The sequence below is a fragment of the Phoenix dactylifera genome, chromosome 11, assembly GCF_009389715.1.
Source record: "Phoenix dactylifera cultivar Barhee BC4 chromosome 11, palm_55x_up_171113_PBpolish2nd_filt_p, whole genome shotgun sequence".
Taxonomy (NCBI): Eukaryota; Viridiplantae; Streptophyta; class Magnoliopsida; order Arecales; family Arecaceae; genus Phoenix; species Phoenix dactylifera.
Window position 1 is genome coordinate 18188603 of NC_052402.1, and position 119264 is coordinate 18307866.

At 39.2% G+C, this 119264-nt stretch overlaps 3 protein-coding genes and 1 long non-coding RNA gene across 8 annotated transcripts; 1 reads left to right on the plus strand and 3 right to left on the minus strand.

Moving 5' to 3' along the window:
• Nucleotides 1–288: 288 nt before the first annotated feature.
• On the plus strand, nucleotides 289–33138 carry LOC103722455. Of its 2 annotated transcripts, XM_008813021.4 has the most exons (16): nucleotides 289–527; nucleotides 6993–7393; nucleotides 7582–7807; nucleotides 7924–8175; nucleotides 8273–8388; nucleotides 8676–8771; nucleotides 8851–8938; nucleotides 9431–9660; nucleotides 11892–12076; nucleotides 12238–12437; nucleotides 16998–17330; nucleotides 17517–17618; nucleotides 26399–26696; nucleotides 30727–30875; nucleotides 30956–31240; nucleotides 32394–33138. In XM_008813021.4, exons 2-16 carry the CDS (start codon nucleotides 7092–7094, stop codon nucleotides 32577–32579), a joined length of 3048 nt encoding a protein of 1015 aa, XP_008811243.1. In that variant the 5' UTR covers nucleotides 289–527; nucleotides 6993–7091; the 3' UTR covers nucleotides 32580–33138. The 2 variants fall into 2 exon arrangements, 1 of the variants encoding a protein (XP_008811243.1); XR_005514048.1 differs by lacking the exons at nucleotides 30956–31240; nucleotides 32394–33138 and adding an exon at nucleotides 28972–29306.
• Nucleotides 33139–35752: 2614 nt separating this feature from the next.
• Nucleotides 35753–41536, minus strand: LOC103695664. Of its 2 annotated transcripts, XR_606469.4 has the most exons (3): nucleotides 40692–41536; nucleotides 37272–37584; nucleotides 35753–36127 (listed from the first exon to the last, which is right to left on the minus strand). It is a non-coding gene; the product is annotated as an uncharacterized LOC103695664 (long non-coding RNA). The 2 variants fall into 2 exon arrangements; XR_001880312.3 differs by lacking the exon at nucleotides 37272–37584.
• A 7817-nt stretch (nucleotides 41537–49353) lies between these two features.
• On the minus strand, nucleotides 49354–92110 carry LOC103722457. 3 transcript variants are annotated; one of them, XR_003388604.2, is made up of 4 exons: nucleotides 73222–73330; nucleotides 68148–68228; nucleotides 49821–50167; nucleotides 49354–49725 (listed from the first exon to the last, which is right to left on the minus strand). XR_003388604.2 is itself a non-coding variant. In XM_039131813.1 (4 exons), the coding sequence occupies exons 1-4, from the start codon at nucleotides 84869–84871 to the stop codon at nucleotides 49742–49744; spliced, it is 591 nt and encodes a 196-aa protein (XP_038987741.1). In that variant the 5' UTR covers nucleotides 84872–92110; the 3' UTR covers nucleotides 49354–49741. The 3 variants fall into 3 exon arrangements, 2 of the variants coding, with proteins under 2 accessions (XP_038987741.1, XP_008811245.1); XM_039131813.1 differs by lacking the exon at nucleotides 73222–73330 and adding an exon at nucleotides 84713–92110 and having other exon boundaries at nucleotides 49354–49745; XM_008813023.3 differs by lacking the exon at nucleotides 73222–73330 and adding an exon at nucleotides 84713–92108.
• A 1857-nt stretch (nucleotides 92111–93967) lies between these two features.
• LOC103722458 (40S ribosomal protein S18) lies at nucleotides 93968–98902 on the minus strand. Its single transcript, XM_008813025.4, has 4 exons — nucleotides 98760–98902; nucleotides 98483–98643; nucleotides 97318–97506; nucleotides 93968–94444 (listed from the first exon to the last, which is right to left on the minus strand). Exons 1-4 carry the CDS (start codon nucleotides 98760–98762, stop codon nucleotides 94339–94341), a joined length of 459 nt encoding a protein of 152 aa, XP_008811247.1. The 5' UTR covers nucleotides 98763–98902; the 3' UTR covers nucleotides 93968–94338.
• Between the last annotated feature and the right edge of the window lie 20362 nt (nucleotides 98903–119264).

Here is a 119264-nt window from a genome sequence, read left to right on the forward strand (position 1 = left end):
CGAACGTGTGTACTACCAAGCAATTCAAATACGAGGAGTTGAACGAATCCAATCCAAACTTTTCCAGTGCTTGCTTCCGGCCAACAATTTAATAGCGGGGACGGCACGTCACTGGTTCTTCACCGCCCAAGCCACGCGTCAATAAGGGGAAACGAGTGTTATCGCTATCAAAACCAAAACAAAAAACGGGAAACGGCTGTGGAAGAAGATAAAAACGGACGGAAACGTGAAACGACATGGGAGCTTTTCCCTCGGTTTTTTATGTTTTCGGCTGGCGGTGCATCAGCCTTTTGGGTGGCCGCGTGGGCGACGCTATTACTTTTCCTCTCGCCCGATCTCCTCACCACCCTACCGTCCTCCACTTCTCCCCCATTGTTTCGACCTTCTCTTCCTCCTCCTTCTCCACCGCCTCCGCCGCCGGAGTTCTCTGCCTCGTCGACGGCCTTGCTGTCGAGGACTTCAACCTCTCCACCGCCGATCTCGACGTGGACCCTGTTCCTCCTCCTTCGCCGGAAATCATCCCCAGAGTCAGTTGTCTTCCCTCCCTCCTCCTTTCTCTCGATTCGATCGGAAATACCAAGTAAAATGTTTAATTTTGGGTTGAATGCGGTAATATTTGTGCTCGAATTTAGCGTAAGAATTAGGTTTTATTCTTTAACGAATTAGGGTTTCTCGGTTGCTTTCCGCTTCTAAAAATTAGGGTTTATGTTTAGTATATTTATTCATTATCGATGCCGTCATCGTTTTCACTTCCGCCATTTCTCATAACATTTTTGTTCGCATGGAATGACAAAAAAAAGAAGCAGCCTTCGTGTTCTCCCTTATTATTATAACCAATTGGTTAAGCTCCCTCCAAACAGCAAGTCGAATAATAGTAGTAAGGGGCAGCCAACCTCCATGGCTTTTGTGTTTATTCTGGTACTTTACTGGGATGGAGCCACTTGGACTAGTAAACTAGCATAAACAGAGCCCCTTAACATCTTAATTCATATTTGAAAGCATTTAGAGTTGGCTTATTCGGGGACCCATGTGTGAAGATATCTACTTCTGTCAGTTTCAATTAGTTTTGTATGTTTCTGTTTCTCTCGCTTTCATAATATGTTAAACAACAAACACGCTATCACAATATAATAAATGTTTATGTTAAGGTGGCGGATTTGTAAACTAAAAACTTCTCTTACCTAACAACGTTCAAGAGTAAAAAACTTTATTATCTACTACTTTGTAACTAATAAATTTATTTAGCACTAGATTGTTGTAGATGTTTAATTGCAAACCTTTCTTTTCATACATATAATAGACCATAATGTTTTACTTACTCAGCAATGATATTTTCATTGTAGCAAATAATAGAGTTGTTCATGTACTGTTCTTTAAATTTTTTATGATTTTATATCAAACATTTATATATAAATGCTCATTAATCTACGACTGACAAAAGAAAAGAATGAACTTTTAAAATATGAAAACTAATTGCGGGTATCATTTTTCGTAGATATAGAATGTTTATATGCTTTTAGACTGTACTTCGGGATGAGTTTATTTCTGCAAATGTTTACAATTCCAATAAATTAGGAGAAATGCTAATCTAATAAGAATCATTTACATTGTTCAGAATTACATTTGAAAAAAAAGAAGCGAGTTGGATAGTAAAGAAAATAAGATTTGATAGAACAACTCAGTCACTAGATTTAGACTAAACATATTTCACTGCATGATGCATAGAAGAAGTTGAATCATTTTTTGGTAAAAAATTCTAGAACAACATGACTTATTAAATCAGTATGGGGTAATGTATCAAATTGAAAAAAAAAAAAACAATATGGGTTGGCTATATGAATCTTTCTTCACTTAATTCCTCTCTTAGGTTCACTTCTCTGAAATGTCAAAAAAAAAAAAGTTCCAGTTACCATGTTGTATTGGGAAGAATGCCAAAAATCCTATTTATTCCCCTTTCTTGTATCTATTCAGCATGCATTTTACAGTTGGCATTCTCTTCTGATGTATGCTGCTATAATGCAGTGGTTTTCATAGCTTACCAAGCTCCCCTGGACATGATCAATTAGAGTAGAAAAATTCTCCATTAATGCATAGAACTTGGATTTGTGTTGCAAATCTCGTAGGAATATTTATTTAAATAGAAAAATAGATGATGCAGGATAGGTATAGGTTTAGCCTTAGCCATAATTCAATAACAAGCTTTTGAGATATGGCCACTCTTGGATAAATTATGATCCACGACCTAATTAAAGTCAACCCAGTGGGGTGTTTACATTTTCCAGCAAACAATTGTTATATGAGATGTCAAGTCATATCATGCTTTCAAATAGATCAACAGACCACAACATCACCTAGTTTCCTTTTTATTCCTAAAAATAATAGGTACCCAGTTAGATAAATCACCCTCTTATGAGATGCTAAGTATGTGCTTGAATAAGCTTCATAGATGATATCCCATTTTTCATACTTAATCTATGAAATAATAATTTATGTCCTACTAGAACGGGATAGTATCCTTGGTACCTTACCATTTCGATAGCTAACTGAGATTGGGGATACTTACTGGACACCAATCCATTAATGGGTTGGGATGTCTCTCCTATGGCAGTCCAAACTACTCGGGACTTGTCAGTTCCAGGGCTTCAATCAGTACCATGTGCAACCCAATTGAGTTGTTTGATTTTGAAATAAAAAAGAGAGAGTAATGAGCGGTCACGTTTTCTTTTTTCTTTTTGGCTTAGTTACGGGTTATTCAAGAACCATTTAAACATGGAAAAAAACAAAAATTATTTACCAAAACTTTATTAAAGATGAAATGCTGAAAAAATGAAAAATGAAAAAAGCAATACAGCATGATACTGGGATGTAGGACCATTTCATGAGGTGGGATAAAACCATCCTAGTATCATACCATTCCAATATTTATGGCTTCATATTGGCATCCTAAGCCTTGCTATGAAATATAAGTACCTCAATCATAGCTAAGAGCAATATTTTTGCGGACTTTATCATATTGTTCATCATACATAATTTATGTAATTCAAACCCCTCCTAACTCCTTGGAGAACACAAAGAGAGCAATAAGGAGAAAGCTCACCAAAAAATGTTGTGTGCATGCCATGCGCTCGCCATCCAAGATGGAGGACAACAATTACTCTATAAACTAGAAGAAAAATCGAAACAATTCAACCGAAACAAGTATCCTTTTCTTAACACAAATTATCACAAACACAACAAGACTGCAATTAAATACAAGAATGCTAATCTAAGAAAATTTAAATCCCATTCCACATCCAAGAAAAGGACTGACCAACTAGAGTAGAATTCAAATAACCTAATTATTCTCTTTTCGTATAAAATCTAGCACTACCATGATAACAATAATAGGCTTCAGTCAGCGAAGAAAGATCCCAAAACCTTATTTTTATCTTAACTCAACCCCAACCTACCAAAACAAAACCCAAATGGCCCAATTGTCCTTTTTCCAACCAAAAATTACAGAACCATGGGTAAAGAATCGCTCACCCATAAACCTTACAAATAAAATGACACCTCCCAAGTAAAGATTAGAAGCCCAAAACTTCATCGCTACAAGACATGCGTGTATAACTCTTATCCCTCCAAAACCATATATTATGAAATTCATAAAACCATGCATAAATGATAGATGGTTTGATCGGAAGGAGAATTACTAATCTTTTTTTTTTCAAGAAAGAGAGAGAAAGAGATAATATACTTGATGGAAGAAGAGTGAGATTATGGGGTTTGGGGGAGGGAAGACAAGAAAGAAGAGGTAAAGAGAGCATGCGGGCTATTCATTTAAGAGTGACAAGGCTGTCTTTTTTCTTACTCTCAGAAGAAATGACTCTAAATCTAAAGAATGTTTACAACGAACCTAAACGACATTAGAATTCCATAGACACCAAACCTGCTATCGAGAAGGCTAACTTCAGCCATCAGAACACTCCAAATACTGGACTGCACAACAAATTATGTGCTGATGTTGCATTGTATAGGGCCCCTTGTCGAGGGTGAGAAAATGAGTATTTTCTTGCTTTGTTTCATCTTATTCGACTTGATTAATTTACCTAGGTTTATATAATTTCACCACTGAATGTTGGTGATTCTCATGCACTGCTCTATGCTAGTCAACTAGGTTGTAATGAGAAAATTAAGGGGTAAAAGTATCACTACTCTTTGGCTCTAGAAAGTGGACATGGTACATAATATAGTCCAGAGGAACATGCAAGGACTAGGAAGTGCGGAAACAGGTATGAGTTATGATACGACATGTTATGAATACACAAAATATGACAAATCTTGAAAAATATTGAAAAAATTGGCGAATCAGACCAAGCACCCACAAATATTCTGATGGTGAGGCATAAACCCTAGCTTTGATTCTAGGGACAAACTCTATATCCATATCTCTGACACCAAATGAGGTGAATTAAACATAAAAATCCATAATATTTGATGGCAAGGCATATGAAAAATCATCGATTAGGGACAAACCCTAGAATGGACTCCGTGGACAAAGTACTCACCTTGGGTGGAAAAAAGCAAGGATAGAAGCACAATGGCAGAGGAGCAAGGGGGAGAACTAGTGAGTACCGTTGTCCATTGAGGCTGATTGTTGCCGGTTTCCATGAGATCCGATTGAAGGGAGGAGCTTGGCGCCAAAGTGATGCAGCCCGAATACAATCAAGATCGTGGACCGAGGTGCCAAATGTTGGAACTTGTCGGAAAGATTGGCATCGAAGGAGATGCAGATGGGGGAGAGAGGGGGCATTGAGGGTTTCAAAGGTCAAGAGAAGTGTGGTAAGCATAATCCTTGAGAGAAAAGGGGAAAGATAAAGTGAGGCCAAAATGGGTGAAGGCCTACTCCCACAGTTAATTCTCACTTCAGTGACTTCGGCTCCCAAGGGATACATGGTCACTTTAGGACCAAAATAGCTTTAAAAGCTAGGAGTGGGAACCGAGGTGAAAGTCACTTTTGAAGTGGACATTTGCTGTCAAATGCTTCAATTGGACTTAGGACCCCATCAGAAAAGTGATTTGGTCACTTTCGCTCACAACCAAACATGCCCTTAGTGGAAGTATCCAATTTGGTCTCGAAGAGACTGATGTTCTCCTTTTGTGTCTCAAGACAAAGCTTTAAATTTCTAATAACATTAAGTTGTGTTCGATACATCTTTGTCATATATGTATTTTAGAAATCAGATGTGCATTTTGAATCATTTCTAAAGCGACTTAAATGTGCAAGCTTAAACCATATAAGGGACTGTTTGTATGGAAATTGACTTAATTATCTTATATGCATTTAGGAAGTGATAGAACTGGCATATCATTGAGACAGAGTACTTGAAAAGCAGGAGAAAGGTATAATAGTTCTCAGATGTAATCATAAAAAAATATTTCTACTGTATACAAGAAATAACTCTTATTTATGAATCCTTAATTTGACCTTATTTGGCATTAATGAGTTTCACATATCTATGCTTTAATTTTTTTCATCTCACTATTATCTTTATAATATCCCAGAACTTTTCCCAATGTATCACCTCACAATTCTTTATGCTTTACAACTGTTGTAACTAAAAGCAGCTTATTGGGTCATGTATTCCTTACAACTAGTATCTCTTTTTTTTTGTAACCCCTCCAGACAATTTTGTACCTTACGATAAAGCTCATGATGATGTATTGCTTAGAATGTTAGGGGAGTAAAGACAACTCGAACAAACAAAATGAATATGGATGCTTGTGATGCATAAGTGTGAAAATGAGCAGAATAGTGTAATATATAGGTGAGATTAGGAGGCATATATGTTTCAGGCTTGCACTAGTTAAAGACATAGTCATGGAAAATTAATTGAGGTTGTATGGGCATGTGCATCAGAATTTTGTAGCCCGATCACTTCCAAAAGTAGGTAGGGATTCTTCATAAAGAGATATGGGGCCATTTAAACCAAACCATTGGTATGAAAATACAAAATCCAATCTCTGACTCCCAGATAAAGAGGAAGGATTCGTATTGAGAAGTTGTTTAGTCGATCGTCCCATTCATTTGATAGGCGGCCATGGGCCGGCATGTGGGATCGAGAAGATAGGGCGTCTGGGTTCGAGATGGGAGATGCAACTGGCGATAGACTTTCTAATCTCAGATGCTTCGGGCAGTTCCTTACTCCCATCTGAGAGAGAGACAAAGGAAGCCTCTTCAATTTCCAAGGAACCTTTACAGGGTCTAGAAAAAGGAGAGGAAGGTGGCATGGATGGGAGTTGTGGGAGGGTTGGAAAAGCTTGCAGTAACACTGGAGATTTCGGTTAAATATTAATGGTTGGAGAATGAAAATTTGCAAATCTCACCTTGAATAACTGGGATAAGATTTAGTTATGATGATAGGTAAAGGAATGCATAGTTTAGAAAGTTTTTACCTTTATGCTTTTTAACCTGAATGTGTTCATAGCAATCATGTGTCCAAATTATTTTTCCTCTCATTTCACAAGTGCACCTAAACAAATATAAGCTCCATAAGGTGGGTACTGGATTTCTGTTTTCATTATCTTGGGCACTTCATTAATATAGTAGGCAATACGTTAAGCTGGTTTCAAGTATCCACATTTGGAGAACCTGCATACAATATTGAATTTAATATGAGGCATTGAGTTTTTAGACGTGGTTGGTCTCCTTGACAATCTGACGTTCACCCGGGTTACCTCACATTTGTTGTTGACATTAGAATATGTATATATAAGAACTTTGCTGCTTTATGGTCATAATGACCTTGAAATCCCTTGTCATTATTTAGTTTAATTCTTCTGTTATTTTCTCTACTTACTATAAGTATCAATCCCTAGGAATTACACTTGTTTTGGAGTTTCCCTTCACTATATTTAAAAAAAAATACTTTTTACTTATTTTATTACTCTTACACAATGTTGCATCAACAAGGTAGCTGAAGTGACAATTTTTCAATGAACTTTCTGGGCAGATCCAAAGCCACAACCTGGATATCTCTGACGGATGTGGTGCTTCTCTTAACAGTTATAGAAAGAGCATAAAGTAACATTTAAATCTAGAAGTTAGTTCAATGAGCACAAACAAGCAGTCTGTCGGTCCTTTCTTTGATACCCTCAAGATGGAGAGAGTTAGAACAATCTTGACTCACACATACCCTTATCCACATGAGCATTCAAGACATGCTATGACTGCTGTAATAGTGGGATGCCTTTTCTTCATCTCATCCGACAACATGCATACTCTTATACAGAAATTGGACAAAAATATCAAATGGTGGTCCATGTATATCTGCTTGATCGGTTTCTTCTATTTCTTCTCTTCTCCATTTATTAGGAAGACTATTAAACCAAGTTATTCAAACTTCAGTCGTTGGTACGTATCATCTTCTCTTTTAGTATTTGAAAATTGCTTGTTTATTTTTTGATTAATGTTTTTGGAGTTATGTATGGATGACATGTTTGCTGGAATATATTCAACACTCTAAGAGAATAAAAAAAAGTAGTTTTTACTATTGGAAAACTGAAAAATCTTATTGGCCTTCTAAGTTGATTATTCTGCAGGTATGTTGCTTGGATTTTTGTAGCAGCTTCATATCATCTTCCAAGTTTTCTGTCAATGGGAGTGGATTTGAGGATGAATCTTTCTCTATTCATTACGATATATATTTCATCTGTCCTTTTTCTTACTGTTTTCCATGTCATATTTCTTGGCCTTTGGTATGTGGGCCTTGTTTCTCGTTTGGCGAAAAAGCGACCCGAAATCCTAACTATTATCCAAAATTGTGCTGTAAGTGCTTTACAAAAATTTTGATATGGCAACTGATTAATCTTCTATCATGATTTTTCTTCCTTTTTCATGCAAGCTTGACTGCTTGATATTGCTCTTTTGTGCTCATAATGCAGGTTATAAGTGTGGCATGCTGTGTATTTTATAGTCACTGTGGTAACCGTGCTATTGTAAGAGAGAAATCCTTTGATCGAAGACACTCAAATTGGTTTTCCTTCTCGTTTTGGAAGAAACAAGACAGAAACACTTGGATATCCAAGTTTCTCCGAATGCATGAATTTAAGGACCAGATCTGTTCATCTTGGTTCGCTCCAGTTGGTTCTGCTAGTGATTATCCCTTTTTTTCTAAATGGGTCATTTATGGAGAGGTATGGTATCAAATTCATGTTCATTTTCATTTTAATTTTCTAAACCTCACTTATTGGAGACCACTTGTTTCAGTGTTCTAACCATTTATTTTTCCAGTTAGCCTGTAGTGGATCATGCGGTGGTCTTTCGGATGAAATATCCCCCATATATTCATTGTGGGCAACTTTTATGGGCCTTTACATTGCAAATTATGTGGTCGAACGTTCAACTGGGTATGCATTAATTTTGAGTTTAAATCCTGGGTTGTGCTGAAGAGAATAATTTTGTTATTTATGCTTGGAAACACCTAAAAGAGTGGGAGCTTGTTGTTTTAGTAGGTAATGTCTAGGATGGTGACAATGTAGAAGGTTACCATCTTTTTCAAGGCGATCTCGTGTAAAGAACGTACAACTAACATTTATGCAACAATCCTTTTCCTTTATGCCAATAATAATTAGTTTCTTAAGATTTATTAGGCAAACTTTTCCTTAGCTATGTTCTCTTTATGTGTATCGTACAGATGGGCTCTTACACACCCTCTGTCAATATCAGAATGTGAGAAGTTAAAGAAACAAATGAAACCTGATTTCTTGGATATGGTTCCATGGTATTCAGGGTAGGTTGTTATCAAATATTTGATTTTTAGAATGAGATCAGGAGATCAAAATGGTGCTAACAGTTTTATGGTTTGACAGGACATCAACTGATTTATTTAAGACGGTGTTTGATCTCATGGTATCTGTCACTTTGTTTGTTGGGCGGTTTGACATGCGTATGATGCAGGTATTCATTTTTTTTTTCGAATGTCAGTGTGGATCTTGTGAGACTAATGCACCCTGTCAGTTCTCACTGGAAATTCTGCTTGTATGATATCTTAATCTATATTATTAATCATGCTGTATTGGGCTGTATTCTTGTAAGGGAACATGTATATCCATTCTGAAATTTATCGTTGATCTTTTTTTCTTCTGTTCGTGCTGGTTGAAATTTGGACTTTGTTTCTGAAGTTGTATTCTACTTCTGAAGTTGTATTCTACTTTTCGATTTGTTTGCACCTTTGTATCCAGAGTTTAGTTGATCAGTATGTGGTAATATTAAATGGAGCCCCCCCCCCCCCCCCCCCCCCCCCCCCCTTCCTTTTCCTTCTTTTCGATATAATTTTTATAGTTTTGTATGCTATGGCAATTTTGTTTTTCAAGTGTGAAGTCATGCTGCCTTGAATTTCTTCTGAATTGACTATTTAGTTAAATTTTCAATTCATTCTTTATTAACCAGGCTGCTATGAACAAGGTTCCAGATGAAGCTAAAAATGCTGATCTTTTCTATGATCATTTTTGCAAAAGAGACGATCTTTGGTTTGATTTCATTGCAGACACTGGTGATGGTGGAAACTCAACCTATGCAGTGGCTCGTCTATTGGCCCAACCTTCACTACAAATTAGATCTAATGGCTCCATGCATACCCTTCCACGTGGAGACCTCCTACTTATTGGAGGAGATCTCGCGTAAGATATCCCTATAATCTTGTGATTTTGTAGAACTTAAATTTGATATGTAGTCTTGGGAATTTATTTCTTTGTTTTCCCAGGTTAAGTTTGTCTTTTCTTAATGCAATCATGCTAATTATTTGTTGATTCATATATTAATAATATCTGAAGCTTTTAATTTTTGTTAATTTCCTTTTCTTGTTTTTTTTCTTCTATAGATTGTTGGTGTGATTGCATGAACACAAGAAGTTGGCCAAGGACAACTCCATTTGTTCTCCCTCTCTCTTTACTGGATTCTAGAAACTGAACTATAGTTGCCAACTAAAACAATCATGATGTATATTGGTAGTTTTGTACTCTATAAAGAGTCAGTGATTCCTGATGCGCCTATGATTGGCTCAAAAATTAGGAAAACAGCTCACCCATTTACAAGTATGCCATCACTTTAGCCACCTTTTATGCTTGATCCAAAAGAAATTTGTTAATGCCATCTATATCCTACCACTTGTTGAATGCAGTAGATGCCACATTTAGTCTATTAGAAAGGATAATAACTTAAGTTTATCTGAACTATTAGTTGGAAATATCTTTTAGTTAGTTCCATATATCCCCTCAGCTGGTCAGATCATCCACTGTTCTGATAGCTGCTCCATGATCGGTTATTATAACTAAATGGTAAAATTTAGTGATGTGCCACAAGTCCATGATAAAGAGAAAATCTTGACCCTCCATTGTGCATTGTCCTAATCGATCTGCCTGCCACTGTCCGATATGTTGGTCTCTGGGAGTCCAACAAGTGAGAGCAGGCTGACGCCGGAGTTTGTAGTCTCATTGAAGGATGGTGATGTGATGGGAAGTCAAAAAAGGGTCAGTGTTCTGTACATTGGTTTACAAGGGTAAAATGGTTGGACTGCTGAGATGGTCATAGATCCTAGGGAATACATGTAAGTTGGACGGGTTTACAGGGCCAGGGAAGTCATGCATGTCCTGATCTGTGCTGGGTCCTCCTGCCTGTGCTTGCTTGTATTTTACCATCAAATATGTTGATTTATGTCAAATAAAGGAAAAGGTACTTTGTTGCACCAGAAGAAATGATAAAAATAGTTTTCTTTCTGAAATAAGAGTTGTTTTTTTTGGAGGAGAATAAACAAAGGCTGCCAGGAAATCATGGCCCCCCGCCTGCCCCGCCGCAGCCAGTTTGTACTTTAAAGTAATGAATGTTTTAAGATGGGTGTAAGAAAAAAATTCTGACTTCTGTGTTCAGATGGCCTTCACCCTTTTCTTGCTGCTATAGGATTTTTTAATATATATTTTTTAAGTGGACTGTTAATGGAGTTAACGGCAAATGATGGACCTCCTTTCATACCTTCTACCATGCGAGACGGGCTTCATCCTTTTTTACATTGCTGATTTTTTTTTTTTTTTTGAATTAATCTTTTATAACTTCTAAAGTCTGTGGATTTAATTAGCTAGTGCTTTCAAATAAATAAGTGCCTTATGTCTCTGTCAAATGGGATGGGCCACATACTAAATCAGGGGTGCTTGACCATGCAAGAATGATTCTATGAACCGTGTAGAACCTAAATAATAGTTTCTTTTTATTATTATGTACATGTATTTTGCTGCAGAGAAGAGTGGATTACTTGAACAATTGTTGGAAACATGATAATGTTGGTTTGTTCGTTGACTCAGGTCGACTGTCTATTCTACAAGCTAAACTATTTTTTTGAGATACATTTTCTGAAATTCTTAATAATTAATAAACTGCAGGGCATGTGCATGACTTCTTAGCAATCAACAAAAGAGGTATTAACTGAGGTGCTGGATTTGGGAATTTTGGAAGGTTCTAGTCATCTTTGACGGTTTCATCAGCATGCATTTCTTAATGTTTGTGCTTAGCTTTGAAATTACATATACTGAATGTTGTGTATGGTATGGGGCTGGGAAGATTCTATGAAAACTTTTTAGATAAGTCCATGCATGTAATTAATTTTTCAAAGGAGTTTCGGACTAACATTTTTCTGGATTCTATTACTACTTGTTCTAACACATTGATTATGGTGCATAATGTATATATATTTTTTCACTTTGATATGGATATTCATTGGTGGTGGAGGTTATACGGATAGATGCCCATCAACATTTAATTATTTAGTACATAGTAGAAGGAGCCAATTCCAGCAAGCCGAATTTCCTTAAAAACATGAAATCACGAGTATATTTCTATGTGACAACTGTTCTTTGCACAGGTACCCTAATCCTTCAGCATTTACATATGAAAGGCGTTTTTTCTGTCCGTTTGAATATGCTCTCCAGCCTCCAACCTGGTACAAAGCTGAACATATAGCAGTGAAAAAACCGGAGCTTCCATATGGTGTGTCGGAACTGGGGCATTATGATGGACCTCAGTGCTTCATCATTCCTGGCAACCATGGTTGGTGGTTACCATACAAAGTTGCTTCAAAGAATTATAGAAATAAATATTACGATACTTATTGACACAGTTATTATTTTTGATATAAGTTGTATTAATACTGGGTATTCGTTTTGTATATTTGAAGGATAAGGATATACCCTAATCTGTATCTTTCACAGACTGGTTCGATGGGCTTAACACATTTATGAGGTACATATGTCATAAGAGCTGGTTGGGTGGGTGGTTTCTGCCTCAAAAGAAGAGTTACTTTGCTTTGCAACTTTCAAAAGGATGGTGGATATTTGGTCTTGATCAGGCTCTCCATGGTGACATTGATGTGTACCAGTTTAAATTTTTTTCAGAACTATGTCAATACAAGGTATATCTTGCTTTTCTTGTCCACTTCATCATGTTTTGCTGAGCTGATTATGCTTTTTTGTTTTGTTGGTACATTCTAACAAGAATTATAACATATAACAAGGTTTGTTATACGGATTCTTACCGCCATGTACGATGCGGTACTGTACCGTACGAGTACTGAACTAAAACTTGGTATGGGGGACATACTTAGTCTGCTAAACCAACCCTCATACCGGGCATATCAATACTTACAAGCATGCTATTGGTATGGGGTCCAATACCAATATGGCGAATTTTGTCATATATAATTTTTGTAGATCATGGCTAGTACACTAACATGGATTTTTCCTAAATATTCCAGAACATAAGAGATTTAGTGGGTGTCTGTTTCCTACTATCTTGAGCAAAAACATAAGTTTGAGTAATACAATCACTTTACAGGCAAAACAATGCCGGGCTTGTCCCATAGAACAGCCTAAACAGGGTGCTGCATTTAGGTCCCTGTTTTGCCTATCTAGGTAGACCATACGGTCCTCAATTTTTTAGCAAGACATTACAGTGTATGTCTCCACTTGAAAACATCAAAGAAAAAAATAGAAGTCCTTCATTAGTTTTTATAGCTCATAATATAGGCTGAAATGAGCTGCACGATTATGGTATCTATTCAAAATTATATATTTGCTGCACCCAAGGTCTGCTGAACCAGCCCGTACTGGCTGGTTCAGCACGTACCGTATCGGTACCAACCTCCATCGGTACGGTACAACCACATAAAATGGTTCAAGGCCGGAACCGCGCGGGGAAGAAGAAAGAAGAGAGAGGAGAAGAGGAAGAAAGAGGAGGAAGAAAGAGGAAGAAAGAAGAGGAAGAGGAGAAAGAAGAAGACGGTTCGACGTACCTCGGATCGACCCCCTCCCGAGCACTCCGACGCGCGCGCGGCTCTCCCAACGGTTCCTTCTTTGCTCGCGGGAGAAGGGGGGAAAGAGAGGAGAAGAGAGGAGGAGAGAGGGGAAGAAAGAAGAGGAGGAGAGGGCTCGGGAAGGAGGAAGAAGAAGGGAAGGAAAAAAAAGAAAAGAAAAAAAAATCTTTTCCTGCGTGCGGGGCAGCGCTCCCGTGCGCCCGCGAGCGGGGAATTGCTCGTCCCACGCGCAGGAAGCTCGATCCCACGCTCGCGTGCGGGGACTTGCGCAAGGCAGCGAGGCCGCGTGGGCCATTTAATGCCATAGAGGGGCATTTAATGCCACTATGTATAAATGCCACTCTATGGCTAAAACGCGTCCGTGCGCGCGTCGCTCTTTTTTTTTTGGTTCTGGTTCGGCACCGGTTCCAATCAGTACCGAACCGATACCGGAGCCCACCGGTACACCAGTTCGGTCGGCTCGGCGGACGCTGGCTGCACCTTAAATTTGATATTTTAGAATAAAAATGTTTTGAGCTGGTGGAAGATAAATATCCAATCTTTGAAAAAAGCCAATGAATTCAATCTTTCAAAAATTACCTGGCAATGAAAACTGAATTTTACACTAGACAAGACTGCATTGAGAGATCATCAAAATGAGGAATAGAACTTGAAAACAAAATATGTCATGTTCATGATAAAGTAACCGGTTAAACATAGCAGTTTAGTGCTTGGTGTTCAACAATATGAATCCCAGTTATTCATTGAAAAAAGGTATGTCATCTTTTAGAGGCCTAAGAGATTTCTTGGTAGTCAAGAACATATCCTCAATAGTAATCTGAATAGGCAAGATGACTACTAAATATAAGCTTGGCTGCTTCAAATGTAACTACAGGGTGATGCGTGGATTGACAAATTTGATGGACAATCAGCAGTTGTCAAATATGTAAGAAATCCATGGGAGAATTGAAGTGTGGCATTGGAGAATAAAAAACTATTATATGGAATAAAAGTCAATTAATTAAAATGTAGCAGTCTTACCTATCAGCATTATTGTTCCCAGGCATATCTAGTTGAAGATAATCAATTCGGAATAAATTGTAGCTTTAATCTTGTGGAAAATTCTGAAAGCTAAGTCCTTTATGTCAAAAGCAAGTGTGAATTGAGAATAAGGGCATGGGAATCCTTGATAACTTGCAGAAGTTGAACTGCTCTTTTATGATAAGAAATCAAATAACTGCTTGTAGTTAATTAGAGTTTAAAATTCGTGTTCGGGAAACTATTAACAAGGCTACAATGAACTTTACTTGTCACTGGCAAAAAAGCAAGAAAAATGCATTTCAGGGATTTATCTTTAGATCAACCACCTCCATTGAACTTATTAAGGGAGCTCAAATCAGAATCTTCTTACAGGACTGTTTGGTTTACAGTTTACTAAAACAAATTAATACAAAACAAGAATGAGTTATGCTGAAACATTTGATTGGTTGCTTTCCACAAAATCTATTTTGTTAAAATTGATTGGTCATAGAACCTGAAAATGAGTTTTATGAGAAAAGGCCTCCCCATGTTTTTAGTAAAACCCGTTTTATGGAGATCATGTTTTATAATCATCTGTTGTAGAAAACACACATGCAACCAAACAGCTCCTAAGATTGTGGTGAACTTTTGCCAAAAATACTGATGCTTAGGTTGCTGAGGTTTTCCTGATCCTTGTTGAGACTATTAGATGTTAACATGGGTGTGAAATGGGACACAGGCTTTAAATACAATCCTGTAGATGAACTATTGAATCTCTGGTGGATGGCATCGATATCGTGTAATACTCAGATGAGGCTTTAGATATGCTACCAAGTTACTCATAAAATAGGAGCTAGGAAAAGCATGAAATGCATCAAGCCTCCAATGTAGGCCTAATAAATGAACTCATATATTGATTATGTGATCTTAGGGGCATGCACGCCACAATACAAGCATAAAAATAATTTGATGTGCACTTGATGTGTAGTAAAACACCATATAAAATAATTTGATGTGCATCTGCTGTGCTCGGAGACCTGTGGACTCTGCAGTTGGCCACCGACTTTAGCATGTTGGAGGAGGCGGGGTGTTTGGTCTATATCCCACATGGGGTTGACTAGAGACTCCTTGCTCGTGAGCCTCATTTATCTCTGCCGAACAGTCTGGGCTCAGTTTGTCTTCTATAGCACTCTTCCTATATTTCTCCTTTTCCTCCCCATGTTACTCTCTTTTTCTTTAGATCTTTTCTTTTCTTCCTTTTCTTTGAGGGCTTCCCCTCTCCTTTTGTTATCATTTCATTATCTCAATGAAATGGTTGTGCAAGTTGTTGCACTGTTTTCTCAAAAAGAAAAAAAGCAACATGCATACACATATATAGTGTGTTATATATACACACAAATACATATAATACTTATTTATAGTACACCATCATTGCTTTTGTTATGCGTTTAGCATTGGCTAGGATGATAGAATAGTTTTCAGAAGCATGCATACTTGGGGGAGCAAGTATTGTCTAACTCATCTAGTTCATGTTCCAATCCTATTGATGAGTTTATTTAAGTGTTGGTTGACATCCTTGGACCAAGGATTAAAATCCCAGTACTGATATTCGGGTTGGTCTGGTACCATGTCAGTATGGTATTAGGATGCATACGGATACCATTAACAATAAGAATGAACAGAAAAAATAAAAGACAATGTCCTGGGATGCCAGACCATCCCAATTGAGAAGGAAAGAGGAGGAAATAGAAGGCCTAATGATAGGAGAAATAATTATATAGAAAAACAAGGCTTTATAGATAAGCAATTCAATTATCAGACAAATACAAAAATACAAAAAGGAATAACCTTATATTTGAATATTCTAAACACCTACGAATCATTTTTAAAAAAAAGGATAAACCAAATATACAGGGAAATCGGTAAAACTCTAATCTATGCCACATCTGAATCCTAATTACATTCATCTAGGACTTGTTTATGCGTGGATAAAGTTTGAATAAGGGATGAAGGCAATATATGACCATCAAACTCAGTGGCAGAAGTACTAAGTAAGATCAATGTTTAAAGTCTCAATATTGGCATCCGTATTGGCACATCACCAATATGGTATAGACTGATGGGGTACTGTACCATTGGTAGGAATCCTTAATACATAATCTTACTCAGAAAAATCTAGAAAAACATTTTATGTATTTTTAACCTTGCTAGGAATGGTGACTCTAAGATGCACATGGGAAAAGTTATTATTATAATGTTTTGGTTGATGACATACCCTTTTTACTACCACTATTATGCAGAATATTGGTTTCTCGAGTCCAGATTATTTTGTAAGTTATGTAGTTTTTTTTATTAATTATGTTGATGTGTAAATGATAGTTATCTGAAAACTTATTGCATGGGATATTTATTTTTTTGTATCTATGATTGAATGCTTTTTTCATCACCATTTCCCCTGTCATAGTTTGGTTTTTATGGTCAACTATTTCAATCTTAAAGATGACACAAATAACTACAGTCAAATCTGTTTATAGGACTGATTTGGTTGCAGTCTATTCTCTCTCTTGTAATATCTATTAAAAGTTTTCTTCTGATATGAGGAATGACATTTCATCAAAAATGATAATTCCAGACCTTACAAATATTGGAAAAACTTTGCAGGTTGGAGATAATGACTCTGTCATTGTCATGACACATGAACCAAATTGGCTTCTTGATTGGTACTGGAATAACAATACTGGGAAGAATGTTTCTCATTTAATACATGATTACCTGAAGGGAAGATGCAAGCTTCGCATGGCTGGGGATTTGCACCATTACATGCGCCATTCTTATGTTCCATCAGATAAACCTGCTTATGTACAACATTTACTTGTGAATGGTTGTGGTGGAGCATTTTTACATCCTACACATGTCTTCAGAAATTTCAATAAATTTTATGGAAATTCATATGAGAGCAAGGCAACTTATCCTTCTTACGATGATTCTAGTAGGGTAAGATGGATTGTTTTCCCATTCTTTTAGGCTTTAGCCTCATAAACACTAAGTAGGCTTGTTGACTGTATCCACGGTCTTTTGCTCATTTCAGCTAATTGATTATTGCTTCTTATAAATTTTGTTATATTTCCTTTTCTTTCTCAATGCTTTATCTCATCAATTTTCTGGAAAACTTTTTTACAGATTGCCTTGGGTAATATTTTGAAGTTCCGAAGGAAGAACTGGCAATTTGATTTTATAGGTGGAATCATATACTTCGTATTGGTGTTTTCTATGTTTCCACAGGTGATTTATATATATAAATATATGTATACATTTTTTAATTATTCTAGTCTTTTTCGCTGTTATGCATGACATTACTAAATTGTTCTTCCCAAAACTTTCACCATATATTCAAATGTCGTATATTAGGTGAACTTGGTTGACTGAATTTAACCTGGCTAAGAGATAATTAAAATGGCTGAAGATATCTGACAATTTTGTCTCATAAGATCACATATCTCACTCATAAGAAGCAAGGTTTTGTGACAATAATTGTTCTGATTGTGATGTGGTTCTATTAGATATCAGAATTGATATAGTTCTTTTTGATGACACATGGATACCATTTATGGCATCAATTTATAATGATTTGGAAGTTGCTTAGTGAAATGCTTCATTCAGGAAGAAGTTGACATAGCCCAAAAGCATGAGTCTGAGTTTTACATTCAGTATGTCCTCTTCTGCCAGGTAAATGGTACTGGTAGCTTCATAAAGCTCAAACATTCTTTATGCATTCAGGGGTAGCACTGTAAACTGATCCAAAGCTCATCTGTATGACTTGTTCATGGGTGTAAGAGGCCAAAAACAGCTTGTGCTGTGCAGGATGAATGGTTGCTGTAGTGGTCAAGCTGAAGGGTCTAACTCATGGGAATGCATAAGGATGCGTAGTTGAATGTACCAGGAAAGATTTGAGGACACAAGATAATAGCATCTTTAGTTATATTAAATGGCATCGTAAGACTAGTGTAATATGGCCGAAATAAATGTAGAGGACTCACAAATTGGGGCTGTAGTTAATCATTATCACTGATCAGGAAATATATTCACTTCCTTTCTTTTGAATGAATTTTTTTTTTTTTTTTAATGATATAGATCCATGTGCAGGTGTGCATATGATGCACCCTAGTTGGAGAATAGTTAAAATATAATTGTGCACAAATTTGATTGATGCATATTAGGAGAAACTAAGAGTTGGAAGTGGAAAAGGGGATATTTTGGAAGATAGATATGGTATTGTTAGAGTAGCGATGATAATATATATTCAATTAATTTGTATTTCCAGACCATGAATGAGAACACTAATAGGATACAACAGGTGCTCTAACCAACCATAGACTTCAATGGAAAGACTATGTGAGGTTTCTGTTTCTTATGTTATATACAAAGATTAATTCCCTCCGGTAACTAGAGGTAGCAATTTATGACCTTCCTATCTCGCAATTGACCCACTTTAAGTGTGTTCAGGTTTGGCATAAATGGGTCCGGGTCATAAACGGGTTGACCTGACCTACGTCGTTTCTTAAATAGGTTGGATTTAAAGTCCTGATAACTCTTTAACCCATTTTGACTTGTTTAATAGTTGGGCCAGGTCATGAACATCCCGTTTAAGACTCATTTAATCTAAGTATGACCTACTTAACCTGCTTAACCTAATTCGACCCATTTATTAAACGGGTTTTGCAGGTTGGGTTGGCTTACCCGTTTAATAAAAAAGTAGATTTGGGTTTCGATTTTTGACCAATTTAATAAATGGATCTAGTTTAGCACAAATATTTGACCCGAACCGCATCCGACCCAACCAATATCCAACCCGAGTTGATTGCCACCCTGCCAATAACCCTTGAATCATAATCTAATGCTTACTTGAACTCTAGTTGACTTTGAAGTGGATATTTTTAGCATTGAAATAAATCCAATGTTGCAGAATTGCTGAAGCCAAAACAAATTCTTAATCTCACATTTGTACCAAACCAATAGTTAGGATTCTCTTAAAGGGGTTGTTATTATATTAAGTTTATATTTTCATTCACATTAAATAGGTTTGATTTGTAGATCTTATAAAAACATGTTTTAGCATTTGGTTATCAAAATTTTCATTTTCTATATTTAGTTGTTTGCCTATAGTCCAAAACAAAGTCCGCCGTACCGGTACCGGTCGGCGCAACGGTGGTGGCCCGGACCGGTCCTGTACCGGTCCGAACCGGGCCTGTACTATTCCGTACCGGTTCCATACCGTTCCGAACCGGGCCCGTACCGTTCCGAACCGGTCGCGTACCGGTTCTCTACCGATTCTCCAACAATAAACTACCGGTACCGAATTCCACGCTGATCCGGTACCAGTCCCAGATTGGACCGGTACGGCAGACCATGGTCCAAAACAATATTAACAAGCCCCGCCCCCCCCCCCCCCCCCCCCCCCCCCCCCCGCCCCGCCGAGAAAAAAAATTCACACCTTTTCCTTTGTGAGAAAAACAATGAGATTGTCATTTGCCATTTCATGGTTTTTTTGTTTGGGGATTATTCATGCCATTTCATGAGTAATGAAGTGACAGATAACCAAGAAAAGGACATCAAAATTTGGAAAAACAAGTATAGGAAATTGACCAAGCAAGCCTAGATCAATAAGTATAGAATAAATAGAACCAAAGCGAAAGGCTTCGAAAATAATAACACACCAACACAGACCCAACAGCCAAAAGGTATGATACAATTAAAACCAAGGTACTTGAACTGATTTGAACCATGGTATCTAGTTGGTTCGGAGTTCGGAGCGGTTCAGGGTGGTTCAAGCCTTGCACCCTTGTTTCATTTCTCTTTTTCCTTCTTTCCTTCCTTCCTTTTTCGTCTCCCTTCCTTGCTTTCTATCATTTTTCTTCTTTCTTCCCTTGCTTCCTTTCTTTATTTTTCTTCTCTTTCTTCCTTTCTTTCTTTCCTTTTTCTTCTACTTCCCTTCCCTTCTTTCACTCATTTTCTTCTTTTTCCCTTCTTTCTTTCTTCCTTTTTTTCCCTTTCTTTCTTTTTTTCCCTTTGCTGCTTCTTCCGGATGGATACTTTATATATGGAATAAATATTATTATATTATTCAAAAGGCTGCATTATCAAACATTAATTATACATGGAATCTCTACATGTTACGCCACGGTTGCCGTGTCGGTACCAAGCACCGTACTAGTTGCTCGGCGGCACGAGTCGGTACGGGCTCACGCCGTGCCGAGCCTGTACCGACGCAGCAGAGATGGCAAGGGAGAGCGAATGGGAGAGAGCGAACGAGAGAGAGAAGGGGGAGAGAGGGAGGAAGAGAGGAGGCTGGCGGAGGCCGATGTCCGGGAAGGAGGCGGAGGCCACAGTCAGGTCCCTGTTTCATTGGAAACAAGGGTCCGATCGCTAAATAATTTTGTGATTTTTAAGTGAAGTCAGCAAATTGTTTGCCGACTTCACTTAAATATTGTGAAATTAAAAAATATATTTAAAAAAATTACGTGAAGTCGACAATGAGTTTGTCGACTTCAACTTAAAATCTGCAGAAATAAAAGAGGCCCTCTCTGGGCCCTTGTTTCGAACGAAACAGGAGACCGGAGGTAGAGCCCCGCCTCCGTGTCTCCCCAACCTCCACCTCCTCCATGTGGAGGCTCGTAGGCCTCCGCAGGCCGGCCTCGAGCTGGCCTCTCTCTCTCCCTCTCCCTCCGTCTTTTCTTCTTTTTTCTTCTCCTTCTCTACCTTCAGTGACGACGTCTCGATTTGGTTGCCGGAACTATCCCGGTCCGCTGTCGGTATAGCTCGGGACGCTCCGAACTGGACGGTTCGGGACGATTCCACCGACCATGCATTACACTCTTTCAAAAGTATTTGCAATAGCTGAAGTCAGAAACAACTTCCGACATGACATCTTCATCTAACTCGTAATTCCAAATTTACAATCTACTATCCTCCATTTACTCTCTTATATCCAACAGTATTTGTCCCTGCATGCCCCTTTCTCAACATCTTAATAACATTTAGATGAAAATGAATATATGTAATTTATTTTCTTGTTTGGAAAAGTATATTATTCATTATGCACCACTTCACTCTTAAGGAAAGAGTCCATTATTGAACAGCCTTGAGAAAAAAAAGGCCACAAATAACTCTTAATAACAATTTTATGTAACTTACGTCACAAAAGCAAGATACAAGATTCAGGTTCAATAAGGAAAAATGACATCGAGGAACCACAAATCCTAGGAAAAATGACCCACCACACACATAGACCTACATCAAATTGCTTCATGATGAAAAGAAAACAAAGAGAAAATCAAAGAGAGTTGTTTAAATATGTTGATGATGGATCTAAGATAGCAGTTTAGTTCTGCCTTATACAGAAACAAAACCTCATGGTCGGACTTCAAATTGCTCATTTGCTTTACCAAAAAAAAAGACAATGAGCAACTATAGGCTTTTCTATGATATGTTTATGCACAGAAATTCAAACCTTCATAATGAAACCAAACTGCATATCTGTGATACCAAATTTGCTTAGCACTTCAAATTATTAAAGATTGCAACTATCAGCGGAATAATTCTTAGAATAACATATATATTTTGAATCACTTAATATGATTATAGGAAAATATCTATGAACAAATTTCCCTAACTATATAAATGTTTGCATAGCGTAGATTGAGCAAAAATTGAACAGTCTTATCATGTAAAAGCACGTTGTACATGCATAAACCTTAATTGGGTACTTTTTGAGTAGTAGCCAAGGCTATTAGTTGGGTACTTAAAAATGTACATTACAGTACTTTTAATCATTCATAAACCTTAAAATAACGATATGCTTCAATACCATACCATACCAGTCAGGTATTGGTACAGTACCCAATACCAAAACTGTGGACCTTGATTAAAACAACCAGAGCTTGTAAGAAAAGAAATTTGAAATGGGGCAAGTAAAAACAGATTGTGCAGAAACTGCATAACATAGGCTTTTTTTTTCTTTTTTCTTTTTTGATACCAGAAATTTAGTTTGATGCTTAAAAACCCGAGCCATCAAAATTCACACTTGTAAGCATCCCTTTCTCTCCAAGAAGAACCTTATGGACATAGTTGGTTTTACAACAAAGCAACAATAAAGGGAAAAACATACCAGTGACTTTTCTTTAAAAAAAATGAAGAGTGATGAAAGAAGCTTCAGAAAATCTCCTTGTCGGAAAAAGATTGAGAAGTTGACACAATTATCCTAATCTAAGACACTTTTGCAGAGAACCAGAAAATTGGACCTCAAGCTCGCTTAAATCAAGAAAAGGGGAAAACTCTCAAAGGAACATCAAAATCTAATACATAAAACCCATCACAACTGCAAGCAACAGCTCCTTGGCCTGAGAAGTAGTAGGGTATCATTCCAAAACCGTAACAATTGTCAAAACATGGGAAGATGTGTAGCTATAGAATTATGCACACAAGGAAGAGGCCTGCATTAACATTCAACAGAGATTCAAATCAGACATTAAATTGATTAGAAGATGAAAAAGGAGAAGGAAGAGGGGTAGAATGAGGATGGGGCAACCCAAATATGGAGGTTCTTGATCTTGGGGCCAAAGTCACTGCATTACCAATATTTGGAGTGCAAAAAGAAGAATGGGTGCATCCAAAATCTGTCGTACCGGTCGGTACTAGTGCATACGACTGTACCATATTGTACCCGTATTGAACCGATATGCGGTATAGGGGGTGTATCTACACTCAATATGCCGAACTAGCCCCTCCGTATCGGGCGTACCAATATTGTAATAGGATGGTACTGGTATAGGGTCCAATTCTAAGATGGTAAACTTTGGGTGCATCCTTTGATGGAAAATGCATGGGGTGTTAAAGGGGGAGGTGAGGGTTTGAGAGGAAAAAAAAGCATGTGAGAACGATGAGAGATTCTTTAAAGAGTTACTGATCTATTAAATCTATTTAGGAAATTATGTTTTCTTAAGAACAATTCTAGATCTTCTATAAGTTGGTCCTGCTGACTGAGATTTTGAGGATTATGACATGTCATGTCAACGAAAAACTTGTCTTTTCTATTTCAACCAAACGACATTCTTTCTTAGACTTGCTTCATAATATGCCTACATATGAGTTTGCAAAAGAGGGTTCATATTTTGACTTTAAACTTGTTTGTCTTGAACCTCTTATGTGTCTGCATGCATGGACTGAATTTTGACCAATGGTCTTGTAGGCTCATACCTAGATCTGTTGTAAATAGGCTGGCAAATTAGAACGGTCTTCATAAAATCCAACTTGGACATTGACCTAGTAAGGTCTGGCTGGTGGATTGGTTTTGGTCCAACCATTGACCAAATTTTGTTCATGGTGAGCTATTGATCATCCATCTTGCAAGCTGAACTTGACCTATGCACCCATAAGGTAGGTTTGCACAAAAGAGAGTATGGAGTTCCTTCAGAAGGAATTATAAGGGCTTAAAAGGGATTTTTTGACACTTTAAAGGAAGAGAAAGAGGGGGGAAGGACAATAGAAGAGGGTTGCTGGGCTGCCTAGAGGAAGAAACCTTTTCTTTTATTCTAAGCTCCAAAACTGCATTACATAGACCTAAGGCCCCTATTTATAGCAATAGAAAAAACCTTAACTATGATTTTTAGGCTTGATAATGTAGGCTCCGTCATTAGGCATTGGCATTTTTTTATGAAATCATGAGAGTGAATAGAATCGTGTAGTCTCCGTCATTAGGCATCGGTACTTTTTTATGAAATCATAGAGTGAATAGTATCGTGAATGATACTACAATATCATACCTTTGCCCTCAAATAACCCTTGCAATCTTTTGATTTCAGCTCTTTATTCAGAAATACCATGCCTTAGCCCTCAAATAACACTTTGGATATAAGAGTAACCAACGACCGTAAACAAGAGCTTTGCCTTCAGGATGTCCAAATAGGCCCTTAAAAATGCATCAAGTAAGCCGCTTCTTCTTCTTTTATAAGTCTTAAAGGACCAAATGATGTAGGATGTTTCCCTTGTAATTCCTTTCTATGTTAAACTAGGACTCTTGTTAAAGTCTTCCATGGACCATTTTAAGATTGTCGAAAAATAAAAAAGGAAAAAATTATCAGTTAGAAAAACAAAAGCCACTGTCAAGGAGATTAAGGACTTGTTAGGTTTGCGGGAAAAATTTTTCCTCAGTGGAATATTTTTCTGGAAAGTTGATGCTTGGGAAAGTGGTTTTTGTATGTTTGGTTGACCATGAAAAAGTGGCACATTCTAGAATGGCTTATGCTTGGTTGAGCATCTACTTTTCTTGAAAAGTTACGTAAAATACATGTTATGCCTTTAATAAAGGGAAAGGCCTTACCCCATTCTATCTAGACGCTTAAGGGCACATTTGGAAAAAAAATTATCCCAATTTTCAGCTGGTGGGAATTGGACTTTCTCATGTCCTACATGGGTTTTTCTTCCCTATGAACTATAGGAATTTTATTCCTATGGAAAAACTATTTTTCCATCTCTTTCCTTTAAAAACTCCAACGGAACATGAGGCATTTCTCCATTTTTCCGTTGACGCCCCCCCCCCCCCCCCCCTCCTTCCTTATCATAAACCAAATGAGTCCTAAGAAAAAGAAGACTGTATTATGTAGGGATAGGAAAATTCACCCAAGAAAGGACAATGCAAATAGAAATTAAACTAAAATAATTAGCTGAATAATAGGAAAGAGAAAGAGGTAATGCTTACTTGAGTTCCTTTTGGTACCAAAAGGAAGAAATGGATGTTGACTACACTTGAAAGGAGGCTGTTAGTATACTGTTCTGTCCTAGGATTCGTTGAGGGAGGGTGCCATTATAAAGGTTGTAGATTGGCGGTGGCTGAGGGGAGGAGAATATGAAAAGTTTTTGAGGTTGGGAAGGGAATGTTTTAGTGCTGGTGAAGTGGATGAAATTGTTGGGATGAAGGGAATCTAGAGGGTGGCAGGATATGGAGGGTGGCACTTGCAATGCTGCATAGAGCAGTGCTGCCACAGGCGGCACCTGATGGGTGTTATGGGGGGCATTGGCTTGATGGAACAGTGAGAATTAGCAGTAGATAGGTACAAAAAGGGAGTGTAGGAAGATGTAGAAGCCAAGAAGGTAAGATGAGAAGAGGAGAGATAAAAAGAGGTTTTGGAAAAGAGGAGAATGAAGGGGATAGGTAAATGAGGTCACCGACCCTCTCTACCTGCCGTCCTCTCTTTTATTTGATTGTTTCTTAATGGTTTCTCAAAATGCCATTCCCTACATCATTGTATACCTGTAGTCTGACAGCAATTTTTTGTTGATAATGCAGATTGGTTACCCTATGAAACTCATGGAATAGATGAGATTAACCTGACACACTATATACTTACCATAGTGGTCTATGATCTTTATTTTTTGTTAATAATTTTATGTTGGATATTGTGAAAGACTATAACCTACTCTTGCATTTGAAACTTGGATAGATTTAGCTCTGCCAGGTGCTTCTTTTCCAATGAAAGCTGTATTAATTTTCTCTGAAATCTACAATTCATATTTGAGTGTGTCTATTTTCAGAGGTGGTCCCCATAAAACTATGCACAATTTGACAAATTTTACTAGATGGATCTGGATAAACTTCTGGAAAAGTGGGTGCTTATTTTAACTGCTTTCGATTACGTATGATATTTATATTCTTAAGGAACATCCTACCTGTTGTTCTTACAACAAAATTCGAGCATTCATCCACCTGTCAAAAGTTAAAGTTCTGCATTTATGATCGATGAAAGGACTTTTACCAAACCAGGTCTTCCATGTCCAGCATTGCTTACTAGTACATGATAACAAAATATGAGCAGTCACTTCAGTTCATTTGCACACGCTCTTCCTTTAGTATACTGGTTGGTATAATTTTTGCATTTGATGTCTCGGAAGCAATGAGATAAATGAATAGTTCATTGTACATTGGGCTTTAAAAAAAAGTTGTTCAATTTAAATCAGCTTGATAAGAAAAACTAACTCGAAGGTTGACTTTCTTGTGTCGCACTGTTCAGTGTGATGTCTTCCGCATCTTTCGTGATGATTCATGGTCCGACCGCTTCTGGAGATTCTGTAGTACAATGTGGAGTGCATTTATGTACATGATGGAGCACTCTTTTGTATCTTTAACGGGCATTATAGTGTTGATGATGGCAGCATATTTGTTTGTTCCAACAAAATTATCACGGAAGAGGCGAGCTGTTATTGGAGTTCTTCATGTCTCGGCCCATATGACTGCAGCACTAATTTTAATGTTGCTATTGGAATTGGGTATTGAGATATGTACACGCAATCGTCTACTAGCAACTTCAGGTATTGTTCTTTTGTTTGAATGTTTTTCCCTTCATGTTATTGTTTATACCCAACATGGAATATAGGATTGTTTGCATATGCATTGTTGGTGCAATTTCTAGTCTTAGTATTTTTTTCTCAGCTAATTTTTGAGTTAATTTTTTTCCTTAATGTCAGGAGAATTAAATGTAGTCTCATGCATGCCATGATTTTTGACAGCTACTTCAATATACTAGTAAATAGGCTGGGTAAGGGTTCTTCTGGCAGCACTAGCTTTGTTGTGATATTAATTATCTCTAACGATCATGGGGACTTAAGACTGATGAAAATACAGACGTGAAATATGTGCTGGACTTTCGCTCCAGGTTTTGGTCATTTTCAAGACTATTGCTGGAATCTCACAATGTGACTGCCAATTATAACTGGAATGCATAATATGGTTTCTGAAATACTAATGGTTCCTCCTTTTCACTTATAGAAGATAATCAAACTAGAAATTTAACTAAATACGAGTGCCAATATTGAAGTGCTTTAGATTGGATTCAATTTTGTCCAGTTGTTTTGTTGATGTTAAATATTGAATGGAAGGACAATATAGTTTGCATGAGCCAAAACTATAAGGCATGGACTTGTTGCAAGAGACAAACATTGATCAAGTAGAAAAGTAACTGCTTAGAGAAGTAGAGATAAAACTTCTCATGGTTAATACCTGCTAGTAGATTGCTCTCAGTGGTCACGTAGTTGATTCCATTTTCTTCAATAGAGATGACCTCTTAATAGTTTACATCGAGAAGTTCTTCAAATTGGTTGCTAAAATTGATAAGTATGAGGTTTTATGGGTCCCAACTTTACAATTAGAATGATTTGATCTATCATATGTGGAATATGGAGCCACTTATAAGTTTGTCTGGTAGATTGCGAAAAAGATGAATAGAATTTTTCTGTTGGCTCAGAAACAATCTGCTGGCCATGTCAATATTGTTTAAAAGTTGGGGGAGATTGATGGATTTAAACAATTTTGTTCAACTTTAGATATGGACCCTTAACCTGGCGAGAACGCTAATGTTTAAATAGGGAGAGAGTATTTGAGGATTTGTGCAGGTATGTGTTTAGTCCCACATCGGTTGGGCATTAGGAGATCTTGGGTACTTATACGGTGTTAAGGAACTCAAATAATAACCTTATGGCTAGCCTTTTTAGGTGAGGTTTTGGGTCATTATAAATCGTATATTGTGGAGGATACTTAGAAATAAAAAAATTGCTTCTAGGCAAAAAATTGAAAATTATATATATGCCGTAATAAGGCAGCAGAACAAGTGAGAAAGGCAACTTGAAATAAGTAGTAAGTTATACAATGTCAGGCTTGTCAAGGGCGAATTTGGCAGCTCTGCAAATACGAGGAAAGTTGGAGTTAGAGAAGCATCAAGATTTTAAGAATCAGCTTGTCATTTTTTTTAGGATAGGTAGTGGAACCAATTGTGACTGGTTACGAGAGTTTTAGAGTAGTGTACTTGGTTTCTCAAGCATGGAAGCTGTCTCCTGCTTAATAATTGATTGAAAAGTCAAATAAGGATAAAAGTCTAGGAATGAGGTTTATTGAACCAAATAAAGTTGACTAGAGCACTGAGAGGTATTTTTTTTGGATGCTGCATTGATAATTATATGAAATAGTTTTTCTAACATGTAGCAACATCATAGATGCATGATGAAAAGATTAGGGGAACTTTAAATTGACTGGATGAGCTTCATGTTTTAGTAGGCAGGCGAGCATGAATTGCCTGTTCGAAAAACTTCCTTGTACTCTGTGATAGAGTTGTAATTATTGATGTTATTCATGATGGAAACTCGATGTATTATTGGTAGATATTTTGTTGACTTAAGTCTAAAGTCAACCATTGGATTTGTAAGTGTGGAGAAACGTGAGCCAAGGTTGAGGCTTTATGTATGTTAATCAAATAAGCTATACACTGTGGAGTGCAGTTGCTATTAAAATACTTAATATTTCACTTTCACCAAAAAATAGTAGGGCTGCAAATGGGTTGGGTCGACCCGTGACCCGACCCGACCCAACCCGCTTAAGACCCGACCCGACCCGCATTTTAGGACCCGCGGGGCCGGGTCGGGTCCTAAATTTGGACCCGTTCTATTTTTCGGGTCGGGTCGGGTCTGCCCAATTTCGACCCGCACCCCGACCCGACCCGACCCAATTTTTTGGACCATTTTTTTAAGACATGCAGCCCATTGGGCCGCAGGCCCGCAGTGCTACTGACTACTGTGCTCTGTGCTTTGCCCGCAGCCCGCAACGGATGATATATAAATCATCCGCTGGACCGCTTCACCTGTTGGACCCCTTCCTCCCTTTTTCTCTCCCGTGCGGCGCAGCGGCTGTGCCCTAGCCCTAGATCTCCCGTGCGGCGGAGGATCATCTGGAGGAGACGAGGACGTCGAGGAGTAGACCGCTTCCGTGCTCGGTGCCCTAGATCTCCCGTGCGGCTGTGCCCTAGATCTTGAGCTGCGGCGGAGGATCATTTGGAGAAGAGTAGCCCGCTTCCGTGCTCGGTGCCCTAGATCTTTCGACTTCCGACTCCCCATTCCGCGGATCTCCCTCTTCCCATTCTTCGGCGTCCCAAGGTATGTCCCTCCTCCAGTCCTCCGTATTTTTTTTAGCATAGGCCGGGAGATGGTTCCGGCGAAGGGGGCTTATCTTGTAACAGGGCAACGACGCCGGACTTGAGGGAGAGGGAGAGGGAGAGGTGGGGGTCGTCGGGGTCCTCGAGGATAGTCGGAAGATTTGGAGGAGGGGCGTGCCACACTTGGGGAGCATCATTTCGGCCTACTTGTTTTATTTTCTACCAATCTGTGAGATCTAACCTAGTTTGCACAATTTTTTTGAGATTTAATCATAGTTTTCAAGATTTTATATGCACGACATTCTCTCTGCTAAAGTCTTCCTTGATCTGGTTTTGAACAGTGCTGTGGTTTTTGTTTTTTTTTGCATAACTTGTGATATTCTGCAAGAGGTTTTGAACAGTGCTGTGGTCTTCCTCGATCTACTTTCTCTGCTTGGGTCTTGACTGGAGGATCCATATAGTAGGGATTTCTATAGACCCGACCCGGATCCGATCCGGACCCGACCAGATCCGGACCCGACCCGACCCGAATGACCCATCGGGGTAGGTATGGACCCGACCCGACCCGATCCGTTTTTCAACCGGGTCGGGTCTGGGTCCAAAATTAGGACCCGAACATGCAACCGGGTCGGATCGGGGTCACCTAGGACCCGACCCGACCCGACCCATTTGCAGCCCTAAAAAATAGTGACCAACCTCGCCATAAAAATGAAGTTAAAGAAAAGACCAAGAGATAACTCAGCTTCTACATTTTGTCTCTCAGCTTCATAATAAATGGGCACGGATTGTGGGCGAAGTCAAGATGTGCTTCTGAAATTTGGATGTCGCATTTTCTGGTGGAACTTCATAAAATTTACAATTATGTAACTAGGATGATTGTGTTGCATGCATTGAATTTTTGGCAATAGAAGGCATTGTATGGGCACAAGATAAGTGAATAAGAGGTAAGGATGCACGGATGTGTAAAAAGAAATCTGAAAGGCAAACCAAAGAAAAGAATAAAATCCGGAAATTAAAGTTTGAAATAATTCTAGGAGCAACATTATGGAGGCTTAAATAGTGAATTGATGAAATAATGGGTTCATGTGCTGTGATGGTCGTAGACTGCTCCATGAGAAGGCTTCCCAAGTTATATGGCATAGATTCAGTATTTTGAGGGAGGATTTGTGGGTGTGCTAATGTTTGCTAAGAGGTGAGAGCTTACAGAAGCTTAGGAGAAACACTATAATGGATTGAATGGTGAGTTGACTGAGATAAACATGTGCCATGAAGGAAAGAAACTTGGAAGGCACTTTTTACTCTTCACCATTTCTTTTCCTAAATAAAAGAAAATTGCTTTTCCCTAGACCTGCAATTTGAATGTTTTACAACACTTCTGGTCTCTCTCGTAATTCTTATCCTGTGAAGCATCTCACTTTCAGGCTATCACACTCTTTATGAATGGTATCGGTCAATGGAGAGTGAGCACTTTCCAGATCCAACTGGACTTCGGGCTCGTTTGGAACAGTGGACATTTGGGCTCTATCCTGCATGCATAAAGTACCTGATGTCTGCTTTTGATGTCCCGGAGGTGATGGCTGCTCTACATAAACGTAACTCTTTTGCATTTTATGTATTTCATTATATGTTTTGAAATGATTTGTTTTGCAGGTTATGGCTGTGAGCAGAAGTAAAATCTGCAAGAAAGGAATGGAGTCCCTTCCTCGCAGCAGTGCCATCATCTATTATGCTTCTGTGTTCCTGTACTTCTGGGTCTTCTCCACTCCTGTTGTATCACTGATATTTGGCAGCTATTTGTACCTTTGCATCAATTGGTTGCACATACATTTTGATGAAGCATTCTCATCCCTTCGCATCGCAAATTATAAGGCATTTACACGTTTTCATATCACTTCAACCGGTGACCTTGAAGTTTTTACCCTTGCACTTGATAAGGTAATAAATTCTTTTTTGCTAACCATGTAGTGCCATATTTTAGGCAGTAAAGTATGCAAATTTGGAAGTAACAATATCATCTTGAGTGTTATATTCACATGATGCAAGTGGGAAAAAAATGCAATGAGGATATGTTTTGAAATTTCTATATTTCAGTCTTAGTATTTTTAAAGTTTTGAAATTTTAGAAGACAATAAATTTCTCAACTTGTTAGCTAAGTAGCACTGTAACTGTTCCATGTGTTTTTTGGTTATGTGCGTCTGATGCACTTCATGTGCTGAGTCATTGTATGTCCAATGAGTACTTGCAGTTGAGCTAGTGATGCATAGATGGGCGGTGAGAGTAATTCAGTATTTTTGATTTGTCAATATAGTATTCATTAGGAACTTCGTTGCCCCATGATGTTGTGCATTGGTGCTATGTTCATCATTAGATTGTGGTTGTATAGTTTGTTACTGGCATAGCCATCAGTCTTTATATCTACCAAACTCATTGATTTGTCAACTTGGAAGTGATGTGGTGTGTTGATTTGTTAGGGTCATGGTGTCTCAAATCTCTTTGATGTCTGCTTTTTCTGATCTGCTGAACCCTCTTATACTCCATGATCAGTGATGCCTCATGATCGCTCACTTAAAATTGGTTGGTGCCTCTGCATGCTCGCCAATCTTCCCTTAAGAACGGGGACTACTGAAACCTAGTTTCAAAGGATCTTAGATTAAACAATGAAAATTTGCAGGATTGGGCACTGTAGTAGTCCTAAAGTTGATACAGATCTTCGAGATATCCACAGAAATATAAATGAAAAATAGATTTGAAAGGTGACGTAGGATATCCTGATTTATTAGGGACAGTAATCTGTTTCTCCAATTCTTGTATGCTGCCATCCTATATACCCTATCCTGATGTACATGCCACCACTGCTGGTTATCTTCAGGTTGTAGTGTACTGCTCCTGCTTGCTGTTAATTATATAGCAGCACAGAGGACCATCCAGACAGGCCTTTAGGGAGTTCTTTGGTTATTTGGCTTGTATTTTGTTGTTATCATTATCAGGGTGCTAAAAAGCATGCTCTCATGACTCATCCCTGCAAATTATGATGTTTTATTGAAGTTTCAATTGGAATAAAAAAAATTAACAATGTGTTATCAATCAGGTCCCCAAGGAATGGAAGTTGGATCCTGAATGGGATGCTGAACCAAAGCCACAACCGCAACTAAGCCATCTCAGGAAATTCCCCAGCAAGTGGAGGACAGCTTCTGGTCCGGACCCTGTCAATTCCATGCGGATTGTCGACCATTTCATCATCCAAAAGAGTCAAGATGCCAACCACAGATGCTAACAGTTTGATTGATAGAGTATCATCAGTTTCAGATCTGTATACAGCAATATGACTGACATATTCAGAATATAGAACAAAAGAAAAGAAATATTGAAAAAATCAAAGCAAATCATACAAATCAATGACTGCTCCTTTCAGCGTGCCCATGCAGATTAGTTGGACCATTATGATGACGGCATTTCTGCTTTGACTGACATGAGCTGGAGACTAATTTGAACCATGTAGAGCTAGTTGATAAACTGGTTAGATTTTGCAACCTAGATGTCCTTTGGGACATTTTTGCTGTAACAGAGTAATCTTACTGGGAAAGGTATCAGCTGGTTCAGAGGTCCAGGATACCCGGTTTCCAGGTGTCGCCATAACCTTAAATTGAGCTGGGCTTCCTTCCTAGAGGTACCAGTAGAATATTAGTAGAAAACCTTCTAATGCCTGTTAAATTTCCCTTGTCGACAAAGTTTTGTTCACCACCATGCTGAAATACCGCATGGTTCAGCCTCTGGGAGGCCTGCTTGAAATTTTGGGGCTTCTTTTGGATATATGAATAGAATGTTTGATGAAATTTGTTGCAGTTATAAGGAAAGACTGGTAAATGCTTCGGAAGGATAGAAAGTATGGCTAAATTTAATTCTTACTTCAACCTGCAAACTGAGCATCTCACTGGTAGCACCCTCTTGCTTCTGTGCACGAGATGCAGGGTTCGTCCTGGTTCTCTCTTTACATTGTTTTTAGGTATGCTCTTGTTCTGCAGGGGAAAATCCCCTAAAATTAGGGACGGGCATGATTGTTTTATGGTAATACCAGGGCGAAATGATATAATATCTTTCATCATTATGGTTTACAATCAGGTTAAAAGTAGAATGCCTTAAGCACTATGTATTGCACAAGGAATGAGAGGAGCCAAATTCTATCCAAAGACCAACCCAGACATGTTATTTTGCACCGAAACCATTTGATGTGAGAAACCACCCTTCATTCGAAGTTATCATAGCAAGCCCTGAACGAGCCTGAGAGGAAAGAAGTATAATTAACTAACAATCGGATTAACTAACATATGCCCTGATAGAAATTTTGGAGGCTCGGGAAATATGTCCTGATTGATCAAGTCTCTTTGATCTATTTTAAGTGGAGTAACTCCCATGAAATTTGAAAGAAAAAGGCCCAGCTTGGCCTTCTTTTTATTCATACAGGGTCTAGAGTGCTTTGCTTTATGGTTCATGGTAAGTACCCATGAATGACTTCAAATAAGTAAGTAGTCTTGGACAAAGTCCCACCCACCTTGGAGGATCAACAGATTCCAGCAATGCCTATTTTGACTCGCTATTGGCCCTTTGATAATTTAAAGATTACAGGAATTCTGTTAGCTTAGCACACCAGACTTTGAATACTTCCAATGTGAACAAAAGGGTCAATTTGAGCATCGAATGAAATTTACGAGAAGCAAGCCTGTGTTTCACATTCACATAAGCCAAAATAGGCCACTTGTTAGCTTCATCCCTTTATCGGAGAAGATGATGAGAGCCTCAAAAGAACATGAGAAATAACTTTATCACATTTTCAACTCAATCTCATCGCAGCTCAACTCAACTAAGTCTTAATTCCAAACTGCTTGGGATTGGATGCATAAATCTTTTTTCTACATTCTGATCCGTTTAGAGCCACATATTCTAAAAAAAATTTGGAGCTACACATTCTGAAAGATGCAGCGACATCAAATCTTTTCTTGCAACTCCATCACATCTGTTTTTTGATCCATCTCTATCGCCCTTTCCTTCTACATGTATCATCGCACCTCTGTACATAACTAAATCATATAAATCGTCCTTCCCTTAATTGGTACCGCCTCTATATTTTTACAAATAACTTCATTTCAAATTGTCAGTTATCAAATATTTAGGAGAAATGATAATCGGAAAGTTTATCCAAGAATAGCGGTTTAATCGGCCAGCAGAAGCTTCGCATGCGGTGTTGTAGATTGTAATGCATTATAATGAAGGCTCCATTGGGTAGTTTAATGCTAAAGTTAGAAGAAATTTTGGGCACGGGTCGGGAAAGGAAATGCATTTATCTTTAAGAATCCCTAGGAAGACCTCTCGGTCACCTTGAAGGTCTGAAAATTCCTCTGACCATTTGCTTTGCAAAAAAAAGGGGCATATTTTTCTATCCTGGTATATGATAACAATCAGAGCCCCTCAGCATTGGTCAATCAAATGCTAGCACATGACAACATACCATCTGCAAGCAATAGAAAAAAACTTTGGGAAGGGTATTAACATGCGAAAGCAACCCAGGTCAAGGACCTTGAGGAAAAGGAGGAGAACTAGAAGCAGTGGTCTATGCTACTATGACATCATTCATCAACATATCAAACTTTCAAAGAAAAAATGCTATCAATTCTTAATTAGCTTCTCAAAGCAGAAGTCGCAAGAGAGGCCTCTATCGAGGAACACTATATTTTAGGTATCAACCATTCCTCGATGATCTTTCAATTAATATTCCAGGACTTCTTTGGATGATACTGCTATTACACAACAATTTCTTTGGGCAGGAGGCTTATCCTCACTTGGTGGTGAGAACTGCCATCATCAGCACTAATAGCTGCGTCCTGAATGAAAGGGTGTGTGTACAGAGAAATGACACTGCATCATTACAAGTTACACCAAGGTAAGAATATGAAAGTTAGGAACCAAATAACAGGCTACTTTATTAGATATCATTTCAACCCATGGTCCATGCAACCCACCATGATGCCTTTGGTAATTAGTAGTTTTTTTAGTGCCCCATTACTTTTGAATCATGATAGATTCCAAACCAATAAAAACTGGAATTTCTGATAGAAACTTTCAAAGAGTGAAAACAAGAATGAGGAGCAACAGGGGAGCCAGCTTGGTACCATGAATTAGCACTTCCAAACTCTACTATCAAAATCTTTGAAAGATTAGGAAATGGAAGTTGGAGAAGGGACCACTATAGCAACCATCACCTTAGATAAGATGGCTGGAGAAGAGACTCCATGCCTAAAAAAGCTAAATAGTCAAAAGCACAAGCAATGCCCTCAACCTCACAGTGTCCGAACCTACCAATATTTAAGGTTTGCAACTAACAATTTGTCTAATCTGGAACCTACTTGAACTGTAATAATGTGCCGTAGAATTCGAGGAGAAAATAGAAGTAAATGAAAGTGGGCAGAAATGAAAACGTATAGTATTATCATTCAGTCAATCACAAAACATCCTTATGTTCAAAGGAAAAAAACAATTGATCCCCGCTAGCTTTACCAGAATGAATCTGGAGAGAACAAGCAAATAGTGTGCCTACCTGACATCTTTAAAAAAAAAAAGTCAGGAGAAAGGAAAACAATTTAAATCAGGAAATGAGAGTAAAAGACACTAGGTACCACAGCATATCAATTGAGAAAATTTGAATCTTTAATTCACAGTAGCTGGATGACGAGCAAGTGCTTGGTCTCTTGAGATGGATCACTTGGTCATTGGATAACACAAATACACGCTGGGTTGCCATGGTCATTGTCATCTAACTCTCCCGGTTCACTGTGCCAAAAATGCCAACTGGTTAAAAATTTAGGAAAATGGATAAATGTAGACAGAAAAGCTAATACTCTATACTATTGCAAGAAGTATTGGCACTTAAAAAGATATAAACATTCAAAGATCAAACGTAAGTTCTGCAAGGAATCAAATTGCCATTAAATGCTCAAAACATGATGGAAAACTAATTAGAGGATCTATACAAAGTAAAAACATATTCTAGTGCCTTCATCTACATTCCATGCAATAATTTCCAAATTCTGCAAGATTCTTTATGAAAAGTAAGAGTCAATGAATGCATATCTGCGAGTCAAGGATGCATGCGTACATCAGCGATCTAAGAATTGGTGCTAAATTTTTTTGGTCAACTTTGGGTAAGTGAGAGGTGTAGCTTGAAGCCTACAGGATAAGTTGGTTGGTAGGGAGACCAAACATACTTTTTGTAGTTTAGGTATCAAATCAGAGAGCAGCCAACCAAAATTTCACTTAGATGCGAAGAGAATCTAGACAAGAGATGATGACAAGGTTTGGTATAGGGAATCCTTTTCTTCTTAGGCATAACATAGAAAACAAAGAGTTAAACTGAAACACAGCCCCAAAACATTTGCAAATAACTGGTCGACAGGTGCCATCAGATGAAAATGGAGATTTGAGCAAAAACTGGACCGTAGACACATTTGTACAAAGTTGTAAACACACAAATGCATAATTATGTACTTAGATGTAGTTTTCACAAAATATAATTATAGAGAATCTAATATGTTCATCCCCTATGAAATGGTAAGCAAAGAAACTTGTTTGAGAGTTCCAATATTGTGAAATAAATTGCAAATCTACTAAGATTCACTCTAAGAACATGAATGCCAGAGAATACTCAAATTGATAATAAAGAAATGGCTCTCCTCATTCAAGAATCTGGATGAGGCAAACTTCTCCAGAAAATTTCCAAAAATATTCCATTTTATTAAAATCATTTTCCTAAACAATTCTGATTATTAGAACAATTATCCTAATACTAAGAAACGTGATCCACAATGAGTACAAAAGCAGGTACTCTATAGAAAAGTATTTCAGTTCCATGCAAGGTTTCCAAGTAACTATGAAATTGCCACAGAAAGGAAATAAGAATGAGGCAACCATACAAAACCTTGTGTGCATTTAAGTCTGTTACACCATCTCTTGCACAAGTTAAAACTTTTATACTTCTCACCATGATCGTTTACATCATGAATCATCCAGTCAATCCAATCAACTGGAAACCTCTATCGCTGACTATTTTCTTAACTCATCCTTACGTCTGATTAAATTCATGAACAGGCATCATGGAAAATTTCTCTCTTTCGTGATCTCCAGAAAGTAGGCCTTGAGTGGATTAGATTGCTACAACTTGATCAGGTAGAGCTGAAATAGACTGGATATGGGTTGGATATTAGTAGCACACACATCCATATCCACGAATCCTATTAGACCAGGAAAAAGTATTTAAGTTTATAGTAAACAAATACCGATACAAATCAGAATATTCATAATCCATATTAATCTAAAACATGTATGGATAAAACTTGGATATCAATAATAAACAATATGCATATAATTGAGTATTTATTAACATCTTTGTTTGTTCTAAACATCTACACAACTGAGTTTAGGTGATGGAATGAATTAATAAAAGCTATTAAGTAAGTTATTCTAAAATTTAAACTATATTTCAGTAATCATTTAACTAGAATTACAACATAGAAATATCAATCAGATAAAAAGAAACTATCTTTTCAATATGCCAATACACAGACATTTTTGTATATTGATAGCCTAATATCTGTTTCCTGATAGTACATCAAGATTCATATCCATATGAAGACTCTGATTTTTTTTTTTTTTTGTGTGTGTGTGTGTGTGGGGGGGGGGGGGGGGGGGGGGGCTGAACCGCCCGCCCGATTCAGGATCGGGTCAGTTCACCTAGTTTTTACGGAACCAGCTCCTAATTGGCCGAAACAGGCTTGAACCGGCTAGAGCTGGTCATGAACTGCACAAACTCAGTCCAAACTGGCCGGTTCCATGCAGAACCAGTGCGAAACATCTGGTTCGCACCGAGTCGGACCGGTTCCAAACCGGCCCCCCTAACACATAAGGCGGAGAGATGTTAAGAGCCCAGATAATCAAAATATTCCTTCAAAGCAAATATATGCTCTTTCCAATTAGGTGAGTTTTGTCTCGACCCTATCAAAGAGAAGATCTGAAATGAAATCAGGTGTTCTTGAGGTTCATGCTCTTCAACAAGTAATAAGGACCACCACATTTCTTTAACGAAAAATGACACTAATCACCATTTCTTATTAGTGTACCACTCAAGTATGAGATCATCATGAAGAGATCACATATTACTTGTGCAATTGGCTAGTCATTAATTGATCTCCACCACTGTACAGGATTGTCATGTGCAGCCCAACATATTAACATTGTGCAAGTAACCATTGTTGATTGTGACCAATATCTAATGACCTAAATCTGGACATAGCCCAAAAGTTCTTTAGACCAGACAAGCAATTGATGGAATCTCTTTGAGGGAACTTTGCTACTTCCTTGCGATCTCCAATTGGATGTCGGGATTTTCCAATAAGAATCCACCCCTCCTACCAACCTGAACAATCTAGTTGGCAGCTATTCCACGATTTCAGTTATTTTCCAGCAACCATTTTAATAGTGATTACTTGTTAAACGCTGGCAAGGCTTCCCTTCATCCACCATGTTCCTTGGAGATCAAATTTTCACAATGCAAAAGCAAAAAAAAATATTCCTCCCTGACAATTAGCTAACCAAGTAATCTATTTTTCCCTCAGTTTTCTCTCCTTTATACCCTTTATCACTCTGGTCATCAAACGACACTTCTAAAAGCTGTCCTCCATTTATTGCTCTGAAATTTACAAAAAAATTGTATATCTAGTTTGTTTAGTGCATGGAATGCGGAACCGTCCCAAACCGGACGGTTCCACCCATTCCAATGCCCCCCCCCCCCCACCGTGGCCCTCCGCCGCCGCTCCTCCCTCCCTCGCCCGCTCTTTCTCTTCTTCTTCTTCGGCTTCGGTTGATGCCCTCTATCGGTACCAGCCTGGCACGGCCTGTACCGACTCGTTTCGCCGAAAAACCGGTATGGTACCCGGTACCGGTTCCTCCGACCTTAGTTTAGTGTATTTATACTTATGTCTCTCAGTGTTGCACCTTAAACCAACCTTTCTCCCCATTTTCCATCTACCAGATTTTTAACAGAATTGTGTTCGAGATAGGCTACAAATTTGTCAAATTAGGTTTTGGATTCTGTTGAATCAGATCCAGCCACAGTAAGTACATGTATAAAACTAGGTTGACCCAGTCAATTGAAGAAACCAAGGTTGGATTGGGGCAAGTTTCCACTTTAAATATATTCCTCTCATCTGCTTTTGGAAAACAGGTAAAATTGAAGCCATAGTTTTATATTCAATCCTCAGAGCAATACAAAAGTGCAGCTTTAGATAGTTAGGTCCTCATTTTGAAGCAAATTGTAATTGTTATACAGCTCTTAAAGTGATTAGGCTAGCAAGAAGAGTGTAAGTCAAAGACAAATAACCAACAAATGTTGTGGTTCCCAAAACTCTCTGAACGGTCAAGAAGATAAAGCGAAGTTTTTGCATCACCTTTTAACCTGAAAATGGTGTCATTAGCAACTTTCTTAGGTTGAAATATAACATGACAACTAAACCATGAATATAAAATGTAACAAGAAATTAACTACAAATCGCACGGATCTGATGAAATAAGCTGGAATCCTAAAGAAACAACCAATTAATTCCAGGAGCAAACTTATAATTTTTTTCAGAATAAATTTCCCCACGTCTCAAACTAAGTGACATAAGATATACAGAAATTTATGTGATAAAACAATGAGCAAACATGTTAGCAATGATATAACACCTAAAAAGTCTTACAAGTGACACGGAACAAAGATATTAGAATGGAGTGAATAGGATCAGGCCCACATTATGCTTTCGAACTGTTAATTCACACAGAAATCCAAGTATCACATTCTGGTTTGCCAAGATTATTGGAACACTCAATTAAGCCCCAATTCCTCAAGTGCACATTTTCTTCTTCTTTTATATTGTGAAGAAACTCAACTTTTACATATTTTGACTAAATTAATGGAAAAAATTAATGCTTTTTACTTTTGAGCCTCTTGAGGTGTTTCCTCTTCCCGATCTAATGCTCCAATCGCATCCATACAGTTCATGTAAGATGAGGCCTTTCGAACAAAATAAAATAGGAAAAAACATTACAGAAATCCACTGCATAACAAAGAATACTTGGTAGCACCACATACTCCCAAGGCAGAAAAAAAATAGAGACAAATGTTGTTATACCCATAAATGAACAAAATTAAGAAATATAAATAAATATGTTGCACAGGTTAATGCCAATATAGAGAAAACTGAACATGCTTGAGATCGAACAGAACCCTGTCAAAATTGCAAAATATATACTGAAGCAGAAACTCACATCCCAGTACGAATATAACTATGGAGAAGAAACCTACATGGGTTCAAATTCTTTGATTTCAACAAGTTCCTTTCCCACCATATCCATCCACTTAACCCTCCTCTTTCCAACCTCTTTCAGACCAGACCCAGATGACTTCTTAAGGCTGCTTTTTAGCAAGGTCTCAACTTTCCCGTGGACTAATCCATCAATCTTCTCGACCACCATTTTTTCATCTGGTAACCTCTCCTCCAGGCCATGAGTAATCGGACATGGACCAGAAGAAGCATGCTCGATATCTTCCGATCTCAAAGCGCAAGGTGAGTAAAGGCGTAGGGATGACTTCGAGGAGCAGATGAAGGGGCAGTAGAATTTGCAGGAAAACACCCTCATGAAAAGAGATTTGACACCAGCATATCACAATTACTTAAAGCCCCATCCTACGACACAAAAAAATAACAAACATTCCCTTAACTCCGGCAATTCAACTTCAAGCCTAAACCATTTTCACCAGACATCAGAATTCTCATCAGAAACCCCAAGAAAACACAAGGAAACCCAATGCACGGGTAGAAGGAGAAAAACAGAACTGCAAACAGATACCAAGAACCAACAGGACAACAGAAAATTATAAAATTTCTTCAAAACAACAAAACACAACATCAAGGTTCAACCTTTAGAGATCTAATGGGAACCCAAAGAACCCACAAACAGGAAAAGAAAAATCTATGCATTGGATAACAAACCAAGCAGAGGGGCAACAGTTTAAAAAGTGGGAAAGTGGAAGAAAAAGATGATTTTTTCTCCACTAGTGTACTCGAAAGCCACACAAAAGATGAAACCAATGTGCAAGAAGAAACAGGGTCCCGGAAAAAAAGGAGTAACCGAGCAATAAAGATGAGAACTTGCCTTGCAGCCCAACATCGGAGAGAGAGAGAGTGTGCGTGTGGGTGTGATTGCTGAGGTTGGTTTGGCCCGAGGACCGAAAAGGCCGAGACACCAAGCAATCTTTGATGGGCACCTCTCATCAAACACAACCCCTGTGCGCAAGTTGCTAACCACCCTCTCTCTTTTGGTTCGAAAAGGCAAGCTAATGGCTGTTTAGATTCCTTCAATGTCCTTCCTGTCCTTCTTTTTCTTATATTTTTTATTTTTATTTTTATTTTAACAAATATATCATACATCACATATACGGATATATCCAGTAAAAATTCCGGAATGCACTAATCATCTCATCATCCCCAACCCATAAGGTGCCTCCTGAGTGGCTCGCTACATATGCCGCCATTCAATCCGTCGCCCCGATAGCCTCACGATATATATGCATAGCTTGAAATGTAACATCCTCGCTCATCATCAACCAAATATCACAGAGCAAGTGATGAACTCCTCTATCACTGCTCGAGCCTCTCTAGACCCAGCCGATCACCCTGGCCGAATCATCCTCCAAAAGGATGGAGTTCACCATGACCTTGTTGTCCTTTTTCTCTCCTTGGTGGTTGGTCTTTAGGTTGAGAGAGAATTTAATTATTCAATGAAACCTCACTATAAAAAAGTAAATTCCACCTCTCGGAGTCATTTGGCTATTTATCTGTCAACCCAACATGTTGTCCCATGCATTTGATCTGACTACACCCACTACGGCACGGACATGGATGAGCCGATCTCATCTTTGAGTCTGCTTATATAGCTCAAGCACTAGGAGAGATGGTAATTTGGCTAATTTAACCCAAGTTCATCTTAACCTCGATATGATTTAGAGCCATAAGATCCAAACTAGAGTCCAGCCTAACAAAGTCAACAAGCTTGAGAACCTATCCAATTTATGTATTTATATTAGGTTGGCACTTCGGCCAACCTCACTTGAGTATTAACTTGAGCAGGTTTAAGCTCTATAAGTTATTACAAGAAAATTGTTTTGCAAGTATAAGTGCAAATTTTTCGGAGGATCCGTATAGATATGTGTTTAATCCTAATCGTCATGCATTGGGTAGATTTTAAATATTATACAGGACGTGCAGACATATGTTTAGTCTTAATCAGTTATACATTGGATGGATATTAAATAGAATCCAAATAACATCTTTTAGCTTGTCCTTTTGGACAAGATTTAGGTCATTACAAATGATATATTAGAGCAAACTTCACCTATGACCTATGTGGACTAGAGATACTGGTCCATTAAGATTGACTAAAGATCGATAGTGATATTTGTGATTGGATTTGAACTCTTAACTAAGAATTCTAAAACTTAAATGGGAAGAGTATATGAGGACCTATGCAAGTATGTATCAGGTCCCATATTAGCTATACACTAGATAGATCCACTAGAGAACCTAAATAATAGCTCTTAGCTAGCCTTTTGGGGGACATCCTGGACTGTTACACTAATTATGGTGCAAATGCATAGGCATGGTATTTGAATCCAATTATCCTTATTAACAATTTTGTCTAAGAAAGTCACATCAAAAAAATTGACAAACTTTGTTAATAAAAGAGAAATGCTCATAGCAAACTTAAACATCCAATACCCTTTTCCTCTGAAGAGAACCTTGCATCATCCTTTCCTTGTTCTCTCCATATTATTTTAATATTAAATAATTTAAATAAATTCATTAGTTATCTTGTTCTAAGAAGAAGAAGCCTATATAAAATGATTTCTGCAAAAGAAACTAAATTCAGCAAAACAAACATATTTTAAATTTCCATAAACTAAATTTCTGGACCTTATTTTTTGGTTTTAAAATTCTAAATATGAAACAAGTTTGGAAGATAAACTTTGTTTATTCTGATTCAAGAAATTAAAATAAATTCTCCAATATTTATTTTCAGCAAAAGAAAATCTACTTTGAATTTCTGAAATTAAATTCACCAAAACGAACATATTTTTAATTTCCATAAATTAGATATCTGAAAATTATTTTTTGGTTTTAAAATTCTAAATACGAAACAAGTTTGGAAAGTAAACTTTGTTTATTCTAATTCAAGAAATTAAAGTAAATTCTCCAATATTTATTTTCAGCAAAAGAAAATCTACTTTGAATTTGTGAAATTAAAATTTTCTAAATATCATATTTTACCTTCTAATATTTTGCATGTTTTTAAATTAATAATCCTTTAAATTAGTTTTTGGGTAAAATAACAACAATCTAAATTTCTGACAATTAGATTCTCTATTTTATATTCTAGGAACTTTTTTTCTGTAAAATAAAAATCTGATTTGAACTTCTGTAAAATAATTTTCTGGATATCTATGATTAATTTCAGGTTTTTGATTATTAAATTTTTATACGATAATATAATGATTAATTTTTTGCAAACTAAATATTATGTAATTTAGGATGTACAATATATTACAACTAAAATTCAGGTTATTATATTTCTTGTGTGAATATTATATTTGGTATTTTAAATTATGTAAAATATGTTTCAGGGACTTGTATCTGTAAAATATTAATCTAAAGATTATGAACATAATAAAGTAATTTGAATTTAATTTATTATATCTTACGAAGTACTATTTTGAATAAATAATATACAGAATTAATCTTTAGATTGATCAGTCCTATATAGGCTTAGGATCATACTGGGTTGGTAATTATTAGGTATCATTTAGATCCTAGGATGACGAAAATCTAGAATTTTATTTTAGAATTTATCATGACCATATTTTAGTAAAAATATAATTCTTGAAATATTAGATTGTCTAGAAACTTTCAAAATTTAATTAGAATTTTTTAGTGGGTGTGCTCTAAAGGTAAGTAATAATTCATCTTTTCTAAATTTTTCTATTTATTTGCTTCTAAATAAATATTTGACAACAAATTAGTTATAAATTGAATAACATGCAAGTTATGAATTTTATGAAATTGTCTTTTGAATGGAAAATAAATGGATCAAGTGAATTATTATATTTATTACCAAATATTATGCATATTTTTTTAGAAACTTTTTTATTGAATGTGCATATTTGTTTAGAATTAATTATATATATATATATATATATATATGATTTATGAATAACATTAATATGTTCTGAACCTTTGACATGCAATCTGATTACGCTAAGAACCCCTCTAATTGGGGTTATATATTGGTATTTTGACTATTCGAGAACCTACTATTCTTGCGTTGACATAGGGTGTAATTATGAGATTGTAGCCCACTTTGTAAGATATAAGTGCGATATTCTAGGCCATTTTCTCTAGTCAGGCCACATGGTGTAAGTGTGATCAAGGTTTCTTAGGTTGTTGAACTGAATTATAGTACTTTAAATTATTCTTATGAATATGGATATTGTCACGCCCCGGATCCGGATCCGTGACACGGCCGTGCTATTGCCGACTACTACCCGCAATAGCACGCAGCCTCGTACATGGTAAACAGGTAGTCAAAAGCAGTGTAACTTGTATATATCAAAAGAAAGTATTACAACCCACTGGTTCATATAAAGTACAGAGCTTCTACATAGTTTGTATATACACAAAAGTTTATTTATATCATCCCAAAAATAAAGAAGCCCTGTAGCAAAAGAAAAATGCTTCTGGCAGCTGTCACTGGTGGTGATCTAAAAAAAAAAACGTAAAAGAACAGGCATGAGCTACACGGCTCAGTAAGTAATCCTGCATAATCTTGTCGAATCGACTAAAAATATTAATCATGCTTATCAGGATTTGAGAAACTGACATGTATGCTACTAAATCAATCATAAAATATCCATGCTGAGTAAATAAAACAGTATCCTACAATATCAAGAAATCATGTAATATGCACATGTAGGAAAAATCGTGCCACCGGCATTGCCGTGGTCATGCTCTTAAATGCTACTGCGAAGTCTTTCTTGGCCACTGGCGGGACCGGCTCAGTTATTAGGCGGCCACTGGCGGGGCTGGCTCAGTCATTCTCGGCCACTGGCAAGGCCGGCTCAGTTACATTAGGTCAGTAGCTCTTAAGAGTTCATAAATAATGCTCCGTATAGGTAGTACCTCATAGATGCTACGGTGAATTCATTAATGGTCACTGGCGGGGCCTGCTCAGTTATTAGTCGGCCACTGGCGGGGCTGGCTCAGTCATTATCGGCCACTGGCAAGGCTGGCTCAGTTGCATTCGGCCCGTAGCATCAAAACCCTTAGGTACCCCTTGCACGATGTGCAAACAACTAGAGGCAATTCATCATCATGCTTTATGCTCATGCTAATAAAAGTTATGACATACAATTCCATTCACCTTACATGCATTATGAAATCTACATAAGCATGATTTATGCATAATCACCAATTATATGGCTAACACATGCCACTCATACACATAATTCATAATCCATATCTTAGGATATAATGTAATCCACTTATTTCGTAGGCACAATGGAAATCATAAAGCACATATAATCATAACTTGTATAACGGGTTAAATTTCATGCATGATCCATAAAAGATTAGGACAGGTTACTTACACACACGATTAACAACAAGATTAAAACAAGTTACTTACCGTAATTTGCCTTTCTCCTAGGTCTCCTGCGTCCTGGTGACGAGTCCTAAGTCACCTACAATCATGTCATAATAACAATATATTATTTCTTTTTCTACCTGAAATTTAGCCCAAGCCTAATTCCCTTGTATTGGGGTCTTGGCTGGGCTCATAAGTCTTAATTGGCCTTCCGATTGGCCACTAAGCTTAATTCCCAGCTTAATTGGGTTTAATTTCGGGTTAAATTTATAGTCTGGCTTGTCCAGACTTAGCCCAATTTGATTGGGCTCGGGTTTAGTCAAATTTGTCTAAACCCTTTCCCTTTTTCTTTTTCTTTTTCTTTTTCTTTCTCTTTTTTTTTTTCTTTTTCTTTTTTTTTTTCTTTTTCTTTGGGCTTAACGGGTTGCGGGTTCGGATTCGGATCCGACCCGCGAACCCGTTAACAGATCTTTCTCCCCCCTTCCAGAGGCTTCCGCCTCTTAATCTCCCGCTCTCCTCTCTCTCCTCTCGGGTCTCCCTCTCCCTCGTTCTCTCCTTCACTCTCACCGGAGGCCCTGGTTGCTCCGGCCGGCCCTTCGGTCTTCCTCTTCGCCTCCGGCCAAAGCAACTCTCACTCTCCCTGACTCTCTCTCTCTCTCTCTCTCTCTTTTTTTTTTTTTTTTTTTTTTCGCCGAAACCTTAACTTCCGGCTCACCTTCTTCTCCTCCGGCCAGATCTGTGGCCTTCCCCCTCTCGGTCACTCCCTTTCTTTCCCTCTCTCTCTCTCCCTCTTCTCTCCTTCGTCTCTACCGACCCATGTCTCCGGCCGGTCCTCCGGCTCCCCTCCTTCTCATCCGGCCAGATCTACGGCCTCCTCCTCCTTCCGACCTTTACCGAACCCTCCCCGGCCTCCTTCTTCCCTCGCCGCCTTCCGGTTCTTCCCCTCCTCTCGCAGGCGGCCGGGGAGGCGAGGCTCCCGATCTACCAGCCCGGAGTGGTGCTTCCCCTTCGGGGCGGCGACGGTGGGAGGCCGGCCCTTTCCCTCTTCTTCGAAGTGGTGCCGGAGGAGAGGAAAAGAGCCGGGAGGTGGGGTCGAGGCCGATCTCCTCCGGGAGAACTTCTCTGGCTCCGACCACGGCGAGGTAAGGCCGTGGTCCGCGGTAAGTACCCCCTCTCTCTCTTTTTTTTTTTTTTTTTTTTTTTTTCCTTTTCCGTTTTCTTCTTCTTTTCTTTCTTTTTTTTTTTCTCTACTCCTTGGTTCTTCCTTCCGGCTCCACCACCCCTTGCCGGAGAAGAGGTGGTGGTCCGGCCGGGGTTGGTGGCCTTGTGGCCACCTCTGTTGCCGGCTCGGCCAGATCCGGCGGCCCGGGGCTGCCCCCCGAACCCCAGGGTACCCGCGGCCGAGGCCGCGGTGTCCGGTTCGTCCGCAGGCCGAGCCCGGTTGGGTTCGGCCCGGGTGGTCATCGAGTACGCGGCCTGTGAGTCCAGTCCGACCTAGGGCTTGTGGGTTTTTCTCCCTCTCCTGTGTCGGCCTCCTCCCCTCTGTTTCACTGTTGACACAGAGGGGGAGAGCACCCCACAGAGGGGTTTCTTTACTTCTATTAAACCATAACCCTAAAACTCCTTACCTTGGCCGGTTGCAGTCGGCAGTGCTTCCTCCCTAGTAGTCCTTCCTTTCCCAGAGCTTCAGAGCTCCTTGGCCTTAGGCTCCAGGGCTTCGGCTCTCTCTCTCGTTCTCTCGTTCGGTGTTTAGGGGGGTCTGTGATTTGGGGTTGCCGGCAGAGGCTTAAATATTTGATTAGAGGATGAAACCCTCGTCTGAGACGTCCCATCCTCTCCTTTCCTCCATATTTCGGGACTGGCCGCCGCCCCCCCTGTCTCCGGCGCGCCGGCATCGGCTGCCAGCAGGGGGGCGCGGTAACCCCCCCTGTCGGTCTTATCCCTTCGTTTTTTTTTTTTTTTTTAAACCTTATACAGCACTGCCCACAGTGAAATTTGGGCCCAAACCCTTAACTGGGCCCATTTCTTATTGGGCCTAGTAGGTTGTGGGCCCGGACATTACAGATATGAACATAAATTTAAATATGAATACAAATCTAAATACTTGAGCGAGAATGAATATTCTTGATTATAAAAACTATTCTATTAAAATAAAATAAATTTGCTTATATACTTAGTATTAATAAAAAAATTTATTTAAATTATTACTTGAATTATCTAAATAAAGTATGTATTACTTACTTAGCTATTGAGCTCATTATTTGATTTCTTCTTTCTTTACTGATTTAGAGAACTAATTGTTGATAAAGACCATATGAGAGTGTAACTAGATATAAGAGCAAAATTCTCAGCATAATCTAGAACTAGTGTTTATGTTCATAGAATATTTATTGCATGTATTTTATAGGTTTTCTTTCTTTGATTGAACAATTGAATAACAATTCCAACTAGATTCTTATGGACAAAATTCTTGAAGTTTGTCAATAGTTTTGAACTTGTTAATTATTAAATTTCAAATTTTAGTTGTTTTGATTTTATTTTGCTATCTTATTTATTCTATCATGACATCTTTTATATGCCTGACTTACGTGTGGGGTAATGCTCTATGAGTATGTAGCAGTTACCATGTCTCTAACTTGTAATTTTAGGTTACGGTTATGATATACAGATAACTGAGATAAGATTAATTAGAAATATTTTGGAAATATAGAGAGAGAGATATATGAACTAGGAATATTTTGGGATGTAAAAGTAGGGAAATCCAGCAACTTCATAAAATGCTAGTTATAATAAATGTGCAAACATACGTCGATGCTAAAGATTTTAGATATGGGATAATTTAACTAAATATTAATTCTAAAAACTTTTTATAATCCATTACATTTTATCTTCCACTCTTGAATCAGAATGATCTCTCTTCCTTCTCTTTTCGAAGTTCTTGAAATCTAGATACTAGGATATCTTTTTTATAAGTTTTTGAATTATTTCTTTGTTGTAAAATCAGGTTTTCTATCAATATCCAACAATTTTAGAATTCCTTATTAAATCAGGTTTCTCTCAAAGTCCAAAAATTGGTAACATCAATATCCAGATTGATGTTTCCTGCTACTTGGATGTGTCCAAGAAAGACCCCAGCCACCAAAATAGCTAATGTTCAAGGGTCCAGTTGGTTGGTAACACCTGCAACCTTGGAAGGAGGCTTAGATGCAGCTCTCATTATAAAATTAGCGCCAACCGAGCATATGCTGATTTAAACATCAATAAGAATCTGCTAAATTAAAGAAAAAATAATCTATTACTTGACAGCCTATAACCCAAGAGCTACATGGCAGCAATTGAGCCTCCTTACCCCAAAGCAGATACAAATTCCTGGGGTTAAGCAGTCTTAGGGGGGCTACACAGGTCAGATCATGACCTGAATAGTTAAGTAACAAACAGAAATAACATAAGTGCCAATAACCAAACACAAAGGATCAATCAAAAGAAACAACTGAGTATGAAAGTTCATGCACTCAAATCCTAAGGATGGAGTTTGTAAAGAAACAGTTTCAGGGGCGAAGTTTGTAAAGAAGATTGCCCTGTGCATGCCTGCAACTTGCCATCAGCCACTGGGTATATACCATGCTCGACTTCATCCGTATCTCCTGCATGCTCAGTTCATTAGCTACATGTATGAATTGAGTCTTATATCAGTTTCTTTGTAAGAGTTTCTTTGTTAAGAACTTGCTAATAATCCTACCAATTGAACTGGGGGTCGTAGACATTCAGGTCCATTGCCCAGTCTTGTCTTTGCGTTTCAGAATTGCATGGCTGTGTAATATGAGGTTCTATAGTTTCTCCGTTGCTCTCACGATGAGACCAAGAACCATCCCCATGACAATATCTCCCAGGTTGGATCAAGGATGGTTGCTGCTCTCCCCTTGAAAACCTGGATGGAGCAGTTGCAAACATGGGATTGCTGTTCCGCTGAGCTCCACATTGCACTGGAGTGACTGGGGAAGCCATTAACATAGAGGCACTCATTCTAGTTTGTTGATCCTGGGTTGTGATTCTTGTGGAGTTGACTCCATCAAAATCAAGCTCATGCTGGAAGTAAGGCCCAAAAAACCACGGTAAGAATATTTAGATGAATACTGATATAAAATTCATCAAGTATCAATTATACTTTATATTGACTAAAATGCTGTCAAATGTTAAAAGGCTTAGCTAAGTGAAGAAGAATTGTAGATAGAGTAACATTTAAACCCCTAAATGCTGTCAGAGAAATAGGTGCAGGAACAAGACCAAAGAGAAAAAAAAAAGAACAAAAATGGAGAGATAGGATGCCACTAAATCCCAATAACATGGCCTTTGATTCCCCGATCAGTCATTGATGTGGAAACAGGAAAAGGGAAAAGGGAACTTTTCTAAAAAGAAAAGGATATTTAACCATACTCTGAGCAAACAAGTAATCCAGAGTACAGAAAAGAAAATCTATGAAAATCTGTGACTTAACTTATTTATGCAAGTTTTTTATGTAAAGTTAATGCCACAGTTTGGCTAAATGAAAGAAAATTTAAATGGTATTCATCTGTAGATGGTAACAAGTTCACATTGCACATATTTCAATTGCAATATGTAGCTGATGGATCCCAGATAACTGCTTGGACAAATCTGAACAGTCCATCAATTGTACTGACTGTGAAGCTCATGGATCTCATCTGTCCGCTGGCCACATATTGCACAATGTTATCCCTTTGTTTTTAGAAGACCCACCTCTAACTACATGAAATGAATTTATCTAATTTTTGCCCAAGGTCTATGTTTACCAATAAGCAAATGTGAACAAAACTCTTAAATCTCAGTAGTGGAGGATATTGTAAGAACTGCCACTTAGATGACCAAAAGAAACCACTCACAACATTTCCAAGGCATATTGGACTCAATCTTCTCATAGTTCCGATGTTTGGTTGTCTATGTTGTTTCTTCAAAGTTCAAACAGATAACAATAAAACCTGATTTTCTGTTCAACAGGCTTTAAGAAAAATACAGGGGCCTCTTTTTTATAGAAATTTTTCAGGTTGTATTAACATGCAATTTTTATGAAAAAAGTTTTATGGAAAGGAACCAACCTAGTGTTTTCTTAAAACTATTTTAATTTAGATTTTGTATAAACTCATTTAGTAAAACCTGACAACCAAACAATTTATATAGTAAAACTAATTGTGATGGTTTGAAATCCAGCTGAAATGGGCCAGAATGACCAGTGCCATACTTGTCTGGCCAAAAAAGAGCATTGGGACTAATCCCGGGTTGCCGAAACTACTGGAAATGAGTTGTCCCGGCCAAAACGGGGCAAAACCTGGTGGGTACCTATCGGTGCTGATTCCAGTTTGGCTAGTATGACACATGTTTCGTGTAGCTCGGTCAAACTGGATCAGTATCGACTGAAACCAATATCAGTACAACTGGTATGCAGGCTGTTCTAACTGAGATGGCAATTAAGAAAAAAAAAGATAAGAATAGGAGGAAGGGGGGCATGTGGGGTGTCCTTCCCCTTTTTGAGCACACATCATGAGAAGTCTGCCTCTCTTCCTTGCTTTTGTGCAATCTAAGACAGGTGAGAAAGAAAGGGAAGAGGAGAGAAAAGAAAGAAAAGGGGACGAGAGGTGAAGGAGAGAGAGGTAGCATGCATATTAGAGCAGCGGCGGGTGCATTCAATGAGATTCTCCCCCTTTTCTTGATAGCAAGGATTGGCAAAAAACAAAAAAATGAGGAAAATTCGTGCCACTCTTTTCGTATGGCATGAATTGATTATATGTTGTGGGGTGGATAATGAACTACAACAAAGTGATTTTGTTTTTCAACAAATATTTTATTTTTATAAATTATTATTACTTTTGGATTAGAATATTAATAATAAATAAAATAAATAAAATTTGGGGATAAAAATTATAGCATGTGTATATCTGTAGTGCATGCATGTATAATTTTTTGGCTTGGATTAGATAACCAACAGCTTGTTTGGAAGCCCCAAGTAAATTATCCCATCAAAATGATCCAATCAACCACTGAAAAATATATGTAGTACCCACTAGGTGTGCATAAAAAAACTCTTAAAATAAATATATTGTTCAATATATTATAATTTTTTCATAAAAATAATCAAAATATAAAATTTTGAAAAATCTAAGAATACGGATATCATTACTCCTATATCATATCCATTGAAAAATATAACTAAATCGCTAAAAATATGAAATAATGCCACCCTAGTAGCCTTATTATGCATAGAAACATGAAAAAAAATAAACAAGGAAAAGAGAGGGATTTTTGCCATCCCAATATGGTACCAAGATGAAGCCATATACCACTATCGTTACAGGATGGGCTGATACCATACAAGTTTGACCAAAACTGGTACTACCACCAGTACCAATTTTTAAAACCTCGCCAATTGTTGTATTTGGCATTTTTTGGTCTTTGAGAATATATGCAAATCTTTATATATCATCTCCACGAACTACATTATGCTAAAAGAGGCAAATTTAAAGTATGGTTTATTCGAAATCCCAATAAATGAATAGCATAATACCCCATGGTTGTTGTTTGTATCATCTTGTGCCACTTCCATGTAAGAGGGGACAAGATTTAAATTTGTAAAATTCAACTCAATTCACCTCAATTAAGCCTTAATCCCAAATTAGTTGGGTTCAGCTACATGAATCCTTTTCCTCCACTCCAATCTGTTTAGAGTCAAAGACTTAAATTTGTAGCTGTGAACAATTAATATAAGTAGCTATCTGCTATTCACTGGCTCACGAAAGTTCATGTAAGCAATTCTTAGTGTGTCAGTCAGCCTTCATGCAAGCCTACTTGCACCAGTCAATGGTAGATGGCAAGCACATAGGAAAACTATTATGCATGCCCACTCACCTAAGAAAATCCCATGAAGTAGGAATTTTGTGAGCAAAATATAATTGCATAGATAAGTGTTCTGAGTGGTTTCCATAATCCACAAGTGGCTTTAACTAATGCAGCTAATAAAAAGAACTACTTCTGACATGGAAAAGAAGTTTTCTTGTACTTGTTCATGCATCTAAAGAGTGTTTGCACTTGGGTTCGTTAACCATGCTGACCTATTCCGAACCTAATATTTCATAAATAAGAACATGGATTGATCTTAGTCCCTTCTTCCAGGCAAATAACCTTCCTGCTTGGAAAGATAACATGGATATCACTTTTGCATGTATCTAGAAGAATTTGACATGGGAACTCTTAGGCTCCATTCAAGCAAAGGTTGAAGTGGAATAAGGTCCCTGAGGATGATAGTGTTATTTTGATGATTAACAAGCAATTCTCTAGAGTATGCTATAAGTTAAAATTGATACTTCATTTATAAGTTCATTGCTCTCAGTACATTTGCTTAATTGGAAATATATATATGGTCTTGTTCATTTGGATAAATCTAACCTTGAGAATGCAGCAAAGTGTGGATTGAGTCGACCCATAGGTTGATTGGGTCGACCCCGGCACATCGAGGAATCATCTGGCACACTCCTGCAAAAACAGCACAAATGAACAGTGAGTTGGGTCGACCCAAGGTAAGCATGAGTCGACCCAACCTCCAAAGAACCTCAAAATGCAAAGGAAGAATGCTCTCTGGATTTACTGAGAGGGTCGACCCAAGAAGAAGTTGAGTCGACCCAAGTAAACCTTGAGTCGACCCAAGGAAAGGTTGAGTCGACCCAAGGCAACAGAAGGCTGAATTTCAAGTTTCTGTGTTTTCTGAGAGGGTCGACCCAAGAAATGGTTGAGTCGACCCAAGTAAAGGTTGGGTCGACCCAAGGACAGGTTGAGCCGACCCAAACACGGGCTGAACATAACGGCTAGTTGTGCAGAAATGCTTTTTGGACTCCCAACGGTTATAAACGGCTAGTTTCTTCAATCCAACGGTCAGAAAGGACTATTTGGAGGTTGGAGAAGTATTTAAGAGGGAGTATTCATCAGAGGAAGCAAGCTTTGGGGAAAATACATCAAGTGCATTCAAGAGAGAACCCTAGCAAGACAAGCTTCATCAAGAGCTTCATTCAAGAATCAAAGAAAGGGATTGAGCAGATTCAAAGAGGCATTAAGAGCTCCTTCCCCCATTGAAGAGTGAAGCTTCCTTGACCAAGAAGAGCAAAGCGACTTCAAAGCGATAATTTCTGTCTAACTCTTCTTGTTGTTCATATTGCTTTATATGCTCATCTGGGAGTTTAAATCTTTTCTTTTCATTTGTTTAAACACTTTGTAAAGGTTCGTTGGTAAGCCCGCAAAACCAACAAAGGTTTTTGGTGAACCCGGAAAACCAAAGTTGTATAGGTTCGTTGGTGAGCCCGCAAAACCAACAAGGTTCGTTGGTGAGCCCGCAAAACCAACAAAGGTTTTTGGTGAACCCGGAAAACCAAAGTACAAAGGTTCGTTGGTGAGCCCGCAAAACCAACAAAGATTTTTGGTGAACCCGGAAAACCAAAGTGTATAGGTTCGTTGGTGAGCCCGTAAAACCAACAAAGGTTCTTGGTGAGCCCGGAAAACCAAGTGTATAGGTTCGTTGGTGAGCCCGTAAAACCAACAAGGTTTTTGGATTGTGAGCCCGGAAAATAATCCAACTGTAATCCGCAAGATTATAGTGAATTCCCAAGGGTACGCTTGGGGAGTGGACGTAGGTGCTAAGGAGAGCACCGAACCACTATATATTGGTGTGTTTGCATTGTGTTTGTGCTTTCATTTTCTCTTGCTTTATCTTCTCTTCTTGCATTAGATTAACTCACTTAAATAACCTAAGAGAGCATCCATCGCACTTAATTAAGAAAGTTTTAAAAGTACCAAAAATTTAGAAGAAACCAATTCACCCCCCCCCCTCTTGGATTGTCACCTTGGGCAACAAGTGGTATCAGAGCAAGGTGCTCTAATAGTACCCATTGATCTCACAATCAAGAGTTAAAGATCATGACAACCCAAGTGGGATGTTCTATAGGAGAGGGACAATTAATTGATAGACCACCTCTATTTAATGGCACAAACTACACTTATTGGAAAGCTAGAATGAGGATATTCATTCAAGCTTCAAACTATGAATTATGGTACATCATTACTAGAGGCCCTCACTCACTCTCTCACACTATTAATGAAAAAGACTTAGCACAATTGAATGCTAATGCTATGAACATACTATATTGTGCTATCCATGAAACTGAATTTAATAAAATCTCTGCATGTTTATCTGCTAAGGAAATCTGGGATACTTTAGAAAATATTTATGACAATATTCTGTTTAGCTCACATATGCTTCAATTACATACTAACAGTGAGCCTGCAGAAAACGATGTTGAATCTCCCAATCCGGAAGAAAGAACAACAAATGAAGAATTCGGTGATGAAAACAAGGATCCATACCCAAACACCGAAAAATTCAAAAGCTTCCTAAAGACAAAGAAGAAGAGGAAGCAAGAAGAAAGTAAGAAAGAGATAAAAAGGAAGAAAGCCTTGACCAAGGAAGAGTCAAGCAAGAAAATAAAAGTTAGGAGCAACAATGATGATACTAGCTCCAAAGAAATACAAGGGGTAACTAACTTGTGCTTTATGGCACAAGAAGATAAGGTACAATCTGAATCTACTCTTACATCAAATGATTTTCAAGAAGAATTTTCTTATGATGAATTATTAAATGCTTTTCATGAATTGTATTGTGAATGTAGAAAACTAGCTATGAAGAATAAAAATTCTAAGAAACTAAATCTAAAAATTTCAAAAGAAAGAAATTCTTTTGGTGAAATACAAGACAAACTAAATTCTGAAAATGAAAGCTTAAGGTTAAATTCAGAACAATTGATTCAGAAAAATCAGAATTTAATTAAAGAAAATCAAAACCTAAATGAAGAAATCAACCAATTAAAATCTTTTATTAACAAATCCACTGTAAGTTCAGAAAAATTAAAAACGATGTTTGAAAGCCAACATGCTGTTTTTGATAAATCAAGACTTGGCTGGATTCCTTTGCTCAATAATAAAACCCTAAAGAAAAAGGTTATCAATTTGCCAAGCAAACCATCAAATAAGATAACTTATTTCAAATATAAAAAGATTGGGCATAAAAACTTTACTTATGGTTCTAATTCGAATAAATCAAATGGTAAAGTTATTACGATTAAACAAATTTGGATTCCAAAAGGAACCATATGCACTAACCCTCAAGGACCCAAGCAAGCTTGGGTACCCAAAATGAAAAATATGAGGGTATAGATGTAGGTGTGCCAAGCTACCCATGGAACAAATGAAATTTTCATACAAATGGATGCATTGACACATAATTAAAGATAAGTCTCATTTTATTCATTAAATTTAGTATAAGGTTTAACATTCTACTTCGTGTATTGAAATTATCTTTTTTATGAAATTACGATACTCTCTGCATCAAAGTTTTTAAATGCCTCATATGTTAAATTTTATCTCAACGAGTTTAGCATGAAACTTTCTAGTGCTTGCATCATGATAAGAAAACAATGAATGGATATATATATAACCTTCTTCTTCAAGTTTACAAAAATCTAAATTTCCTCTCTAGTATAAACACTTGATGCTGATTTCATACCTTCATGTTAAAACTTTATTGAGCATAATACTTATGAAATCTTATTTCATTATTTGTGAAGGTATGAGTATAATTTATCATAATATCACTCATTCCTTATGTGATTATTTGAAATATATTATGATTTACTCTATAAGTCGCATGTATGCATCATATGTTTCAATCATAAATGATTAATGTGTCGTGATCATAATGAAAATTCTACTAAAAAGTTTTATAACAATGATTTTTTTTTTTAGTAATTCTCAAGACTATTCAAAAAATCTAAGATTAATAAATCTGATCTTTAAAGTGTCTCATTTAGTATAATCACTGTATCCTTGATTGAATGATTAATATCCTTACATAAAATTATCTCGAATTCTATTGATTAATGTTAACACGTCATGTTTAATCTGAGCATAAAAATATTCTAAAAGTATGAATATTAATTCCTTTGAACCATCTCCCATAAGTCAAATATAAAATCTTAATTAATCTAAAAGAAAATTGCCTATCTCTCTAAAACAAGATTATTTGTATTGAAAGCCGAATCATAACCAGAATTTTGATAGAAACAACTATTTAAAATAACTTGATTAAAACTTAACTGGTATATTTTATTGATAATTATTTTAGGCAAATAGAATCTAAGCTAAATTGCTTCTGAAAATAAAAAAAAATTGGTTTGACTTTGATAAATCTTCCTATTGCCTCACATGGGTGTCCTTGAACCATATTATTTAATAAAATTATCTCTTTAGTTCAAGTGACTTGTGCTTGCTTATATTTAGACAATCTCTTGAGTAAAGTGACTTAATATTCAATTATTGTCATATCTTATGTTGAGTCATCTAGCTAAAGAAATATATTGTATGAATGTTTTGTATCTTGAAGAAACTAATGACTTTCCTTCAAGAAAGAAAAAGAGTTTATTAATGATACAGGATTTATGAGCAAGAAATTTCAACTTGAAGGACACCTTGATGAAAGATACAATAAACATTCCTTTGCAAACAAAAAAGGAGAGAGATTTTCTTCAGCCAAGGGTGTAAAGAATCTAAAAGGTATTTGGCTTGAAGAATGCTAAATACACTGGTAATCTAAACTCTTCTCTTGTGAGTTAGTTGAGCAAAATCAATAATCTGAAATTATATGGTAGCATGATTAAACCTTTAATTGCTGATCATCTTGATATCATGCTTCATTCTCATGCTAGTGATGATTGTTTCATGGTGTGATTAAATTGAAGTTTACTTTTTCCTATATAATGCATAACCATGAAATACACAAGTTTATGCCTCAAATCTCTAATTCAAAATAACTTGTGATAAGCTATGAATCATTGGGCATAATGAAAATGCTGTTTGCATGATATATATTTATATGCAGCATATTAGATTAATTCTTTATTCTGCTCTTTCATGTAACTACTTGAAAATAACAAAAAGAGAGAGAGGTAAAGAAAAGAAAATGGATATTATTCAAGAGAAGTAAAATCTAAGTAAAGGCAAATACTTCAATCTTAAGGAAAAGCAAAACAAGCATAATACATTCGGCACATTTGTGAGACTAATATGAACATTCCTTTGGAAGAGATAAAATCCGTAATTAATTACAGGAAAAGGTTGAAGTGAACATTTTAAACCTTCTATATTGCTCATCATAGGGATGGTGCCAATGGGGAGGCTAGTGGTAGTACCCGGCACTATTTGACCCAACTATTCGGTGCAGGGCATATTAGGGACGGCACAAGAGGGAGGCTAGTGGTAGTACCTCGTGCCCCTTCCAACTCCACCGGATAGGGAGCAAATAGAATATAGAGCATAGAAAAGTAAAACCGAAAAATAAATGAAGATAATCAAAATGTTCATTGAATGGTTAAAGAAAGAAATTAAAAATTTGGGGAATGAATGATAAATAAATAAAAATATATAAGAAGGTTGTGAAAAATCAAATGAAGTTTGAATCACTTGAAAACACACCTTAAGGATAAAATCAGTGCTAAATTGTATTTAAATAAAGGAAATTTTATTTGAAAAGAATTGATTTTGATCCATGACATGCTTGTTATGTTTTGCATATTTTGAATTATGTGTTTTCAATATTCAAATAGCAAAGATCTTTCCTAGATATAACTTGTAATGCTTCATGCCTATAAATTTTGATTGAAACATGTTATTACCAACAACAACATCATTTTGTTTTAATGAATATATTTTGAAAAATAAAAAAAAAATTATTTGAATTTGCAAATTAGGCAAAATGGATTGATTCTGACATATCTTTTATCTTGCCTAACATTAGTACATAATATCCTCCAATTTGTACCAAAATTCAATATGAATTACAAAGACTCTGGATGTGCTCTAATGTTCTTGAAATATGTGTCTTCAATCTTAATAATTTAAGATGAGCTACAATGTAGAAGATGCATATCTCAAATTATAATCCTGAAAGGCTCCTTGAAAATTATTATGAAATTCAGAATCTGATGTTGTATAAAAGCTTAAACTTAATTTAAAAATGCCTCTATCATTATATTTTTGTAACCTTCATTATATGCTTCAATGATTGCATCATTTTGGGGAATAACTCAATATGAATTTCTAGATAAAATTACAGCTTAAGAAAAATAGAATAATTCTGATGCCTTGATTGCTTGCCCTGATACGCATCTGAAACATATCATTTCTTATCTTCAAAGTGTACTAATATTGGTCTGAATGATGTGTCTTTTGATGATCTTGATTGCAAACAAATATTTTTTAATATATGATTTTATTTTGATATTGAAAAGATTTATTGTGCTTCATATATACATTGCTGAAAAACCTTGATTAAGAAATTGAGTTCTATAAATACATATACTTCAATGGTCATCTATATATTTTTTTTCCTCTCCTACATTGTTAAAGACTTTCATCAAAATATATATGTATATATATTATTAAAAGAGTGAATGATCTCAAGTCTAGAAATATTTCAGCTCACTCAAATGATTCTTAAAAGAAAGAAAATGTAAATGCTTTTGAAAGAATTTGAGCTTCAAATGAATCATTTTCTGATTAATATTTCAGTACATTTTCTCAAAGATTAAGAGGAAGCATAACTTGTTCTTAAAAGATTAAAAAGAGTGATTGCTATAAATTTGAATAACTCTAGATCACTCTACATTCTTGATATCATAAAGTTTCAGTTTTATTCACGTTTATCATTAAAATCTGAAATTCAACAAAAGAAAAGAAAGTTTAAAAGAAAATGCATCTTTTGAGGGGGAGCTTTAAATACTCAATCTCTTTATTGAAAATTATCTTCAAACTCTAAACTCTCAAATGGAATGATTAATTGAGGGGGAGAAAGAAAATTTCAGAGGGAGAGATCATATAGAACTTAATCATGTAAATTCACAACTAAAGATGAGAGAAAGAATACCAAATGTAAAGTGGTATTAAACTCTGTGCTTCATTGAATATCTTTTGAAAGTTGGATTTTCATCTGTACTTAATTGGTAAATCACTTGTTTTGAAAACTAAGTGAAAAGGATTCCATTTGTCTTAGTATTGGAAATTTACTTTGGAATCTACTAATGAGCTCTTATTGGCTTGCACTTTAGCGTTTCAATCATGAGCCAATTCATTTTAATTGATTTTGATGTTATGATCTTTAAAGGAGTAAAAGAAAGTCCTTAAGAGAGCTCTAAAAGAACTTTCAAAGCCTTGAATTTTATGTATCCTACACTACATAAATTCATGTTTTGGTATCTATGCCCCAATACTTTTATTTGGATTTTCATCCGTGCCTTTCTTTGAATATTATTCTTGATACTCCTTGAAATAACTTGAAAAAGATTCCATCTACACTTGATTTTAAAACTATCTTTGGAATCTACATTTAGAGATCACTTCTGGCTTACATTCTAAATATCTCATTCCTAAAGCCAAACACATAGAAATAAGATATCATTTTATTAGGGATCATGTGCAAAATGGAAACATATGAGCATATATGTACTGAAAAACAATTAGCTCACATATTCACAAAACCCTTGAGTGAAGATAGAGTCTGCACGCTAAGGAGGAAATTAGGCATATGTGATCCTTTTTATTGAAGAGATATAAAAGGGAGCAAGCAATCTCATGATACATTCCCCCATTTCTAAAAACCCATGAAACATGAGTCAAACTTGTTATCTATAGATTCCTTACTCATGTATCATTGTCCCATAAAGAGTTTATAAGGATTGGAAGCAAGGAAAACATTTTAGAAGCAAAACGGAAGAGAAAAGAAAAATTTTGCACTTGGGTCAACCCAACCCAGAATAGGGTCGACCCAACGTTGAGTCGACCCAAGAAATTTCTTGAGTCGACCCAACGTCGGGACCCCACTGTTAAAAGAGGGACCCGTGAGCTATCTAGGGCACTGTTTACCCTTTGTCCTCTTCCGAAAATCCTATTTCCCACTCTCAATTAGAGTCTCCCTAGGCTGATCTTAGCATCTATATTTAGAGCCTAGGCTAGAAATCTAGTTCTCGTATGTATCTTGCCTTTTCTCATATATATCTTGCTTTTTCCCTTATGAATCTTGTCTTTCCCTTATATCTTTAAATCTTGATTGTGGAACATTGTACTTTTCATCATTTTGAGCATTAATATATGAAAATGTTCCTATTTTGATCAATGAAGTCTGAAGTTTGTTCTTTATTGCATCTTTTCCCATATATATGTTTTTGATGATAACAAAAAGGGGGAGAAGAGAAGGAAAGAGTATATAAAGGAGAAGAGAAGGAAAGAGTATATAAAAGAGAAGAGAAGGAAAGAGTATATAAAGGGAGAAGAGGAAAGAGTATATAAAGGAGAAGAGAAGGAAAGAGTATATAAAAGAGAAGAGAAGGAAAGAGTATATAAAGGGAGAAGAAAAGAGTATATAAAGGGGGAGACGAAAAGATAGAGTATTCACTCTAAGAAAAGAAAGAGTATTTCATTTGAGAAGAAAGAGTATTACTTTTGTGAGAAAGAGTGAGTAAAGAAGTTATGAAAAGAAAAGAAAAATAAATGGGCAAACAAATTGAAAATCATATAAGAAAGCTTACATATCTAAGGGGGAGCAATTTGTAACAATGAAAATCATCAAATCAAAAATTTCTATCATAATTCAGAATTTGGCACATATAAATTCAGAATTTGGCACGCTCCTTTCTCACCTCGATACATAAGCTGAAACTCTTATTTTATCTCAAATTTTTGAAGTTTCATTGCTAATGAATTATAAATGAAAGGGGGAGCCATTCAAAAAAATCAAATTGGCAAATTTTGAATGATATAGGGGGAGATTTCACTTATATATATGAAAAGCTGAAATTCTGAAATTCAATCCCTTTTATAAACTGATTTTAAAGACAAGTATCAATAGGCTTATACTCTTTATTTTGTAATCATCAAAAAGGGGGAGATTGAGGATGATAGTGTTATTTTGATGATTAACAAGCAATTCTCTAGAGTATGCTATAAGTTAAAATTGATACTTCATTTATAAGTTCATTGCTCTCAGTACATTTGCTTAATTGGAAATATATATATGGTCTTGTTCATTTGGATGAATCTAACCTTGAGAATGCAGCAAAGTGTGGATTGAGTCGACCCATAGGTTGATTGGGTCGACCCCGGCACATCGAGGAATCATCTGGCACACTCCTGCAAAAACAGCACAAATGAACAGTGAGTTGGGTCGACCCAAGGTAAGCAAGAGTCGACCCAACCTCCAAAGAACCTCAAAATGCAAAGGAAGAATGCTCTCTGGATTTACTGAGAGGGTCGACCCAAGAAGAAGTTGAGTCGACCCAAGTAAACCTTGAGTCGACCCAAGGAAAGGTTGAGTCGACCCAAGGCAACAGAAGGCTGAATTTCAAGTTTCTGTGTTTTCTGAGAGGGTCGACCCAAGAAATGGTTGAGTCGACCCAAGTAAAGGTTGGGTCGACCCAAGGACAGGTTGAGCCGACCCAAACACGGGCTGAACATAACGGCTAGTTGTGCAGAAATGCTTTTTGGACTCCCAACGGCTATAAACGGCTAGTTTCTTCAATCCAACGGTCAGAAAGGACTATTTGGAGGTTGGAGAAGTATTTAAGAGGGAGTATTCATCAGAGGAAGCAAGCTTTGGGAAAAATACATCAAGTGCATTCAAGAGAGAACCCTAGCAAGACAAGCTTCATCAAGAGCTTCATTCAAGAATCAAAGAAAGGGATTGAGCAGATTCAAAGAGGCATTAAGAGCTCCTTCCCCCATTGAAGAGTGAAGCTTCCTTGACCAAGAAGAGCAAAGCGACTTCAAAGCGATAATTTCTTTCTAACTCTTCTTGTTGTTCATATTGCTTTATATGCTCATCTAGGAGTTTAAATCTTTTCTTTTCATTTGTTTAAACACTTTGTAAAGGTTCGTTGGTAAGCCCGCAAAACCAACAAAGGTTCGTTGGTAAGCCCGCAAAACCAACAAAGGTTTTTGGTGAACCCGAAAAACCAAAGTTGTATAGGTTCGTTGGTGAGCCCGCAAAACCAACAAGGTTCGTTGGTGAGCCCGCAAAACCAACAAAGGTTTTTGGTGAACCCGGAAAACCAAAGTACAAAGGTTCGTTGGTGAGCCCGCAAAACCAACAAAGGTTTTTGGTGAACCCGGAAAACCAAAGTGTATAGGTTCGTTGGTGAGCCCGTAAAACCAACAAAGGTTCTTGGTAAGCCCGGAAAACCAAGTGTATAGGTTCGTTGGTGAGCCCGTAAAACCAACAAGGTTTTTGGATTGTGAGCCCGGAAAATAATCCAACTGTAATCCGCAAGATTATAGTGAATTCCCAAGGGTACGCTTGGGGAGTGGACGTAGGTGCTAAGGAGAGCACCGAACCACTATATATTGGTGTGTTTGCATTGTGTTTGTGCTTTCATTTTCTCTTGCTTTATCTTCTCTTCTTGCATTAGATTAACTCACTTAAATAACCTAAGAGAGCATCCATCGCACTTAATTAAGAAAGTTTTAAAAGTACCAAAAATTTAGAAGAAACCAATTCACCCCCCCTCTTGGATTGTCACCTTGGGCAACAGTCCCTTTACTCTGGTTGTTCCACTTTTACCGACAAGATGCTAGAAAAATAAGCTAGTTATTCCTACGAAAGAATGGCTATTTTGGAAAATTAATTAGAGCTACTTTTTCCACTTGGAAAGAATTTGATATGATGGAGTTGTTTATTCCAAAGTAAACTGGGTTAGAAGTTAACCTATTTACTCTAGGCTAATTTACTCCACAGCCAGGCGCACACTTGAGAAATATAACATGGGAACAATGTCAGTTTCTTGTATATATGTCATTGATATTGCAAGATGCGTACGCACTGTGAATCACGAGTTGGTGTTGTCATGTGATAAGATAAAATTGATCAAAAAATTGGTAAATAAGATTTTAGACTTGATAACTCCAATGTAGTTTTGCCAAAAGCAGGAGACATGATAATGATAACATCTTGATTCACTGGTTTAAAAATTTAAGGGGTAGTATTATGTGTCCTAAGTTTTCATGTATCAGACATGTTGAAACCTAAAATCTGGAACATTAGAACAAAAGTGCAAACCAATTGTGTATTACTTGGGTAGTGTTCGAATTATCCCTCTATTCCCTCTAGTTCACAAAAAGAAAATAATGATATTAATACCAAACATGGCTTTTCCCTTAAAACCGAGAAGACATTTAATCAAAGTGCATATAGGATTTGAATTTGGTGCGCCAAAAGCAATACAACATTAAGAAGACAGTTGAGGGAGAAATGACCATAGAGAAGCTAGTTATCTAGATATGTTTGGTGTTATGGAGTGGCCCAACAACCTATTTGAAATGTTCTGTATCAACAATTTGACATTTAGAGCCAAAGGCGTGGCATATGGTAGGTCAGGCCATATCTGTGTCCAGCCCAATAGGGCTAAGTTACCTATAAAAACAAAAGACGCATCATTAAACATAGCTTAGATCCAAAGCATGTGTCAACCTACCAACCCAAAAGGTAAAGGGCTTCAATAAACAATTTTTTCTACATTCAAGTAAATATTAGTGCATAAAGATCTTTTGTTTAGTTTTCTCTTTTTATTTATATTTATTTATATATAAAGCCATAAAGGCTGGATAAGCAGGTTCATAATCAACCAGAAGAAAGCTCTACAATTCCTAGGATTACCTTGCCAACTGAAAAAAAAAGTCTATATATTATTGGGGTTATGTTGTAGTTAGATATTGTTTCATTGGACAGATTTGTTTTCTGGTAGTCAAGATTTCATGTGGTACATAATGAGTTAATAACGATGTAGTACCATAGAGATCACACCTTCATTAACAATTTGTGGTGGTTCAAGGAGTCACCTTTAACATTTATGGAAGGGATGTATTTTGTTTTATAAAAGCAGTGCGTTTTTGGAGATCTTACTGTAACACCCAGGCCAACTAATAAGGAACTGGGCCTAGTCCACTTGACCGACCCAGGTGTAAGAGTTGGAGTATGGGACGGGAAAAAAAATGATAGAACCTTGTTCGACTTGTAGTAGGAGAAGAAAAAAAAAAGAATAGAGCCATGTTCGACTTGGAGTAGGAAATAGACTCCTCTTCCATCCCGATTTTCTACAGAAGCTACGAAAGCTAGCCTCCAATGACTATTTAAAGACCCTCACACCCCCTTTCGCCTCACTGCCAATAGATTTTGCGAATCACCACCACTAGATTACCATTGGTTCCTTCTCCTTCTCCTCTTGACTTTTAACGGTCTTGGCTCACGATGCTCACCAGCGATTTCAGTTGAGCGCTCGCTACAATTCCAAGAGGAATTGTTGAAATTATTTGGATCTATAGTTTAGTTTTGCTCGCAAGGTAAGTAATGTTCTACTTTTCTAAATTTTTCATTGATATAATACTATTTTTAACATAAAATAAATAGTTAAATCGATTTATACATGGTTTATGAATTTTATGAGATTTTGTTTGAATGAAAAGTAGTCATGTCATTTCAAAATAATATGTTTTAGACTATTATATTATTTATTGATCTTACATCATATATGCATATTTTGGTTGGAATTTGGACTACATGTTATTCTAAAAAAAAAGAATAATGATATGTATCAAATTTGAACTTTCGATCTGACTATATTTTGGACCCTACCAATTAGGGGTTATGCATTAGCACTTTGATTATTGTTGAGCTCATTGATTCTGGTTCTGGCCCCACCACAAGATATAAATGTGGTATTCTGGCCCACTTCACATAATATAAGTACGGTATTCTGGCTAACTCTGCAAGGTATAAGTGCAATTCTGTTTCTGGCCTAGCCACAAGGTATAAGTGTAGCCACAGTCAAAGGCTATTAGGTTAAATATGATTTATTTCGAATCAGATTTATGATTACGTATATGAATATTTGAAAGGTAAGAAGAGTTTTAATGGATTTGTGTTTTAAAGCAGAATTGGTTGTCTTTACATTGATTGTGGTAATTTGTGTTTCACTGTTGTATCTTATGAAATTGCATGAATTATCTAGTTAATGTATTCATTACTTACTGGATTGTCAAGCTCATTATTTTATATCTTACTGTTTTTACAGATTTGAGAACTAACATAGCATAGGATTATGATTGGGAGAGTGACTAGAGGCTAAATTTGATATCTTTAATTTAGACCAGGATTTGACTAAAGTTTGATGGAAGATTTTTTGCTCTGCAAGGTATAAGTGCAATTCTGTTTCTGGCCTAGCCACAAGGTATAAGTGTAGCCATAGTCAAAGGCTATTAGGTTAAATATGATTTCTTTTGAATCGAATTTATGATTACGTATATGAATATTTGAAAGGTAAGAGTTTTAATTAATTTGTGTTTTAAAGCAAAATTGGTTGTCTTTACATTGATTGTGGTAATTTGTGTTTCACTATTGTATCTTATGAAATTGCATGAATTATCTAGTTAAGGTATTCATTACTTACTGGATTGTCAAGCTCATTATTCTATATCTTACTGTTTTTACAGATTTGAGAACTAACATAACATAGGATTATGATTGGGAGAGTGACTAGAGGCTAAATTTGATATCTTTAATTTAGACCAGGATTTGACTAAAGTTTGATGTAAGGTTTTTTGAATATTGTTGGTTCTATGAGATATTAAAATTTGATTCTAGATATTTAAACTAAAATTTGAACATTGATTCTTTAAATTTATTCCAGTGCTTGTTTATGATATAATGTTGAAATACCTTGCATGCTTGTGGGAAGAGTTCCCTATGAGTATGCGGCAGTTGTCACAATCTCTGGCTCGTGATCTCAGGTCGGGGGCGTGACACTTACCTAGTATTTTAATAACTAACATTTTGGCAAATAGTATTTAGCAACCCTTTTGAAATATTTAAGAGATCTATCAATTGTTTATTTATGTTTTCTCCTATCTCTGGCTCTCATGTCCAATAATTCTAAGTGGCATTTCCTCTTTATTTTTTTGCACATTCTCATGCCCACTCCTTGGCCTTTTCTCACCATAAGATCTTTACGAGGAGTTTTTTTTATTTATTTAAATATTAGTTCAGACCTCTTTCTTCCACTTTTATTCCCTTTCACTAGTCTCAACATTGCACCAAATGACTAATGAGCCATTGGAATGATCTTCCTAGTGTGCTGAGTAATATAATAATGGATAATTAGTTTAAGAAGAGAAGAAATGAAGGACTAGGTTTGATAAAATGTGCAAAATGCTCATCAAGATTGTAGCTCAGGGTATGTATATATAATAGTGGATCATCATGGTTAGAGTACCACCAAGAAGAAACAAAACAATATCCTAGACCGATGCTGCATATGTACAGACATAGTTATGAGTTGCTGCTTCATAACAAGTAATCAAAATTTCATGCAAAGGGCCGAGGCCACAAGCAAATTTCTTCAGTTTTTAACTTGAGGTGCAGTTAACTTAAAATATATTTTGAAAGCTAGCCAATATACATTTACAACACCAACAACCATATGAGTATACCACTATTTAAAAGGTGCACATGTATGCAAATATACGTGTACAGTACAAATGCATATTTACAATAACAGATGGCTAAAATCACAGCACACATACAAAATAGAGGCTATTCTACTAAATATATAAATTGAACAAGAACAAAGAATGTTTGGAACATGATGAGAACATATGATCAACTACTCTTCATTGAAGAATTGACATACACAATAGATGAATGAAAATATTTGACATGGGTGTGCTAAGGATGACGGACAGTGGAAATGCACAGACTTGATACGTAATATAATGCTTTAATTTATATTCATTTCTTACTGAATCAATCAATATGGGCAAGAAAATGAAAAGAGTGCGAAAGGACTGATAGAAAGTTAACAATAAGAAAAAAGCATCCTTTAGAAAATGACGTTGAGATTCTGAGAAAAAAGTTGGTTGTAAAGACCTGAATGTATATATCAATTTCTGCTACAGTTGGTCGATACCCTCCTCCCCATCTTCCTAAGATCCACCGTCGAACTTTTTCCTGAAAGTACCAACTTAAAATTAGCACATAGTGACAAAGACAAAGATTAACCATTATCATTAAAAACAAAGACAATTGCAAAGCTAAAATAGGTTCTGAAGTCATAAAATCTTTGAAAGAATAATGTACCCGTAACCAAAAAAAAAAACTGATGTAACACATGAACACCTATATGAAACAGTAATAACATGAACAACCTGAGGGGTTGTGCAACAGTAATATTTCGCCAATTGAAAGATCAAAAATTAGAAGGGAAAGGAAAGGGAGAAAGAAATACTGCTATTGTTGTATAGGTTGAAGATTCATATAAATTCTTGAATTGAATTTTTGGAGCACGTCATCAAAATTCAATCTTCTAGTCCCTTTTCACAAAAGGAGTTTTAGTGTATCCATTCACTACTCGGAATCTAATACTAGTTTTCAATTCCAAAGAAAAGATAAACCATTGTAATTGAATCCTCTCGATTGTTCTTAAATAATAAAACTATTTTAGAAGTTTGTAGTTGTCAACAAATATCACTCTATTCGAAAGTAGTCTGCTACTTGTAAGAATTCTAGTTTAAGAAGCAAATGTTGGAATTTGAAAAGTTCAATAATCCGATGAATTCACTAGAGCAGTAAACCGAAAAATACACTAATAATAAGCTATTGCCCTTTATATTCTGTAAAATACAAGTCTATGGTATGATAAATAAGTATATGAAATCCAATTATCCGTGGAAAAAAAAAAATCTACATGAGGTGCATCACTTTAACATCCCCTATTCCTCAAAATCATGGCAGATCATACACCAAGAGTTTACGCACAAAAGCTTGTTACAATTTGAGTCTAATCCAGGCAGAATATTCTGTATTCTCTTTGAGGGCAACTCAAATTGTAACAAGCAACTTATGTGTCCACCATAAATCCTAATAAGAGTTTACCCAATATAATTCTAATAAGAGTCTGCATAAAAATATGAGCCTGCATAGAAATAAGATACTGAAGTCCTCAAAAAATTCTAATTCTATAGTCCACGAAATTCTATTCCTAGAGTCCACATGAAAATAAAATTCCCTTATTCTCAAATAAAATAAAATTTTCTAATTTCTATATTTGAACCTAATAGAAGTGTGCCTAGATTTCTTATATATGGACGGTCTTCCATCATGAGGTTATGTGATATATAATTCACAGTGGAGTGGCAGATTAAGTAGTAACCAATCTCCATCTGCTATAGGAGTTGATAAAATTTTAGATAGTATACCTGAATGATATTCCAGTTAACATTTGTTAAGAGATCAAGCAACAGAAGTGACAATGAAGCCAAACAAACTTTGTGGAGAAATGAGATATTGCATATCCATTTTACATAACATTGCCAACTCATGCCCCATTAACTTAAACTTTTGGATCAAGTGTTAGTTAGCAATCTAGCCTCAGCACTAAAGTGAAAGATTATATCTTTTTTTTTGTCCCTTCTATAAGATGAGGAATCCCCATGAAAACACAAACATATTACAATGTCTACCCCTAGGATTGCCGATGCATTTAGCATATATATAAGCATGAAGCTCTAGCAAGGAGGAAGTAAATAGGATTTGGTGAGTTATAAAGGATTGTTTGACTGAAATAAGGATGGATGATGGTAAAACATATTATAAACATGGAGCAGAAGAACAATATCAGTATGGGGAAATGAGGTGAAGAGAAAATATTCATGATTGCTCTTTTGAGCCCATAAATAGCACATTAAAAGTGGTAAGCAACAATTAGATCACTAAATAGATTAGGATAATCATTCCTGTGAAGCAGAAAAAATCACATTACAATTAATGGAAACACTTGCAAGAAGTTATGAGCAATTAGATGAGACTAATAGCATTCAGACAACACATTAGGCAAGTTTTATCTGGTAGACCAACTTGGATCATTCAGGTATGAATTTTTATAATTTGGTAATTTCTAGAGGTTCCAAAATAAAAAAAATTTAAAGCAATGCATAATATAACTTGTAATCCAGCTAGAATCCTAAAACAATAAGAGGCACAACACACAAGCTTATGATTATGAGGATGAGCAGCAGGATAAATCCCAGGCCCAACAATTAAGATCTTTAATTAAAAGACATGAAGAGACCAATGATCCATAAGTTTGAGATGTCAAATAATTATACAATACATTCCCAAGCAACATGTAGCTTGTGTACACAGTGCTAACATAAAAGCCAAAAAAGGACTACTTAGAAGATAAGCAGGAGTAGTGGGGTAACAAGAATGGAAACTACAGGATCTGAAGTCACTGTTACAAATGACTCTATGACACGAGTTGGATTGCAAGGAGTAGTGGGGTAACAAGAATGGAAACTACAGGATCTCAAGTCACTGTTACAAATGACTCTATGACACGAGTTGGATTGCAAAGAATTGCGATATTTAAGGATGATAGTTTATACAAAAAGTAACTTCTACAGAATAAGTGTATTGCATTAATAACCCATGTGTTAGAAATTGATACCAAAAAAAAACATGAAGATGCATAAAGGAACTTGGTGTTTTCTGCACAAGTAAACAGATGGTCAACTAGTTTAAACTCTTGCATTTTTAGCAAAAACTACTTGTATCTCATTCTACTGCACACATGCAGTTTATATATGCTTGAGAGCTCACAAGTTTATGGCTTTATCTGCATACAGAAAGGTTGTTGATTAAATTTTATACTTGAGTTGCGACCACAGAATCGAACCAAAGATATATAGAAGAGAAAGGTGTTGGACGAAGAGAAAGATTTAACTGTCAATATATGTAGCTCTCTGTTTACCATCCTTCATCTAAGTTATATATGTAGGATTTAAGAAGGCCAGTGTCACTGGTCAAAAAGTAGAGAAGGCAGTTTAGATACCTAACTTCAAGTTGTGACGTAAAATATCAATATATGAATTTGTAATCTACAGAGAAAGAAGCAGATAAAGAATCTTATCTTAATATATTAGACAAAGGTCCTCACATATTAAGAATGAAACAGAGTTGCACAGCCAGGGGATCTGTTAAGAAAAGGAAGGTGGCACTAAGAGATTTACAAGCCTTACAACTGGAATAGTTAGCAGGAAAAATACCTACATATATATATATATATATATATATATATATATATATATATATATATACACACACACATATATGTATATTATATATGCACACAAACACACACATATATATAACCTTAGATCATAAAGAGCATAAAGTGAACTACATATTATCTCTATGTCAAAGAAGAGATTTTTCCTCAAAGAGAACAGGCCTAAATCATCTATGAGGAGAGATGAAACGACATGATATATTAATTGACCTAGCCATGCCAAACAGCATATTGCCTGTTATCAAGGATTTTAGTGATGTGCTTAAATGTTTTTTTTCAATTTAAAAATCAGGATTTCCTGTTATCAAGACTATCATTGCCTAAATTATCGAATCAAGTTACCTGGCCCTTCTTTTTGTATCTTTTTTTTATAAAATGCATTCCTTCCAGTGAAGTGGCCTGAAATTGTTTGTTTTGTAGTGTCATAGAACATTTATCTTTTCTATTAGAGGCATGGCACACTTATTGCCTTAATTAAAGTTGCTGCAAGCCATATATTCCATTTTTTTATTAGGCTTAATATTGTTATGGGTTCTGTACTGTCTTAGAGGTAACATTATAACTGCATAAACTGAAAACCTAAGTGGACAACCATGTAGTCATTTTTTTGAAAGAAGAAGAAGAAGAAGAAAGAGGAGGTGGAAGGCCCGGCTGAATACTGGAGTAAGGGCAGGATTGAACCCAATTCTCCAATATCAATACAAGAGAATTCACCAACCTGGCTAGTTGGCATTATCAGCAACCATGTACTTAGTTATCTTTTCATTTGGTAAAGTTTCATGTGCTAAAAAGGCGTCCCAATGCAAGAGGCTCTCACCACTACGGGGCTGAGGAGGGTCAGATGTACACAGACTTACCCCCACATATAGAGAGACTATTTTTATGTTTCGAACCCATAACACCCAGGTTAGAATGGAAGAGTCTTACCACTGTTCCTAGACCTGCCCTCTAAAGTTTAACGTGCTCCACTCTACATTTTTACAATGCCTAAATTGAACAAAATTCATTGCATAAGAAAGTAAGTTCTTGGAAAGTTTTTGCAGATTCAGAGAAGAAGATAAGGTAAGTATTGGTTTCACATAAAGGCAAAGTCTAAGAAATTAATATTGTAGAATCAGGTAGTAAATCATAACTATAAAACATGCTTCAAGTCATATGCTTATGCACATGCATTCATAGTCATGGAAACACATACAAATATCTCCGTGTAGTATAATATGCATGATTTCTAGAAAAACCTTCTAAATTCTGAAAACGTTCTAAATTCTATGTAGTACAATGCACATGCACACATACATATATATCTGGAAATTACAGTACATGAAAATTTCTTGGCACTCCTTGAAGTCTAGGTTGATTTATATAATCATAAACTGACCACAGACAAAATTTTGTTCCACATATTCTCTCATTCTATGGTATGCTACTTCGTGGACAAGTCAGCAATGAAAGTATTTCAATAAACTTCCAGTAGAAATAGGTTGCAAATGTCTGAACATGCATACAGTATTAAAATAAATTAATGCCTTGGCTCCACCTCAAACTCATGCAGATCTTTGCATAAGCATATCATTTATAGTAAAGGTATGCTGAACCGGCCCGTACCGGCCGGTTCAGTACATACCGTACTGGTACCACGGCCAACCAGTACGGTTCGGCTGTAGAAAATGGTTTCGGCCCCTATAGGGCCAGAACCGACCAGTTCCTGTTACATACTGGTGCGAACCAGTCCGATTCGCACTGGTACCACCTAGTACCGGCGCGGGGAAGAAGAAAGAAGAAGAAGAAGAAGAACAGAAAAAAGAGGAAGAAAGAGGAAGAAAGAAGAGGATGAAGAAGAGAAAGAGAAGAGAAGAAGAGAAAGAGGAGACTTACCGATACCAGGCCTCATCGGGGTGATCCTCATCGGGGCGATCCTCGTGGGCGCTTGCTCGTGGGAGAAGAGTGGAGGAGAGAGGAGAAGAAATGAGGAGGCTCGAAAAGAAGGAAGGAAATCCTGCACGGAAAATGCATTGCGCGGTTGCGGTTTTAAGTGGAGAAACGAGGAAAACGCGCAGAAATGCATTTCGCGCGCGTAGGGCTGCTCTCCCGCCCAATCCAGTTCGGTTCGATACGGTACCAGTACCGTACCAGTACCGATGCCCACCGGCATGTTGGTATGGTCAGTACGGCGGACCTTAATTTATACTCACTTTTCTCATACTTTCTATCCCTTTAAAAAGTTCACTTTGTTGCCATATTTAGCAATTGTAATCCTGTAAAATATGCTGCTATTTGCTTTTGGGAAAATAAAAAAGATGCCGTTATTTTATCTGTTCTTAATTTCACTTGCCAAATAGGAAGACAAATATGACACCATAATGGGAAATTTAAGTATACATCAAAAGAAAAGGGAGTTTTGGCAGCATGCAGATTAATAAATAGCAACAGAAAAGCTTACCATTTTTCCCATAACGCTCCAACATAATTGTTGTGAAACATTTCCTCATAGTCATTTCACAGAGATATGAAGGTATAGTAATAAAAATTAAGTTTTCCTCTTTTTTATGACATGTGGTCTAATACAAGCAGCGAGTGTTTTCCCTTACCAAAGGCATAAGATGATCAGGAAAGTTCCTTGATCAATTTAAGAACTGGGGTTCTTCTAAAATTTGTTGTCTAACTAGAGATCCTATCGTACTCTCTAATATTCTTCGCATGAAATTCTTGAATATCAACTATAATTCTTCATAATATTGGAGAACTTTTATGAGGTTACTCTATGACCTCTCTTTTCTGGCTATTAGACATAATCCAGTCCTTTTGTACCATCATTTTCATCCATGCTGAGGGATGTTTAAATGCACCAAAGTACTATACCTTGATAGCATGCTAGGATATCAGATTTCTCAGATTTCTAGCATGGAAATAACTGGCAGCTTAAGTTATGGGTTTGACAATGAAGCGAAGGGTAGGATAAACAGCAAATCATAACTATAAGATATTCAACAATCTCTAACTAAAAAATATTATATTGCAATTCTCATTTTGAGACGAAGTACCAAGTCTTGAAGTCATGGTACCAGCACCGATACTGATATCTTACCCATGGTTTGCGGAACTGTGCCGAACTAGCCGGTTCGGAGCATACCGAACCGGATCGGTCGGTTACCAGTATGGTTCCTTACATCAGTTTGAAATGAAGAGAGAGGGAGACGGAGAGAGAGGAAGAGAGATAGGGATGGAGGGAGAGAGGGCAAGGCAAGGAAAGAGAGGGAGAGGGAGGGGGAGAGAGAAATGTTGAGAGAGAAGGAGAGAGAGCTCGGAAGAGGAGAGGGCTAGAAAGCCCTGTCATTTCGTTTCAAAACAAGGATCCCCTATTTCAAAATGAAACAAGGGATCATACTTATTTTTTGCCGATTTTGAACTGAAGTCAACAAACCATTTGCCGACTTCAATTCAAAAAATCAAAAAAAAATAATGTTCGCCCAGCATGGTATAGTATGGACCGTACAGTACGGACCCATACTGTACCGTGCCGATCGCTCACTAATATGGGTTCTGGTATCGGTTCAACGAACCTTGATCTTACCGATACATACAGATTAGTATTGTATCCTACCATGCTAAGACATAATACTCATGTTGGTGTTGGCACAATAAAAAGGAGATGTAGTATTATATATCCGTGTAATATGGTATGGATTCCAATACCTTACTAATATGGCTAGTATGAAGAATACAATATGGTACTTTAATCCATGATAAGTATAATAATTTGTATGGATGAGATTGACAATTGTCTTTCTTAATGATTATCCAGATAAATAATGAATAGCAGCAAAACCCAATGCCCAAACCATGGCATCCAAACACCTTGTTGTTTCCCGAAAATAGATCAATTTGATGAAACTAAAATCACAACCACATTTTGAATATATCTGATATCAAAACATGATGAATCAGGCTATGCAACTTTGCTAATTTGATGCCACTATTGTTCGCACATAATTTACATGTGGATGTGTGGCACACATCTAAAAACACATAACTCTCCATATCAAATATACCTTGGCTTGGCATTTAACTTTGAGGATCTTAACATGGCCTTTATTGCTACAGGTCCTAACATGCTATAGCCAAATGGGATTAAATATTAAACATTAAGGCAGAGCATGATGCAAGAAGTACAATTACTGTGACAATCATAAGAAAACTCACCCTATACCACATGCATATTGGACATTCGTTCTTTTCTCAAATCTTCCCTCCCTTCATATGATCCAACCAATTGTTGTATTTGGCAAGTTCAAAAATCCTACCCAAATTTCCCTCTTTGATAATGTTCTTGATTTGGTTATTTGGGTTGCCAAAAAACAAACTTTTACTACAATTAACTACAAATTTTATAGTTAGTAGTTAAGTAAATAATAAACACAAGTCACCATAATTATCATCCCATCCAATATCACCCATACATGAGTTGTGTTTTGGGGGAAAGCTATATTCGAATAGTCATCTCACATAAGTGTGCTGCTAGTGTTGGCAGACATCACACATGGCTTTAATTTATAGCATCTAATCTAGAAATAAGGCTGCCAATGGATCAGGTTGATCCATGACCCGACCCGACCCGTTTTGGAGGATTTGTGGAGCGGGTCGGGTCCTAAAGTTGGATTCATTACATTTTTCGGGTTGGATCTGGGTATACTGAATTCAGACATGATCCGACCCCAATGTATGCTGAACCGACCGGAACCGGTCGGTTCAGCCTGTACCGAACCGGTGCCGATAGGCACCGGTACGGTACAGCGTATAGAAACGGTTCCGACCCAAACTGGATCAGAATCGATTGATTCCATACTTGTACCGGTGTGAACCGGCCAACACATTTTTCCTGCGCGTAGGCGCGCGGGGAAGAGCGCCCACGCGGCTGGAGCCCACGTGGGCCTCTTAAGCCACAGAGTGGCATTTAAAGCCACTCTGTGGCATTTTTTTGGGAAACACGTGCGAGCAGAGAACGCGCCCGCGCGCGATTCCCCAGCAGGGAATCACGCCCGCGCGCGGTTCTCCGTGCAGGGCACCGTGCCCACGCGGGCTGCCAGCCCGCGTGGGCCATTTAATGCCACTCTGTGGCATTTGATGCGTCCGCATGGACACGCACGAACGCGATGATTTTTTTTGGGAATCGCGCGCGATTCCCCGCGCAGGAACCGCTCCCGCGCGCGATTCCCCAGCAGGGAATCGCGCCCGTGTGCGGTTCCCCGCGCGGGGCACCATGCCCATGCGGGTTGCCAGCTCGCGTGGGCCATTTAATGCCACTCTGTAGCATTTGACGCATCCGCGCGTGTCCGCGGATGCGCGCAGACGCGGTGTTTTTTTTGTTTTTTTTTGTCCGCGCGCGCGGGGCCGCGCGCTCGGCTCCTGTTCGATACCGGTTCCAAGCCGGTACCGAACCGGAACCGTACCGATGCCGGTGCTCACCGGTACGCCGGTACAGTCGGTCTGGCGAACCTTGCCCGATCCATTTGAAATTTGGATAATTTTGGATTTTCAATCCTACAACCTAACCCGACCCGACTTGAATCTGTAAAATTATTTAGACCCACGAGCTATAATTTTAGATTTTCAATCCTACAACCCGACCCAACCCAAATCTGTAAAATTATTTAAACTTGCTGGTCGTAGCCTGCGAGGGTGCAAACAAATTCTGAAGCCATGGATGGGTTGACCCGACCTGAATCTGAACCGGATCCAAATTTTTTGGGTTGGATCCGGGTTATACATGGACTCAACCCGACCCGACCCGATCCAAATGACCCGTTGGATCAAAAATTGTAGCAGTAGACCTGACTCGACCCAACCCAATCTTCTATTGGGTTGAGCTTGGGTCCAAAATTAGGACCCAAACAAGAAACCGATTTGGATCAAGGTCACTCATGACCCGACCCGACCCAACCCATTTGCACCCCTATCTAGAAATTAGAATTGTATGGCAAAGGACCTATCTGAAGATCCTTGAAAAACCTATAGTGACCTAATTTAAACAAGATGAGAACTAGATTAGGCCATGTACTAGGTGTAGAATTAGATAAATTTCTTCTTTAGGAAAATCATCCTCTTTATCTTCACAAACCATTTACCAACTTTATAAGAAACTTTTGAATGGAAAATGCATTGGGTGCCCATTAAGTGCACAAAGAAAGTACCTTAAGCCCACTAATGCTAACTTGGCAACTTACTAAACCATCCCTATGTTTGGCAACAATTCTCATGAGTTGCATTAAACCCCTCATGCCACGTCACATAGAGAACTTTTCATGTGCAAAAAAATGTCTCTCAATAGCATTTCTCTTTTCAAAATTACCCTTGTGAAATGCCTAATTCCAAAAAAGATTACTTTCAAATGATCTAGATGTAACATGCTAACCATGGTTTAGCCTTAAGAATTTTGATTCATGAACTTGTAGGACTATAATAATGCAAGATCATGGAGTCAATAGAGGATTGAATAGGACTACAAATTGGCCAGACTCTATCCAAATCCTTGTGGCTCCATATCTAACTAGTAAATATTAGGTTAAGGCTATTTTTTGTCAAATGTTAAGGTGCAAGTTTGGCTCCAACATAAGATTTTGAAGCTCGAGTCTAGATCTAAATCTTAGAAAAAACATATGTGGAAGTAGATGTAGCTGGCAATATAAACCAATTTTTAGATCGCTTTCATACGTCTCTTGTATACACATTTATGCAAGGGCAAGTATCGGTGTTTACCAATCTATAATAATTAAATTACTTTGCACTGGTCAAGTGTCAGTACCAGGAAGCCCTCCTATCAATACGATACCAACAAATGTTCAGTATCCTAAATTTTGTTGTGTTGGCACATTAACGTATATTGAGTGTTGGTAATGCTACATTTTTTACCAGTCCTTATCATATATGTAAATACTGATATAGGTTTTGGTACTGATAATTTAAATATTTAGGTTTGGCTAACAGTAAATCTAAATGCATCTGAGCTTGAATCCAAATAATGCAAGACTTGATCAATGGTCATAGGCTAGATCTGCTAAACTCTACTCATGGCTAGATACAACTTTGTTAGACTCATGTTGAATCTATGATTTTTGACAACCCCAAAATTAAGAAATTCTCTAGAGACTAATTATTAGGAAATATGGAATTGCACATTTTGATCTTTGGTTGCATCTTAAGATGAACACAACTATAGGATAGTTCCACTTTTTAGCTTATTTGTGTCATACAGATGAACATGTTTATTTCACAAGTTAATATTTGTCCTTCTTGTAGACTCTTTCATAATCTAGGAAAACTGTGTTGGGTTTCTCATTATTTATAGAAGCTTAAACCACAACTGACAAGATATATCTCCCTTCCTATCAATCGTCTTTATAAGGTTCATGGCATGCCTCTCTCTTGCCAAACTTTGTCTTTACTAGGAATTCTGCACCAATTTCTACAAGGAATTTACCAATTGGTTGTAAATTCTGCTCAATCCTTCCACATATCCTTCTTAACTTAGATTTCTTATTTATAAATATCTGATGCAAAAAAGGCTTGGGTGATTACAATAGTTAGAGATGAACGCAGCTCCCTTTACCATAGCCCTGTTGTCTAGAGTTCATACTCTTTCATATCTGGGATTTTTGGAGGTTTTGTTGGTCAGTGAAACCAAACTATGTACGAACAATAAGGCCAAATTCTTTACTTACCAACTAGTCCTATAGGTTTGATAATAACCCGTATAACCACTTCACATTTGGATGCAACACTCTCAATAGCAAGGTTAGCCAAACCATACAAAGCCAGGCCGTTCACGCCGTACCGAACCGAACCTATCAAGAACTGGAATGGTTTGGACAGTCCGGACAGCTCAGCCCTTCTCCCTCTCTTAATCGACCTCTCCCTCCCTTGGTTGAATCATGTGATGGTGATGGCAATGGCAAACAGGCATGGCCAAACAGGTACGACTCTCGATCGACACTCTCTCCTTCCGCCTCTCCCCATCCCTCTTTCTCCCCTTCTCTTCAACCTCCTAGGGTTAGGGTTAGGGTTACAGTTTGCTCTCCCCCCTCCCTCCCTCCCTCCCTTTCTCTCCCCTCCCTTCCCCCTATCTTTCTCCCTCTCCCTCTTCCTCCATTTCCTTCTCCCTTTCCCCCTTCCTCTCCCTGTTTTAGTATATGGTCCGGCACAGTACGGACTTGTATCGTACCAAACTAATTGCCAGCTGGTATGAGTCCCAAAACAGGTTGAGTAAACCTTGCTCTAAAGCAAACAATTATCTTTTTAAATTTCGACAATGTGCTTGTAATGCATTTATAATATTAATTTGAGTGAAGAAAATTTTCCTCATTGATGCACTTTTATTGAGAAAATTATTTGCAGCACTGATTAAGTTACAAAGTTAAGTTCCCTAAGCCCACTAATGCTGGCTTGACAAATAAATATTCAAACACTCTCCCTTTATTGCGCCAATTTCCATAAGTTATCGATCCCTCAACAACACATGGCATGAAAAATTTCCATGCACACAAAACTAACTCGGTGTCTTTATGATCACTAAGCATTTCACCACTCCACTGGAAATTCTCTCTACCCCTATAATACTCCGGATTGGTAGTTTCCACAACCTATCTGAGGTTGAGCCCTAGGATTTGATGACAGACTTGGAAAGCCACCTGTAGATGCTTTATGCCCAAACATTCTGGATAATGCTTTGATCCTCTATCTTACCATGGTTGCTTGCACAAAGTTAGCTGATGTTTATTCCTTAAATACCATTATTGCTTCTTCCCCACCCTCTAGCACTTTTTTACTATGCTTCATCATCTTTTCACAAATTTGCTTTATGTGTCAATCAATAAGAGTAAAAAATTTACTATTTTGGTAATTGGCTCAGTTTGCTTATGCACTTACATATACTGACATAGTTTGAATGTGCACCACATCCACCTTTCTTTCTTGCTCAAGCCCTAGTTGGAGGGACTCTCTTTTATTCCTCCTCCCTTCGGCTCATAAATAGGCCTCCGCCATTAAGGCTAAGCAATCATGACTCTTCCATAAGTCCACTCTCGCACCACTTGTGCTCTCTTCTTCGCTCTCTTTTAGTCCCATCCTAAGCAAGAATGATTTGATCATTGGCCTTGGCAGGAATAAAAATCAACTTGAAGAGGAACGGAAGATCCATAGCAACTAAAGGTTTCATTTTCATTTCCTCCATTATCTCTTTTCAAGCTTTTGTTAATAAATTGCATTTTAGTATCTACGTTGCTCTAAACAAAGTGATATTGCACTAAAAAGGTTTATTTATTTTGGAGAAGAGTAAGACAATGGCCCATGACCTAACCCCAATCTGGTGTACCTTATTGTTTCTAAATTCTAATTCAAGATTAATAATAGAATAAATGTTACACCTTTACTTTGTTCCAACTCTTTTCCTCTCTCTCTCTCTCTTTATTTGTTCTATAAATGACCTACTTGAAAGACTGCTAGAAGGGGCATGCTCCAAGCTAGAAAGGAAAGATCTGTAAGGTAACATCCCTTGGAGCATGATAAAAGACTTGGGCATTTCATAAGCCATAATACATTGATGGTGATTGTGGACCTTGTTGTATTAATCATATTACTGCACTAGATCATGATAGCAAGAGATGACCCTTCATCGAGTGTGGATGATGGCAACTACAACTCAATAGGTCACATTTACTTAAATTTGTCATGTGTAGGAACTAGGCACTAGTTTCTCCAAGGTCAACCTTATGTCAATAGTCAACTGTAAAAAAAAAAAAAATAAGTCACTTATTTTAGCCATCTCAACATAGGGTTTTCATTACAGCTAAGGTTGCAGGCATATCAGGCACAATAACAATCCAGCTTGATCATGTTTTAAGATATAGATCCAGATCCAACCCACTAGTTGTTTCCAGTTGTTTTGGGCCTCCTTTTAGATAAGCTCCAGACTGGGTGGAAGTTTTTAAGGATAGATCCATCTTTTGTTAAATTAAAATTTTGAGTTAAATTAGTTCCAATTTCTAAATTTATGAAATCCATATCCTATAGGAAGTCAGGTTTTAATTTGATACATGCTTGACCCTCGGTTATTGAAGTAAAAGTTTTGTCTAAGTTAGGTTGGCTCCGGACATATTGGATCTACCAAATGAATATACACCCTTATTTATTGCTGACCTCATATTTGATGAAAATTGATTGAATTATGATGATGATTTTTAGGATAGCAAGGGCCCAGCAATAGCAACTACTTAGCCATTCAATCTAAGGAAGATATACAATTTGTCATCTTCTTGTATCCATCCATAAATATGTGCTTGGCATATCCACGCACACAGAAAAGAGGTATTTGTACCACATCATTAATTAGGTCTCAGGATTTCACTAGAATATCTAGGAGAAAGGCAAAACAAACTTCTACTCCAAGAATATTTGTGCAAAACTCATTCTTTTGTTCTCTAATAGATATTATATATGATTTTGATATTTGAAAATTAAGGGATTGATAATATGATCACTGGTGGCCTTTAGTTCATGGCCTTCTAATCCTTCCAATCAAGTTCCAAAACAAAATTAGCTCCATGAACATTTTGTGACCACTACCAAGACTTCAAAAGCTTCACACATGGAAATGAGGCTTTGATTTAGACTAATAGCTAGCATATAAAAATAAAAATAACTTGGAGCATCCGCCATATAGTTAAGATTAATCACATGAGTAAGAACAATTACATTGAATTATAAGGAATGTTTTTGAAGGTTGGTGAAGTCCGTGGTTAACAAGTTATCATTTCTTAAAAAAGCTAAACCATGTTGATCACACATAAAACCATTGGGCCCATATAAATGTTATTCTTATGTTATGCTTCCTTTTCACCCAGGGTGTTTATGAAGAAATTTAGCATCTTCAAATTTTATGGTCAAGTAATGGATATGCTAACTAGTCCTTCATTTTGGGATAGTATAGTTTCTATAAGAAATTATGGAACAATAGACAGGATTCTTATCCAATCAATCAATCTCTTTGTTACTTATATCATACTTATCATAATCAATTCCCTTTTTCAAATAAAGAATGCTAATCTCACTTGAAGTTTCCAATTCATCTTACCCAAAAAATGATTCTAAATCATAGTCTTTCCTTCACTGAATCAACTTTCAGGTTTTCTCACCCCTTATCCCATAGTCAAGAACTGCCATGTCTGTTATCCAAAGTTTCTCAAGTACACGTTTGTGTATCACATACGGTAAGAATTCAGTTTCTTTCACCAATTCGATGTTTTATATTAAGTAGGAAGAACCCTTCTTGATTATGGAAACTTGGAAAATAATAGAGCTATGCACCCGTGCAGTAAGGATCCAAGCACAAAGCTTGCAATCTGATGGAATTGTACTTACTGCTGTTTAATTATCTTTTTTTATTTTTGATGGAATAGCCGTTTTATATTTATCTTACGATGCAAAAACCTACGAGAAAATTATGAGACTTTATAAGAGCAGATACCGAGCATGCTTCAAAGAGTGGGATTACGAAGTACTTGCATCAGCTAAAGATGAGCTAGCAAAGATGAAGTCATGAAAAATGATATCTAAAAGGAAGAAGTTACAACTTGCAAGTACACCTATGTTAATGACCCCTTAGAACTAATAATTATGGAATATGAAAAGGTGGAGATTGGAGAACAAATTAAGATAGTTTGGTCATAAGCAATGATGGGGCAACCTAAACTAGGATGAATCCTGGATTTTTAATCAAAAGAAATTAACAAGAGTAAGATAAAGAAATCCAAAAGAGAGATTGGATCAAGCTTGCGACAAAAGTGTATATGGCTGTTAAAAAAAATATAAGGGTGATATAAGTTTTGTGAAACCATTTTTAAGTAGATAGGGTAGAAATCATCTGGTTTATAGTTACGTACGTTTACATTATTTATAGTGAAGGACACTGATTATCGATGTTTAGTAGAAAAATTGAAAGACGGATTCTTAAGTAACTGAAGAACTACTTTCTTACCATTTAATGCTTCAACCTTTTATAGTTGTATCGCATTTTGACCATGATTACCATAACGATCTTGATGCTAGCTCGTATAGGATCTCTGAATTTATTAAATTTATAGATTGCATTGTAATAAAACCTTCCGACTTCACAAGTTACTCCCAAAACAAAAAGTCAAAAGTTACTCAAGTTAATAAAAAGAATTATTATAATGTTTAAAGTAGGTATGCCATTTCGATACTGGGCCCCGTACCGGTGCTACCCTATTGCTATGTCGGTATGCCTGGTACAGAGGATGATTCGGCGTATTAAGTATCGGTTGCCCCCCGCAACGCTTACCAATACCAAACCAGTATAATACAGTATGTCCCATATTGTCGGTTCGGTATAACATGGTGTACCTTGGTTTGAATCCTGGCGCAAACGCAATACTATTTTGCTTGCTGCTTCCTGCATAACTTGATATTGGAAGCCATATTAGCCAAATTCTCCTACCCATGGTACTTCAATTTGAATGGATTTTTAATTACTTGCTAGGAACCTGATTCATTTTTCAAAATCAAAAGAAAAGAAACAATGAGAACAAAGCAGCAACAGCAGTAGCAATGTCATGTCGAAACATCATCAACTCAGAAAGGGCAGAATCATTTACATTTTTATTTGTGAACACTAGTTGTGTGAATTTTCAGAAAATAATGTTAAAGCTAGTTGAAAAATTGTGTATCATGAGCAAAAGTATTTATACATTGATCTTTCTTAAATATTGGACTTTCAAGATTATTATCCAAATGAACTTGTTGGATGTAGCATGCATGACCATCTTTGGTTCATATTCTCATTGGCAGATTAAAGATGTGCTAATGGAAAGCAATGGCTTTTGTAAATTGCCAATATTATGAATTATGAAAACAACAAACATCAAAAGGACCTTCAAAATTGATGTCAGATAAATCAACATTGTTTATTCAATAATAACTATTGTGATCATATATACACAAAACTATGTAGAAAGAACCATAAACCTAAAATAGTACCTATTTCATTCTACAATGAAATTTATACGAGTCTACCTATTAGAGAAAATCTAACCTTGCAATAGCATTCAATATAATATAAAGAAAAGAACCTACTTTCCTTTTCATTTTGTTTCCATTTTCTCCATCAATATTATGAATATAAAATCAAATCCACTGATGAAGAGCAGAAATGTGCAAAATTCTTATCAACATATGAACAAGAAAATGATCTAGAACAGACAAGTTTCATAAAAATCTAGAGTATTTCAGCAAATAAACAAACAAACAGAAAGAATGATAATAATCCATCTCCCCATTGGATCAATTTCATAATTCTTACCAGGCTGTGCCGTTCGCCAGCTTGGAATGCTAGCATCTGCTGACTCTGGCTCAAATGATATAGTTGAGACAGACCATTCACCACCATGGAGTAAGCACTCGACATGGCTCTATCAACCTCGTCCATGTTGATGCTCTCTGAACTTCTATTGACATCCATGGCTTCCCTTTCCTCCACTTGCAATGCTCCGTCCTTTTCTATAAACTTCCAAAAAAGGTCAAAAACTACAGAAAAGAAAAGCGAAAGCCTAGTTGGAAGTGAAGTCCTATTTGTGAAGGGTAAGGAAATAGTTTTGATAAGAACATATTCTGGGCTAATGACCAATGATTAGAAAGAGTAAATTTACTGAAGATGCAAACTCAATGCAGCTGGGCACCAGAAGAAGAAATAAGACAAGGTAGTGGCCGTGACAATGGTTGAAAAAAGAGTGTGAGATGAGAATAATTTTTAGAGAGAAGGGCCAAAACTGTCAAATCAAGCCTCCTCTAAGTTTCAGGCCTTTAGGGGATGTATTTCAATTAATTCTCAAACAGGCGGCATTAATGTGCATTATTATCTCACATGGACAGTGTAGAAAAATTAATGGTCAACTGAAGGAATCATGTATGGTGGATGTCTGGCTTACTTTTAATATCCATTGATATTATCACTTGCTAATTTATACCAGTGGAATCTTAAACACACTACCTCTTGTAACACCCACAAGCACTCCTTGGCAAAAGGTCCCTACAATGCTCAAGTAGAAAGAATTAATGTGAACTGTAAGAAATTGGCCAGGAATTTATCTATAATAATCCACTATTCAAGGGATCTTGTTGCATGCATTTTTACATAATTTAATATTCATACAAGGACCGAAAATATTAAAGTTGTTGTAGATGCACACTTAATGCAACTAGGTACCAAAGGGAGAAAGAAGACAATGTGGTGGCTGTGAGAATGTTTGAACGAGTGTGAGATGAGAATCCTTTTTAGGGAGATGGGCTAAAACTATCAAACCGAGCCTCTTTTAGGTTCTCCGGCTCTTTAGGGGATGTATTTCAATTAACGCTCAAACAAGGCCATTAATGTGCATTATGACATCCAGGCTGGAAAAGTGTATAAAAACTAATTGTCAATCAAAGGAATCATGTGTGGTGCATGTTAATTGGGCAGATAGTTATTTCGGCGAACAAGTTATTTTATATTATATTAACAAATAACAGCCATACTATAATAGGTAATATTTTATTTTCAAATAATCTCATTGAAATAAATTCTGGTAAATAACAGCAATTATAACAATTATAATAAGCAACAGCCATTTCAATAGGGATCATTATAATGGGGCTACTACAATGGTTTTAAGTTTTAACTAGTAACACAGTCTTGATTTGTGCCCAAGTCAGTGAGGACTTGTTAGTTGCATCTTAAAAATGAAAATCAAATAGGGCAAAGAAGAGGGAAGGAGAAGAAATTAAGATAGAAAAATGATGTTGTGATGCTCTAGAAGCAGATGAAGAAGAAGAAGTAGAAGTAGAAGACAGAAAGGAGGGGAAGGTATTCTATACTCATCAAATGAGAATTCCTTCCATACTTCCACAGGAGTAGGATGAAGAAAGGAAAAAAATATATATGTATACTTTTTATGCCAATACATACATCTATATTATTATGAGATCTATAAACCATGTGTAATGATGGTCGATCTAAGCATTCCAATCCACTTGTTGTATGAACCATTTCGGTCTGTTTGATGACAGTCATGATTCCAGCTTGACCAAGGATGAGGTGGATGCAGTGCTGGGCTGTGTCATGGTCAGGCTAATGAATTTATTTATGGAGATGGCTGACAAGGGGTTTGTCCCCAATGGTGGTTGTGCAGCACTAAATGGTCATTGCTTCACAAGCAAAAGTCCGGTAAAGACATGCACCTTCTGCCAGAAGGATATTTGTTGAAACAAAGTCGGCATCATCTCAAGGTTGACATGCCATCATGTCTTTCAACCGGAGTCCCTATAATGTGCTTGGTCAAATCTTACCCTTTTCATTGACTAAAGCACCGGATGTGAATAGGATGATGCAACCTGTTATTCTTCTCTTGCAAAGAAAGAATCTTAATGGTTTGATGGAGGGAACTGAAAGTTTAGTATAAATTGATGATGACCACAACGACAACAACAATAACAAACAGAGAGTGCAAGATCAAACTTGACATGTCCTGCAAAAGTCCCTTTGTCCAGCAAAGTAAGTTTTGCTGAGGTGCTTTCCATGAGAATGTAGAGTAGCACCTAATCTACTAAGTTTAGCACATATCACATGTAAGCTTTGAATGATAAAGAGGCATCAAATGGAAGCCAATTGTACTATTTATATTATGAAATTCCTGTAACCATTGTTGGTAATCCTCAATGCTCTTTCAAAGTTTCTAAATAAATTAATATGCTAAGCTGTCTTAGTTACCAAATATAGTTTTGTAAGGATATCATTGTACCAGCCCTCTGATTCTTTTCCCAGAGGGGGGAGGGGAGGAAGACTCAACTCAAATAAACTATTCAATTTCAAATACTTGGGAATGCACCATGCAGACTCAAAGCTAACCACTTACAAGGAGAGGAAGGATGCCCCTTTCTCATACTTGGAAGTACACAAATCTTTTCCCAAGAAAGATCCATGCCTATACTCACCAAGTTGATGTATCAAAGTTTAAAAGAAGGCATAAAACAATAAATCAGATAGTGGAACAAAAAATCAAGAAGCCTACAACCTCTAAAATGACAGTATAACCTTTAGATAGGAACACAAGTATCCTTACTCCAATTAACTAATGTGCTAGCTAAAACTTAATGATCTGGTTTCATATTTAACATATAGCATACTATAATCAGAAAATTAGATTTCCGAAATCAAAACATAAACGATGGAGCCGAAATTTCTGCAAAGGAGGGGTGAAGGAGTGTGTGCCTTATTTGCCCAGGGGGAGCGGAGGTGGGACGCGAGTCTTGTTCGGCAGGTATTCGGGGAGCACCTTGCTGAGCGCGTCCTGGCTCTGCCGATCTCAGAGGGGGAGGCAGTGGACAGGAGGGTATGGAGCAGGACAGGGAGGACGACTGTGAGAGTTCGAGACCTCTTGTCAATAGGTAGAGGGCCCTCAGCGCGACAGATGGACTGCGGCTGGATTTGAAGGATGCACATTCACCCCCGAGTGGCCTTGTTCCTGTGGAAGGTGGCTTGAGGGTGTTTACCTACTAGTGGGGTTCTGGTGAGGCGGGGAGTGAGGGTTCCTGCTGGATGTGGAGCTTGTCAGGCGACGGAGGAGACCATCTACCATGTTCTTTTTGGGTGCCCGAGAGCCAGTCAGATATGGAGATATGCTTCAGCTCAGCTTGACTAGAGGTAGATGTGGACGTCCACTGAGGAGTTCCTACGACATTTGGAGGCCTCGATCCGGGGGTCTGTACGAGAGGAGAGGGGGATTCGTGAAGCCTACCTGGCCTATCACTGCTAGCTGGAGAGGAATACACGGATTTTCGACGGCGAGAGCCTCCATCCGAGGATGGTGGCGGACCGAGCTCTACGGCATGCGGCGGAGATCACCGGCACTATTGAGGCTCCACCTACTGGGTTGGTCAGGGACATCTGGAGCCCCCATTCTGCTTCTGCAGCATCCAGGACGATATTAGTATCCTGGGTACCCCCACCTCCTGGCTTTCTTAAAGTGAACTTTGATGGCAGCGTATCAGCGGATGGGAACTGCGGAGGTGTGGGGATTTATTATTAGGGATCATGACGCCAGACTTGTGGCGGCAAGTGGACGGAGGATTTTTGACTCATCAGTGGTGACCGCGGAGCTTCGGGCGGCCTGGGATGGTGTCTCCCATGCGAGGCGGGTACTAGGTGCGAGTCGCATCCTTCTCGAGGGGGACTCGACCACGGTGATCGGGTGGATCCGGGAAGAGGGGTGCTCAGTTGAGGACCGGCCGCTGCTCCACGATATCCGCAGAGCTTTGGGGGAGGTTGTCTCCTACCAGGCCACGCACGAATATCGGGAGGCGAACGGTGCTGCAGATTGGGTTGCTTCCTTCGCAGCTCATCACTCGGGAGGCTTTTTTGGATAGACCACAAGGCTGTGCCTACGCCTTTGCGCAGCATTTTGTTTTCTGATTTTGTTGGCCATCTTCACACTCGTCAGGTGTGAGCCGCCGATGTACCAAAAAAAAAAGGAGGGGTGAAGTGTTGAGACTTGAGATTGTATCACATTCATCTCATCATAAGTTATCAAAAATAATAATATATTAAAAAATATTGGTTCAAATAATTGAAATTATAAATTTTAAATATTCTTATCAACTCAGCTCAACTAAGCCTTGATCCCAAACTAGTTGGGGTCAGCTATATGAAACCTTTTCCTCCATTTCACTCGGTTTAGGACCATACATTCTTAAAAATGTTTAGGTATCAAGTTCGTCCTTATTACTTCATTCCATATGATTTTCAGTCTATCTTGTCCCTCTTCGTTCTTTCTGCATGTATCAAATCACTCTTCGTATCGATGCATTCCTTGGCCTGCATTATACATGTTCAAACCATTTAAGTTGTCCTTCTCTCGATATGCCCTCAAGTAGTGCTACCTCGGCCCTTTTATGAATGACTTCATTTCTTAAAAAGTTCTATCTTTTTCTTGTATTACCCATATCTATCTCAATATTGCCATTTTGGCCACACTCATCTTGTGCATATGTTGCATTCTAACTATTCAACAATCTATACCAGAAAGCATACCTGGTCATATGGTTGTTCTATAAAATCTTTTCTTCAACTTGGAAGGTATCTTAGATCACATAGCATCTCAATTACACTTCTCATTTTTATTCAACCTATGTCAATCTTATGGATAACATCCTCTTCAATCTCCCCTTCTTTATGAATAATCAAATTCTAAATAGAAAAAACGATCACTCTTAGAAACTTCATGACCCTCAATTTTCAATCCACCTTCATGATCCTCAAATTTTAATTTACATAACTATATGGGTTACATGATACACTTTCTATTGAATATCTAATAAAAGATTTTTAATGATTTCAAAATCAATAACAAGTCATCCAAATTGAATATCCATACCGCTAAAAATGACCTATATTACAAAAAAAATACCTAGAAAACAAAATTTGCATATTTTTTATTGTCTCTAAGCTATGTATCAAGTGGATACCAAAATGAACCATATCAATTACACTAGTGTGCTGAAATGCATGATAAGATATATAAACTGAAAATCCACTTTGTTGATCATGATTTATGCATCTTAAAGACTTAAATTCACTAGTTTTTGATGATTAGATCATGTAAAAACATAGCACATGCCATTTAAATTATCATTCTTTGTAGCCCTTTGATGTTGAGGTTAGAGACACTAAAATGAATTTTGGATTCTAGGCATTATTTGTCATAAAGATCATGTTTAACAATTTGGATCTTCAATTTGCACAGTCCTTTATTAATTTGAATTCTTAAAAATTTTAAAGAATTACTCTAAAGTGTGCAATCCATCTCTTACTGGTTGGTTCCCTACAACTAAAGTGCACCATAGGTCAAGTTGCATGCTCCTGGAAATACATATAATTGAGTTGCTGTAGCTAAATTTATCATTTTTGAAAAGCTACAACTGCAAATGTTATTGTTTTCGAGTTGTAAGGTTGTAACTGAGAGCTATAAGTTCAAAGAAGCTGTTTGGTTGGACATAACCGTAGAAGATGCAATCACTTTGTAAATATAGTGCTGAGTTTTATCCCACTTACGAGTAATAAGTGACAATTACAACCATAAGCTTATTAACATTCTAAATACGTAGTTGAACATGATAACTTTATTTGACTAATAACCTAGAAATAACAACCAAATTCATCTTGGACATGAATGGCAAAATCATCCCATATGGATAAACCAGACCATACAAATCATCAAAGTTTGTTTATTTATGTATTAAACAAAATCAACACTTGCACCAAAATTCTCAAGTCAAACTCATAACTTTAGAAAAATCTATTGATCTATGAAGAGCCTACAAACAACAAATATATCAATATAACAAAAATTGGACAGCAAAAGGAAGATCATTTTCCGAATGAAAATATCTTTTTTAAATAACAATAACTTCGCAATGAGTATCAAGTAACAACATAAGATGTTTAAATATGTGTTTAGATATTATAACATATCCTCTGTTTTTCTACATGCACTCCATTATCAAACTCAACTACTTGTGCCAGAAAATGGATTCCTCTAACCTTATTGTAAGTGTAATATTCAATATTTAGAAGAAAAAAAATATTACATATAATACTAATCATCACAAATATCTGTACACGTGAAAAGTTATGTATCATTGCATAGTATATGCAAAAGTTTATATATTGCATTGAGACTTAAAAACCAATAATGACAGACAGAAGCAGATCGGTAGTAACACCTAGAAGGTAAAAGAACATCTTTTGGAAATTTCTTACTATCTTACAAATAAAAAGAATTGAGAACAAAGGAAACTTACATATAAATCTTAATAAATGTATATACTGCACATACCAACGCTACTGTTTACATAATGATGAGTTCTAACATAGTTATTCAATGATATTTTTTTGGAGTCATTTATCTATTTTCGCTACCCTGATAACTTCTAGGCAAATATACAGGATACGAATCTAAGTTTCAACTGTTTCTTTTTTCATTAGCTTCTGCACAACATTTGAGAGTTCCAATATCCTTCACCACGAATATTCCTATTCCAGCAGTGAAAATTTCCATCCATGATTCGGGAAAATGAATGAATACTTGTATTATGGCATCCTATATGGTCCTCAGCAACCAAATCCAGCCTACATCACATATCCACAACGATAAAAGAAGAAGAGGAAGAAGAAGAAGAAGAAAATCAAGGATCAGGGCATGACCTAGTTGATCTAAAAATAATAGCAAGCACAGATTAAAGCCACCGAAAGCCAGGCACCAAAATATGAATAGGTCTATGAAATACATGGATTTATGAACAAGTAATAGATAATTGGATTAACAGCTTGAGGCCGGATTAGAGAAGACGAAGAGCGACAGAACTGCAGAAGAGGGAGGGCTTGGTGAGGGAGAAGAGAGGAACTGGAGCATTCCAAAACTTATAAGTACTGAAGCTTGGATGGATCGCCAGCCGGAGCCAAGGATTGGATGCCTTGAGGTCTGTAGAAGAGGGGTCGAAGGGAGGAAGTTGTCCTTCGAACATTGTCAAGGAGAGATCTCTTCGCGATAGCTCCGAGGCTCCCAGAGAAAAGGAAGGCAGTAGTTCGACGCTGAAGAGGATGCCGGAGCTGTCCGAAGGTGGGAAGAGGCACTTTTCCAACTGCAGCCCTCAAAGGCGCAGCACCAGGCTTTTCGCCTCTAAATTTATTATATAATATTCTCTTAATAAATTTATTTTATAATAAAAATAATCACGCAAAACAATTTAAATTATTAAAAGTTTTAAAATTTTTATTTGAATTTTAATTTAGTATAACCAAGCCGTCGAATTTCGTTACATTGGCTATGAATTTCTGGCTGCCATGATGAAATTATCACATGATTGAAATTATCATATGATTATTCTCTTCTAATATATAAATTGATCACGGGATATTTTCGTCACCATAATTAGTTCAATAATCTAATTATATTAAATTAAAATTGAAAAAAAGAATAATTTTTTTTTTGCTTAAAAAGAGGAAGGGAAGGAAGAGACAAGCCCACCCCCGCAGCCCCCACTGGGCTTCCACCCAACTAGAAGAATGTTCGATGTGGTCAGAAATAACCATATGTTGGGCACCCCGGCTGGTTCTACTCATACCCTCCCCACTCGTGGGACCGATTCAGTTACCCCTTTGAGCTCCGGTACGAATACCACATGTAAGTACGTTACATCTGGCACCACCGAGGCTACCAGCAGAGCGATACGTTCTTCCAGACCCCGTATCCGAACAGAGAGCATCCGGTCTCCACAATTTAATCGACGTCCGTACATTTCGAACTCGAAACCACTTGGTTGGAAGTAAGGCCACGCTCCCACTGCGCTACCACCTCCATAGTAAAATTGTTTTTAATTAGTTCATAATATTTTTGCATGATATAATAGGTTGTTTACTTAATTTTTCTTCAAGTTGGCACCACCCGTTTCTATATTAGAGACTAATAAAGCCAAAACCTTGACTTTTGATTCTGTTTGTGGAATCTATTTGGTCAGATTATAGCCCGTTCTCTAAGGAAACTCCACCAAATAATTTTCATAAAAACAAACTTTTCGATCAACTAGAGTATCACAATCACCACAATCATGATTGTAATGATCTCTTTTTGAGCAACATTAATATTGCATGGCTTCAGCCATTTGTTGCATAATTACTGATTGCATGGTTGAGATGGATTTCCAACTGATTCTTCCTTCTCAGGTGACCGCACGAAGCAAATTGTCGCGCCAAGTGTTCATCACATTAAGATGAAGCCTCCAGGCTTATTCTTCAGGTCATATACAGGATTGTTACAGCATGCGAATATTATAGAAACCAAATTTCCTATCAATGAAATTTCGGGCAGCAGAGAACATAAGAGGGAAATAATTGGGAGAATTATTCGATCGTATTGAAAGGCCTGTATATAATTTTATTAAAATAATTGCTTAACTTTCTATGTAAGTCCTAAGATTTACATACCCATGACTTAAAACCAAAAAATGCAAAATCATCTCGAACCGAACAGTTCCGGTGTAAATCCGTTCATTTTACACCGTACTAGTTTCATGGTTTCATGGCTTACCAGTACAAGTTCCGACTTCAAAAACAATTCGTTGCCGAAGCCACAGAAGAAGAGAGAGAGAAAGCGAGCGGAAAGAAAAAAGAGAAGAAGAGGTCATAGTTCTCCTCCCCTTCCCCGCTGCCGAAAAACTGATACGGTGCCCGGTACCAGCACAATAGACCTCACTTAAAACAACAAAGAAAATAAAAACTAATACCAAATAAATAAAGAAAAAAAATAAGAAACTGATCTAACCATGCCTGCTTGGGGCTTTCCTTAAGAGAACAGGGGTATGCATCACCTCATCTCTCTCGACAGCTCCACTAGCCGCTCTGATCTAGAATTCCTCCATTGACGCTAAAAGGACATATTGGATTCCTTGGCATCAAACAAACAGAAATAATAAATGCAACTTAAAAACACACAGGCTGCCATGAAATAACCAAGCACCTGAAAGCTCGTGGTTAAATAAGATCTGTGGTTCCACCAAATCATAGCATGGTTCGCTGGAAACAAACTATTCAGTAGCTAACATTTCCAACATGTCCAGAACTGTTTTGACATATGGCAAAAACAAACTCCCAAAATGGAATTCAAAACCTTACGAGCTCATGAACAATGTTGGACATCAAAAATAGCAGCAAGCTTAGCTCGTAACACTGAATCAGGAAAAACACAACGAAGTCCCAGCAAATACCAAGATTGTAACTGAAAAACAACTACTTGAAAACCCTTGAAAGTTCATCATTTGATAGAGAATATAATTCTAAAACCCGTCCAGAGGTTGAAATTCAAAATCACAACCATGAAGCATACAGATGGAAAAGAGGCTTCATCGCTTCTTGGAAACACCAACAGTCTTTCCCCTCCTTCCAGTAGTCTTGGTGTGCTGACCGCGAACTCTTAGACCCCAGTAGTGACGTAGACCACGGTGGTTCCTGCAGCAACAAATAAATGTATCCCATGAAAACTTCATGCACAGGCACATGCAACATATAATATTCATAAAAATCTGATTAGGATTTTGCAATTTCTGCCCAATGATGAATAAAGTACAACATGGCCTTGCATTCTCTTTCCTTGAAAAATGTCTCATTTACGAGAGGCGTTCAATGATGCAACTTCCGCACAGCAATGTACACTTTAAATCACCATGTCCTCACATCTCTACATCCAAGCACCATCACATATATATCTTGACAAGAGCAATTAACAGACCATAATACTCTTAATTTGGCAATCATCTACAACAAAATATATTTCAAAAACACTCACTGCTCCTCCTTCCACCCCCCATTACTTATAACCTTGTCTTCAGACATCTGAGATCATTCAAAGCAGTTAACATGTGTTCTAAAATCTAGAATGCCTCGAATTCATCCACAACACTTCTTTTTATTTCACTTCTAGTTCCCCCTCCTGAAATAGATCTTACCTCACAATCACTCCATGTCAATGGCCAAATCTACCGAAGAGGTGCAGGTTTTCTACTTTCCACGAAACTCAACCACAAATTGATGTCCTTCAAAAACAACTGAAAATAAAAAAGGTATTTTTGCGTAAATACCCTTCATATTCTCATCAGACACTTGTTTTGTATGTATACCCTTTTTTTCTTTTTCTTGTGTATCTGCCCATGCCATCTAACACCGTTAAGAAGTTAACGGTTTAAAATTGAAATGATAAAAATACTCTTAGTGAGTAAACATGCAAAAAGAAATATTTATAAGGGTATACATGCAAATAGCAATTTTGGAGAGTATTCATGCAATTTCATATATTCAAAAGGGTATACACGCAAAAAAAATTCTTGAATTTTTGCATAACTACCCTTCTAAATATTGAAATTTGCATGAATGTCCTCAAAATTAATATTTACGTGCATGCCCTCACAAAATACTATATTTGTATGAATACTTTTGACATAGCGATTCAGCTAACATGATTAGCCAAAATCATATTTATTTAAATTAAAAATTAATTAAAATTATGAAAGTATCTTTTTATTTCTGAAGCGGGTAACATGTTAACAAGCCTCACTAGAAACTAATATCTCTAGAAATTTTCCAATCTCTCTCGACCCTCTCTTTCACTTCTGCATTCAAAATCGAAACTATACATTTGACTCCCTTATCCACCATAGACAGACCTTCATTATATCTTTTTTTACATGAAGATGGTCATGTCTTGCCTTTAGCTTTATGAATTATTTAAAGAAAAGTGTTGTAAGAGATTTGCAGCATTTATCTTTTAGTGTATGAGATTTGCAATGTTTATCTTTTAGAATTGACAAATTTCTCATGTGTACACAATGTAAGGGGTAGCCTTCTACCACATGGTCGCCGAGTTTTTTAATAAGTCTGAAGGATTTGAAATCCTTTAATGATTTTGTTTGGGAAAGATTGATGTTCTTCTACCCATGAGCACAGCAGTAGCAAGATAACTTAATCAATGCAATCTATCGGGTGCCTTTTAAGAGTTTTTAATCCTTTTCTATATTCTAATACATGCCTTCATATGTGATCTATAACAATAAATATTATAAGCTATGTTTCAATGAAATAAAATATAGTGGTTGTCATAAATGAAGAATAAGGTAGAATAATTCCATGATTGGTGAAAGAACTTCTATAACTCTTTTTGTTATCTAATTATCGAATCAATCTTTTTCTTAAGCAATATTTTTATGAAAAATATTAAGGAGCATGCACTAGACAAATCCGAGTGTTAAAACAAGGTGAAATAGAAAAAAAAATATTTTTACTTTTTTGCAAGTAAACCCTTCTAAATATGTAAAATTGTATGAATACCCCCACAAAGTATTATTTGCATATATACCCTTACAAATATTTTTTTTGCATATCTACCCATTAAGGATATTTCAATTATTTTTAATTTTAACCGCTAATTTCTTGATGGTGCTAGATGGTATGCGCACATATGCAAGAAAAAAGAAAAATGAAGCATATACATGCAAAACAAGTATTTTATACAAGTATACATGCAAATATCAATTTTAGGAAGGTAATAATGCAAATTTTAATATTTAGAAGGAAATGTATGCCAAAAACCCAAATAAAAAAGCAGGTTCTTACAAGGCTCTTGGGAGATTTCAATGACTAATCAAACATGGAAATCTAGAAATTACAAAATCCTATTGGTTCAAATTTCCTCATACTCATGGTCCGGTCTCCTCATCCAAGTCTCAAGTTTTAAGCTCCACAACTTTCATCCGTTGAAGATGTATTCAAAAATGATTCTAGAATAATGAACTCTAGTGCAAATTTGTTCAAACGAACAATCAACAAACTATATAGGGTATAGATCAGACAGCACAGTTTTCAAATAGAATAATATTGCCATAACATGCAAATGCATGATGATAAAATCGCTGAAATCCATCAAATTGTTAATACTGACCTCTTGTGCATCTTGAGCCACTGAAAATTCTAAATACACTAGCCACATGTTAAACCTAAAATCTCATGCAAAAGCCTTGGTGAACCACAATAAAAAAAAAACATAAGGTCAAAAGCTAAGTTTTTCTTGGTTATTTGCAGTGTTAGAGAAAATACGAGATATTCATGTTCTATGTAAAAGACTATTCTAAGAGAAAACAAAATTCTAAAAAGTTGAAACTTGATTTTTGAGATGCTACAAGGTTTTCAAAATAATAGGAAGTGCGAGAAACTGTTAATACCTAAAAAATCCATAAACTAATGGAAGCAATGAAAAACAAGAAACAAAAACATATATAAGCTGTACATAAGCTTGCAGCAACATCAACTTAAAGATTTCAATAGTTCCCCACCTGATCTTCTTCAGGCGCTCAAGGTCATCCCTCAGCTTCATGTCCAGGGCATTTGAAACCACCTGTGAGTACCTACCATCCTTATAGTCCTTCTTTCTGTTCAGAAACCAATCTGGGATCTTGAACTGACGGGGATTTGCCACGATTGTCATAAGGTTCTCAAGCTCAGCAGCTGAGAGCTCCCCAGCCCTAAATAAACATTTGGCCAAATATTATCAATTGAAGGGTCAAGAAATGAAAGATTATACGAGAGCCACAAGGTACAGATCAATTGGCTGACTTTACTTTAATAGGAGGGAAGGAGAATACCAATATAATGGCACATGTGTTTATTAAAAACAAAGTCAAAATGACAAGAATTCATGAATAAAAATCTATGGTTTCACATGATCATGGAGTCCAGTTCTCTACCTTAACCAATTGCAATTTGAACCAACCACGTAAATGAGAGCCATAAAATGATCAAGAGTTCAAAGCTTGGATTAAAATTATGATTTTGCTTTTCCAAACAAAACCCTAAAACTAAGATACAAAGCAAAACTCAAAGATATAGAAATAAGGAAGACAGCTCACGAAAAATTTAATTCATCACATGAACAAAATATTTTATACTTCGAATGTGATCCTAATAAGGAAAAAATATTAAACGGGCGGAGATAAATGTTACAGCCAAACAGTCCAGAGCAAAACTTCTTGTCGTGAACAATGTAAAAATTCCATACAAATGGGACAACAACCCTGATGTTCACATGCTGAAAAAAACCGAGATAAAATGCCTAAAAAACAAAGAGGGCAGACCGTAAAGAAACAAGACCTCTACTTCAAAATCCATCAAATAAATTAAACGTTTAAAATACCGAAAGCATCCAAAATATAAGAAAATCAAAAGTATCGCAGCAAAATGCTTTCATGCTCAAATATGAACCAAAAAAAAAATCCCATCTTGGTACCAGTAATAGCGACAATCAGACTCAAATACCAACATGCTATATCAAAGCCATTAAATACAGATCACTGACCCCAAAATCTCCATTTAAAAGCCATCTAAATCAAATAAAACTTTCAAAACTCAGAAATTAAATCGTAATCATAGGAGCTGGTTCAGTCCCAAACAAATTACTTATACAAAAAAAGGCGTTAAAAAGAGGGGATGGCGGCAGGGCACCTCTTGTTCATGTCGACGTCAGCTTTCTTGCAGACGATGTTGGCGAAGCGGCGGCCGATACCCTTGATGGAGGTGAGGGCAAACATGATCTTCTGTTTACCATCCACGTTCGTGTTGAGCACACGAAGAATGTGCTGGAAATCCTCGTTCACGATCAGAGACTGCGATCCAAAAACCCCACAGAAAATTACCAAACATAGTGCAAAAATCACAAAAAAAAGAGCGATCCTAGGTGTATATCTGAAGGGAATAGAAGGGATTTGCGAAATGGACTGACCATGGCGACACGGATTCCTTATTTTCGGCGGCGGAAGGAGGAGAGGGGAAGACGGCGATGGAGGGAAGCAGAGGCAAAAACCCTAACGCTAGGAAAGACCCGCGGTGTGAGGAGTGCTTAAAGACCCTGTTACACTGCTCCGTGGAACAACTTAATTAAGTGGGGCTCGCCGGTGAAATGATTGGACGCCTATATATCCATCTTGTTATGGGCTTTGTCAGGCGGATTTTGCCAAATAAAAAAACACAAAAAAAAACATAAACAAGAACAAAACACAACTACTAACTACTGATCACTGATTTTGCAAGACAAGGATCAGCTTTTTCTTTTATTCAAAACAAAAACATGGAAAGCCCTAAAGATTTTGGCAATGAATTTAATCTAGTATATGTTAAATATTCAATATATATATATATATATATATATAGATATAGATATATGCGGATAGAACTATCAAAAAATACATATAATATGCATCATTTTCCAAAAAATAATTAAATAATTATTTATATAATTATTTTTAAAAATAATAAGCTGCCGATGTACTTATCTTTATTTTTTTCACTTTCATGCCTCCCATTAGCTTCTTTCTTCATCCTAATATCTTAACAGAATATACATTTATTAATTTAAATTTTATTTTTGAATTTTATTTAATATTAAAATAACTTTGTATCTATATCTTACAATATATATAGGATTGATAACCTACTCTCTGTTATGGTATATCAATTTACCCATTTTTCATTGGATAAAAAATATCTTTACTTTATATAACTCTTAAGAATATTTTATGTCTTTTTACAATTCCACATTATGACAATAACTCACCCTCTCAACCCCCAATTACTACTCTCTCCCTCTCTCTCTCTCTCTCATATATATATATATATATATATATATATATATATATATATATACATATATATATATACATATACATATATATATATATACATATACATATACATATATATACATATACATATACATATATATACATATACATATACATATATATATATATACATATACATATATATATATATACATATACATATATATATATATACATATACATATATATATATATATATACATATACATATATATATATATATATATATACATATACATATATATATATGTATGTATGTGTATATATATATATATGTATGCATGTATGTATGCATGCATATATACATACATACAAACATACATACAAACATACATGCATGCATACTGTTACGGGGGAACTTAGCCACCATGCCCCACGTGACCGGCACGCGCGCCCAGAAAGACTACGGCTGCCCCTTGATCCAGCAATCCGACCTCGGGTCGGATATCTTCGGCTCCGCAGTCCGACCCCGAGTCGGCTGCCCCTTGATCCAGCAATCCGACCTCGGGTCGGATATCTTCGGCTCCGCAGTCCGACCCCGAGTCGGTTGCCCCTTGATCCAGCAATCCGACCCCGAGTCGGTTGCCCCTTGATCCAGCAATCCGACCTCGGGTCGGCAATCTCTTGACAACAACAGACTGTTCTCCTGAGGCACGCCGCGGCCCCTGCTCCACTACTCCCTGCAACGGCCGAATCCGGCGCTGCCCCACGATCCCCTGTAACAACCGTACGAAGCGGAGCTCCACTACGCCCTGTCATGGCCGTACCCGGCGCTGCCCCACGACGCCCTGTAACGGCCATGTCAGTGGCAACCCCATCGTGCCACACGATGACCAATCCCCAGAAAAACCCCCCAGCCTGATATATATGGGGCGGGGGGAAGGGGGAGGGTGAGCAAGATTCTCCATAGCATCATCTTACCTGCTACCTCTCCTTCTCCTTCGATTCCCTCTAACTTGATCGTCGGAGGGCCCCCACTACCCCAGGAGTGGTGCGAGGCTTGCTTGCAGGTTTTCCGGCGGAAGGTGGAGCGCAACCAAAGCAATTCAAAGGGAACCCCGTTCACACCGCTGTGCCAATCGTTCTCGGTTTGGACCCCCAGCAACAGTTGGCGCTAGAGGAAGGGAACGGATCTCAGAGCGATCGTAATGGCACGGCGAGGTGGTCGTGGAGCTTCCAATGCTTCCGGTCGCGGGGCCTCTCGCGCCACTCGCCGGGAGGCCGCTGCATCTCCAACACGCTCTCAGCAACACTCCACCGCCCCACCGCCCATTCAGATAGTCGAAGCCGCCCAGTTCGACCAGCTAACCCAGCAGGTTCGCACCCTCCGCGGAGGCGGTGCAGAATCTGCAGGGTGCGATGTCCCGGGCGCCGCAGCGGGCTTAGGAGCCACTGCTGCCTGAGCGTTCGCCTGTCCTCCTCAACCCGCGCTCCTTCCTCTCCCATGGGGAGGAGCGCCGGCGCGAGGAGGATTCTCGAGCACGCTCCATTCTGCCGGAACCTTCCCACCGGAGCTGCGCGGGGTACGAGAGGCGGGCCCGGGCGCGTTCCCAGACCCCCCAGTCCTCGAGGAACCCGCGCTCCAGTCGGTCCCCCTCTCGCCGCTCCTTGTCTCCCACCCACCGGTCGCGCTCCCTGGACCGGCGGGTGGACGATCTTTACCGACAACTCCAGGTCCTGAAGGGCCATTCCAAAGATCCCTTCGCCGACTTAGAGATCTCCTCCCAGCCGGCGCTCGCCTCGAGGATCCTGCGGACCCCGAATCCGCCGGGGTTCAAAATGCCGGCGATCGATCCCTATGACGGGGCGGCGGATCCACGGGATCACGTCGAGAGTTTCAGGACCCTTATGCTCCTCCACGGAGCATCAGATCCCCTTCTCTGCAAGGCTTTCCCGGCAACCCTCCGTGGCCCGGCGAGGGCATGGTTCGCCGGGCTGGAGGCTGACTCAATCCGGTCCTTCGACCAGTTCACTCGCCTCTTCATCACTCATTTCGCCGTCAGTAGCCGGCGGCGACTGGTCTCCGACTCCCTCTTTGATGTCCGGCAAAACGAGGGAGAAAGCCTGCGGGATTATCTTACCCGCTTCAACAGGGCTAACGCTGGAGGTCCGGAACCTGAGTCAGGAGGTAGCTCTTTCAGCCCTGAAGCGTGGCTTCCGGAAGGGCAGACTCACCTTCTCCCTGGACAAACGCCTACCGCGGAGCTTCCCAGAGCTGTTGTCCCGGGCGAACCAGTATGCGGACGCCTCCTCGGCGTCCGCCCACCGGAGCAAGGAGGCCGCCGAGATCCCTCAAAAGCTTGGGAAGAAAAGGCGGAAAGAGGCACGCCAGAGGAGGAGCCCGACGCCTCAGCGTCGGCGCAGAAGCCCGTCGCCGGCGAAGAACCATGGCGCCCCACGCCCTCGTTCTCCGCCCCGACGTTTTCACCGGTACACCCCTCTCCTAACCCCCTGGGCCCAAATCCTTATGGAGATCAAGGGGCGGGAGGACCTCCCGGCCCCGAGACAGATGCGGAGGATCCCTGGGAAGAGGCCCTCCCGGGCGTACTGTGAGTACCACCGAGACCACGGCCACGACACGGAGGACTGCTTCCAGCTTCGGGACGAGATCGAGGCTCTCATCCGCCGGGGGCGTCTCGGTCGATATGTGAGCGACCGACGTCCCCCCGCAGACCCGCGTCCGGCCGACCCGGCCCCTCCGGAGCCTCGGGAGCAGAATCGACCCGTTGCGGGCGTGATCCACACTATCACTGGGGGCTGCCCCCGGCCCGTGAGGAACTCAGGGGGCTCGACGGAAGCGTCAGGGGCGGCCGTCGCAAAGAGGCAGAGGGTCGGCAATGTAATCACCTTTTGTGATGAGGATGTAAAGGGGGTTCAGACCCCCCACGATGACGCCATGGTGATCTCCCTCACTATGGCAACTATGATGTAAGGCGTGTTCTTGTGGATAGTGGAAGCTCAGCTGATATCTTGTTTTACGAGGCCTTCCAAAAGATGGGCTTGTCCAGACAATTGTTGCACAAAATATCCACCCCCCTCATAGGATTCACCGGTGACGCTGTCCCGGCGGAAGGTGTCGTTGAGCTGCCTGTGACTGCGGGCGTCGCACCCGCAGAAGCCACGGTGCGACTCGGGTTCTTGGTCGTCCGTGTTCCTTCGGCCTACAACGCTATCCTCGGACGACCCGGACTGAACGCCCTTCGCGCGGTGGTCTCTACGTACCACTTGCTCATGCGGTTCCCCACGGTGGTCGGGATCGGGGAGGTCCGAGGCGACCAACCGACCGCACGGCAATGTTTCCTAGCGACCCTCAAAGGGAAGAAGCCCGCAGAAGCCCTAAGCGTCGAGTCCCTTGATGCCAGAGACGAGGTGGCCTTGCGGCAGGGGGAGCCGGCCGAGGGTGTGGTCGAAGTTCCCCTCGAGGAAGGCCGCCGGGACCGGGTGGTCCGGGTCGGCGCCAATCTCGACCCGGGAGCTCGGGCCCGGTTGGTGGAATTCCTCCGAGCCAATGCCGATGTATTTGCCTGGTCGGCGGCCGATGTACCTGGGATCGACCCGGAGGTCATTTCTCACGCCCTCAACGTCGACCCAACCCACCGGCCAGTGAAGCAGAAGAAGAGACACTGTGCCCCGGATCGGATCCGGGTGGTCGACCAGGAGGCAGACAAACTCTTGGAGGCAGGATTCATAAGGGAGGTGAGTTACCCGAGTGGCTGGCAAATGTTGTACTTGTCCGGAAGGCGAGCGGAAAGTGGAGGATGTGCATCGACTATACCGACCTGAACAAGGCGTGCCCTAAGGATAGCTTCCCGCTTCCGCGGATAGACCAACTGGTCGACGCGACTTCCGGATATCAGCTGCTGTCTTTCATGGACGCCTTCTCCGGTTACAACCAGATAATGATGGCCCCACAGGACGAGGAGAAAACTGTCTTTATAACGGACCGGGGGCTGTACTGCTACAAGGTAATGCCCTTCGGTCTGAAGAACGCTGGCGCCACTTACCAGCGCCTCGTCAACAAAATCTTCAAAGAGCAAATCGGCCGGAACATGGAGGTGTACGTGGACGATATGCCGGTGAAGAGCCGCCAGGCAGACCAGCACATCGTGGATCTGGAGGAGACTTTCACCACCTTACGGAAGTTTCGCATGAAGCTGAACCCAGCGAAGTGCGCCTTTGGCGCTTCGGCCGGGAGGTTCCTTGGTTTCATTGTCAACCAGCGGGGTATCGAAGCCAACCCGGACAAAATCAAGGCCATCCAAGGTATGTCCCCTCCGACCAAAGTAAAGAAAGTTCAGGAGCTCGCTGGAAGGGTCGCCGCGCTCGGACGATTTGTGGCAAAATCGGCCGAACGCTGCCAACCATTCTTCAAGGTGTTAAAACGCCCAAAAGACTTTCTCTGGACTGCCGAATGTCAAGCAGCATTCGACCAGCTCAAGGAATACCTGGCGTCTCCTCCCCTACTGTCCAAGCCGCAAGAAGGGGAGATGCTCTACCTCTATCTGGCGGTCTCCCCAACCGCGGTCAGTGCGGTGCTGGTTCGGGAAGAGGCAAAGCTCCAGAAGCCTGTGCACTACATCAGCCGGGTCCTACGGGACGCCGAGACGCGGTATACGAAGGCTGAAAAGATCGCCTTCGCGCTGCTGACCGCGACCAGGAGGCTCCGCCCCTATTTCCAGGCCCATTCTGTCACCCTCTTAACTGATCAACCGTTACGACAGATCCTCAGCAACCCCGAGAATGCGGGACGGCTGGTGAAGTGGGCAGTAGAACTCGGAGAATTCGACATCCGCTACCAGCCTCGACCCGCCATCAAGGCCCAGGTGCTCGCGGACTTCCTCGCTGAGTGCATGGTGCAGGAGGCGGAACCTAGACCGCCGGAAACGCCCAGCCTCGACCTCCCGACCTGGACGCTTCACATCGATGGGGTCGTCGAACCCCGAGGGTGGAGGGGCCGGGCTGGTCCTTACCAGTCCTGATGGAGTGATAACCGAGTATGCCTTGAGGTTTGGATTTCCAGTTACCAACAACGAGGCGGAATACGAGGCCCTAGTCGCAGGACTCAAACTCACTGGGGAGCTCGGCATCCGGCGTTTGAAGGTCTTCACCGACTCCCAGCTGGTGGTCGGGCAGGTCCGTGGAGAGTTCGAGGCCCGGAGCCCGACCATGCAGAACTACGTCCGGAAGGTGCAAGCACTCATTTCCGACCTCGGCAGTGTCGACATCCAGCAGGTCCCCAGAAGCGAAAATGCCAGGGCCGACAGGTTGTCCCGCTTGGTGGGCGCAGAGGCGCACAACTTGTCGAGGGCAGTCTACCTGGAGACCCTGGATGCCCCGAGCATCGGCGAGGCTGGAGCGGTGATGGCGATTGATCCGGAGCCGTCTTGGATGGACCCGCTCGTCGCCTACCTCGCCGAAGGGATCCTCCCTGAAGACGAAGATCAAGCTCGGCGACTTGTCAGGAAGTCCGCCCACTACGTACTCTATGAAGGGAGGCTGTATCGGACCTCGTTTACCGCCCCCCTCTTAAGGTGCCTCCGCCCCTCGGAGGCGGCCTACGTCCTCGGCGAAGTCCATGAGGGCGTCTGCGGATCGCACTCGGGGGCTAGGTCCTTGGCGCACAAGATCATGAGGCAAGGCTATTATTGGCCTACCTTGTTGGAGGACTCAAAGGATCACGTACGGAAATGCGACGCCTGCCAGCGCCACACTAACGTCCAGAGAGTCCCTTCTGTCCCCTTGGCACCAATCACCGCACCCTGGCCCTTCGCACAGTGGGGAATGGATATCCTCGGACCATTCCCGTCGCTTCCGCCCAGCGGAAATTCTTGATTGTTGCAATCGACTACTTCACCAAGTGGGTGGAGGCAGAGCCGCTGGCCACTATCACGGAGGCGCAAGTCCGGAAGTTCGTGAAGAAAAACATCATTGTCCGATTTGGGGTACCCCGGGTCCTCATCTCGGATAATGGTCGATAGTTCGACAACAAGCATTTCCGTGACTTCTGCGAGGAATTCGGGATCGAGCATCGGTTCACATCTGTGTTGCATCCCCAAACCAACGGTGAGGCCGAGGTGACAAACCGGACAATCCTCCAAGGAATTAAGGCGCGAATCGGTCGGACGGGGCAAGCTTGGGTCGAAGAACTCGAAAACGTCCTTTGGGCGTATCGGACCACGCATCGGACCCCTACCGGGGAGACGCCTTTCAGCCTAACCTATGGCACGGAAGCGGTTGTCCCCGTGGAGCTCGGACTCCCCTCGCCTCGGGTGGCTACGCACCGACCCGAGGCCAATTCGGAGCAACTCCGAGGAAACTTGGACCTCTTGGAAGAAGCGAGGGAAATGGCGCAGGTTCGGATGGCGATGTATCAGCGGAGGGTGGCCCGATATTATAACTCCAAGGTCCGACCAAAACTTTTCAGAATCGGAGATCTGGTGCTAAGGCGAGCCAAAGCATCTCAACCCGCGGAAGGTGGGAAGCTGGCGCCAAATTGGGAAGGCCCGTATAGGGTTCGCTGGGTAAACCGACCTGGCTCCTACCAGTTGGAGGCCCTAGATGGTCGAGAAATTCTAAGGAGCTGGAATTCCGCTAACCTACGGGTGTATTACCAGTAGAAAGACAAAGCCAGAAAGACAGTTCAAAAAATGTATAGTCCTTTTCATTTCAATAATTTCTGGTCGCAATGGCGTGTTCGTGTGATTACAAAGAATTCCCAGAGGGGGATTGGGGAGTAAAGAAAGTAAGGAAGAGGTGGGGACTCCGTAGAGTTGAAGATCCGGGATCCCGAACCCTCCACCCAAAGCAGTTGCAATCCCACCGGGCGTGGGTGCTTCTCCCCGGAGGCGCCATCGACGCCTCACGCAAAAGACGAAGAGCCGGCGCGGACGAAGAAGAAGTGGACGAAGGAGGAGTTTCACACTGCTCCTAGAGGAACGCCACCTCCAAAGGATATTCCGGCCCTCCCAAGAGAAGGGGAGGGAAGGAATACAAGGGAGAAGAGCGCGAGGAGGCGCGATCCCGGATGAAGCGTCTGGCGCAGAGCTCAATCGGGAGGTGGGGACGGAAAAGAGGGGGGATGTGATCCCGGATGAAACGCCTAGAGCGGAGTTCCGCCGGGGAGAATCTCCCCGTTGATCCCAGATGAAACGGCTAGTTGGCGGAAGTCGCGAGGGGCCGCACCTCCCGTTCTTCCGGCAGGGGCTTCCCAGCCACGCACCGGAGAGGAGGTCCACGATCCATGGCAACCTGAACAGCTCCGGCTTGGCAGGCTCCACCGCACCTGCACTTATATTTATAGCCAAACTGTGGCCCACCGGTCGTTCCGATGCGGGTGGCTCCAATAAATGCGGGCGCATCGAATCTGGAGCCGTTCCGGCTCTCGAGGCGTATCCTCCCACGACCTCCTAAGCGTCGTTCTCCTTAATTACATTCTTTATGCAGGACACTCCGGGCGGCGTGTATCCCACGGCACACGTATCTCCGCACGCGCCCAGGCCGCATCCGCCTCGAAGAACGCGCGTATCGCGGCCGCTTAACTGGCACTCCTCGCAAGCAGCAACTGGCCGATCCGATTTTCCAGGTAACGCCTCAATTAGCATTTAATAGCCTTCTGGTGTTCCCCAGGCGACGCGTCGAGAGGAGGAGAAATACGATCGCAGCTGGCCACGGAGAAACCCCGTCGAGCGGCCAAGTGATAGGCGCGCGACCAACGAGCGGAATTCCCCGAGGCTCAGTCCTCGGATGCCAGGCTAACCCGATGATCATCCCGGGAGCAGACTAGCCTGAAGCCCCGAACCGGTCGCCTCGGCTTGCGCCAGCCTTGGCCCGACCAACGAGCGGAATTCCCCGAGGCTCGGCCCTCGGATGCCAGGCTAACCCGATGATCATCCCGGGAGCAGACTAGCCTGAAGCCCCCGACCGGTCGCCTCGGCTTGCGCCAGCCTTGGCCGACCAACGAGCGGAATTCCCCGAGGCTCGGCCCTCGGATGCCAGGCTAACCCGATGATCATCCCGGGAGCAGACTAGCCTGAAGCCCCGACCGGTCACCTCGGCTTGCGCCAGCCTTGGCCGACCAACGAGCGAAATTCCCCGAGGCTCGGCCCTCGGATGCCAGGCTAACCCGATGATCATCCCGGGAGCAGACTAGCCTGAAGCCCCGACCGGTCACCTCGGCTTGCGCCAGCCTTGGCCGACCAACGAGCGGAATTCCCCGAGGCTCGGCCCTCGGATGCCAGGCTAACCCGATGATCATCCCCGGGAGCAGACTAGCCTGAAGCCCCGACCGGTCGCCTCGGCATGCGCCAGCCTTGGCCGACCAACGAGCGGAATTCCCCGAGGCTCGCCCTCGATGCCAGGCTAACCCGATGATCATCCCGGAGCAGACTAGCCTGAAGCCCCGACCGGTCGCCTCGGCTTGCGCCAGCCTTGGCCGACCAACGAGCGGAATTCCCCGAGGCTCGGCCCTCGAATGCCAGGCTAACCCGATGATCATCCCGGGAGCAGACTAGCCTGAAGCCCCGACCGGTCCGCCTCGGCTTGCGGCCAGCCTTGGCCGACCAACGAGCGGAATTCCCCGAGGCTCGGCCCTCGGATGCCAGGCTAACTCGATGATCATCCCGGGAGCAAGACTAGCCTGAAGCCCCGACCGGTCACCTCGCTTGCGCCAGCCTTGGGCCGACCAACGAGCGGAATTCCCCGAGGCTCAGTCCTCGGATGCCAGGCTAACCCGATGATCATTCCGGGAGCAGACTAGCCTGAAGCCCCGACCGGTCGCCTCGGCTTGCGCCAGCCTTGGCCGACCAATGAGCAGAAGAATTTCCTGAGGCCTAACCCTCGGATGCCTGGCCTAGCGCCGGAAGAATTTCCTGAGGCCTAACCCCTCGGATGCCTGGCCTAGCGCCGGAAGAATTTCCTGAGGCCTAACCCTCGGATGTCTGGCCTTAGCGCCGGAAGAATTTCCTGAGGCCTAACCCTCGGATGCCTGGCCTAGCGCCCGAAGGATTTCCTGAGGCCTAACCCTCGGATGCCTGGCCTAGTGCCGGAGGAACTTCAAGAGTCAGGAGTCGGCGAGAACGCTACCAAGAGTTTAAAAAGAGGAAGGACGAAAGTGAAATGAGGAAACCACTTTGTTTGCATTAACTTTCGTTGCATCAGGGCCGAGACCCATACAACATGGCAAAACGCCAACATACAAAGAAAAGAACAAAGAAAAAGTACAGAGGGTCAGCTTGGAGGAACCCCTGGATCGGGAACAGCGAGCACGTCCGCGAAGGGTAGGGAGACGGTTGGAGAACCGGCAGGCAATGGCATCGGAGGGGAGTCGAGGAGGGAGACCCCACTCAGGTCAATTCCGGGGTATTTAGTGGACACCCTTGCCAGGCCTTCATCGAAGCCTAAGGCAAGGAGTCGGACCCCGCATCCGACATGTCACGGATGAACTCGGCGGACTGACGATAGGCCTGTACCGCCTGACGCCCGATTTCTGCTGCTCTTCTCGGCCAGCGCCGCCTCCGCTCGCTCGTAATCTGAGCTTTCGCTTCCATGACCTTGCCACAATCCGCTCGTCCGCCTCGGAGGAGACCCTCAGCAGATCGGACCGAGCCTCCATGTGCTTCGCCTGGCAGCGATGCGAGCAGCCTCAGCCTCCTCCAGGCGCGAATGAAGCTCCGGTTGCTCGCACGATCCCCTCCAAGGCCGACTCAATTCAGCCATCTTGGCTTCAAGAGATCGGGTTTCGGTTGCGGGCGTTGTCGGCCGACTGCTGGGCCGTTCTCCCACCTCTCCCGGAAGTCGGCAGCCTTCCGGACTGCTTTTCGCTCGCTCCTCCGCCTTCCTGATCTCGCTTTCGAGACCCGAGGCAACTGAGTTGCTCGCTGAGCCTCCAACAGTGCCTCTCGAGGGCGGCGAAGCCGAGTGCCCGCTCTGCGGCCACCTGGAGCCTCGTCTCGAGGTCCCTGTCGTTCTCCCCGCCGCACGCCTGGCCTCCCCTCTACAGCTTTCAGTCGGCTCTCGGCCTTCGCCAGGAGCCTCGCCTGTTCCTCGTGGCTCTCCTCCAGACGGATTCATGTACTGGGCGAAGCTAAGAGACAGGAAAAATGAGAGCGTTCAGACGGGGATCAATAGAGCCTATAAATGACGAAAGCGACCAAAAGAACACTCACCGACATGAGGCATGACGCAGCTGGCAGCTCCGACTTCAGGGATCCTCATCTGCCGGACCTGCCAACGGTCACCCTCCAGCAGCACCGTCTCGATGAGGTTTCGGGCGCCGGCGAAAGTAAAGGCCGACCCCTGACTTCGCCCCGGAGCCGGCGGTGGTTCTGCGGCTTACCCTTACCCATTGCTTGAGGGAGAGTCATGCCCGACCGTGCTCGGGGGCGGGGGCCGCGCCACGAAATCGACAGCGGTCCGCTCGGCCGAGGCCTTCGGCGCGCCCCTTCCTCGTAATCATTCGAGGCCGACCGAAGTCGAAGGCGGGCTGGGGACCGACGCGTCCGACCCGGCCGTCTCGGGCGCGCCCGGATGATACCTCCGGAAAAGCGGTAGTCCTCATCACCGAGGGTCTGATACGGCGTCAACTGTTCAGTCCGAGCCCGCGGCGTCCCCTGACGGTGGGTCCCGGGGACCCGTCTGTCGGCATCGGAGTCGCCTGCCTGGCGGGGCCTCTTCGCCGGTGGGGAACCTCGCCGGAGGAGTCCAGTTTTCTTCCTCCTGGACCGCTTCCAGTAGGGACCGCCCTACTAACAGCCCTTGCCCTGTCCCGAACTGCCTTGACGTCGTCGATTTCTGCAAAAAGAACGAGATGGTTAGAAACTGAGAACTGATGGAAAGAAGAACGAAAGAGGAGAAAGAGCTAAAAAAGAAGAAGTGATGGCGGGCTCACGGTCGGCGGGGACCGAGCTCAGACCGACGTTCACCAAGGCATCCTCGGAAATAAGGCGAGCCACCGGGGGGAGCCGGCCTCGGCAACCAACCCCTTAAAACGGCGACGCCAATCGGACTCCTCCCTTGACAACCTCGATAGGGCCGATCGGGGACTTTATCGGCGTCTCCCAGGTTGTCCCGATTCCCAAGAGGGATCTACGTCGATGAAAAAGAAACGCTCCTTCCAGCCATGAATGGAGGAAGGAGCCTCCTTGACGAGGCCGCACCCTGCCCGCGCGCAAAGCACCACCACCCTCTGTCCCGGGGGTGGCCGTTCAGGCCGTAGCATTCCCAAAAGACATTCAGGGTGGCGGGAACCTCGTGCAATGCGGCAGAGAACCTGGAAGGCCGTCAGGGTACGCCATGAGTTCGGCACCAGTTGCGTCGGCGCCCACTCTTAAACCTCGAGCACCTGCACGACTAGTCGAGGGGGGAAAGCGACCAGCCCGAAGGAATGTCCTCATTAATGGCGACCTTCCCTGGAGGAGGATGGGACATCCTCTCCTCAGGCCCCGGGAGAGTAACGTTGCAGGCTCGGAAGGTGGTACCGGGCCACGACCTATCTAGGTCTTCGGGACCAGCTCCGACTGAATGCGGTCCACTCTTACTTCGTCTCCCTAACGGCCAGAGAATCTACGGTCAGGACGGGTCAAGAGGGGAGAAGGGACCGGAACGACTGGGGTACACTAATACGAAAGGAGAAAGGTACGGAGAGCCCTAAATTGAAGAGTGGGGCAACTCACCGGAAGGAAAGGAAGAACGGCTCCGATAGCGTCAAAGGAGGAGCGAACGAACAGTCCGACGGCAACGGCAACAGCACAAGGGAGAAACTCGAGGATGCCTGTGAAGAGAAAGGCGGACCGGGGGAAGGGCCCCGGTTAAATAGGGCAGAAAGTGCGGGTGACCCCTCGTGGACGCCAGAGGACGCCTGGCTACCGAAGGATCGTTCTCGCCCCAAAGGCGAATCGACGCCATTAAGGAAGGATGTCCGCCGAAATCCGCAGACCCCAGATCAGCGACAACCGCCATACGCCATAAAAAAAGGGGCGGGGAGCTCGGAGCGCGCGCGCCTTTCCGAGGGATGGCGGCAATCTCGAAGCATCACTCCCTTCACCCGTTCCCCTCCTGGTTCCAGGCTCGGAAGTGGGGGCTACTGTTACGGGGGAACTTAGCCACCATGCCCCACGTGACCGGCACGCGCGCCCAGAAAGACTACGGCTGCCCCTTGATCCAGCAATCCGACCTCGGTCGGATATCTTCGGCTCCGCAGTCCGACCCCGAGTCGGCTGCCCCTTGATCCAGCAATCCGACCTCGGGTCGGATATCTTCGGCTCCGCAGTCCGACCCCGAGTCGGTTGCCCCTTGATCCAGCAATCCGACCCCGAGTCGGTTGCCCCTTGATCCAGCAATCCGACCTCGGGTCGGCAATCTCTTGACAACAACAGACTGTTCTCCCTGAGGCACGCCGCGGCCCCCTGCTCCACTACTCCCTGCAACGGCCGAATCCGGCGCTGCCCCACGATCCCTGTAACAACCGTACGAAGCGGAGCCTCCACTACGCCCTGCCATGGCCGTACCCGGCGCTGCCCCACGACGTCCTGTAACGGCCATGTCAGTGGCAACCCCATCGTGCCACACGATGACCAATCCCAAAACCCCCCAGCCTGATATATATGGGACGGGGGGGGAAGGGGGAGGGTGAGCAAGATTCTCCATAGCATCATCTTACCTGCTACCTCTCCTTCTCCTTCGATTCCCTCTAACTTGATCGTCGGAGGGCCCCCACTACCCCAGGGGTGGTGCGAGGCTTGCTTGCATGTTTCTCGGCGGAAGGTGGAGCGCAACCAAAGCAATTCAAAGGAAACCCCGTTCACACCGCTGTGCCAATCGTTCTCGGTTTGGACCCCCAGCAACACATACATACATGCATATATATATATATATATATATATATGTGTGTGTGTGTGTGCGCGCGCGCGCATGTATATATATAGATGTATATATTATGGATGTATGTATATAGATATATGTATATAGTTATATAGATATGTGTATATAATACATACGTATATGCATACACACACACCCACTTATATATATATAGACATACATACATACATATATACATGTACATGTATGCATATATGTATATGTATATATATGCATACATGTATAATATGTATACATATATATACATATATGTACATCGGAGAGAGAGAGGGAGAGAGTATTAATTAGGGGGCTGAGAGGGTAAGTTAATGTGGGATTGTAAAAAAACATAAAATATCTTAAAAGTTATAAAAACTAAGATATTTTTTGTCTACGAAAAAATGAGTAGATTGATAACCTACCATAACATAGAGTAGATTATTAATCCCCATATATATATATATATATATATAGACACACACACATAAGTTTCACCTTAAGTATGTATAACAATTTTAACAATTTTTTCCTATCCTTGGTCAAAGGTTAAACTTGTTTAAGTTCTACTTTGCTCCTCTATTTTTCCTATAAGTACATTTTTCTTTGCAAAATATAACTAAAAAGTTTTGTTTATTAATTAATCTGGTAATTACCACTGCTGCTAGCTGAGTTATATTTGCACTTTATGATATTGATTTAATATACTCTGGATGAATTGCAAACCACAATCATTTTGTCCATTCCGTCGATACCAGCAATATTTTTGCACCAAACAAATCTTCCAATCTCCATCTTCTTCCACCCTTGATTTTAATATAGTCGCCTATCAATGTATCTTTGTTGGCAAAAATCCTATACCGATCTCGGACTTTTGGCCAGCCCCCTCTCTTCCTCTATTATGAAAGAATAAAGTTGGATTTTAGTTGCATAAACTTTTCTTTTGAACTCTAAAATTAAAAATAAATTTGTTTAATGCATAGTAGAGAAAACTTCTCACTGGATTTCTATTATCTATGGAATTTGTTGGGTCATTTGATATATTATTTTCTAACCCCATATAATGGGGCAATAGTATGCTTGGTCTTTATCCTTTCTGTACTCTCACTTATTTTTCTTGAAAAGATAAAAGAGACTTGTTGAGCGATCCATTAAGATCGGTGCAAATTTAAACCACAATTTTTTCAATAATTATTTAACTAATCCTCCCAAGTTATTTAAAAGATTCCAACCTAAAGCAGAACCTAAGATGATGTGTTTAATTGAATCAAACTGACCTATCAAGTCTAATTAATCCAAGCTAGACTTGGCCTATTAAATATGAACACAATTGAACTTGTTTATGTAAAATTTTTATTTTTATTTGAGGGACTTGTGGTTATTATTTTAGACTTCTAATATAAACCATGGACCTATGAAACTTGTGGTTAAGGAGTTTCTTTTATCATAGAGAAACTTGTTTCCAATCCTTTTCTAAAATCCTGAGCTATTTTAAGTTCTTGATTGACCTAATGATTTAAATTCCCCCTTTTTATCGAAATGGGATGGAAAAAGGGTGAGCCAAAGACTAGGTTGGATAATTGAGAGCATGCCACTTCTTGTCATCGAAATGAAGAGGAGAAGGTGCTAGTTTCGAATGTTTTGAACTTCAAAAATTTTGACTACTGGAATGCTACCTATGCTACTAAAATTTAAAGGATGGCAAAAGAGAAATCGAAATGCTAAAGTTAAAAAATAAAACTAGTAGATTTGTTTTTAAATAATGTGAAAGAACAGTCCTTTCATGCTCTTTATAATTCTTATTTACACCCCTATCACCATATTTTGTTACTAACTAACTAGAGATGATTAGCTTCTCCTTTTCACATATCCGAGTTGGTATCACCATTTTTTTCACTTCTTTGTCAGTTACGGGCTTTGGATTCACATTCTGAATCTTCTGTCGATTTTCTTTATATCGTTAGTTAACCATTCATGTTCTATTTGCAGCATGATGATGCATGAATTAGTTTTTAGGTTTTTATAGCTTAATCAACCTTTTATGGTTTAGGTTTTGGGGAGTAGTCCATTCAGCCTATATTATTAGCAAATATCTCTCAAGTCAATACTCCTTTTTTCAGTCCTTTTTGTCCTATTCTTGCCTATTCAAGTATCCATTGGCTTGCTTTTCTTAATATTACCCATCAGTTAGCTTTGCTAGTATTACCTATCAGCCGTTCCTAGCATACCATGAGACTTACCTAAAGGTCAAGATGCGGTACAAACAACACTTTACATTCTATTACTTGGATTTGCATAATGGAAGATCAAATTCAATAAATAAGCAAGAAAATTTCACTAGCCTTTATGGTCACAATTCAGCCACCATGGCTTTGGTATTCATTACTAATTTTGCTGGAATTCTCGAGCTAAAAATTTAATGAGATTTTATATGGATTTTCATAGTATAAGAAACTGTTAAGGGGTAAATTTATCAATACTACAATATTAAAATTCTGAGATAAATAAAAACAATGCAAACATAATTTGTATATAACCACTTACAATGATTCGAATGTCAATTGAACTTGATAACCGAGTCTTGTGTTTAACACAATTTCCTTAAGACAAATTCGTCTCCCTCTCGGTGCTTAAGGTTTGTATAAACGTTTGTCTCCCAGGATAAAACGGTATGAAACCTCTTGAAGATGAAGCACTACAATCTTCAAGCCTTGTTTGAAACTCAATGCTTAGTGCTCAATTAGGGAATGGGCTGGAAGGAATAAAGAAACAAGTGCAGAGAGAGAGAGCAAATCTGAAAATCTGTTTGCAACTTCAAAAAAAAAGATCCTGCAGATTTCTGGAGAGATTCAGATTTCTGGAGTGAAGGATAATTATATATTACAACCGAATGGCAGTTATAGGAAGTTAATAAATTCTTTGAACAGACACAACTGTTGACAATTGGACGGTTTTAAAAACTGAAATCTGCCACTATATAAACCATTTACTGAAATATGTTCTCCCAATGTAGGATCCATATTTTTCCATCAATAATCCATTACCAATTTGATACTTTGAAGCCAATTATCTAATTCACTACTTAACGAATTTGAGCATGTGAATATATCACATTATTCTACTCAAAGAGTATAATACGTTTCCTGTTGGACCTGTTCAATTAAACATGTGGGTCCTACATTTAATTTGGCTTAAAACTTAACTCCCATAATGCTCAATATTCTAACAGAAACTAAATAAATTCTTAAAACATGGTGACACTTTGACATTATAGTAGTCATTATTTACAACTATAATGTTAACAATAAAGATATGACCTATTATTGGAGAAGGTCAAGTGTTTCATTTCTCAATCCAACGTAATATTTAAGTATTCCAATATATTCTATGCTCATGAATATTGAAGATTTGAATAACATAAAATACCATTCCTCAAACAAGCTTTTTACCTATATTGCCATTTATTTGTTAAACAAGCTTTTTGGCACGTCCGTTCAAAGGCAGCGAGGAGAGCTTTGTCCCAAACACAAACAAGTTCACTAGAGGGTAAGCAAAACAAGACATTGTACTACCACCAACCATTCAACTACTTACACACTAAAAGGAGTAGTTGACAAAGGCATCACTCATCAAACCATCCAAGGACTTTTGGCTGCAAACATAGAAGAAAGCTCCAACCAAACCCTCATGGCAACCCTCACCAAGTCATCAAGATCAACCAACAAACCGGCAACAAAAATCACAACACAAGGAACATACTGATGGATCAAGCATGAAATCACCTAAAACACTTAAGAGGAGTCTCGGAGCAACATCGACAACAATAGGAGCAGCCAAGCAAAGACCGGTTGCTCAACCATCGAGCTACAGTTAATCAAACAACTTCAAAGCACCTCAACAAAACTATTAATGACCAAGTACAAAACCAATCCAAGTGCTTAGTAGGAGCATCAAAGCAATGGCAACTATAATGGGAGCAACCCAAGCAAAAGCCAACCATCAACCTTTTAGCCACATTTCATCAAACACATGCAAGAACATTTGATCACTAGATTACCAGCTAGAATGCTATGAAGAAGCCAAGCGAACCTAGTGTCACCCTTTACAGAACTCACATCATGACACATCCAGAGTCAAAAGCCCTCCTCAACAATTGTAATCCCTTTCCAGCTCTTGAAAATCCCACAATGCATACATCACAAAGGCAGTAACACAAGCCTTTTCATAAAGATACCAGAGCAAAACTGGAAGACAAACAAAGTTTTGCCAACATTTCCCCATATTGTTACTCAGGCATATATGGTGTATGGGAATCTAATACCTATGGAAATGAGCATTCCCGTTAGTTTAAACACTCTAACAGGTAAGGATTGAGCCATGATTTTCAAGTAATGGGCGATATAACTTGACTGACTATTGAACTAGTGGCAAACTTTTACATGGTATTAATGGATGCAAAATTTTTAAAATATAATAAATAACATACTAGGATGTCTACAAAAACTATTTTTTTAAAGAAGTATATTTTATCACAAAAGATTCTTTGGCTAGTATAAACTTTTCGGTTTAAAAAAAGACCAATTTTTTTCCAAATAAGTTATTTATCAAGGATGTAATATGCTAAAAGATTTCTGGACATCTAAGTTGCTCATTTATATAAAGTAATCAATTTCGTACAATTATAGCATAAAAAGTTCAATAGTAAGAATATATTTTACTATATTTAATACAGTCTATTTCACCCTTATCTTACACGAACACAATCTATCTTGATCACTTATATAACCTTATATAAAAAAGAATTATCTTAACCTACTTCAGCCCCAACTAGATATTTTAAAATCTACCCACTATTGATCTTTACTTGATCACTTTAGTTCAGCTTATTCAGACCGACCTAGGTAGTTATGCACTGCCACATGACCGATCTGATTTAGGCATGAGGTTAACTATAAGCTTTGCTTTTTTTGTTGCTCGGATCTAAGTTAACCCAATTTGGAGATCCTGAACTACCCCGTTATCCGAACGATAGACTGGTCCATTACTTCAGTCCCAACTAGATCTTTTGAAATCTCGCCACTATTGATTTTCGTTTGATCAGTTTAGTTCACCTTATTCAGACCAACCCAGATAGTAATGCACAGCCACCTTACCGATCTGATTTGGGCATGGGGCTGTATGCCAATAGTATTTTAATTTTGACTTTTCTTGATTTTAAGAAATTGATAAAAGTTAATTATATTTTAATGATATTAAAGTAGGCGAACCTGACCCATCTCAATAGAGTGAAATTTTAAAGTGATAAGAGAGAAGTAACCTAATGCTTCAAAGTATATTTTCTAAAGTTTTGGTAAAACAATAATGAGTTGATTAAATTTTGATATCTATTTTATACTTAGTTAAACGGGTTAGGCATGTTAATGTTATGATAGCAATCATTTCAAATTATATTATGTGTTATGAAATCTGAAAAAATGTGATCAGACAAATTATGAAAAAAATAAGAGTTTTTTTTTGTATTAATGCCCTTCTAAAAATTTAAATTTGCATGAATACCCTCTTAAAATTTATATTTAATTTTGTACCCTTATAAAACACTATTTTTGCACAAATGCCCCTAATATAACGATCTTCTAACACTGTTAATAAAAACTATATTTATTTTAATTAAAAATAAATTAAAATTTTGAAATTACTTTTTTATCCCCTATTGCGATCACCTTATAAATGTTTTGGCGCATCTACCCATTAAGGGTATTTTAGTTATTTTAATTTGAAACCGTTAATTTTTTAATGGCATTAGATGGCCTAGGTATATATGCAATAATAAGAATAAAAAAGGAATAGAATAGCAAAAAAAGTGTTTTATTAGGGTATATATATAAATATTAATTTTTGGAAGGGTATTCATACAAAATTTGATATTTATAAGGGTATTCATGCAAAAAAATTCAAAAAAAAATTATATATGTATTCTCAACACGGCTATGATCTGAACCCGTCAATGGAGATTATTTCTTGGTCCGTCGATTTGTAATTTGAGAAACTATTTTTGATACTATACCACCGGTGATTAAAATAATAGTATTTGGACATCGTACTATTAGTGGCTAATAATAGTGGTGTCTAGCACTTTGTGCATTCCGACCCATGCCACTGGATTACATAACCATAGCCTGATGTTGGATTTCTGATATTTCTTTATGAAAACAATAATATAATTAAAAAAAAATATATGTATCGCTCAAAAATTGATTTACTTTCCAATCAATATATTGCTCGTTAATTATTTATTTATTTGGTATGCTTAGACCCCATTTTACAGTATCATGTTGCTTACTGGACTCGTGTAGCTCATTATTATATTTTTTGTATTTTTTAAATTTATATGCATGATTGCTCTGCGCTTAGGGGAGTGTGCAAGATCTTTTGGAGATGCTTTCAGTCCTAGTGAGACTATTTAAACTATTTAGAATATTTTATTTGATTTAAGTAAATAATTAGCATATGATAGATGTGATTCAGAATTGGGGGAATTAGTTGGTGTTAAATAAATAGTTAGACTAATTAACATTAGTTGATATTTTGACAAAAAAAAATCATGTTACAAATTATGGATGCGATTCAAAATTGGAAGAATTGAAATGGTTTAGTTGTCTTGAGAATGAAAAGAAGGTAACTAAAAAGAAAGAAAGAGACTATTACTAAAAGGATGAAATAGTTAATAAATTTATGATGTTTTGAGTAGATCCTCT

Excerpts from the sequence above, each read along its gene's own strand:
- LOC103722455 (XM_008813021.4), top strand. The coding sequence starts at position 7,092 with ATGAGCACAAACAAGCAGTCTGTCGGTCCTTTCTTTGATACCCTCAAG. Across the intron at positions 17,619-26,398 it reads TGTTTTCTATGTTTCCACAG|TGTGATGTCTTCCGCATCTT; the intron begins GTGATTTATATA and ends CGCACTGTTCAG. Across the intron at positions 31,241-32,393 it reads TTACCCTTGCACTTGATAAG|GTCCCCAAGGAATGGAAGTT; the intron begins GTAATAAATTCT and ends GTTATCAATCAG.
- LOC103722457 (XM_008813023.3), bottom strand. The coding sequence starts at position 84,871 with ATGGATGTCAATAGAAGTTCAGAGAGCATCAACATGGACGAGGTTGAT. Across the intron at positions 68,229-84,712 it reads CTGGCGAACGGCACAGCCTG|GAAAAAGTTCGACGGTGGAT; the intron begins GTAAGAATTATG and ends TGGTACTTTCAG. Across the intron at positions 50,168-68,147 it reads AAATTGATATATACATTCAG|CATGAGCTTGATTTTGATGG; the intron begins GTCTTTACAACC and ends CCTTACTTCCAG.
- LOC103722458 (XM_008813025.4), bottom strand. Across the intron at positions 97,507-98,482 it reads GACGTCGACATGAACAAGAG|GGCTGGGGAGCTCTCAGCTG; the intron begins GTGCCCTGCCGC and ends ATGTTTATTTAG. Across the intron at positions 94,445-97,317 it reads GAGCGCCTGAAGAAGATCAG|GAACCACCGTGGTCTACGTC; the intron begins GTGGGGAACTAT and ends TTGTTGCTGCAG.